Below are 141,802 nucleotides of genomic sequence, written 5' to 3'. Positions count from 1 at the left end.
TGTGCACTTTTGGTGGGAATGTAAAATGGTGCAGCTGCTAAGGAAAACTGTGGCAGTTCCTCAAGCAATTAAACACAGAATTTCCATGTGATCCAGCAATTCTGTTCCCAAAAGAATTGAAAGCAGGACTCAAAAGGCATTTTTTACAGCCATAGCAGCATTATTCACAATAGCAAAAGATGAAGAAGGAACACAAGTGCCCATCCATGGATGGATGGGTAAGCAAACGTGTGGTTTTGTATAGGTGCCATGGAATATTATTCAGCCTTAAAAAGGAAGGAAATTCTGACACATGCTACAACATTGAGGGCATGTTCCGTTTATATGAGCTGCCTAGAGTAGTCAAATACATAGAGACAGACAGCAGAATGGAGGTTGTGGGGAGGGACAATGGGAGTTGTATAATGAGTAGAGTTCCAGTTTTGCAAGATGAAAAGCACTTGTGATGGTTACACAACCAAGTGAATGTACTTAATACCACCAAACTGTGAGCTTACAAATGGTGACGATGGCTAATTTTGGGTGATTTAAACCCAACCCTTTCCACCAGTATGCACAGCCTCTTTTTCCTTTTGCTCATGGCTTTGTAGCTAAAGGGAGACCTGCTAGCCATTTCACTGTTGCTGAGGTAGTAATTCATCAGTCACGGAAGGCCTTAGGGACACAAGTGGCTTTTAGGGCCTGAGATCAAGCTGGGGAGAAGGAGATGGGGGCTCTGGGACCCTTGACTGGGGTATAGCCGAAACCAGAGCCATGTCTGCAGAGAGCTAGTTCTTGCGAGAGCATCTGGTGGGCTTTGGTGGCCGCACAGCTGGGGTAATCGGCAGCCTGGGAGCTCCGGAGAGACATTGGCAGGTCCAACTGCTGTAAATGTTTTCCTGCACCAGCTGGGCCAAATGCCCTCAGATTTGAAAAATCCCTGACATACGGGGATTTCACTTTTGTTTAACTCGCCGGTGGGAGGGGCAGGTGTCATTGTGCTTGGAGGGGATGGTGACTGGGGGCTGTCCCCTTTGCCCTCCCTGCCTTCCACGCTTTGTGCCTGCACTTCCCACCTGCAGCCCCTTGCTGGGAAAAGTGACACTTCAATTCAGAACAAGTGAAAAGGAGGCTGCACTCGGCATAATGAGAAGTGACCAGGGAACATGCTGGATTAACCAGGGGAGATTGTAAAGCGCTGGGTAAATGTCAGCGGCTGGAGCACAGGGGTGGGAGGCGTGTGAGCCGGTCTGGAAGCCGCGGTGTGAGTTAGCTGCTTGGCAACCCACTGAGGTCTGGGGCTTGCTGGGTGCTGAGACGGACTCACTGGTTCCGAAAAGAGCTTCCAGGCCTTTCTGGGCCCGGCAAGCTTCTTACTGCTTACAATTCTGACACCACTTCCAGTGTGTGTGTCCCCCATACCACCAAGCAATTCCCTGACCCCAGCTGGGTGTGCTCCCGTTCAGCTCAATTCTGACTTGATCCTGTGGGTCCAGGGTCAGTCTCCCAAGACTGCCTCCACTTCAGGCGCCAGTCGCAAGGCCAGGTCGTCACCTGGGGTTCTGAATGACTGGCTACCAATCAGAAGTTCAATCGACCCTCCCTGTGAGTTGAATTCATCTGCTAGAGCAGCTCACAGAACTCAGACATCTTACTTACTAGATTACTGGTGTGTTATAATCATGCTGGAAGCCTGGTGCATGAAATTCATGCATTTGAGAGTGGGGGTTCTTCAGCCTGGACTACACTCTCTCAAAGTCCTGGAGCCCTTGGGGGATGTCCAACTGATAGCTTAGACCCGTTCCCCAGCGAGTGAGCCTAAGCCGTCAGTTGGACATCCTTGGTGCTGCTGTGGAGGTGGGAGAGGCTCCTGGCTGAGCGGTGCTCCCCCTGTGGGAGTGCACTGACCACCAGGGGGCAGCTCCTGCGTTGAGCATCTGCTTTCTGATGGTCAGTGTGCATCAGAGTGACCAGTTGTTCCACCATTCAGTCGATTATTAGCACATTAGCCTTTTATTATATAGAAAGGGTGTCACTCAGGAACAGCCAGATGAAGGGATGCGCAGGCCAGGGCATGGGGACTGGGCCCAGAGCTTCCATGCCCCCTCCAGGGGCCCCTCTCTCCCAGCCCCTGCAGGAGCTCACCAACCTGGAAGCTCTCTGAACCCATCCTTTTAGGTTTTTAGGAAGGCTTCATTGCGTGGGTGTGTTAAGTCATTGGTGATTGAATGCAATCCTCCTCCCCACTCCATGGAGGCCGGGCTTGGGTGAGTGGGACTGGAAGTCCCAGCGCTCCAATCCCATGGCAGGTTCCCTGCAGTCACCCCATCCCTAGGCTGCCGAGGGGCTTCCCCACCTCGCCTCGTTGACATAAAGGCACCGTTATCCCGTCACTGAGACAATTCCAAGGGTTTAGGAGCTCTGTGCCAGGAATGGGGACAGAGACAAAATATGTATTTCTTATTACCCCATCACAGTATCAACTGGTTTACAGGGATGGGACCAACCCCTGGGCAAGGAAGAACAGGAGAAAAATTTATTTATGAAAAGCTTACCAGATTCCTCAGAGCTGGTCCAGCTGAGTATTTTCACATGCAGGTGGTGAAGAGCTTTGCCATCCTTCAAGTCCACCTTTAGACCCTGTTTCTGTCCTTTGTCAGCTTGTTGACCATGGGCCTGCCACTTGACCGCTCCAAGCCTCGTGTTCACCATATAGAAACAGGTTGAATAATGCCTATCTGATTGGTGTGTCAGGGAAACTATACCTGCTGCCCAGCCAGCACCCCGTACATGGGGTTTGTTAATGTCATTATTACCGCTACGCTCTCCGAGGATCACCACCCCGCGTTTTTGAGAAATAACCAGATCTGGGAAGAAGCAGGGAGGGTGGGAGATTTTCAGTACTGCTCCTCTCTCCTCCTGCATCAGGGGTCAGGAAACTTGCTCTGTGAGGCGCCGCGTGGTAAATGTCTTCGGCTTTCCAGGCCAGGTGGTGCCTGTAGCAACTATTCAACTGAGGAGCAGCCACAGCACTGTGCAGCACAGTGGGCCTGGCCGGGTGTCAATGAAACTTCTCGCACGCACACATGCAGCAGGCTGGCTGGGCCCAAGTGCCGTGTGCGGGTTCCTGACGTGCAGCCCTCTGCCTCTGCATGACCCGGTCGCTTTTCTCTTGTGTCACATGCAGCTCCTGGTGAATGCTGCCTGAGCTTCTCACCTGAACACAGGCTCCCCAAAGTCAGGGTGCGTTCCGGAACTGCGCTAGTGTAGCCCCAGTTTCCTCGGTGTGGGGAACTCTCTGGCAAAGCATCATGGGATGCAGGCGAGTGAGAGATGGTCAAGAGCACTGGGCTCAACGTCACGAACGCCTGGTGACTTTGGTCAGGTGCTTTCCCTTCTCTGAATCTCACACGGAGGCACCCGGAGTGCCCACCGTTCCGCTGGGTTTTTGGAAGGATGATGCCTGAGGGAAAAGCGCTCTTTCTCTGGGCCTCCGTTGTCTCACCTGACAAGTGGCGACAGGAAGACATGTTGCTGGGCTGCCGTGAAGTGCTGGGGAGACAGTGAGGCTGACAACCCTGTTGCCTCATGCAGGATCTCTCGCAAAGAGCTGCTTTTGCAAACCTCATCTTTATCTCCATCTCCTCCTTATCTCCTTAGTAACCCCCAGGTCTCATCTCTTCCTCCCATGTCCTTTTAAAAAAGGGCTTTTCGATCTTGGCACTATGGACACGTTGGCCAGGTCATGCTCTGTCACAAGGGGCTGTCCTGTGCGCTGTAGGGTGTTCAGTAGCATCCCTGGTGCCTACCCACCAGGTGCCAGTAGCACCCTCCCCTTCCCCCGCCAGCTTTGACCACTAGCAATGTGAGAGGCATTGTCACATGTCCCCTGGGGGCAGATCCCCCCCCCTGGGCAGAAACCACTGCCTCAGAACAACTGGCACATATGGGAGCAAACACTGGGAGGAGTAAGCCTTGGGAGGTGTCCGGGGCGTTGTGTTCTGTGCAGCAGGAGATGCACAGGGAACGAGTCCCCTCCCCACAGAGACTCCTGTGTATGACTGCATGACCTCGGACAAGTGACTCAGCAGGCCTCAGTTTCCTCCTCAGGAAGAGTGAGAGGTCCTGTGCCCCCGGAAGTGTGTGCAAGACTCCACAGAGTGATATAAACAGGTTGCTAAGCGCACAGTAAGTGCTGAATAAATCATAACTGTTCTTTTGATTGTATTTTTTTTTTCGTTGTGGTAATTGGTGATATATTAAAATTCCCTCCTGCCTCTGGAATTTGGAGCTTCTTTTTAGTGCTCAGTTTGCAAACTGCAATGAACGGACTGGTTTTGACATTCAGACATGTTTTGTTTGGCCTGCAACGTGATTTTAAAATGTTCGACCCCATAGCTTACATTTAAACATCAGGAGAATTTTCCTCAAGTTCTAGATTTGGAGCTTTTTTTTCCTTTTTCTTTTTTTCTGGAAAAGTGGCTAATTGACCCAGAGCTGAAGCCGCAGACCCTCCAGGCATACGTAGCTGGGGCTGGCGCCAGCCACCTCCTTTAGACAGAGGGTGTGCCCTTCCGTGCCCACCGAAGCCCCAACACGCTCACTTCACCTTCACTTGGTGGTGTCTCTAGAGGTTTGAGTTTGCAACTTCTTATCTGGAGTTCTTTTCCAAAACCCTCAGAGCTGATGATGGCTTGTATCCAGATGGTTCAGTTCCTTCATTACACCTGAGCCCCCTCTCTGACCATCTAATCTGTGTCCCTTCCACAGTGTCACTCTGGACAGTCAGGTAGGAACACTGCCCAGTCGTCAGCTCTGCAGGTCTGAGGCTCCGGATCCCCCATCCTGTCATCTCTCCCCATTCTCCTGACCCGTGTCCTCCCCTGTCCCGTCTCCCCCAGCACAGCCAGCACTGGCAGCTTCTCAACAACCGTTTATCAGACTCGAGGAAATAACAGCTTTTAACAGTGGTTCTCAAGCTCGAAGACTGTGATCAAATTCCAAACCATTTCCAGAAGTGCCCCTTGGGGCCCCGGGAGACGTGGTTTCCATGATAACAGCTCCGAGCTGTCTCCCATCTCTGGTCCCTGGCAAGGGAAGCGGATCTCACCTCCCAGGGGCACTGGAGGAAATTTAACTACAAATTCCTCCGGGAATGACATATACAGACAACAGCACCACCTCGATGGGCACCTGCAGCCGAATGTGCTGCCAGTGACTCCTGTGTAACAGGGAGCCCTGTGGCGCCCGTGTCTCCAGACACTGCTCCCAGCCCGCGGGCTGTGTGCTAACTGGAGATGGGCACTGTGGCTGGGGAGATGGACAGCTCTTTCCCCACAGTGCCCTAGCATCCCCCTCAGACTCTCTAGGTCTGAAGTGCCTCACGGGATTGATAAAACACGAAGGAGACAAAGGAGAAAGCCAGAACATTAGATTAGGAAAGGCTGGGTGGGAGGGAAGATGCTTCATAGATATAAAATGATAATATATGCAAATTACTTAGTGTTCTCTGGTCTCTAGAAGGCGCTCTATATTAGTGATATTTATTATCACCTGATTGGGTCTGCTTCAGAGGCTGCGGCGATCACCATAGCAAATGTCTAAGAAGCACTTGTTCTGATTTGTAGCCGTGATCTTATTTAATTCTCACAACAATCATCCCTGAGTATGATTATTGCCTTTTAGAGAGAAACCGAAGCCCAGAGTGGTTAAGTAGCTTGCCCCAAGCCACACAGCCCCTTGTGGGTGATCACGGACTCAAGTCCAGTCCTCCCTAATTCCATCCTCCATGGTCACGTCTACCACATGGTCCTGCAGCCCCTCTTTGAGTCTGGGGAGAGAGCAGTGTGGAGTCTATAGGGAGGGGCAGAGGACCTTATGAGAGTCTAAAGGCGATGGATGTGTCCATTTTACCCATCATTTTATCCCCAGTGTCCGGTGCAGCTCCAGAAATGTAGCAGGCTCTCAACAAGATGTGTTGGATCGATTAGAGCAGTAATTAATTCAAATGGTGTGTCTCTATTGGTGGAGATACACTTGTATTATAATCGCCTGTTTCATTTTCCTCTCCATCTCTGAATTGTGAGCACCTGTTTCTGTGATAGTGTCTGTTGGTTTCCTTGAGCTGCTATAATACAGTAGCACAGACTGGGTGGCTTAAACAACAGAAATTTATTTTCTGTTTGGGTGGCTAGATGTCTAAGATCAAGGTCACCAAACTCAGAGGTTTGGTTTCTCCTTGGCTTGCTGACAGCCGTCTTCTCTCTGGGCGTGCACCGTGTCTCTCTCAGTCTGTGTCTTGATTTCCTCTTCTTATACCGACACCAGTCACATGGGATTAGGTCTCTGCTTTGTTCTTCTCTTCAAGTGCTTATCACCATCTTATGAGTGTTTTTGCTTACTTGTTTTTATTTGTTTGTTTGTTTATTGCTTGCCTTCCCCAGCTGATCTATGAGGATCTAGTTTGTTTGCTGTTCTATTATTGGATCCTAGAATGAAGCTAGCACATAGTAGGTGTTCAGTAAATCTCTGGCACATGAATAAATGAATGAATTCATCTCCTTCTATAGCCCTCATCTAGATACCTCAAAATCCAGCAGAAGGCTGTTTCTTCCTCTGAGAAGCCTTCCTGGACCACCCACATTGACAGCAATCTTCATGCTTCCCCAGAGGTGGGACATGTCAGGCAAATCTGCTGTTAAATTACTTGATTAAAGGAGCCATATAAGCCCTGGCGGCATGGCTCAGTGGTTGAGCTTCAACCTATGAACCAGCAAGTCACAGTTCAATTCTTAAGGCATATGCCCTGATTGCAGGCTTGATCCCCAGTGTGGGGCATGCAGGAGGCAGCTGATCAAGGATTCTCTCTCATTCTTGATGTTTCTCTCTCCCTCTCCCTCTCTGAAATCAATAAAAATATATGGGTCGTATAAGTAAAACAGCTTATATATCTACAAAAGCACATTCCCTAGCACCACTCCCAAATAGACTGAGCGTCCAAGTCTCTGGGTATCAGGCCCTGAAATTGGCATCTCAGTATTCCTCGCCCAGCATCATCTGAATTACATGGTCCTCAAATCAACTTTGAGAAACCCTGCGAAACTAACTGCTGAGAACCTGAGGTCATAACTGCCAGAGACTTTAGTCAAGTCTCTGTATGTCTTTTGGCAAATAGCTACTGGTGCCTTTCTGTTTGTCTTAAGAAGGCTTGCCTTTCCCCTGATAGATATGTACAAACTATGCCACACGAGGTCTTTTCTGATGACAAATGCTAACTTGGGGGGAGGGATGTCAGCCCCAAAAGGTTTTAGGGAAGCTCAGACATTTTGGTGTTTCTAGCATAAGGTCCAAATGCTCCCAAGAAGTGGGCAGGGAAATGGGTCCTCAGGGCAGAGGTTGCAGCTCCAAGGGCAAAGGTTCCAAGGGCCCAACTGATTTATTTCCTTGCTTTGTTCATGCATCTCTCTCTCACCCTCAGTAAACTCACCCATTCACCCCTCAACTTCCACCCCATGTCCTGGGCTTACGATGTAGGTGGTTGTGGGATCATGTTGGCAGGAAACTGAGGTGATGGGCTTAGGAAATCTTTCACTGGGGAAAAGATATTTTTTTCTCTCTCTTTTGTTGGTTTTAGATGTGTTTGGAAAGAGTCATATAAGCCTTGGTGGCATGGCTCAGTGGTTGAGTGCAACCTATGAATCAGTAAGTCACAGTTCGATTCTTATTTTCCTCTTGCTCCTCTTCCTTCCCCTCTTTTTCTTCACTCTCTGTCTCTTCTTCTGTCTCATCTCTCTTCCTCTCCTCTTCTTCCCTCTTCTCTTTCTCACTTTCCATAAGCCTGGCTCTTCTATCAAGAGTTTGCTATGTATTGCTCCACTGAATCCTTACAACAAAGATCCAGGTCCCTCTTATTACCTTCCCCGCTTTACTTATGAGGAGACTGAGGCTCTGAGAGGTGAGGCCACTTGCTCAAGGTCACACAACTTGTTCCAAGGCAGAAGTGGGATTCAAACTTAGTTTGTCTGATGCCAGACAAAGTCTATGCTTGGAACTGTGACACAAGGACAAACAAGCCCAAATGCTTGCATGGGGCATTTAGACTGTAAATTGTGGTGGGACTGTGGCCAAGAGAAGAACTCTTGCCCCACATGAAGGAATCTGCTGCTACTCATTTCCACCTGAATGTTCCCAGGTGATTTGATTTTTCAAGAAAAGCTAGAAACCCAACTCTTTATGTGAAATCTTTGTTTTTCAGTGTCAGCAATTTCTTTTAATTGTTTGAGTCAAACATGCCTACATTGTTGAATTTATGTGGCAGACCACCAATCTGTGACCTCTTCTTGAAGCATCTACTAGAGCAGCTGTCACCAACCGCTGTCCGCAGACCACTGGAGGTCCAAAAGGTTGGCAACTGCTGCACTAGAGTGAGGCTCCTCTGGGTGTGGAGCATCGTGGCATCCACCTCTGTGAGTCCAGTGGATCTTTGTCTCCTTCTGTGTTAACCCATGACTCACCAAAAACGATGGTTACTGTAGTGGGGAAATGTCCTGGTAACCCCATAGCAATATCTAGTAGAACTTCACTCATGAATGTAATAGCCACTAGTCATATTAATTAAAATGAAATAAAATTTAAAAAGTTAACTTCTTAGCCATGCTAGCCACATTTCATGTAGTTTATAGCTACTATATGGACAGCACAGATAAAGGAACATTTCCATAATCACAGAACATCCTATTGGACAGAACTATTGAGAATCAGACTCTGGATCTGCCCCTTTCTCCTCTCCCCTCCTCCCCCCAATCCCATAGGGAAACCTCTACTGGTGACAAGCTTACTTGGAGACACCTTTCATATGTGTCTATGGTAGATGGCTTCTTGGGCAATTCCCTTTCTCTCTTGGCAAATATGTCCATCATTAGCGCCCTTCTAGTGACTTTTGCCTACCTCTGATGAGTTCAGAAAAAGCAATTATTGAAAATATTTCAAAACACACAGAGGACAGCAAGCAATTGAAAGAGATGTTTTGAGGACTCACTTGCCAGCAATTGACACCTGGGAACATCCACCTTGATGCTGTGTCTACTGATGCTTCTGCAAGGACATTATTGGAATAAGTGAGTCCAAGTTCGTCCCAGCTAGTAATGGGAAAGAAAATTAAACAGAGGTTCTCAAAAGTATCAAGGAGAAAGGAGAAGTCTTGCTGGGGAATGTAGACTAGCTAATAAAAGAAGGCACGCTTGAAATTAATGATTCGAAAGTGCCAGAGTTACCAAGTTTTGTATTTTAAGTATTTAATGAGAAAGACAAAGTGGAGAAGTTGGAACATACATCAGACATAAAGAAATTTCTAGAATATTTATCATCCAAGAAGTAATTAGAAAAAACTTGGATGAGTCGAGGCATCTGCAGGGTTGGCAGAGGGTAAGGCATGGGTATAAAGCGAATCTGCCAAATTGCTCCATGATTCAGGACCTGGGTGGGTGGGAAGCCAGGATATCAGGGGAGCAGAAAGCCCAGGGAAAAGCTATCTGTGCAGAAAGTTTGCTTAGGATAGCCATCTGGAACAGTGCCAAGAAGACCTAATGACGGATTGGAATAAGCATCATCAAAAAGAGAGGAGTGAACCTTATCAAGGTGGCACAAAACGAATCGCAGGAGACACAAAAGTCTGTCAGATGGAACTCAAAGTGCCAGTTTTATTGCTGATTACAAAATAGAAACCTCTTGTAGAGGACACAGCTTGCTAATACTCTTCTGAATTGAACTTAACCTCCAGTTCCAACTTCAAGCAAACAAAGCCTGCTCAGCGAAGCCTAGAATGCACCTTTTCTGCAGTAGGCAACATCCCAAAGAGAGAATATTGAGCTGAGCATGTTCAGTTTCTTCTTCCAAATTCACCAATCAGGTGGGGCAAGAGCTGGAGTGTCCATTTATTGGAGGGTCCCCTGCGAGGAAGCATGAGGAGTAGGGGATGCATGTTCCTCCTCCCACATCCCCTTCTCCTCTCAACAGTATCAGGCTGTCTGGAGAAAATGGAATGTTTCTTTTAAAGATAAAAGAGAATCAGAATTAGGAAGTCATCAGAATCTGAGGGAAATGTATGGGGCCACCTGCTCACTCCCTCTCTCTTTTTTTGGGTTCCTCATTACTAGATTTTAACATGGATAGGATTTCCAATGAGGCCCTTCAATTTCATGGCAGTCTTTCACCCTCACTGCTGCTTTTTGTGATTTTCACATTGACTCTATGAGTTAGGTGCTCTTATCATCTCTCTGTTTTACTGATGTGAAAACATGCTCAAAGATGCTAAATACCTTGTCCAAGGACACATAGTTAGTAGGTGGAGGAGCCAGGGTTTGAACCTTATCCACTGGCTCAGAGAACCTGATTGGCCCAGCCTCTTTTCTTTGTTTCCATACCAAGCTGTGAGAGGAGTGTGTGGGTCCACAGGCAATTCAAGACTTGTCCTATCCAGCAGAAACCGGAATCCTCTGCCTTTGGAGCTGCCCAGAATCACAGATGGTGGTTGAGAGAGGTGTGATGGGGTCAGACAGATCAATATTCAAACTCCCACTTAACTGGTGACTTGAACAAGTCACTTCCACCTTCTGAGCCTGTTTCCTCACCGTAAATACAGACTGCCCATTTCACAGGAATGTTATAAGAATTCAGTGAAACACCGAGTGCTAAAATGTAACAGAGTGAACACTGAATAAATGCATATTGTTCTTTTTGTGATAGAGGAGTCAGAAGAGTGAGTGCTAAACTTCTCATGTTTTACCCAATTATGGCAAGCCTTTTCATACTGCTATGTCTTTGTCTGCATTGTTCTTTTCCCATGGAATTATCTCCATCCCCTCTACCTAACTCCCTCAATTTGATGATCTCCCACTCACCTCTTAAGACCTAACTCAACATTCACTTTTGGGGAGCCTTCTTAGATTCTCCCGAGCAGAATGAACTGCTGCCTCTATAAATCTCTACTAGGTTCCTCTTCCTTTCTCTATCAGCACTATTAAATGCTATATTACAGTTATCTGATGACTCAACTCTCTTCCCAACTCCCAAGTAGGCTGGAATTTTTAAAAACTGGAGAACACGCTTGAGTCATCAAAATGTTCCCTCAGTCAACAAGGACAACTTGTTAAACATTCACCAAATGTCTGAGTCAATGAATATTTAGTGTATTAGTTACCTATTGGTGCTTAACAATTCCCTCTCTTGAAATAACATCCTTCTTATCTCACTGTTTCTTTGGATCAGGAGTCTGGGCATGGGTTAGCTGGGTCTCCTGCTTCAGGTCTCTCACAAGGCTGCCATCAAGGCATGACCCAAGGCTTTAGCTGTCAGCCATCTCAAATGGGAATGATCCACTTCCAAGTTCGCTCATATAGTTTTGGGCAAGATTCAGTTCCCTGCAGATTGTTGGACTGAGACTATTGAGCTGTTGGCCAGAAGCTTTCTTTGATTCTTTGCCATATGGGCCTCTCCATAGAGCATTTCACAATACAAAACTGCCTGCATGCAAGTGAGCAAGAGAGAGGACAAGAACGACAGCCAGGGAGAGTGCTAACTGGGGACAGTCAATGCCTTTGGTAATCTAATCACAAAAGTGACATGTCTTTGCTGTATAGTCTGGTCATTCGAAGCAAGTCCTTAGATACAGCCCACACCAAAGGATAAGGGGGTTACACAAGGCTGTGAGTATCAGGAGGCAGAGATCCTGGGGAAACATGCCTTGAGTTGCCCAATACACTTAAAAATGCAGAATAAAACAGAGGGGAGAAAAGGAAGTGCCAAAGGGAGATGAGGAAGAAGGCATGGAGAAGAAATAAGAAGAGAGAAGGAAAGGGAAGAGGACAGAAGGGGTTCAGTCATCAAACACTGGTTAGACATCAATTGTGTTCTCAGGAAGGTGGTATACAAGAGACACATGTGCTATGCCGTGTGTTCCTCCCAGGAGTCTCTATCAAGGTCGAGGGATGAAACACCTACATGAGAAATGACTACAGAGTAACTCATGATCCCCTATAGAGTGAGCTATGGGGTTCATCCTACCCCAAGTGTTAGGAGATTGAGAGGAAGGGGAATTTATTGGGTTGGTATGTTGAGACACGGGGGAGCTAACAACATGAGTAGGTTTGCTAAGGAGAAAGGAATAGTGTGGGGGAAAACTCAGAGTGGGAGACTTCTTAAGTAGAAGGGACTGTAAAGTAACTGATGTGGAGGATCCAGAAGAGCATGAGTGAGACACAAAGATGGTGGAAGCAGATGGAGACCAGGAGAAATTTGAGTTCTATTGGGTGGACCACCAGGATGGTTCAAAAGTGCTTGAGTGGAAGCAGTATTAAGTAGGGTGAAGCACAGACATTTAGAATAAAAAACACTGGCTTTCCAGTCCTCAGCTCCACCAGGTATGCAAAGCTCCTTGGACAAAAATCCTCTGAGCCTCAGTTTCTTCATCTGTAACACGATAACATCTCTCTCGTGTGTTTGTTGTGAAGATGAAATGAATAGTGCAGTAAAGTGCTTAACATTATGCCTGTCATATGGCATTACACTGCTATATGGCAAAGTTGCTGCCATTGTTGTTGTTATTACTATTTGAAGGGTGGGGGGCCTGATACCCTGAGAGATTAAGTTAAAGGTGCCAAAGTCTTTCTTTTAGAGGCAAAACATTTATTTAGCCTTTTGCCTGGTCTCTTACTCAGTGTGGACCATGACAGATGAGCAATGGGGACTTTAAAGTGACAGATGTGCCATCTGGGAAAGGACAGAAGGGGGAGGGACAAAGGGAAACAGGACTGAGGAATGACCTAGCAATGCCTGGAGTCATGGTCAATGGAGCTACAGAGGACTGAGGAACTGTCTTTACAGAAACGTAACCCTGAGGCCAAGGCGAGGGCAAGTTCCCAGAATTTGCCTGGGACACTGGCACAGTAACTCTCCTTCAGAGGGAGGAGCCTGGCTAGGATTTCAAAGACAGGAGGGGCCTTGGAGGTCAGAGGTCAGAGGTCAATGGGATGGATGCCCTTCCTTGTACTATCTTGTTATCCTTTGAAGGAGGTTGTTGATATGAGCAGTTGGGGGCGGGACCACTGGGAGGGTCTTAGACTTGGAGTAAATTACAACACTGACCCTCTGGGATGGTAGGGTTATATCCTAGGTAAGTTAGAAAGTAGGGAAATTTGCTTGCTTGTTGCATCTATCATTTTGACCCCTAAACACCTTAAGGATTTTTATTCAGATCAAATGTGCCTCCCTGGCCATGTCCTATGCTGCGGTTCTTTCCTCTCCATTTCTTCCAACCAAACTTACCAGTTGTGGGATACATTCTCTCCAGTTCTGCTTTCTACTCTATTATCTCATAAAGTGGTGGTTCTCATACTTTTGAATTTCAAGTGCTAGTGCATTTTCAATGAATGCACTTGAAACTTGCTTGTTGAGATAGAGATAAGATACAGAGATGTGTCTCAACAAATAGACTGCAAACTCTCCATTTTGTCAAATAATACCTTTTAAAAACTATTCCACAAATGACAAGTGTTATTTCTTCATCCAAACAAAGAAGAAAGGATAGTTTGAAATAAAAGACAATCTCTCAAAGGGAATAAGCTGAGCTTTCTGAGAAACTCCTCCTACACCAACTTAATTTTGTGTGAGTAGACTGCCATTTGGAACCTGCAGTCATAGGTGGTTTATACTAATGTGTTCGTGGTTTGATAACATATTCGTCTCGAACATATCAAACTCCTCCTATGTGTTAATCCCTGTAGTAAAGGCTGGACCCAAGGAGATGAAGGGCACTTGGTATCTACCAGTACATTCAGTCTTGATGGGAAAGCAACTGTGAATCATGCAGTGTAATCCTCCAAATGACATGGGCATGGCGAGCAGTTTAGACAACTTGCTAAGAAAGGAGAAGGAGGTTTCATGGGTGAGAAGGAAGTGGAGGAAGGAAGGGCAGTCGGGCAGAAGGAACTGTCTGCTGAAGGCAAGAGAGATGTGAGAATAAGCACTGCCATTTATCTTGGATCTACAGCATGCTAGAGGCTTTCATGTCAGCTCATTTTAATCCCAACCTCAACTCTGTAAGGTGGTTGTTACCATTTTCATCCCTGCAATACAGAAAGGAAGCTCAGTAGGGAGCACCACTTGCTGGAGATCAAAGAGCAAGAGGTAGGCATGAGGTCTGAATCTGGCCCTGCCTGCCATAAAAACCCATGGATTTAACTACCTCGTTGGCGCCCTCAGGAAGCCTTGAGGGCTCTCCTCTCTTATCCACACTCCTGATACTGCCCGAGGGAAAACGAGGCAGGAAATGAAGACTGAGGTTAAGCTGGTCCATAGGTAGGGTTGCCAACTAAAATGCAAGATGTCAACAGACCAATACACTTCGATTCCAGCCGGAACCTTCAGAACCCAAGAGCGATTTCTGCAAAAAGTTTTTGCTTCCCAGGAAAACTCAGGCTCTCATTGTAGCTAAGCTGAAATTGGATTCCCAGTGAAGCAAGATGGCTTTAGGTTAGCTCCCTCCACCCACCCATCCCCAGAAAGAAAGAAAGAAAGAAAGAAAGAAAGAAAGAAAGAAAGAAAGAAAGAAAGAGCGAGCAGTCTGTCTGGTTTCTCATATGGAGAAGGCCATGGAACAGACTGGGTCCCAATGATCCCAATGTGGCAATGCCCCTAAAAAGACAGGGGCAGGGCACAGGAGCCCTAGACCTTCCTTTCTTGAGTCCACAATCCTGTGGGGACTTCTTCGGGCCTCCCACTTCATCCCCATTTTCTCTCCCACTCTAGGCAGCTAAGCCTCTGCTTTGCCTCCTGTCCTGAGTAGGGAGGGATTGGGGGCCCCCACCAGAGGGATCTGGAAGGGAGCCCACTTTCAGAGCACTTCACAGCGACAAGAGCTTCCCTTTCTTTTCTTCTCCCTGTGATTCCACAAACAAGAGGGCTTTTAATCACAGAAAGCAGACTGGAGTGGAGTTTTTATCCAGAGCCATTCACCAAAGGGATCACGTTTAGTTTGCCTTTGAAGACATGAAAAAGAGTGGCTTCTCTTCCTTCATCTCTCCTGTCTGTCCGCTTTAAAAAACAAAAGACCGTTCGAAGGGAAAATGCCCCCTGCATGGAAAAGATGTAGAATGTTCCTTGTTGGTTAAAGATGCATCATCCAACATTTTGAGCAAATTAAACCTAATGCTGTTCCACAGGGTTTCTTTCTGTTTTTGTTCCGCCATTTTTTCTGCCAACCCTGTGACCCAGAACTACACACTTGTTGCCCCTTGCATTGGAGCTGCCTAGAATTTGGGGTCTGGTCGTGTTAACCTTAAAATCGCTGGGAAGTGTTGGTGGGACATGGGAAGAAAGAAAAATAGATGCAGGCGGGACATGGGAAGAAAGAAAAATAGATACATTGTCTCATGTAATCCCTCCAACAATCCTATCCAATAAGTACCACTCTTCCCACTGTACAGATGAGGAATCTGAGGCTCATTAAGGTTCAGACCAGATGAGGTAAGATGTATGCTTTAGGAAGTTGTGGCATTGGGTGGAAGTTAGGGCCAGGAGGCAGATGCTGCTAATTTAACTCCCACAGAAAGACTTTGTTGACTCCCCTTAGTTGCATTCTTTGCCTTCAGAGTGACTCATCCACACTCTCATGGCAAACCCAGAGCTATGATTGTAAATGTGGGCATTTCTCCCCTCCCCTCCCCTCTCTTCTTCTCTCCATAGTGGATCTTATAGAGCAAATAAAAGTCTTCCCACGTTCCTGACAGCTCAGAAGGAATAAGCCAAATGAGGCAACTTGCTCATTAGAAAATAGATGCTAGGATTTTCAAAATGCAGGTGTGCATGACTTGTCAGTGCTGGTCAATGATGGGGCTCGCTGACCACTTTGGAAAGGTGCCCGGATTCTCAGCCATAGGCTGCATCTGCTCAGTAAGCGATTAAAAACATTGATAGGCTGCGGAAACCTGCTCCATCCGATAGATGTGGTTCTTTTCCACTGTACCGTGGCCTGCAGGGGTCAGCGCTTAAAATACAAAATGAAGGCTTGGATGGGGGTTGAATGGGGGTTCAGCTTAAGGATGAGAAGGGAAAGGATTCAGTCAGTCAGGTAGTTGTGCTTATCATGTGCCAGGACCTGTTCAGAGTGTTGATATTGCGGCCATGAACATGACAGATGATATTTTCCAACCCAGAGTGTTCCCTCTCGTAGATGGGAGGGTGCAGACAGGTTATTTCTTATGTAATCACAATGCATGGTGATTGCTTCACAGGAGCTGGGGATGTGCAAGGGGAGGGAGCGGCCCTCATTGGGGAAGTCAGGGGCTCCCCAGGAGGAAGGTTTTGAGTTGTGAGGGTTATATAACACTGTGATTGCACTTAGCACCACTGAGTTGTAGAGTTAAAATGCTAAATTTTAAGTGGTATATATTTTACCACAAAAAAAATTTCAGAAGAAAAAAAATAAAAAAAATAGAGAGGGATTGGACAGGTGGATATGTAAGGTTAGTGATTCTGTGACCTTAACTCTGACTCTCCAGGCTAAGAAGCCAATGTGCTGCTTATTCTAAATGTGCTTTCACTGAATGCCCAGCAGGCGGGGGCTGTCTGCATCATACTCAGGCAGGTCTTCTGTGTCAACATGAGAAAAGGGAAACAGTATGGACAACGTGGTGAAATCTTAGGCAAGTGAGAGTCAGTCAATTTAGAAGCATATTCTTTCTTCTGAGATCATGTCTTTCTCTCGTCTGCATTTTGGGTATAAAATAGGCTCTTTTTTTTTTTTTGCAATGATCATGATAATTTGTGGTAATTGATTATTTCAAGAACTGTCTACACTTGACAAAGAGAAGTCTCTCAGCCTCTATTTATTTTATTTATTTATATGTTTAAAGTTATACTTGTTTGCAGAAACCCAACATCTCGGGATGCTCATTTCTAACTTAGAAGGGGTCAAATGGCTGGACCGGGGCCTGTGAACCTGCATTTCTCTCAGCTTCCCAGGAGCTGCTGCCGCTGGTGCGCCCTGAGCTCAAGTTCCATCTCACATCTGCATCTTTGTCCTTCAAAGCTCGCTCCCGGGAGTGTCCCCTCCCGCCCTGCCTGCTGCGGCTATCCAGATAGCTCATACTTCAGGTCTCTGTTCTCCCTGATTACCCAGGGACGAGTGCTCCTTCTGTGTGCACCCCAGCCCTCTGTGTGTAGCCCAGGGGTTCCCCATTTTTTTTTTTTTGCCATGCCCCACCTAAGCATCTCTAAATCCTGATGTCCCCACACCATGACGTAGAATTCCTATCATTAAAAAAGTGAGTACCTACCTATATAGTTTAAGTTTTAAAAATTTGGCTCTCAAAAGAAATTTCAATTGTTGTACTGTTGATATTTGGCTCTGTTGACTAATGAGTTTGCCGACCACTGGTCTAAACTAGCTTCCAAAGAACATGGCATCCATGAAAGAGAAAAATAAAAGAACAAAAGGACAGTAGAAGTACTGAGGAAGCAATCACTAAGAAATGGTTAAAAAAAATAATAATAATAATATGAAGTGATATGAAAAAATAGCAAATAAAGTTTCAAAACATAGAGAATTGAAATGCATAAATGTGTCACAATATATATTTATATACTGTATATGAGGCCCCTAGAACTGTAAGAAATAAAAAAAAATCACTGTTAATAATTCATTCTCAAATTACCCCCTTAAAAATCAAAATTGCCCCTCTGTGGAGTGTGTGCCCCACATTGGGAACCACTGGTCTAGCCCATAATATCACAGGTAACAGCACAGTCACTGCCTGTATACTTGTCTGTCCCTTCACCTGACACTCCCTCCCCCAGCGCGCCCCCTCCCCTCCCGGATTGTGGGCCTATCAAAGGCAGGGATATCATCTCCTCATTGAAACCTCAGTGCTTGGTACAACCTCTTGTGCCCAATGCATTCTGTAATTTGTCGTGATAATGAGAGCGGGCCCATGTCTTGAATTACTTTTCTGAGACTCAGCCAAGCTCTCCTGGTTTGGGGGCCATATTAAGTGATACATCGTGTAATACCTCGGGCCTCCTTCAGATCGTGTAGAAACCCACAGAAGTGTTTTTCCAGGTCAACTCCACCTTCCTTCCTCCTAAGTTTCTGAAAGCAGGGAGGCTGGCTCTGGTACTGAGTTTTGCCACCTCTCCATCTCTCAGGAGACCCTGTCCACCCCCTGAGCCACTGGCATGGTGCCCGCTGGTCGTACACAGGCTGTCATACTGCAGGTGCCTCTGGCTCAGTGTCACATGGAGCATGTGGGTGGGTAAGAGCAGGAAGGCCACTACGCGCGAGGCAGGCACAGCCACACTGTTTAATGGGGAAGGTAAAGAGCTGCCTCTCTGGCCCCCGTAAAGGCCCATTGTCTGCACTGCATCCTTCCCTGGAGCCCAGGCTGCCTGTGTCCAGCGCCCACCTGCCCAGTCAGCTCCATGCTCTACGATAGGGGTGTCGAACTCAGAGAAGGGGCCAAAATCTAAAATCCAGCCTAAATTGCGGGCCGAATGGTTTACTGAACAGTCATAAACTGTCATTGTGATGGAAACGCAGCGGAGTGCAGTGATGACAGCGCGGTGCGGGCCACATTGCAAGGCCTGGCGGGACGGATTTGGCCCGCGGGCCTTGTGTTTGACACATGTGCTCTACGAGCTGCTAAGTAGTTTGAATATCACTTCTGGGCTCAGAAAGACCTAGATCTAAATCCCAGACCTTCTCCCACGTACTACCACTGTGTGACCTTGGACAAGGCTCCTTTTCTCTTTTGAGCCCCAGTTTTCTTGTATGCAAAAGGGGTGCATGTCATAATAATAGCTTCCTCCTTGGACTACTCTGAGGAGGGAATAGGATGTGTGTAAAGTGCTCATTCTCTTGCAAGGCAGAAAAAAAGAGCGCAATACATGCTAGTTCCTGCTATTATCAAAGTTGCTGTTCTGAATATTATAAGCGGAGAAAAGCTGCAGAGTGTCACTCCTGGAAGATCCTTAGAGATGCTCAGTCCCAGGAATGGACATAGAGAGGGATGGGAGGGGGCGTGCACAAGCACAAGGAAGGCTGGGGAGAGGCAGTTAGGATGGCGGTGTTTGTGCACAGAGGAGAGCATTGGCCTTCGACTGAAGTCATTCAGCTTCTCCAGTTTTAAAGACTCGGGGGCAAGAAACACAGCACATCTGCAGGCCAGATTCACCCTGTGGGCTGCCAGTGAAGCCCTCTGACAGGCCAGTCCCTTCCTCTCTCAGATGGGAAACTGAGGCCTGAGTCAGGAATGAGAGTTGCCAGCATTCAGCGAGGACTGGAATGCTGGCCCTTCACACTCTCCGTGCACTGCCCAGTCGCAGACCCCCTGCAGGAGATCGGGCCGAGTCAGAGCTTGTTGCCCAGTGTCCTGAATGGCAGGCCTCTGGAATACTCCATGAAGTCTAGCTGAGAGGACATTTAAAAAAATAGCACGTATCACTTTTCTAAAGACAACATTCTATGACATTTATTTTAATCTCAAAGAAAAGTGGCAAGGAAAGGCACCGTGGGCCTGTGCCCGTTCTGGCTGTCTGACCTCAGACAAGGCCCTTCCCTGAGCTGGGAGCCTGTTCAGAGGCTGCGCGGAGTCAGTGGGAGATGCGGTGATGCCGCGCCTTGGGGCTGTCAGGAGCCTGTGTGGAATCCGGCCTGCCTGTAAAACCCAGTTTCCAGGAGGAAAATAATGCATTAACTATCACATTGCAATACTCACTATCGATTCTTTCGGTAATTATTTCAGCAACGTCCAATCCCGGGCGAGGACTGGGGGAAGTTGCTGCTGCAGGGAGCTGCCCCAAAGCCCTGCGGCAGACCACGCCCAGCTCCAGTTCTGCCCCCAGGCCTGCGGGGCCTCAGGCGGGTGCAAGGCCCTGGTTTTCTCCTTTGTGGCCTCTTTTTGGTCCAAGCCTAAGGTCAGTCGCCTCTGTCTCTGCTTCAAAGCATTCCCAGAGAGAATTCGGTATTTTAGCAGAAAAGTAACGGGCAAGACAAAGTATTCCACCTTCCTGTTGTGCATTTAAATATTACATGAGTTCAGTAAGGAGGGGAGATATCCACAGTGTGTCATGCCTAATGTGTGCTGTTTGTAAATAGAGGAGCCGTGCTACACACCTCTGCATAAAAAGGATGTCGAGCCCTGACCAATGTGGCTCAATGGTTAAAGCATCTGCCCTCAGACCAAAAGGTCACAGATTTGATTCCTGGTCAAAGGCAGGTACCTGGGTTCCCAGTTCAATTGTCCACCCAGGACAGCTGGGGCATATGTGGGAGGCAACCACTTGACGCGTCTCTCTCACATCAATGTTTCCCTCCCTCCTTTCCTCCCCCTTTTCCCTCCCTCCCTCTACCACATGTGTCAAACACAAGGCCCACGGGCCAAATCCGTCCCGCCAAACCTTGCAATGTGGCCCGCACCGCGCTGTCATCACTGCACTCCGCTGCGTTTCCATCACAATGACAGTTTATGACTGTTCAGTAAACCATTCGGCCTGCGATTTAGGCTGGATTTTAGATTTTGGCCCCTTCTCTGATTGAGTTCGACACCCCTACAAAGCTGGCAGGCCCCTTTCCAGGCCTGGAAAGGCAGGCTGGCTATTCCCACAGGTAGAAAATGCAGCATGCCCTGCGCACTGGTGGTGTGACTACTACTTGAGAATCTCTGTAGCATCTTTGTCTCAACCTGTGCTCTTTGTTTTCTTTTCATGGAATAATCTTGACTGAGAGATATTTTTTTAAATGATGGATAAACCAAGATAAAATTTAAAACTATATCTGGAGAGGGAAAGAGGATGGGTGGGACAGGGTGTCTAGATTTGTCTGAATTTCCTTTTTTGGAAGTTTTGACCTTAGAGCCATGTCAATATTTTACATAATTAAAAAGAAAGTTATATTTAAAAGCAATCTCCAAGAATCAAAAGGCAAAGTTAAGGTGATTTTATTCCAGTTGACTTTAAAACATAGTAATTTGAATATACACCCAAGTGAGTAGTAAAAAAAAAAAAATCTTCAACTAATTTTAGCAGCAGTCAAGTTCTAGGTAATAGTCTAAGCATGGTCGTTCTGAAAGGGGTGTGTGTGTGTTGTGGGTAGAGGAAATGGGCAATTATGTTGGTGTCACTAAACTTGGATTTTTGGCATGGTGTACAGGAGATAGAAGTATAAGATGCATGATTAATGGGGCAAACCTGCAGCCCTTATTGGAGAGGAAGTTATCAGTAGAAAGTCATAATATATACCTTTTGTCCTCAAATTAAGTTTCCTAGGTCTCTACTCTAAAAGTCCTAGAAACAGTAACAACCTAATAGAGGTGAACAGCCTGGGCACCCACTAAAGGGTCTTTGGAGGAATGGCCGGTTCCAGGTCTGGGCAGGAAATTTGTGAGTTGAGCTTGGAACATCTTGGCAGAGCAGAAAAAGAGAGTGCCGTCAAAGGCTTCTCTGGTGCCAGGGGGCTTGGGAATCAATCGAATGGGCTGTCGGGCTTTGAGCAGACAGTTTCAGCATTGAGAGTACTAACACAATGAACTGCAGCGTGTCAAATACATTTAGATCTGCGTTTATCTGAAGGATAAAGAAACACACGCAGTACTACCTTCTGAGGAAGTCACCACACCATCTCTCTATTTTTTAAACCAGTAAATAAAGAGAAAGGGTCATGTTTCTATTCTGCTTTCTCTGTACTTTTCGGACCCTGAGTTACCCAAATAGTTGATGAGGGGATATTTCTCTATAGAAGTGTTCCAGCTAATCCATGAAAAATGAATGATAGAGTGGAGCTCACCACCATTTTTTGACCTCTAATAAATTCGTAAATTAGGCAGAGATCCTCAGTGTCAGCTAGCATCACAAGAAAAGGAGAAGTTATAAATTATTAATCTCCTGGTGAAATTTCTTTTAAACTTAAATCTGATTAAACTTTCTAGATCTTACAGTCACTTAACAGGAAATCAAGGGCTTACGTGTTATTGATGCCACAGGTATGCAATCAGGAAAAGTCAGGTTATGGGAAACTGTACTAGACAAACAACCAGGTTTCTAAGAAAAAATAAGCCAAAACCGGTTTGGCTCAGTGGATAGAGCTTCAGCCTGTGGATTGAGAGGTCTCAGGTTCAATTCCGGTCAAGGGTATGTGCCTTGGTTGCAGGCACATCCTCAGTGGGTGGTGTGCAGGAGGTGTCTGATCAATGTTTCTCTCTCATCGATGTTTCTAACTCTCTATCCCTCTCCCTCTCTATAAAAAAAATCAATAAAATATATTTTAAAAAAGAAAAAAGAAGACAGAGCCCTGGTTAGTGTTGATTGGGCATCACCTGTGTACTGAAAAGTTGTTGGTTCAATTCCTGGTTCAAGGCATGTGCCCAGATTGCTGGCTCGATTCCCAATAGGGGGCATGCAGGAGGCAGCTAATTGATGTTTCACTCTCACATTAATGTTTCTCTCTCTCTCTCTAAATAGCAATAAAAAATCTTTTAAAAAACACAAGAGAGTAAACATTGACTATTTGATGATATTAAGGAATTATTGTTAATATTATCTAGCATCATAATAACAATGACCCCAAACTTTAAAAAAAAAGTTGTGTTTTTTTTTTTTTTAAATCTTTTAGAGATAATCCTGCAGTATTTACAACTGGACTAATGCAATGTTTGAATTTGCTTCAAAATAATTTGGGAGTGTGGAAAGTGGGTCAGAGGGAGATAAAAAAAGAAAAAAATCAACTGCAGCCCGGACATGGTGACTCAGTTGGTTTAATATCATCCTGGGCACCAAAAGGTTGCCAGTTCGATTCCTAGTTGGGGGCACATAACTGGGTTGTGGGTTGGGTCCCCAGTAGGGGCATGTACGGAGGGCAACCAATCAATGTTTCTCTCTCTCTCTCTTTCTCCCTCTCCCTCTCTTTCCCTCTCTCTCTCTCTCTCCCTCTCTTTCCACTCTCTCTCTCTCTCTCTCTCTCTCTCTCTCTCTCTCCCTCTCTCCTCCCTCCTCCCTCCCTCCCTCTCCCTCTCCCGTCCTCTCTCTAAACATGGCTTCAGGTGGGGATTTTTTAAAAATCAACTATGTATTTTAATGGTTGAAATTGGAAATGGGTACAAAGGGTCTCATTATACTAGTCTCTTTACTTTGTGCTACACATGTGACACACATATAGTACACAAGTGGTGACTAAAACGCAGTGACATAGACTTGATAACTGAAGCTATTTTTATCTGAGATAGCAATGAATGTATTTGTCTTGTAGAATCTTGGAAATTATGCAACTAGGGAAGGAGAATTCCTGGTTTATCTGTGTTAGTCCAGGGGCATTTGATCCCGTGTCTACCTATATTCTAGGAGAGGAATGGATAATAAACAGCAGAGGTGGGATTCAGATTAGTCACTACGTATAGCCTTCAAGAAGTGAGGATTGGTAAACCCTGAGCAAGGAAATCATTCCCCCCCTGACCCCAAATATCTATATGAAGAAATACAGAATCCTGTAGTTTTAATAATTTAGTCTGATCCTTTTTAAGGGCACAGAAAGATGAATTGGTCTCATTATCATATTTCGTATTATCCCGGTAATTATTTGAATTATTTATTGCTCACTGGATTTTTAGAAATGGGTCCAGACTGTCAATATCCAGATGTGCCTTAATGCTGATGGACAATGATTAGCCATATTGTACTGTTTAGGTATCAAATGAGGTAATGTTATGCAAACAGAGACTGTATCAATATTGCAGGAACTTCCCACTGGAACTGGCTGGGATATGTTCATTGATCTTATGGAGGTAGGGGCCCAGGTACCTGTTCCATGCAGGTGACTCAGTTCCCACCCCAAATGTCACGATTAAGGCTGAGTTTAAATATCCCAGGCTGCTTGCAGAACCAGCTTTCAAAGGCTTTGCAATGAAAATGTCAGGACATGGGGCCTGAGAGCCAAGGGCAGTGGGGGTTTTTGAGAGGCAGGCGAGGATGGGAGAGGTGGAGCCCAGTCTCTAGTTTCCTTTACCTCCAAGCTCCCAGCCCTAACTAACCCCACCTCCTGGCAGCAGCAACCCACTCTGAGCCAGCAAATGCATCTCTAGTTGTCCGCCAGAAGGGGTCACTGCAGAGCGAGCAGCGCTCCCAGGCACTCACATAAACCTTCTCAAATATCCAAATACACATACATATAGCCAAAGTCTATGTGCTGCTGGGCCAGTGCCCGGTTACCTCAGGGTTCTTTTTCCTTCTCCTCCTCCAGCTTGTTCTCTCTGCATTCCTCCTCTCCTCATGCCCCACCCCTCCGTTCCCTTTCAAAGAATTCCTGAAGTTCACATTGCTGTTGGGGTTCCCGGGTCCCCATAGCTGTCAGCAGGAGCGTGGCTTTGTTAGGGCTGTGGAGGCCTGGTGCTAGGCGCTTGGGGGCCTTTAAGAATTTGCAAGTTTTCCTTCCAGGAGTCAGCAGTCTGGGGAGTGAGAAGAGCAACTCTGCTGAGAGTGAAGGGCTCCGAGGGAGAGATGAGCGAAGGGGTCCTCCCATTACCGCTTCCTCTTAATGAAAGCCCCGAGGGTGACATTCTTCTGCCAAAACCCTCTGTGGCTGGGGTTTACTTGTGGTTCTGAGCTTCCACTTTCAAGGATTGGGGTTGAACTGGGAAGAAGTAGAAGATTGAGAAAGAGCTAAAAAAGTGACCATTCCCCCGCCCCCCACAATCCTCAGATTTCCCCCACAATCCCCTTCCCCAAGCTTTCTTCTCCAAAACAGACTCCTCTCCCGAGACAAGCTGTGCTAAGAAAAGTGGCTGTAGCCGAGTTCCCAGGGTGGGTGGGGTGGGCTGGATGGGGTGGTGTGGGGTGGGCTGGGCTGGGTGGGGTGGGTGGGGTGGGCGGGGTGCTCTGCCCTGTGGACCGCTGGGCAGCGGGCGGTGGACTGGCTGGCTGTGAGGCACAAAAGCGCTGCAGGCACAGATGTGACGCTGGCCCCTCTGCGGGCGGGCGGGGCGGCTCGGCAGATGGCGAGAAGCCGAATTGGTGACGGATTGTCCATCAGATGGCACTTTCTGGGTGGGTGGCGGGGACCTGGAGGCCGTCAGGCACAAAGAGGAGCACAGGGGACCCCGTCTCTGGCCTCGGCAGCCCCTCCCAGAAGTGTGGGGGTGGGGAGAGGTTAAGTTTTCTCTCTCTCCTTCCTTAGGAGATCCGCTCTGAGACTTGCCAGGGGGCTGGGAAGGGAGGTGGCCGCCTGGATCACACCCAGGCATGGATGGAGGAAGGCCTGCGCTGGTGGGTGGGGGAGGAGAGAGGGCTGGGGAGAGGATCTGCTGCCTGGTTCCGTTCGGGGTGCCCATGGCTTTTCCCGGGGTCAGCTCCGCAAGTCTGTCACCGCGTGGCCCTGGAGACAGGCGCACGCCCCGCCCTTGCTCCTCCCAGGACCTGCGGGCTTTTGTTATGCAGATGGCGGCGCGGAGGGCTGAGCCGGAGGAGGCGGGAGCTGGCGGGGAGGAGGAGACGAGGGGAGGGAGGAGGAAAGTGCAGCTTGAGCGACCAGCCTCCTCTTCCAACGTCACATTGTGAGAGAGACAAAACCCAGCGCGCCGGAGCTCACACGCGCGCACACACAGACGCCCCGGTCGCCTCTCCTGCCCGGCGCGGCCGAGAACGCCAGCCTTCCCTTCCCAGCCGGGCGCGGGGGCTCCTCGGGCTCAGCGCGCAGCCCCAAGCCGACCCAGAAGCAGAAGATCGCCGGGTACAAGCCTTCTTCCTCCCCCGCCTGCCCGGCTGAGGCGCCCCATCCCCCGCCCTGAACCCCGGTCTTTCCCACCCGATCCCTCTAGGTTTCGCGTGGACAGAGCCCAGGGCCGGGTGCGCCCGGGTTTGGAAACGTCGTTTCAGCACTTCGGACAGCGCCCCGGGAGCGGCCCTCGGTTGGCTATGGCGAGCGTTCAGCAAGGCGAGAAGCAGCTCTTTGAGAAGTTCTGGCGAGGAACCTTTAAAGCTGTGGCCACGCCGCGTCCTGAGAGCATCATTGTCGCCAGCATCACAGCCCGCAAGCCTCTGCCAAGGTAACTACCCCCTTACCCTGATGGCCCCCCTTCCTGGCCCGTGCCCTGAAGGGTGGATGCAGACAGCGGGGCCACTGCCTGTCTTTCTTTCCGGCACTACTCGCTCTCTCCCGCTGGAACATGGGAACGGATTGCTTGCATGAGGTGGGAGCTGGTGAGAAGGGACAGGGGGTCTTTAGCAAGGAGCTGCACAACTGTCTGCTGACCTGGCAGCTTCTGGTCCAGGGGTGTTGCTTGCTTGGGTGGGGGTGTGGGTGGGATACGACTTGACTGTGAAACTTTTCTTGGTATCGGGAGGAATGGTGAGTCTGAAGAGGCTGGGGGTGCCAAACAGGGATGAGGACTGAACCCTCTCAGGCGGTGCTCAGCGATAGCGGCACACTTCTATACTCAGCTCTAACACTAGCGAGCTCTGAAGGTTTTGACAAAAGCCCATATTCTGGTCCCTCCAATACACCCCAAAAAGCACCCTGCTCCTTGCCTTTCTGTCTTGTGTTGCTGCTGAATTCTGTCCTCACCAGCATCCAAAACCAGGAACGGAGCTCAAGAGTCAGGGAGCAGCCTCGCCAGATCGCAGGGATGGTCTGGGAAGAGTTTCATCTGGTCTTTCAAAAGGGATCCGAGTGGTTTGCAGGCAGGTGTGAGAAGGGATCCCTAGGTGGTGGTGGACACCGTGTGATGAGGGGAAGACGGGGAGAAGGGAAAGGGATGCAGAAAGAGGGAGAAGAGGATGCGGGGTGAACGGAGAGAAGGCTGAGCAACACGGAAACACTCCAGGGCGGAGAAAACCCAGTTCTTTTCATGAGTCGTTCCATCCAGAGGAGTTTGAGGATGGAGGGGAAAGGCTGTGCCCTCCGTCAGAGAGAACCAAGGCGGTGTGAAAACTCATCACGCGCTGGTGTTGGCTGAGTGGTTTGTGGGAGATAAAGAAAGAAGTGGACCAGGGGAGACTGGAGGATTTATTAATCCTGGCAGCCTGCATTAAGGGAGGAGATTGAAAATATGTCTGGGAAAGTGCTTCCGACAGAATGCCCGTTCTGGTACAGCCGGATCTGAACTTCCCAGCGGCCGAGGGCTGGAGGACCGACAGGGATTCGTACCCAAAATCAAACTCAGCATGGAGAACTTTTCAAGGTCTGGAAGGGGCCCGGCTCATCTCGGTCTTTAGAAAAATGGGTACCAGCCATTGGAAATGGGGGATGCGGTGAGGGGCCAGCAGGGTGTAGGGGCTGCAAGCAGCAGCAGCCGGTGTCTGTGGATGGGAGGGAGGGAGCACCCTCGGACACAGGCTGGAGAAGGGGGAACAGTGACACCCAATGCCATCAAAAGCCCATGTTTCTCTGCTTGGAAGGAGGTTCTTTGTAGAGAGTTTTTGACGTCAGCGGTTTTGTCTCCTTGGGTTCCTGCCATTTGTTCCACCTTTGGAGTGGGTGCACCTACTGTTGGCAAATCAGGTGCTGCGTTGGCCAAAAAATAATGCCCTTGTCGAGAGGACCAGAGGGAATTTCACTGGAAAGCAGCAGTGTGGCATTTGGTCTAGAGTCATCCATGGATTTCAGGGGTCCGAGGAAAGGCGAGCAGATTCCTGGTGGTGTTTTAATTCTGCAAAGCATGCCCAATGCCCTACCAGCTTTGTGCCCTCACCCGTTGTCTGTCAATCTGTTACTGGCAGGCTCTTTTCTTGGTCACATTCTCAATCATAAAAATCGCCTGCGAGTGCTTCCAACTCTCATGTTTGCTGTATCTTTGTATAAATCCCAATCTCAACCATCTAAGAACCTCACAGTAGCCAACTCTCCCCACACAGTGGTTTTTCACCCTGGTCTCTTCTAACATTCTGGGGCTCCATCCCTGAGACGAAGGCCTGAGCCCAAGCCCCTCAGTCATGTCCTGCTAGATGGATGCTCTTTGGTAACAGGTGTGGCCTCCCTTAGAACAGACTCCACACTGTCCCCGCCTCAGTCCCCGTGCCTCCCTGCCCGAGGCGCTGCTGTTATTATTTCTATTTCCCACCTGACAGAATGGCTCAGCAAGGCAGAGCCACTTGTCCAGGACACTCAGCTGCGTGGCAGAACGAACAGAAACCCAGGTTCATCTGAAGCCCAGGTCTGAACTCGTAACCACTGTGTACACTGCCTGTGACCCCTGGTTTGGGGCAGGGTGTGAGGAGAGTGAACAGGGGGCATTTGTTTTCAGGAAAGGCTGAGTTTGAGCAGTCTTTTAACAAGGCTGTCTGCAAAACCTAAAACCTAGGTCACCCCATTCTCACCCCAACCAGCCACACCCCGTGATGGTCCACGTCCACCCCCTTCTTACTGTGCCGTGCTTACTTACGGGTGAAAGTACCGTGGTTCTAAAGCAGAGGTCTTGGGAAGGGAAGGGACAGAGGCACGGGCATAGCATTGGCTGGGCCCCAGCGGCTTCCTCCAGATGCAGCCTGGGGACTTGGTCTCATCAGAAATGTTGTTTAGTTCCCTGAGTCAAGCCCAGTTCACAGTCAGCATCTGCTCCTGTCGCTGTCTGCGGGGAGACGGGGAGGAGGCAGGTGCCCCACCAGCCAGTTGTGTGGGTTACACACTTGTTTGTTTATGGATGAGGGCTACCCCCTGAAAGAACTTCCCCGGGATATGCTAAGTCTCTCTCCGAATATAATTGATTGCCAGGATAGACACTTACATGCAATTCGCTGATTCCATGGCGATGTGCATACATCACACAGGCACCCGGAGCGCAGCAACCCCTGCTCCCCTCCCCCTCAGCCCCCTCTGGGAGGCATACTTGATGAGGCAATAGCCTTATAATGTATCAAATTGCAAGCAGATGTCTGACTCAAATGTCAGAGCAGTATAGCGGAGGGGTGGCAGCACATCACAGTGGTTACGAGTTCAGACCTGAGCTCCAGACCAACCTGGGTTTCTGCTCGTTCTGCCACACAGCTGAGTGTCCTGGACAAGTGGCTCTGCCTTGCTGAGCCGTTCTGTCAGCTGGGAAATAGAAATAATGACTGCAGCGCCTCAGGCAGGGCGGTCTGAGGATGGAGGAGGTGGAGCACACCTCACGGTGCACAGGCAGAGTGGTCGTCTACTAGGCATCGCCTCTGACACGGCAGTCAGAGCTGAGACGGCCAGAGGACATCAGCCATTCCTCCCAGGACTGCGCCCACCCACTGCCCTCCTCACCCCCTTAATGCTGGCAATGCAACGATAGGATTTCAACTCCTGACAGGCAACTACATGGGGATGGAATTAACACACACCCCTGGGGAGAGGTCCCCGATTCCCCTCCCTCAGAGGAAAGGGAACTGCTTGCTGAGCTGACTCAGTGGAAGAATGGTTGGATCCAGCGAGGACTAGTGCAGCATCTTCAAGGAGTGTTCTTCGGGTTTGCATAGAGATGGCCAGGTGCTGCCAGTCTAGAGGAGGCTCAACCTCCTTGAAAAATCACAATTTTAATTCCTAGTTTCATCGAATCTAGAGCTACTACATGGTCTATGGTTTCTGCCAATACTGAAAGGGGGTTGCCATGAGTAGTTCTCCCAGGGAGACTAACAGGAACAGTCCCAGGCAAACCTGGATGAGGGTCACCAAGGTCAAACCTCACCCCATCCCAGCTGGGAGAGAGCAGCGCGCATCAATAAGTCCTTGGATTCTGCCTGCACCGAGGAGGTGGAGGCATTTTCCCTGGCGTGGACGAGTCACCTTGTTGATCGCTTAGTCTGGAAGGTTGTACCCAAGAAGTTTAGGCTCAAAGCAGAAAGCTGTTTCGAGGCCAGCTCAAACTGTAATAATCAAGTGGACCAGTAGTAGTTGAGGACTTAATGAGCATGTAAAAGTCATTTGTAATTAGTATATCGGTTGTTTGTGGGTACACGTGAGCTACTGTGTTTCCCCGAAAATAAGACATCCCCTGAAAATAAGACCTAACGCAACTTTGGGAGAAAAAAATTAATATATAAGACACTGTCTTATTTTCGGGGAAACAGGGTATAAAGCGCTAAAAAGGGGCTCCCCCTTAAAATAGGATAAGCATTCCCTTTAGAGTTCTTTTGGCAAACAATCAATTTTCTTCGAAAAGCCTTCCTTGTCCGAGTAGTCCAGAAGCAGGCTTCAGCCCAGACCCTGTCCAAAGGGTCATAAATTGGAGATTTTATGCATAAAGGGAAAGATGGCCAAAGTCATGGAAAAAGCATTTGAACCATTTAATTCAAGACTCCCCTTTGTGCCAAGAGATCAGTGAGCACGTTTGTATTGACCCTGCCCTAGGGAGCCCAGTGCAGGGCTGTGGGAGGCCTGACAGCCGTGGTTAGGAGCCAGGCACATGGTTAGGAGCCAGGCACATGGTTAGGAGCCAGGCACATGGTTAGGAGCCAGGCACATGGTTAGGAACCAGGCACCGAAGGTCATGGAGGATGCTGGCCCTGGCCATGAGCGAAGGCTTTTCTCTGGGGAGGGTGTGTCATCATTTTGGTCCAACCTCTCTCCTTCTGAAGGTGAAATGTGCTGAGGGTGTCCAGGGGTTGGTAGGGGATCATGTCCGGCCGTCTGTCCATTGGTGGGGTGCTGTTGGAGAGACCTGGGCTGCGTGCGGTACATGTTGGTGACAGTTGGATGTGTTAATGGAGTGAGTATACATGGTCCCAATCTAGTGGCAGATTTACTCTCTCCCAGCGCCCCTCCCAGTCCTGGCAGAGGGGATTCTGAGAAGACTTGCCTCCCGCTAGTATCAGGGCGGAGCTCCCTAGATATAGCTGCCTGGCTGCTGGGAGTAGACATGGTGGCTGGGAGGGGACAGAAGGTTGGATCCAATGCCGCCTGGAACTGCTCCATGAACTCTACCCCCGCTCCAAGCGACCCCGCTCCAAGGGGCCTCAGCAGCCCACCCCCTTCATGAGGAAGGGATCCTGGGCTACGTGCCTCCTGCTCCACAAGCACCCAGGCAGGCTGCAGGGGCACAGTCACCCTGAAGATACTCCTCCTTCCAGAACTTTCCTCGGAGGTGGAAGAACTTGCAGGGCTAACAGAGCCGGCGTTCGTTCATTGCTTGCTAGGAAGGCTAGCTCTGAAGTGTGAGGAGATGTTTCCGATGTAGAGAAAGCAAAAACGGTTTGAGGCTTGAGCTCTGAATTCAGAGTCACCCAGGCGGAAATGCTGCTTCGCTCTTTCCTGGCTTTGGAATCTGCTGGTCACGTCACTGCTCCATGCCTCAGTTTCCCCGTCTGTGAAATGCTCAGCGGATGGGGTTGTAGTGAGGGGTGAATGAGATAACTCCTGGAGGACATGGCCCAGTGCCCGGCACAGACGAAACCCCCATAAATGGCACCTCCTCACTAGGACATGAGCCACCCCATGAGATGCAGGGAGAATGCTGAGTCCCTCACCACCTGGGCAGAGTTAGTTAGTTAGTTACCACCTGGTGTTGAGGCCCGGCTCCCCTGGCCTTGCCACCTGTGTCTCCCCCTCTCCCCCAAACACACACACCGCTCTGCATTTATTTGAGGATATGACTTTGGAGCCACTGGAGATGTAGAGCTGTTGAAAAGAACCTGACAGGCCCTGATGGCAAACTAATTGAAAGAACGTTTCCATTCACTGTTTGCAAACGCTTACTGTCTAAGTGACTTTTGGCAAGCAAGTTGGCCTTCCCCGTCTTGGTTTCTCCATCCACAGAATGGGGCTAACAGCAGCAAGAGGTGTTGTCAGGACTGAAGGACTGGTTCTGGAAAGCGCTGCTTGGCCACAGTGAGGCCTCCATCAGTGTTAGCTCTGGCCGTTAATAATCAGTCATAGTTTTTATTCGTCCTCCATGCCACGACCATCAGGGAGGAAGGGATGGATGAAATGCAGTGTCTCCCTTTAAGGGCCTCGGAAACTTAACTCACAAAAACACGTTAATATGACACGAGGCAGCTGGTCTGGAAAAATAGGTGGGAATAAAGAAAGGGGAGGTGGGAACCTGGAGCAGGGAGAAGCCCTCTGTGAGGCTGGAGTCCCTTGCTTATAGTCACACAGTTATCCTCAGTTATCTGATCTGTAAAGTGGCAATGATTCCTTTATTTCATCAATTTTACCTACAAATGCAAAGGATGATCAGAGTGAATAGGGCCTTTATCCCCAGTAGAGTCTCAAGAAAGATCCTTTCCCAGAAGAGCAGTAGGTTAGACTCTCTTCGGGAAGCGTAGTCAGTGCGGAGGAAGGAGGGCCACGGGAGGGAACCGCCCACCCATTACAAAGCTCCCAGCTTCCCTGGCACCTGCGCAAGGATGCAGGGTCTGGTATGGGCCATTGGGTTTCTTGTCCTTCCCCGTCCAGCTCTGGCTAAAGCGAGATTCCGTCTGCATCAGGGGCTCAGAGTGAGCCCACACTCGTTGCAGACAAAGCACCTGGAGGAAGCTGCATGCGGCTAAAAAATAAATTTGTACCTTCATTCGTTCACCAGTGTTCCTGAGCTCCTCTCAGTGTAGCAGCGAACAATGTGCAGTTCCTGCTCTTGCCCACCCCACCGGGAGAAAGATAATAAGTGAAGAAACAAACACGCAGTATAAGATCAGGTGGTAATGAGGACTCTAGAGAAGAATCAAATTGGGAGAATGAGAGGGAGGGAGGGGCTGCTGTTGGATGGAGAGGTCTGGGACCTGGATGAAGGGAGGGAGCAAGCCAGGAGGATAACTGGGGGAAAGTGTCTGAGACCGAGGGTACAGCAAGTGCAAAGGCCCGGGGGTAGAAGCAGGCTGGGTGTATTGAGAAACAGCAAGAAAGTCAGTGTGGCTGGAGCAGAGTGAGAGGAAGGCTGGGGAGGACTGCACAGATGTAGGCAGCAAACAGCTGAGGCAGTGCCTGGTAAGCCAGCTGTGGACCTCGCTGTCCAGGCAGGGGGTCCCGTGGGGCTCCTGCCTCTCAGTCAGGGTCCAGGGTCTGCTCTGCTTCTCTTGGCTTCTCTCTCCCGATTCTATGCATCCAGCGGTGACTTTGAATAGCAGTGTCAGAAGCTTAGCTGGGCCCTCCATGTGTTATGGACAAGCATGAAATTTACAGTCTCTCTGATTGTGATCAATCAGATTAGGAAATTGAAAAAGACACTGTTTAGACTTCCAAATAGCAGTGGCAAATCTTGTTCCCATGATGGCGAGGGTTTGATGTATCTCTCATATTCAAGCATGCAAATCTAGGCGCTCCCTCTCACCCAGCAGCCCCCTTCGCTGCACACCTGCAACACCCTCAAAGCTAGTCTCTTCTCCTCCTCTCCCTCCCATCCCCCTTCTCTTCCTCCCTCTCTCCCACTTCCTTTCCCCCTTCCCTCCCTCCCTCCTTCTCCCTCTCTTCCTTCCTCCTTTAATTCCTCCCTCCCTCCCTCCCTCCCTCCCTCCCTCTTTCTTTCTGTCCCTCTCCCTCCTCCCCCATCTCTCTCCCTCTTCTCTCCCCCTCCCCCATCTCCATTTGAGATTTTGCTGAGGGAACTCCCATATGCCACAGCCGGTGTGCGGACCGCTGTAAAATAAAACACAGAATTAAGATGTCATAGAGACAAAGCCAAACCAAGTACAGGAACAGTGCCGAACCCTAAAACAGTCATTAAGTAATTCCCGTCTACATGTGTCTGTTCAAAACAAACATGAAGATCCTCTGGATGCAGATGCCTCTCATCAGGAGATTCCCTAGTCGCCGATTCCCAGGGCTTACATCCCGCTGACAGCTTCGCTGAGCAGAAACCCCCATCACTGTTCTCTGGCTTCATTAAAAGTTAAGCTTAGGCAAGTGAGCCGGAATTTTACAAGGCAGGCACACTCCTGCGGGAGGGGAGGTGCCATCTGGGCCTGCATGTGTGCATTCATGTGCGTGTGCGCACTCACGGTGGGAATGTGTGTGCTGAGCTCCTTACGCATCATGTGCCCAGCCCCATGCTAAGCATGTTTCATCTGTTGTCTGATTCCACCCTCACCATCACTTTAGGGACAAGCATTTTTAAGAACTTGTTTTACAGATGAAGAAACTGAGGCATAGAGAGTGGAAGTGACCTGCTCAAGGGCACGTGGCTGGGAGGACTCGGAATTGGGAGAAGAGCCCAGAGCTCTTAATGGATATGTTTATAGTTTAGCACGCTTTGCAGAGAAGGAAAATCTGAGACCAGGGAGGGGAGTGTGGCAGTTTGGAAGTGATGAAAGTGAGATCTGAACTCGGGTCTGCCCAACTGCAACTGGCCACATTCTTCTCTTCCTGTCACTGTGGTTTTTGCTTTGTGTTGCTCCTCTTGTTTTAATCCAATCTAGGCAATCACCATTGCTATAATCACAACATGCTACCCTCTCCTCCTTGAGCCAGAATAATTCAGAGCGACTCAGATATACATCTCCGCCCAGCTACAGACCTCCATCACTATCCCTTGGTTTGTAGACATAGAGCCAAGGCCTAAAGTTTCTTTAGGATCCAGTTTCTGCCCACCCCCCAAGATCATTCCTAAAATACTGCCCTTCCCTCCCTCTCCTCTGCTACACCCTCCTCCTTTTATTGTAGTTACTCAAACTTTCCATGACCTTCCTGCCTCAGGGCCTTTGCACATGCTGCCAGGAAAGCTTCCCCTCTCCCCTGGTGCCTAATCTATACCTATTTTACTTTAAGATTTCAGCTCAAGTGCTGTTTTCTTAGGGAATCCTTCCCTAATGCTCCAGACTGGACATTTCTTAGCACTGTAGTACCCATCTTGGTTCTGGATATGTTTGTAATTTTATATTGATTGTGGGATCATTGATTAAAGTATACTCCTCCCAGTAGACTGGAAGCTTCATGAAGAAGGGACTGTGTGTACATTGGTACATCTCTCTCACATAGCAGAGGACCAAACAAATGGGACGTATGAATTTTAACACTTTCCCTTCATCAAATCACTTTTATGCCTGATAGCATAAAATTGCCAATATATGAAAACAGTGATGTTATTTCCGTTGAGAACTGTTGGAACTTCTGAGGTAGAACCATGTCCATCTCACTCCTTGCTGTATTTCAGCACCTAGGACAGTGACCCATGGACTGGGGTCTTTGAGTATTTGTAAAATGAATAATTGATGAGGGCATGCAGGTATAGAAGCATGTGTTACCGATGAGGAAACTTGGAGCCAGACCTAGACACAACATCGTATAGCATCAGAATTTTAGAGCTAAAGGATGTAGAAATTACCCAGTCTCCTCAGTTTACAAGTGGTGGTGAGGGATATCTATACTAATAAAAGGGTAATATGCTAATTAGACCAGGTCGTCCAGACATCTTTCAGTCATCTTGTCCTCCTTCCAGATAAAGCCATGGTCACGGGGGCCGAGACAGAGGGGTTAGGGGCAATCAGGCAGGCAGAGGCAGTTAGGGGCCATCAGGCAGGCAGAGTGGTTAGGGGTGATCAGGCAGGCAGGCAGACAGGTGAGCAGTTAGGAGCCAGCAGTCCCAGACTGTGAGAGAGATGTCCGACTGCCAGTTTAGGCCTGATCCTGCAAGTTTAGGTTAGACCTAAACTGGCAGTCAGACATCCCCCAAGGGGTCCAAGATTATAAGAGGGTGTAGGCCGGGTAGAGTGACACCCCCCTCCCCCTTGCATGAATTTCATGCACCAAGCCTCTAGTGTTTTATAATATGCATAACGTTTTGGAACAACATAAAATTTATAAGTAAATACATATACAGGATGTCTCAAAAAATGTATACACACCTTAACAGCTAATAGCTCAATTTTGAAAATGAAATGTATTTCAGTAAACACCACCTTTATAATTATTCAAAGTGTGTGTACATTTTTTGCTACATACTATATGTGGTGGTTTTATTCTCAAATCTCTTACAGAGAGGTGTGAGATCAAGAGATCTTTAGGACCCGCTAGTCTAAGTTAGCTCCTCATTTTGTGGGTGGGGAAACTGAGACCCACAAAGGGGGAGAGATTTGCCCAAGGTCCATAGCCTGAGTTGGCCTGGGTGAGCTCTAAGTTTAGGGAGGTGGTATTTGCCCATCGTCAAAGTTCATATTTGAACTTCCCCGCTGTAACCAGACACCACTCTCTCTTGCTCCCCGCCCCCACTGTGAGATATGGCACCTGCCCCATCGAGACCTCCGGGCATATGCTGCCCGGAGCCTGGGCTGGGATCCTGAGATGTCCATCTGTGCCCAGCTTGTGCCCAGCAGAGCAGGTGAGCAGCTCTGGCTGCTTCTGGGATCCTATTTCAGAGCTTCCAGCTGATAAGGAGGCTTTTGTTTGGCCAGCCGGGCCTCCACAGCCAGGTGGCAGGTGATGCTGGGCCCGCCCACTGTCACAGGGGGAGGTGTCCGGGCAGGGGTGCAGGATGGGCTCAGGGCCACCGTTTACCATGGGGCGTTTGTTTCTGGAAGGAAACCACTGTCATAAAGGTGCCTTCCAATGGTTAGGTTCTTACAAACCGGCCTCACCTCACAGAGGGTCCTTTGAGGAGCTCAAACACAGCTTCCTCGTGTTGCAGACGGGGAGATGAGGCCAGGGGAGCACGGGGAGTGCCGTGGCACACGGTGTGAACGTCAGGGCTGGAGCTGAAACAGGGACCCTTGACACCCTTCCTCCGTACACTGCTCAGGGTTCCTTGGGGAAGAAGGCAGAGAAATTAATTCATCCCCATTTTACAAACAGGACTGGTGAGGCTCAAACATGCAAAATGGCTTGCCTACTGTCACATCACTGAAATAACCATATATCGTTACTACTGCTGCTGTTGTAGTTAAACAGTTACTATTGATCTCCTCTGATCCTCACAGCAGAAAGGGCCAGTTTTATGTCAACGTTTTCATAATGGCTGTTAACCGACGATATGCCCATCACTGAGCACAATGCTTTCTCTGCAATATATCGCCAACCCACTCATTCGTCTTGTGAGGTAGTTAGATTCTATGACAGTTTCCACTTTGTAGACGAGGAAGCTGAGGATCAGAGGGGTAAGCCACCTGCCTAAACTCACGCAGCTGGGAAATGTCAGAGCGGATCGGGAGCCTGTTCTGGGCAGGACACCTGCCCTGCCGATGGATCCCCTGGCGCAGGGAGGAGCTCCATTGCCCCATCCTTTACTTCTCAGTTGCGCAGAGGGACTGTGTCTTCCTTCATTTGTGCAGATCTCCCTTCAGCACCGAGCTTCTAAGTACAAAGCATCGCGATGAGTAAAATTTCCTCTGCTCTCAAGTTGCTCACATTTGAATAGGGAAGATGTGTCTATAAATAAGTAGCAGTTAGCAGGCAGGCCAGGGTTAATATTGTCCAAAAGGGGATTTCTTAGTGGCTAGCTCGGGTCTTCTTAACCAGTGTTAGCCCTTTGGGACTGGATTTGACTCTTAGGTCTTGGCTGGGCTATTCCAAAAAAAAAAAGAAAAGGGGGGGGGGGAGGGGAATTAAATTGTGAACAGTTCAGTTGCTCAAGGTCATATAAGTTAGTGGTAATGCCTTGCAATTTTAGACCTGTCCTGTTCGTAAGCTAAGCTCCATGGCAGTGGATAGATATTACGTCATTGTATCTTCATCCCAACCTTTGGCAGTTGGTGGACGTGAGGTTCAGAGGATTTAAGCAACTTGGCCAAGGTTAGCATGTGGTAAGGGTCAGAGTTAGAATTATAGCCCTGATGTGTTTGCAGCCACAGCCTTCCCCTCTACCCAACACCTGCTTCCCCGGAAGCCAGGCAGGGAGCATAGGTGTCACCGGTGAGGCCACGCTGTCCTCCTGCCTGCGAGTGTTTAGTGAGCACTACGTGGAAGCTTACGTTTCCTGGGTCGCTTCTGTGAGGCTGAGCTCAGGCAGCAGGGAAGGGCCTGCTGGCAGTGGGGCTGCCCTCAGGGGCTGGCTGAGGGGTGGTCCTGGGCACTGAGGGTTCCTCGGAGGAAGAATCAGCCAGCAGGAAACGCCTTTCACGCTACAAGTGCTCTCCAGCAAGGAGATTATCGAGCCTCCTGTGAAGAGGAATAGCCCTTCGCAGGAGATGAGAGGTGCTGGCAGTTAATCACGTGTTTTCTTGACCAGAGCTGGACTCACAGAGGGTGACGCAGAGGACGAGCAGGACCGTTGGTGCTGAGGAAGGGCTAGGAGGATCAGTATTTGATAAGCACCGGTGTTTCCCACTCCCTTGCACTCCCCTGTAGGGTGAATCAGAGCAGCCTTACATTGTAAGGAAGAGCACAGGCTCAGGGAGGTCCTTTTACTTGCCCAAGGTTGCCCAGCATGGCAGAGCTCTGGCTATTGGCTATGGGTTTATATATGTCACCATGGTGACACCCATCACAGGACACCTTTCTGGTCTTTTGGAATTTCTTCCTCCCTCCCTCCTTCCTTTTACTCTCTGTCTCTTCCTCTCCTCTCCTCAGTCCAGAGGCAATCTTTCTCTACTCTAGAGGAATTTTTCTTCCTGTGTGCTTCTCTAAGACTCTCTGTCGCCCATAAATCCCCTTCTCCTAAAAACTTTAACTTTTCCAAAATGCAATAGCTAAGAACACATTCCTATTCTTCCTGTTTTCAGTCGGACACATGCCTCCCCTGAGGCAATGAGGATAGAGCCCAGGATCTGCTTAAATAGTTAGAAGAAGAGAGGAAACACAGGGAGGAAAACCGTCACATGAATCAGTATCAAAATACCCCATGGCACGTGCCCTCTCTCCTTCATCCCCTTCAGCTTTTGAGACGGGTGCTATGCCTGTCTCCAGGCAACAGACAGGAAGCTGAGGTTCAGGAAGGTTAGGTGGCTCCTGCGAGGTCACACAGCTGGGAAGTGGATCCGGGATGCAAGCCCAGGTTTGTAAGGCTCCGGCAGTCAAGATTTCAGCCCATGTCTTACACACACGTGAGGGGAAAAGTCAAAACTGACCAGAAAGGACCCGTGACTTGCCCAAGATGGATCCGCAGTTCCGCAGAATGGGAGCCAGCCTTGCTGCACCCACCGGCATCTGGGCCTGTGCCCATGGAGTTCAGTCTCAGCCCAGCCATGAAGCTCAGAAAGAGATGCCTTAGAATGTCCACCAAACCACAGAACTAGGTAACTGAGTGGATAAGGGCAGAAAGGCAAAAAACAAAAACAAAAACAAAAACAAACGTCCCCCAAGGAGCCAACAGCTTCAATTAGTAGTGGTTACTGGCGGCAACACCATGTTGAAGTGGCTCCTGGACTGTATCTGTGATCAGCAGCAAGGAGTGCGTTATCAATTAGTGATGCCCCTCACTGGTGCCGACAAGGACCGTGGCAGAGCAGGGGCGATGTCTTTATATTCCCCAGGAGGAGAATCCTGTGGCTTTTGGGAGGACCAGATCACGTGCCAGCCATTAAACACTTACTGTGCTGCTGGTGCTGGGCTCTTGACAGTCATTGTTTCAATTAATGTTCATCGTGCCCCCTCACTTTTTCCCAGATACAAATAATGGAACCTCAGAAAGGCAAGTCACTTGCCCAAAGCAAAAGAAACTAGTTAGTAGCCAATCAGCACTGGTAACTACAAAACCATAGGGTTGATGGAGAGAAATGTCAATGGAAGAGCAGTCCCGGAACCTTTTCATTAGCGTGTGGATGTCTATATTTGGCCAAAGGGCTTTGTCTTGTTTATCTCCATAGGCCTAGCAGCTAGCACAGGGAGGACACAACCCATGCCCAAAGCCTCTTTACTTAGAACTGTGACAGGCACGGTGCTAGGTCCCCGAGGAGGGGGTGTAGTGAGTGAAGAGATTTGGCTGTGCATATGTCACAGGAAAGCAATCTGGTGCGGTGCTTGGCACAGACTAGGTCCACGGTACTTGTTTGTTGAGTCAACCAGTGCTAGAGGACTTGGCTGCTGGTGGGATTCAGAAGACAAGAGAGAGACCATCTTGGTAAAGGCAGGGCTCGCTGGCTGCCGCTTCCACAGATGACAAGCTCAGTGGACACGTGTGATGATCTCCTCAAGCAAGTCAGGCAGCTGAACGGGGGAGGGAGGAGGAGGAAGCGGGTGTCCTGCACCGAGGGAGCTATTTTTGGCTCTGTGTTCAGCCAGCAGGATGCTGGGAGGCCGCAGGAGGGGACTGCTGTGAGGGCTCTGGAACTCAGAGCCTGGACGGGCCAGCTTCCTCCTGCCTGGAGCACCCGTGGGGGGAGGCAGCCAGGAGGGGCGGCCTCAGGGAGCCCCATCTCCTCTTTCCCAGCTGTGTCTAGCCTTGGTTAAGTTGGGGGGGGGTGTGATTCCTCTTATCTGCAGAGCTGGCATATTGCATTTTTAAAGAATTTCAGATGATGAAATCACTGTGAGATGGATGGACTTATTTTTTTCCTACTTCACAGACGAGAAAAGTAAGACTAATAATAATGACAAGGATAACGATAGTGACCGCCTAAGGTAGGTGCTTACAATTGCATATTAACTTCTCAAAGCCTAGCAGTGCCTTGAGAGAAAGGAACTATGTGCATCTCTACTCTACAGATGGGGAAACTGAGGCTCAGAGAAGTCAGAACGTCATCACACCCAGTCCTATCTGATTCCAGAGCCTACACGCTTAACCTCCAAGCTATCCCGCCTCCTTGTCAGCCAGTTTAATTCGTTAAGTAATAATTTGCATTGGTATAGTGTTTTCCATTTTCCAAATACTTGATGTATAGGACATCCCAAAAAATGTATATACATACTTTGAATAATGATTTAAAAAAAAGGGCTTATTAACATTCATTTGCAAAATTGAGCTAGCTGTGAAAGTGTGTATACTTTTTCTAAAATATATTTTTATGGATAGTATACATATTTTGTGCCTTTGAGCTGCGAGGTAATACTGCAAAGGGGGCAGAACAAGTATTCTTTCTTCTTCACATACGTTGACACGTACAATGCGGTGCCTGGAAGGTCCTTCCTGCTGTGCTCCATGCAGTGCTTTGTACAGTATGAGTGACATGTGATGCTTTGAACAGTCCTGCGAAGCCCCTCCTGTGCCACACGCCCTGTTTCACTTCCCGAGCCTCGGTGTCTTCACCTCCAAAACGGGAGGTGCCTTTCTCCCAAGGTCACTGCGAGCATCAGAGACGATGATTTGGAAAAGAACCTCACACACCTGGCACATTAAAGAAGCATCCAGCCCTGCCGGCGTAGCTCACTGGTTGAGCTTTGACCTATGAACCAGGAAGTCATGGTTCCATTCCCGCTCAGGGCACATGTGCAGGTTCGATCCCCAGTGTAGGGTGTGTAGGAGGCAGCTGATCAATGATTCTCATCATTGATGTTTCTATCTCTCTCTCCCTCTCTGAAGAAGTATCCAGCTACATCCCTTGGGCTTTTCCTTTTATTAGGAGTGAGCAAATACTTCTGTTGGCTCTCTCTTTAAAAAAAAAATAATTTTAGAGAGGGAGGAAGAAAAAGAGGGAGGAGGGAGGGAGGGAGAGAGGGAGAGAGAGAGAGAGAGAGAGAGAGAGAGAGAGAGAGAGAGAGAGAGAGAGAAATTTTGAGTCTGTATCTAATTATAAAGGCAGTGCTCTTAACTGTTAGACCACACTGCCTAGGCGAAGTGCCACATTCAAAGTGTTCTTGGGAAGATTAAACATGGTGATAAACAAAGTGATTAGCCCACCATTAATGCTTATTTAAATAGGTCACAAAAAAATAAAACAAGAAAAAATTCAATTGTCAAAGTTTCTCTTTGTTTTATCCTTTGCAAATTGGTTTCCCATGTGGTCACTTATTCAGCGCTTTATGTGCTGGAGCTGGTGGGGACCCTTAGCACATGACAATGAACTAGATCCTGTCCCTGCAGAGTTGGGTATGGGATGGCTTCCTCCTCCCCAAATTCTTGGAGATTCTGAGAAAGGACAACAGCGCTGTCAGAAACATGGGGTCTGACTGGCTATTGCAATGGGAACCAATTGGTGGGAAGGGTTCGTTTCCCATTCATGGGACACCCTGAGCCAGTAGGCAGGTAGAAGGGACTGTAAGTTTTTTATTTAAGCATTTCAAGAAAGTGTTTCTTTTCCCTTGTAGTGACAGAGCCTTACCTCCATGCCTTTAGGGCCACCATAGACACAATTACATTTCTCAGATGCCCTAGGCACGGCCATTGGTGCAGGGTCCTCAGAGAGCCGATCTCGGCCCTTCTTGGGCATCAGGTGCAAGGGAGGGGCCTCTCGTGGGCAAGGCCCGGCGGGACGGGATAGGAATAGTAACAGTAACAGTAACAGTAACAGTAACAGCAGCATTTACTGAGTGTTTATCCAATGGCAGCCACTGTGCTAAGCCCTGTATGTGAATGATATTGCTTACTCCTCCCGACCACCCAAAGCTGGGTCCCTTTTCATCATCCTCATGTTGCTGTGTGACTTGTGGGGCTCAGTGAAGTGACAGCACTCGTTCAAGGTCATGCTGCTAGCAAACAGGCACTGGACCCCTGGCCCCTAACCACTCGGTCCCACTGCTACCCACCATCTCTCTGTGGCTCTGTATCTGGGTCCCAGGGAGGCAGGGAATGTGGGAAGCCTGTTAGGCCAGGGGCACAGCCTGTGGCCGAGGACCAGGGGAAAGTGGATAGAACCCACCCAACGACCGTGTCACCCAATCAAAGCCTCCGCTGCATGGCTCTGCACCCTCCCAGTCCCCAGCCTGCCCCGAGCCCAGCCCAGGGTTCCGTGGCATCCTTGATTCTCTCAGGGACATGCTGAAAAGGTTGAAGTCAGCAATTGCGTAAGTCACTGATTATCAAAAATGAGGGCTATTTTATATATTTTTTCAGTTCCTATTTCCCTTCTTGCTTTGCTCAAGGGTTTGGGGTTGTTCTGTAGGCGAGCCCGTAGAGGTTGTAAGGGGTGTCACCACGAACAATGAGCCGTCTTCTCCGCATGGATATTGCCTGTGACGCCGACAGCAGAGCCCGAAGGCCGCAGTGGGCAGAAGGCGGATGAGAGGGACGCTGGACGCCTCGTCCTCCCAAGCCCCTCCGGGCTTGCGGTCCCGGCCTGGCCTCAGTGGGACCCAGAGAGAGGACTGACTGTCTTTCTCTTCTCTCTATCGATGACAAAGCTGTTAGCCGAGGAAGCGATCAGAATATGCAGCCAAAAATATATAGGGAATGAAGTGCGATAATAGTGTTTCAGTCTGTTAATTAGGAATGTTTGTGGATTTTCTGAGTTTTAAAAATTTGATTGTTTATCCTCTCGTTGTAAATGAATACTGGGCGGAGGTTTACAATTGTCAGTATGTAGACGTTAATTCTTGTACTATTTTTATTATTATTTCTCATGCGAATCAAACCCACTTTTGCCCCACCCTTCAGCACCAAATTTCATTTCTGAAATTGTATACATTTTTTCTTAAAGAGCCCCCCACCCTAACCCCCCTCAGCAGTGTAAGTAAGCTCCAGCCCCCACACTGGTATGGCCCTGCTCTAAGATGCTGGGATCATAAGATTCTATGTTTTTGTTCCACAAAGCTAAGGTTTGTCATTGCTGAGCCCTTCGGCTCCCTCTCACTTCCCATGGGACACTGGGACACTTGGTTCCCAGACTTCACAATCCCAAAAGCTCCCGCTTTGCACCCAGAACATGTGCAGCCCAGGAATGTGTCTTCCAGAAGGTGGGCCAGGCTGCTGTTTCTGATGGCAGCTGCTCCGAGGGCCGGGCGGCCGGCAGCAGGCAGCTCCCGAGAAGCCCACTTTTCTTGGCTTCTGCGTTCACTGGGGTTTCTCTGTGTCCCATCCGGCAGCTGACAGGTCTGAGGAGAGAACTGGGAAGGTCAGGGTCAGCAGGGCCTCCAATCTTCTTATGTACAGGCAAAGAGACCAGTCAGAGTGGGGCCAGGGCAGGTGCAAGCCCACTCAGCAAGTGGCCACAGCCAGGGCTCCGCCCAATGAAGAGACCGCCTTTCCCTTCACTGCTCCCCCAGGAGGGCACTTGGCCTCCTGCTGAGGAGCAGGTGGGGGTGATCCCAGAGGCTGAGTGGAGCCATGTCAGAGCCTAAAAACGCCAGAGTCCCAGCTCCCACCAAGCCAGCCTCTCCTCCAGGATCTGTGCTCTTTGTTCCCTTAGTGACACCCCAGGCTCCCCCTCCCTGTGATTTCATGTATTTTGGGGCACAGTGTGTTTACCCAGAGCGGAGGAAAACCACTGCTAGCATTGCGGTCCCTGGAGCTGTGGGTACCCCATTGGAAAGAAATCTAATAAAAGAGTCACCCCAGCCTCTCCGGTGCAGGCTCCCCAAACCCTAGCTGGCCCTGGGGGCGAGGACGGGACTGCTTCTGGAACTCCCAGCTCAATGCTCTGGGGCGTTAACACTCTCTGTTAGGGCTGAGGGCTCCACTTTACTGACAGGGAAACTGAGAGACTGTCTCAGAACTCTTCTGAGATGATAAATATGAGTCCCGGGGCAGTGCGGTGTGGTGGGTCCCAGCACACCGCTTAGCAGCTCACCTGGAGAGCCCCCATTCCAGACATTCTGATTTAATTGAAAGAAGGTGATATCCGGGCACCACGACTTTTCAAACACGCTCCTTCGGTGATTCTGATGTGCAGCAGCGATGGATACCCACTCCAGTGGCGTGAAGGGAGGTCTCTGAATCTTAGCTCCACTGCGTACCCTTGAGCAAGTGGCTTCATTTGTGTGAGCCTGTCTCTCGACTGTTAACTCGGTGCTAATAATACCTGCCTCATGTCGGTGGAAAGTGGGAATTAAATGAGATGATATGCATTAAGCACTTAAAGCAGCGCCTAGCATGTCCTAAGTGACCAATAATGTTGGAGTTATTATTGGTATTGCTATTTGATGACTAATATCTATCCCTCATCCCCAGCCCCCAGGTTGGGAGATAGAGAATTGAATTGCAAGTTCATCTTTTTTTCTGGCTCTTCTGACAGCAGGCGTGCTGTGTGACCTTGGGCACACCTCTTAACCTCTCTGAGTTCAGTGGCCTCATCTTGCCAGATGGGTCTCTCCGCCCCTGGCCTGAGTGTCCGGAGGAGCTGAGCGCGTCGGTGAGATAATGGACGTGAAGGAGCTGTGGACACGGGGCTGCACCGGAGGAATTTGAGATGTTTCGATTATGACGGCCATCTCATTCCCCTCGTGCCCTGGCTGGCCCATCTGCTCTGGGAGCTTTGGGTCTCTCTCTGCCTCCTTTGGCTGCAGTCCTGAGCTGCTCAGTGTCACATTTGGGCAGGTTCCAGGGAGGATCCTGTCCCTCCACCATCTGCCCCTCCAGTTAACTCCTCTCTCCCGTCTTGTGGTCTACCAGGACCGATGGGGGACCCCGAGTGTGTGCGGTGGGGTCCCGGAAGAGATGACCTCACCTTGGATTTCCCGTAGTGGAACGGGGGAGGACCCTGCGACGCTCCAGATAGGTCTCAGTCCCTGGGCCCCGCTGAGCACTCTCCTGCCCCACCTCCGTCCCCACCCCACTGCCCACTGCTCTTGGTGATGGGCCTTGGCATATGGGCCTCGCCTGGCCCTCACTTCTCCGGGAGGAGTTGTGCCTGTGGGAGAATATCAGGGCTCCAGGCTGGCTGCTTCCCAGGGGAGCCTGGGCCGCTCGCACGGAGAATCTGTGTCCTTGCCCAGGTCCTCCAGCTCCTCTGAGACTCGGTCTCTCCAGTGGGAAACACCGCCTCACCCATTGGCGCGATGAGACAGACGTGAGGAAGCTGGAAACCTCTGTGGCCTCAGTGGGTGTCAGTGCTGCTGCTGGGGGTGGGGAGGCGATGATGCCGCCAGCCCAGAACCCCTGGCTGAATCCCTGAGGTGTGGGCTGGGAGGACCTGGGAGGAGCAGGGCCTGCTGGGATTGGCAGCTGCCCGCCTGCTGGCAGATGGCCGCCTCAGTGGCCGTCCAGGGTCAGCTTCATGGATTTGCACATTAACCCTTCCCTCCCCGGCAGACCTCAGAGGCTGGTTCTTTAGGACTTTGACCCGCAGAAGTGTGGGTCTCTCGCTGAGCTGTGCATCATGTCATTCCCCTCGTCACCGCAAGTGTATGGGGGGCACTTGCAGAATGCAGAGCTGGGCTCTTTGGACCCTCCCAGTCCTCAGCTCTGGGCAAGATGGATGACAGAGTTCCCTGTAAATATGTGTCACTTGTATTAATACTGATTTTTATAAATACTGGCACACAAAAAAAATCACTGCACCCAGATAACAACCACTGTGAGATTTTGGGCATACATATGTTTTTAATTTCAGACTTTCCCCCCTAATTTAACAATACGACCTGAATATCTTCCAATGTCAGCATCTATCTGCGCACCTTGTCATCTTTAATACCTACATGGTATCTCGTTAGAGGCATTTATCAAAAGGAAGCACCACCCTCCGCGTTGGGTGACACACAAGAGAGAGGAGCAAACAGATGCAAGGAGGCTCAGGGATTTGCACGGGTCACGCAGCCTGTACATTAAGAGCTTGAACTTGAATTTGGGGCTGGGGCTTGAAGTTCAGGTCTCTCTTTTCGGGTAAAAGAAGTGAGGGGTGAAGAGTGCTGCTGCTCTGAACCAACGTAGACCCTCCCGCAGTCCCAGGGGGAGTCCAGACCACCTTGCTGCTGTTTGTTGGCTCAGTCCCGGGCTAGCCTCCAGCCTGTCTCTGTGGGCTCTGTGACTGTAGGCAGCATCACGCCCTCACTCTCTGCTTCTGCAAAAGCAGGGCTCATAGACCCACCTTATCAGCCACGGGGGGATTAAATGAGGTAAGAAATCGTCTGCCTAATGTGGTGCTTGGCAGTGGGGCTAATACTCTTCCATCGCAGTTAGAATTGTTAGTGTTATTACTGGCAAGAATATTAATATTACATAACACCTATTAGCATTATCTAATATTATCTAATGCTGTCTAATTTCTAACGTTAGACCCTTCTCCTTAGGCCTCAGTTTACCCAACTGAAAGCAGGGTACTGCCCTTGACTTATAAGGGTATTTCTTTCCTTCCTCCCAGCTCCCTGGATGGATGCATGCTAACCTTGCTGGCCTTGGTCCCCCTCCCCCATCAGTGCTCACTTCCCCCCCTTCCCCCAGCAAGTGCCAACTGGCGGCCCTTCCCCCATCAGCTCTCAGGGCCTTTGACACTAATTGATACGGAGTTTCCCCCTCTAATCCAGCCTCTGCCTCAGGGCCCTTGTTCCTAGGGCATCTGCTCGGTGAGGGGGGAGGAGGTAAGGCCTATCGCACCGCCTGTCTGCCATCTGGTCCCCTTCCCTCCTCCCCTCTTCTCAGCACCACCAAGAAAGAGCTGTAATGAACCCACGCCCCGCCCAAGGGGGTGGGGGTGAGACTGGGCACATGCTGGGCCACGTACCATGAACACACACACACACACACACACACACGCACACGCACACACACACGCACGCAGTTGCAGACACAATTATTTGTGAAGCTTTTGTGCGGCCATCCCTCAGGCAGGCTCCTGCCGAACAGCTGCTGGGAGGGTTGGGAGCGATGCTAACAGGAGGGGAACTTTAATTATCCCACCGAATGGCCTCCTGGACAGCCCTGGGGACTGGACGGGAAGGGGGAGGGGGAGGCAGGCTGGGAGGAAGGACAATTAAATAAGAGACGGGGGGCGAGAAAGGGATGGGACGCGCTGGCTAACGGGGAGGGATGACAGGGAGGTCACAGGACTCCCAGCCTCTGAGAGCCTGACCGCAAACCCAGGGGCTGAAGTTAGGGTTTTCTTCTCCTGCCCTGAGCCCCCTGCTCTGCAGGGCACCCTCTCTCGGCCGCCAGGGGTGGAGAGCAGGACCAGGGACTCCGTGCCACTGGGTCTAGGAGGCCTGTGCCCCCTGCTAGCTGTGTGGCCTCGAGCCAAGTGCTGCACCTCTCTGAGCCTGAGGTTCTCCTGCACAGACTAGAGTAATACCGCCTCACAGGGTTGAATCAGATGAGATCATTCACGCACAGAGCAAATATTTATTAGCGCCTGCTGTATACCTGACACTGTGACAGATGGGGTGTGGGGGAGGTACAGACAAAATCAAGAAAGCAGACTTTAATATAGAAATAATTGTGACTAGGACCCCATACTTTTGGCGACTTTTTCAGATGTTTTCCCTTCCGCTCAGGTCAGAACAGTCCCCCCCCCCCCCTTTCTTTCTTTCTTTCTTTGTCCGTGTGTGTATGTGTGTGTGTCTCACAGCCATAACTGTGTGCTCTCATGTTTTCTGGCTGTTTGCCAGTGGAGTATATTTTTCTCTGGGTCAGAACAGCTCCAAGCCCAGCACCTGGTGGACAGGCGTTGGTCACTCAGACGTTACCTACAACAGGTGGCTGGATTGAAGAGGACCAGCCCTTCCGGGGAGGCCACGGGGGGCTTCTCCGCTCGGAGCTCTGTGTGCTTCGCTGCGGGACGCAGACTGCGGGTGAGAGAGTCCTCGCTGAGGAAGGGGGCAGGGGCTTGGTGGGTGTTTAGCTGCACCTCTGGGGCTTACGTATTTAACTATCGAATAGAATGTTTTCATGAGTTACAAGTTTCCCCTGAATGAGTTTTGTATGTAAACATGAATTTTTAAAAAAAGTTTAGGTGGAGGACTCAGAAGTAGCAAGTCTTGCCTTCCCCTGGGACTAGGGAGGGCAGCGTTGCAGCGGGAGGAGCACCTGGTTCCAGTCTCTGGCATCTGGTCTGTGAAAGAGGGAGACAGCGCCCCCTTGTCCGTCTTGGGCATCTCGGTGCAATTGGTGATTGGGTGGATCTGGCCAAATCCCAACCTGGGCGTTCTCGGGCAGGCCACTTCCCCTCCTGAGCTCCTCCTCATCTGGGAAAGGGGGTGCTGATCACACACCCCCTCCCCGCCATGGTTAGAGGGTTACGTAAGCAGCAAGGCGCTCAGCGTGTCCACTCACATGGGGAAGAGGGTGGGAGTTTTCCTTTTTCTCTCCCCTGGAAGGCCGGCTGTCGCCCTGAAGGGACTGGGCGCCATTCATGTGTGCGCCCACCACGGCCACTTCCCTGGGATCTGGATAAATCAGAGTCCGCCCGCAGGAGCTCCAGTTCTCCGCTGTCACCTGGCATTGAGCTGGGGACAGCCCGGCGTCTGCTAATGAGGGTTCCCATGACATCACTCCCAGGAGGACAGCCCTGCCTGGCAGCATCCTCAGAGACCAAGCTTTCCGTGGCCATCCCCTCCTCTTCCCGCTGCCATCGGCCTGCCTTCCTCACGGGGCACCGAAGGACAAATTGGCAGCGATCTTACGAGCACAACTTTCTTTTATTACCGTTTTTCAATTGTCTGCCCCCTCTCCCCCCACCCCCCTTAAACACCCAGCGGACTCCCCCAGGAGGTTCTGTGCTGCTCCTGCAGCCTCTGTTCCTCCCCTCAGACCTGCTCACTCCCCCACTTCTTCCTTCAGCCCCATTCTGATAAGCACTGAAGCTGTGGTTCTTGGCGATTTCTCTGCAAAGACCCTGCAAAGCTCCTCCGTTGTGTTTGGCAGTCGCCTCTCAGGTGCCTCGGCAGGTCTGGTTCTCTTGTCGCTATTGCCGATACCTCCCCTGCTCTGCTGACATTTCCCCCGTCTCTGTTTACTCCCACCTATGACAGAGAATGACCCAATCACCGCCTCAAGTCTAGGGGAGGCGAGAGAGAAAGCAGGTACTTCTCCGCCATTCCGGGAGGTAGTGCTGTTGACTGCCAGCACCAGGAGCTCCGGTGGCATTAACGGAGGGCGAGGTGAGCCCTCTAACACCCCAGTCCGCCTTCGTGGTGGGGGAGCAGCATTATTATGACTTGATCTAAGTGACAGGATCTCGCAGAGTTCGATGTTCACACATGAGTCATAAACAAAAGGCATTTTGGAGCCAAGCAGCCCAGCTGCTCGCGTTTCTGGACCCGTTTGCCCCTCCATCAGCACTAACCACACCACCAACAAACCCAGAGCATCTCGGGTTCTGCGGCAGGAACATCAGGCCCAGAGAGGGTGAGGGTGTAACCCAGTGTAACACAGGCATGAACAGAACACGACCTGGGGTGAGGACTCAGATGCTCCGATTTCCAGGTTTTCAGTCCAGCACCGAGTCACCTGCTTTCTGCTGCATATTTTTAAAACAAGTTTTAATCATAAAAGCAACACATGCTGATAGTTTATCGAAAGCACTGCAGCACAAGTGGAAGTGTCTGCATCTTAACTGTACGCATCTCGCATGGAGGAGACCTGCTTTCTTGTCCATTCTCCCAGGAGTGTGTCTCCAGAATACAACACGTTATGCTGGGAAACTTGCCTTTTCTTCTTAAAGTCGTACCTGGGGTTTTAAATATATCACTACACGTAGCGCTGCCCTGTCCTTTTCTTAATGGCCGCATTGTGTTCTGGATGCTGCCTCATCCTCAGCGTAATCAGCGTTCTATTGATTCACAATCAGGTTGTTTCCAGAGTATTTGCTATAACAAGCAATGCGACCAGAAGCCTTTTCATACATCTTTGCCCACTTTGGAGGTCTCTAAACGATGGGCCAACGCCAGGCTTCCAGGTGTTGGTGTGGAAAATAATACAATAACTAACAATACTGTAGATATAGACTCTGTGCTTCCCACACTCACACTGGAAGCCGCTCTGGCCCCGCCCTGCGTGTCTGTGGGACGCTCCCAGAAGATGATGTTGGCCAGTTGCCCTCCCCACGTTTTCGCCCTCCCCTCCTCCAGGGCTATGAGAGGCTCTTCCTGGTCCCTCTCCTCCGTGGCTGTCGTTGTGGGGGTTAGAGCACAGGGCACTGTGCATTCCCCTCCTCGCCTGAGCGCGGGCCCACTCTCCGCGTGCTTCTTGGCCGTCGTGGATCCTTCTGGGCCGCTTCACCTCTTCGTGTCCTTCCTCCGCGGAATGGCATTGGCCCTTGTGCTCCTTTTTTTATTTGTGAGAGCTTTCTGCCTGTTGGGCAACGTGTTCTTCTACCGTGTTTCCCCGAAAATAAGACATCCCCTGAAAAATAAGACCTAGCGCATCTTTGGGAGCAAAAATTAATATAAGACACTGTCTTATTTTCGGGGAAACAGGGTATCTGTCGTATGTGTTGCCCATTAAACGTCTTTGTTGATCACTTCTGATGAGAATAGGCGGTCAGAGTAGGGGCAGGGGATCACTGTCGGTAGCTTTTGGAGAAGGGACAGGAAGTGAAGCTAAGTTCCATCTCCCTCCCCAGTTGTCTCTACCGCGATTCGCAGTAGCAGATGGAGGCTGTGAGTCAGAACAGGTACGAGGCTCCGATCTCTCCCACTGGGCCTGGGTTCAAACGAGGGCACGTGTTTAGAGGAAAGAAAACGGTCTTCCCAGCTCCACGCTGAAGTTGGCAGCCTGGGCCTGTCCCTCAATGCCACTCCACGTTCTTAAAGACCAGACAGGGTGGCATCTGGCCTACAGGAGCCCTGAGTCTTACGCGGAGGACGGCACCTGAAGGAAGGAGGCCGGGCTCTCTGGCTGTTCATCTTCAGAAGGCGGGGAGGAGGGCGTTTCTCCGGTTACCACGGGGCCAGCACACCTGTGGGCCCTACACCCCTGGGAATATATTTTGGCAAAAACATGTAATCCCACTAGTGTGAGAGTCCCTACCACCGTTCTAGCCTGGAGTAACCCAGAATCTGGTGCCCAAATTCTGCCCAAAAAATTTCTTGAAGACATAAGCAATCGGATCGATGTTTATTGCAGCATTGATGTGCAAATTAGAAACCAACCCAAAGATCCAACAGTGGGGAGTAGTAATAAATTGTCCGCTATCCAAAATATGGAATGCAATGAAGCAGTTAAAGACTGAGGCTGAACTCCAAGTAAGGGCAGGCAGAGAGCGCCATGGTGTTTGGGGCGTGAAAAAGGTGAGCTGCAGGCGGATGGATGTGCAGAGTCATCCTGAGGCCCGCAGGACCCTTCTTTGTTTCCCAACAGATAATCGATCCATCAGCAAATCTCTGTTACAGACAGAGCCTGAGTCTCTTCTTGTGATCCCCACTGAGCTGGCAGAGCTGCCACTGCTTCTCACCTGGACTCAGGATAGTCTCCCAGATCCCCGCTCCTCCCCTCCCCTCCCCTGCTCCCCCGCTGCTGTCATCGCTCAAGCTTACTCACCTCAAGCTCACTCACCTCCCATGTGCTGCATGCGGTGCCAGAGAGATCATTGAGGATCAAACTATTCAGGTCTCTCCTCTGCTCGGAGCCTGCACTGCTGCAGGACCAATAAAACCCCAAACCAGGCAGTGGCCCAGCCTCTATTCTACACCCCTCCCCCCACCCCCACCCCACACACATACACTGTTCCCTGCCCTCCCCCGCCCCTGCTGCTTCAGCCACAGGGTCTGCTTGCTAACCCTCCCACACAACATGCTCCTCCCAGACTCACCCCCCGCTGGATTGTTCCTGCTGTCACTCACCCCCAGTGGTGGCTGAACTTGGTGTGTCTCCTTTAGGACGGTTTGATTGCGAGATTCCACAACTTACTCAGTGGAGCTCAAGTAGAAAGGGTTTATCACAGGGAAATCTCCCAGAACCCCCTGCTTTGAATTGGCTGATTCAGCCCCAGCTCCTCCCCATCTGCTCCCCACAACTGAGGAGCCAGTCTCCTGCCCCAAATGCTAAGTCCCTTGAAGAGAGGAACTGATTGGCAAAGGTGACGTGCAAATCAATTTGACATAAATCAAATCTTAATTTAAATGCTCCAGAGGCCAGCTCTATAAATATTTAATGGAGGCTTTTTTAAAAATGTTGAGCACAAAATCCTTTCTGGAATGTCAAAATCAAGCCCTCATCCAAGACATGCTGACCGTCCCTGAGTTGAAACTGGGTTCTGCATGTGGGGCTGCCTGCAAATCCTCTCCTCCAATCAGCTGAGGGAAAGGGGACTCAGTAATCCCCGAAGTTTCCCAGGATCTGAATTCCCCAAACATTTTCCCACCACCTGCCCACCTCAGCTGCTTTGTTTTTTGTTTGTTGGTTAGTTTTTTACTGCCAACCCCAAAAGCCAAACCCCAAACTATAGCAATTTCATGTCTCTGGTAGCAGCCGGCTTTCACCCTATTACCTCCCCAAATAACACTTATTCATTTTTTACCCAACCCCATCTCTGCTCCCTTCTCCACCCAGGAAAATCCTATTTCCAATGCCTGGGGGTCAAACTGCTTCACTAGAAATGCCACTGTGACCCCATCCCCTCTCAGCTCTCTGATTTAAGGAGCAGGGCTCTGTGGGTATTGAGTACTTTTGTGCGAGGGGGTGGGGGACTGGAAGGAGAAAGGAAATACCTAGGAACTCACAGGAAAGCAAGGGGCCAGAGAGACCTCAGACGCCGATGGTTTTAAATCCTTCTTGGGGACGGGGACACTTTGAGCTGAAAATTCACGCTCAAACGACAGCACCAGAGTTGCTGCTGAACCTCAGGGCACCTTGAGTTAGGGAAGGGGACCCATCCCCCGGGTGGACTTAAGGCGCCCCGCATGGTCGCCGCCCTAGGTCACCCCTCTCTGACTCAGTGTGCACCCCTTTTTATTTCAGAGATGGGACCCTGAGGCTCAGGGTGGGGAGGTGACATTCTCAAGGCCACACAGGGAGTCAGTTACCTGGGCTGAGAGTCTTGACTCTCAGTCTCTCCTGTTTTATTTAATCCCTCACACCCCACCTACTCAGACCCTCTCACCTAGCTCCTGATTAACAGCCAATTGATTCCCCTCCGAGGCAAAGTGACAGTGTGTGAGGTAAAACTCTGTTGTCTTAATATCTAAATTAAATCCTTGTAAAGACATCACAGGAAGTGCCGGTAAACCGGGGGGCCCAGGCAGGGCAGAGCTGTCTGGGCTGAATGACCCATCTCCCACTGCGCAGGGAATGGAATCACGGAAAGGCGGAGAGTCCTGGAGAGGGCGTGAGTCCTGGCTGTTGGCCTTGAAAAGGTGCTGCTCGGAGATGGACGCTGTCCTGAAAAGGACTGTCAGGTGTTGCAGACAGGCCACTTGTGAAAGCGCAAATGAACTGCCCAAAATAGATGCGATTCTTCTTGGCAGTAATTGCAGGCGGGGTTGGTGAAAGGTTTTGGTTGCAGAGCGCAGGAAGGGAGGAGCTGGAGACATAACCAGGATTTCATTGTGGACCCATGAGTGAGGAAGAGATTTTTCGTTTCTTGTTCGTTTGTTTTGGCCTTTTCCAAAGAGAAAAATAGTCCTTCAGGTGGACAGCATATGTGCTGAAATCCCCCAAAAGGGGCGCTGTTCTGGCAGCAGAAAAATGAGAGAGAAGTGGAGAGGAGCCATGAGTTCCTTGGATGTCAGGGTGGCCTTGCTCCTCATCCTCTGCCCCCGCCTTGGTTTTCTCATCTGTACAATGGGAATGAGTGAGCCACCCCTCTGAGTGGTTCCCATCAGGACACGAGGAATGAGGGATGGATCTTAAAAACTTAGTGTTGAACCAATGAACCAGAGAAACCAGGGACAAAAGAGCACCTACTGTGTGATTCCATTTGTATTCAGCGCAAAAACAGGCAGAACTCACGGGGAAGCCGGAAATTCAGGAAAGGGAGATGAGAGTGACAGAACGTGAGGGGGGTTGGGGATGAGGTGGGGTGTTTCTGGTGTCTGGAATATTGTCTTTCTTAATTGGTGGAAATTCACTGAGCTCTACCTTGGTGATTTAGAGACTCTTCTATAAGTGTGTCAATTTTTACTTAAAAGTTTACTTTAAAAAAAGAAAGAAAATGTATGCTGTGTGCATAGTTTCTTAGAGAAGATGGAACCAGTAGGCAAATGGCAGAAAATAGAAGAATTATGGAAGAAGGCAGAATGACAGTCATGGGAGATCAGTTGATTCATTGCAAGAGAGAGGTGTGCTTTCAACAGAGTGCGGGCTCAGAGGATAGGACTCCGGGGACACCTTGGATCCCCTACTTTTGGGCAGGAACCTGGGCAGCCTAGAGCTTCCCAAGGACCTGAGTCATGGGATGTGGGGTGTGCACCACTGCCCCCCAGTGGCCAGTGTTGCCAGAATCCATCTCTTATCTGGCTTGAGAATTCAGGCTTTTGCCTTATCCCACCAGGGACTCCTGCCTGAACTGAAGTTGGGAAAGGGATGTGTTTGTGACAGGATCCAAAGAGAAGAATTCTGGTTTTCTTCCTCTTACAAAGAAGCCTCCATTTGACCCCCTGATGAAGACTTCATGCTTATTTGCTCATTAAAAAAACAACAAAAACTTTTCAAGACCCATTCTCTGCTGGGGACTGCTCTAGATACTAGGGATCAAGTACAACCAAGGTTATCACCCCAAGAAGCCAGGATTTTAGGTGGTTGTTTAAGGCAAAGAGATGATCCCTATAGAACTTCCTTCACAGGGAGATGGTCCCTAAAGTAGCAGCAAAATTTAAGCTGGATGCCACTGCATCATCAGCTGAATGTGCACTTGATATGGAAGAGGGAAGCTTTACTAGACACAGATTTCAGAAATCATGGAACTGAGTTGCTAGCCACAGGCAGGGAATGTTGGCAGAGGGATTGTGAAATGTATAAAGCTTTGTTAAGTACATCCCAAGCTGAGGCCAGGAGAACCTGTACCCATGAAAGTGCTCTCAGCTGCAGGTTCCCATAAAATACATTGGAAAGTGACTTAAATAGTAACAGAGTCCTGAGGGAAGGCTTCTTAATCAGCAATGCACCTAGACCTCGGGTTTGGCTCTGCTATTCCCATGGGGGGTAAAGCCGTTTTCCCTCACTACTGCGAGGTGGCTGCAGCCTCTCCAGCCACTGCATGCAAACACAGTGAGACACAGCATCCTTTCTCATATCCTATTGTAAGAATAAAGAAAGCCTTCCGCTGGGCTCCAGGAACTTAACACATGCTTGTACCCAGGCCAATCACTTTCCATGATTGGCTTTGATCAACTGAGACTCACTCTGTGGCACTGCAGGGGGCCCAGGCTCCCCTAATGAGGCGTGCTCTCCCTCCACCCCCCTTACCAACCCAAAGGCCTGGACAGAACCAGGATTCTGATTCACAAGGATGCATCCTCAGATCACAACATGGAGGGCAACTGGATGCCTTCAGGATGCTCCCCTTTGAGAGTCAAATGATAGTTGGAAGAGTCACAGGTCTCGGATGCCATGGCCGAGGGCCACTTGTGTTTTAGGGGAGCGGAGCTAGAAAAGCCCTGGGCATCATCCCAGCAATAGCCCACAGGCACTGAACGATGGGGCACACCAGGCTCGGGTCCCTGGAGCAGCCAGTGTGACCTCAGCATGCACAGCTGACCATGTCACATGCTGCTTAAGACCTCCCAACATCTCTGCATTATTCCCAGAAGCCCTATCTCTGCCACCCAATGTCCTAAATGCTCTGGCCTCTACCTCCACCTTCCACATGCACTCATTCCATTTCCCCCCTCATCTCTTTGCTCCTGCTGCTCTGGACTTCTTTCCCTTTCTTTGTTGCTTCAGACCTAATGATACTAGTCTTGATAAATATTTGTTGTATGGATAAATGCTGTTTTCCAGCCAAAAATCTCACCTCCCCACCCCCCCTCCCGACACACACACATTCTAGTTAATTCCTTTTTATGCTTTCTCCTTAACAATGTCTTCTCTTCTTGCAAATGAATCCCTCCCTATAAGTTTCTTTCATGGGCCTCTAGACTTTTTCTGCTCCTACTTATCCCAGTTGTTTTGATGTATTTATGTGATTATTTGCTCAGTGTCTGTTTTTCTCCATCTCTGAGTGCATTTCAAGGGCACTGTTTGTCTCTCTGTCTCTCCCTGGCTATACTTCCAGGGCCTGGGCTATCTGGGGCTCAAGTGTGAGAAGGAGGTGGTCTGCCTGTCGTCATCCAGCGTGGTGAGGCTGCCGCGGGGCTGAGCCTGCCTCTCAGCCTCCAGCCCCAGTCCTTCCTGGAGCTGGCGCTCGTTGCGCAGAGCAGCTGCAGGCTCATGGCACATACCGTGCAGTTACGGAAGGTGCCCTCCCTGGGTGGTTGGATTCGGGCTGATGCCGCCCGCCAGCAGGCACACAGGCTAGTGGAGGGGCTGTGGTTGGGTGTCAGCCCTGCCACCCCCTCGGCTGGGGCCCGTGTGCACAGAAGCCCTGCCCTCCCCCAGCCCCCGCTTTGTGCATTTTCTGCTCCACATGTTTCCTTGTGTGTCCTGGCTGGCCCCTCCCCCAACAGGCACTTGTCAGCTTTGATCTTTTAATCTGGGATTGGCCAGAGCATGATTGACGTGCATTTAAACTGAGCCTCCCTGGGGCTGAGACCTGCTGCCACTGCAGAGAGCGGGGACAGACAGGCCTGCCAGGCCCCTAAGCTGGACCGTGGGGCCTCCGGGTCTTCTCTGATCCCCTGACATCCAAACCCCAGGGAAGCTCCCTGTCTCCCCAGCCATGTGCTGCGGCCATCGGTTGAGAAGGAGACCCTTTGTTGAAAAACAGTTATTGTGAGTCAGGCTGTCCGGGGGCCTGGACTAATGGGAGGATGGGAGAACGTGTCATGCCCCACTCAGAGCTCACGTGTGTGTGTGTGTGTGTGTGTGTGTGTGTGTGTGTGCGAGCACGCGCCAGCATGTGTGCACAGGGAGCAGAGGATAAAGATTTCCAGAAGAAGTAACACTTGCACTGAGACTTCAGCCAATCAGGGAGTCTGGGGGTGGGGGTGATACCAGGGCGTATGGGGGTGCGACCTGTAGTCCAGTTGGAGTATCCAGGGTGAGGGGTGAGCAGCGAGAGACGAGGCTGGCGTCCGGATCACGGAGGTGCTGGTTCTGGATCATCACCCATTAGCCCAGCCATTGAGTCCTTGGGAGCCCAGCACAGGCCAAGGGCGGACCCAGGATCAAAGAGAAATAGTGCTTGTCTTCATGGTCGGTCAGAGTCCATCTTATTACAACTCGGTCTTTGTTTTGGAGTTGAAGTTGCTTTGGTTGTAATGAAACTAGTCAAATAGGCCGAATCATCTCACTGGGAGCCTTTCTCCTCCTGGTAATGGGAGCCTTGAACTAAACGCAGACACATCACGGTCAGGGGCACAGGAAGCAGGCTACCCCGTGCCCCGGTGGGGAGCGCATTCCCTGGAGGAGCCCTTTCTCAGCGAGGACAACCTCCGGCTAATGGCCCGTCCCGCAGGGCCCCACCTGGCTTCCCAAGGCCTTTCTGAGGTCCGGAAATCCATCAACCTCACGACTAAGCTGGGGAGCGTTCGGCTCTCTTATGGGGGTCACTGGCTGGGCAGCAGTTGAAACGGAGCAGCGACAGGAAGGCAGAGGTAACTGGAACCAGAGGAAATCCACACTGAGTTCCCGCCTCCTTTCAGAACAGCGTCCTCACCTTCCCCTGGAGCCCAGCATCTCGGCCGGGGTTGTAGCGGGCAATTCAGAGCACCTCGGTGTGCCGGGACCCGGCAGCGGCTGTGCCCCGGGAGGACGGCAGCTCCTCCAGGAGAGCTGCTCCCCACGGCACAGGCTCCTTTATCCTTTCCGGTTCCGCAGGCCGGGGAGCCGGCACAACTCGTAGGAAACAAGGGACCCCGTTCTGGGCAGAAAATTGAGTTCTGGCTTAGTCGTTTATTCCATTGTGTTTTGTTTTGTTTTGTTCTGTTTTACATGTTTTTATTAACTTCAGATTCTGAGAGAGGAGGGGGGGGGTGGAGAGAGAGTTGGAAACATCAATGATGAGAGAGCGTCCTCGATCAGCCGCCTCCTGTCCTTCTCTTCCCCGCTGTCCCCCCTCCCCCGCCCCCACCTCCGCCACCGCTGGGGATGGCACCCACAGCCCGGGCCTGTGCCCTGACCGGGATTTAAACTGTGACCTCCCGGTTCACAGGTGGACGCTCAACCACTGAGCCACACCCACCGGGTGCTTTAAAAATAAAAAGCTGCTCACTCTTTTAATATGATGTGGGTTTTATTAACCATTTGTCATGCACATTTTTTTATACTGTTTTTCTCGAATCATCATTCTTCACCCGCACCCCTCAAAACTTCCGTGTTCATATATTCCATGTTGTGGAGAAGTTTGCAGCTACCTGGTTTTTTTGGTTCTGGAGTTTTTAAAATACATTTTTATTGATTTCAGAGAGGAAGGATAAGGAAGAGAGAGAGAAACATCAATGTTGAGAGAATCATTGATGTCTGTGTCCTGCACGCCCCGGACTGGGGGCTGAGCCCACAACCTGGGCATGTGCCCTGACTGTGAATGGAACCAGGATCTCCTGGTTCATAGGTCGACACTCACTCACGGAGCGACGCTGTGGGCAGTTTGGGAATGTTCATCTTTCTTCCCTGCTTTCCTTGTAAATTACTTCATTATCATGGAAACTGAAAAAAATTGCACCAAGATATCTGGGTGTTTGTCTCCTCCTCTTCCCTCCGCCTTCCCCCCAGCTTGTTTGATTGGCAGAGGGAAGCACTCAGCCCACCCAGGCGTGTCCCTCGCCCTCTCTCGATGCTCCGGCTCTCCTCTCCTCGCTCACGGTAGTGTCTTTCCCTTTTCCTCTTTTATTTCCCTGTTTCTGAATTAGGGGAGATTTTCTCCAGCTTCTCTTTGCATCTCTGATTTGATCCTCTCTAATATGCGGCAGTCTGCTTGACACTCCTATTGCAGTTCTGCTTCTCATTCAGCCAACGTGGTTTTCGCTTGCGTGGCTCTTCCAGGTTCATAGGCCCCTCTGCGCGATCGCCTTCTTTCATCTTGTCGAGAAAATTCTGAACTTTCCTCGGCAGCAGCTCTGCCTTACATCGCGACTTCTTTCTTCCCCTTCTTCTCAACGGCGCGTCTTTCTCTTGTGGCCAAACTTTGTTCTCTGTTGGCTCACTCTTCCCGTGTGAGGCCTGCGATTATCATCGTAAAGTGGAAACCTGTACAGGTTCTAAGAGGGATTTGGTAGATCTTTGATTGGATGTTTTAAGCCACATGAAAGGAAAAGGGGAACATTAAATTCATTGTAATGTTCCTTTTCATAGACTCGGCTGCTTGGAGAGATAAGAGGGGAGCCGGAGCCAGCAGGTGCCTTTGGCAGGAGCTGTGCCCGTGGGAGAGCCGGAGGGGGCCCGTCTTCGGCCAGCCCGGCCCCAGCTCGCTCTGCTTCTTTCAGCTCCAAGCAGGAATCAGGTCCTACTTAGGCCACCGGCTCTGCTTCCGTTCCCAAAGGTCCTGCTGGCTGCCTAGCTTGCCCCCGGGGCCCTCCGGCTGCCAGCAGGTGTTTGTAAGTCCCAGCTGGCCAGGCTCTCTCCCGCTTGTTCCCGGCCCATTGTCCCGACACACAGCGGCCTGCTGCGGAGCTGGGCTTCTCCCAGGCTCCCCCTGCCCCCCACACCTTGCTGACCCTCTTCCGTGTTCCTCCGGCTGGGAGATGGCCATCCCCAGCTTGCACAGCATCTTGTTCACAGTCTTGTTTGTCATCTCCATGGCAGTTTGGGGACCACACGGGGAGGCAGTGGATAACTCCCTGAGGAGTTCGCAACTGGCATTGTGATTCTGAGTAGTGCCCAAGGGAATAGTTGTTCAGGGTTAGGGTGAAGGAGAGGGGGACATATGCAGTTAAGAGCAGGAAGGCAAGGGGGGGGGGGTAGAAGAGAGAGAGAGAGAGAGAGAGAGAGAGAGAGAGAGAGAGAGAGAGGAGAAGGAAAAGGAAGGAAGGAAGGAAGGAAGGAAGGAAGGAAGGAAGGAAGGAAGGAAGGAAGGAAGAAAGGAAGAAAGGAGAGAGGGAGAGAGAAAGAAAGAAAACACAGCCCTGACTGTGTGGCTCAGTTGGTTGAGCATCATACTGTGCACCAAGAGGTCGCCTATTTGATTCCTGGTAAGAGCATAGGCTAGAGTAATGGGCTCAATCCCCAGTAGGGGCTGTGCAAGAGGCAGCAGATCAATGTTTCTTATCTCTCATCAATGTTTCTCTCTCTCTCTCTCCTACTCTCCCCCTTTCTCTCCCAAATCAATAAAAATATTTTTGTAAAAGAAGAGAGCACAGAATAGAAAGGAGAATGGCCCGCAGGGTGATCTGCGGTACCTCCCACTGCTGTAACCAATGGGATGAGGCTTCCTAGGGTGGTCCCAGGTCCTCCAGGGGTATTTGAGGGACTCAATGATGCTAGGGTGCTGTTCTGGGTGATCTCCTTGCTAGCCCCCTTCACTCTGCCACCCACACTGCTGGGGGAGAGGACACCCAAAGGGTTTTTCATGTTTTTGTCTTAGAAGTGGGTTGTGATGGGAGCCACAGGAGTTACCAAAAGCAAGGCAGCTGTCCTCGCCCCCTGCTGGCGAAAACAAGGAGACTGTCACCTCTTTGCCCCCAGTTCTTGGTAGGTCACTGGTTTAGCTTCTCTTGCTCAAATGGGGTTGAGAGAATAGTGTCCGAAGTGGGGAGGGAGGGAGGGAGGGAGGGAGACAGAGAGAGGGAGAGGGAGATCTCAGAATGAACATCACCCAGACTGCAAAATCCGTACCATGTGAGGAGGAGAGTACTCTAAGAGTTAAGGACCATTATCAGAAAATAGATTTTCCTGTCCAGAATGCAAAACAGACAGCAGGGCCTTGTGAGTGGGGCTGGAGGGAAGATTAGGAGAGAGAGGCAGGGCGCTCACCCTGCAGAAGGAGGACTGGATTTCTGTGGATTTTTTTACAGATGCCGGTGTGCCTGCCCTCACATTACAGTCCGGGTGAAAATCACCCCAGGCCCACCAAGGAAAACGGGTCTGTGTGAGCCAGGACTGCACTGCCAGGGGCCACGCCAGCACAGGGAGTTTCTCTCTGGGTCCGCGTGGCCGGCTTACGTATGTGCGTGCCGGTGGGTGCCCATCAGCCTGCAGGCTGTGTCACCGCGGGGATAGTGTCGGGTTGCTCGGGCCCCGGCAGCACATTTCCTTACCGAAGGTGAAAGGAGACATGAAAATGGGTCTGTGCTGCTCTGAGCACCCAGGGCCGAGTCTGGGGCTGGCAGGTGAGATTCATGTGTTTTCATTCCATCTGCCCGCATCAGCCTCTGGGTACATAATGGCAGGTGATGCATCACCCGCTGGGTCTGTTCCCTCCACTGTAAAGCGAGGTGGTCATATTCCTGCTGGTCCAGCCGGCCTGGGAGGTGTGACTGAGGCTGGAATGGGACAGAAGAGACTGGCATGGGCAACAGTTAATGGCTCTGCTTTATCCACCTACTTACCCGGGCACTGGCACTTACGGAGCAACAGCTCTGGCCACGCACTCTGGCAGGTGTGGTCACGGCGGGCCCTTCCCTGTCTGCTCTGCTCACACCAAGGGTCTGAACGCACAGCCCGCCGTCCTCCCCGCCCTGCCTGGAGACGTGCTTCTTTATCCTAGAAATTCCCAACATTTGCCAAGACTTCTAGGTGTTTACCTTTTCTCATTACATTTGTTCCCGGAACTTGCTGAGTCTATTCGATTTGCTACCGGGAGTCCTTCTTCCACTGAGCCAAGTTTTCTTCACGATTTCTGCCTGCTCTGCTCTCTCCTCCTCGGCCAGAATCGAGGTGTCCTGGACTCGTGCGCCCCATCTCTGCTTGTACCTGCTTCTTTCTCACTCTCCCTGGAGTGCTGACGGGATTGGTATCCCCAGGAACTTGCTAACAGGTATTCCCGCCGCCTGGTGAGACCTGGTTCACCATGGCTCTCTCTGGAAAGCCGCTGCGCCTCTCCCTCGCCGCCTTCCGGGAGGGTGCAGAGAGGAGCCGAGCTGGCGCCGTGATGCCCAGGTCCTTCCGGATAACTGCGCCACTGACGGAGGGCAGACCTCCCCCAGGGCTCCCATGAGCGTGAGCGTAAGGAAGTCAGATGGGACGGGCACAAACACACAGGCGTCACCTCAGCCTTCCTCTGGGAGCACTGACAACTGAGTCAAATCCGCAGCAATGCCACCCGGTGTCCGGCCACATAACCCCACCCTCACCCCACTCCCACCCCCCTCAGAGCGCAGAAGCAAAGGCCCCAAAGCCCAGCGATGCTGCGGACACCGCACGGCGCCGGAAGGCCAGCTGGGTGCGGCCTGCAGAAAGGGCACACACACGTGTCTCCCGCTGGGCCTGCTGGGAGGGGGGGAGGGGAGGGGAGGCGGTCCTAGCGGGTGGAATTAAGGGTGGCCTATTTTCTTATGGATTTTGCATGCTTCGAATATCCCATAATAGCACGTTTGCCACTTGTGTGACCAGTATTATTATTACCCGTATTTTTCGGACCATAAGACGCACTTTTTTTCCCCCAGAAGGGGGGGGGGGGAAGTCCCTGCGTCTTATGGTCCAAATATAGCCTACACATATACTTTAAAAAAAAGTTTTTTTACTTGCCCGGCTCTGTGTGGTCTCTGTGTGCTTGCCCGGCTCTAAAATGGTTCTAAATGCTGCTGTTTACTTTACAGGGTTGATTACATGTGTTTATGACTGTGATGTTGGGTTTTAATGCACATAAAATATTTTAGGACACTATTTGTTTCAGAATCTTTTTTTCTTCATTTCCCTTCTCTAAAATCTGGTGCGTCTTATGGTCCGGAGCGTCTTATGGTCCGAAAAATACGGTATTTTTTAAAATATATTTTATTGATTTTACACAGAGAGGAATTGAGAGGGACAGAGAGTTAGAAACGTCGATGAAAGAGAAACATCGACCAGCTGCCTCTTGCACACCCCCTACTGGGGATGTGCCCGCAACCAAGGTACATGCCCTTGACCGGAATCGAACCCGGGACCTTTCAGTCCGCAGGCCGATGCTCTATCCACTGAGCTAAACCGGTCCCGGTATTATTATTATTAGTTGGAGGAGTTTAGTGTATCACTCATGGCTGCAAAGTGTAGGGTGGCCAGCTGGCCCCGGTTTGCCCAGGACTTCTGCTGGGTTTTAGCGCCCAAAGGCCTCCCTCTTTCAGGCTCCACCCCCCCCCCCCCCCCCCCAGTCCTGAGCACACCTAGGTGGTGGCCATCGTCCCAGGGTGACAGGGAAACGGCATGGCGGAGTGACGCAGGAAAGGGAGCACCGAGGTGAGCATGGCCCGAGGCTGGTCCGGCAAGGACGTGTGCCTTTGCTCCGGAACCACGTTCCTGGTGGACCGTGTGGGGAGCACGTTCATTGCCTTTGTATGCAGTTCCCCGCCCCTGCACCCCCACCACACACACCAGTGAACATGACCCAGTTATTTCCACACTCTGACCAGCGAGACTGACAGCTTTCACGTGGCCGGGGGGATCCAGCGGAGAGGAGGCCACATGAGAGAGTGGGTGGGAGTTACCCACCCCGTAGGGCGAGGCGTCCGCCTGGGGAAAGGAGGGAAAGTCACGTCCTAAGCCAGCAGCGTAAGAACAGAGCAGCACCGGCCGCCCCCCAAGGCCCGGTGTGGCCCGGCGCAGGTGGGGCTTCCCGCGTGCCTAGGCTGTTTGATCTTCATGAGGCCCTCGTGCTAGGAGAGTGTTCATATCGCCAACGCTCGGTGCGGGAACGGGGCCCAGAGCGGTGAATTCCTTCGCCTAAGACACTCAGCTCCTTAGTGCAGAGCTGGGACTCAAATCCGGCCCTGTCTGCCTGTCGGGGTCCAGTGAGTCCGTGTGGGTTGTGGTCAGAACCCTCAATGTGCACGGCTTTGGTTAAGCCCCGTAACTTGTCTCTGCCTCAGTTTCCTCAGCTGTCATGGAGGGCACTCTCCCCTGTGTAAGGGCACAGGGAGGTCAGGAGGCCCCAGCGGAGTGGGAGATGGGGATGTCCTTCTGCAGTCCCTCACGTGAGTTCCCATGATGCCTCTGTAACACCAAGGGCATTTCCACTCAAGGATGAAAGAACAGCAGGAGTTCGGAAGAAGCCCTGGGCCAGAGCCCACGGACATTTCCAAATGGGGCTGTTAGACGAGAGCTCGGGGAGGTCGGTCCCCAGACCAAGAGCCCTGGGGTTCTGTGGCTTCTGTGGGATGTCTTTGCCTGGGGAAGGGGGGGGGGGGGCAGGCGGACAGGCCTGTAGAGAGGGGAGGAGAAAGGGTCTGGGTCTGGAGGAGAGAGAGGAGGAATGAGAAAAAAATAAGAGAGGTGGGAAGGCGGCAAGAGAAGGCAGCCTGATGGAGAAACAAGATTTGCAATGAGTGTGCGGGATGCTATGGAAATTACTCTTTGAATGCCATTTAATTGGTTTATTAGTGTAATCTAGTTGCAGTGTGATTTGATTCAGACCTCCGATGTGTGTGATCCACACCCACCAAGGGCTCTGCCAGTCTTTACACACAGCAGCAAACGGCTACCAGAGGGGAGGAGGCACTGGTGGGTGATGGGAGATGAGAGGGAGAAAGGAACAGAGAGGAGAGGGGAGAGACACAGAGGGGAGAAGGGGCAGAAGGGAGAGGAACGGCGGGGAGAGGGGGAGAGGAAGAGAGAGAGAGTAAGGAAGAGAGAAAGAAGAGGGAGGGCAGAAAGAAGGCAGGCAAGGAGGGAGAGAAGCTATGGGAAGAGAAGAAGATGTTGGTCTCATTACTGCTGATAAGACTGGGCTCAGCCGTATGGATGTGGGGACTGAGGACTGAAAGGTGAACACACCCACAGTCTTGCAGTTGGTGCAGAGCTGGGATTGGAGCCCGGACCTGCCTGCCAGCACACCACGTCCCTAGATTCCAGAGCCCTGTCCGGAACCTTCCTGCATTGCCAGCACCTCCGGCCTGTCTTCTGAATTGATGTCAGGCACATCTTTGATGCAAATGCCTGGTTTTGAGAGGGATAGAGGACAGAGTGGTATTGTGACCTAGACTTTAGAACTCCTGAGCCTTTGTCACTGCCCCCCCACCCCATCCACCCTTAGGTTACACTCCCAGGCACCCATATGCACACATGCATGCATCCTCCATCTCCATCTGTAACTACAGAACCTACGTCAACATGGCTGAGAGTAACGGGCTGGGAACACAGGCTGGCTTTATCTCTAATGCTGATTCCAGGGACCTGTGATTTCATCGGTGCCACATGACTGTTTATGGAACTGAGCATGCACATACAGCTAATGAGCTGTAATTCTGGAGCACACCTGTCTTGATTGGGACTAATCCTATCTATTAAAAGAGTAATATGCAAGTTGACTCACTCCAACACACAGGATGACTGTCTCTATGTGGTCAAAGATGGCTTCCCCCATCTAGACACAAGATGGCTGCCACAAGATGGCCAGCAGTGGAGGGCAGTTAGGGGTGACCAGGCCAGCAGAGGAGGGAAGTTGGGGGCGACTGGACCTGCAGGGAAGGGCAGTTAGGGACGACTAGGCCAGCAAGAGAGAGCAGTTAGGGGCAATCTGGCTGGCAGGAGAGCAGTTGGAAGCCAGCAGTCCTGAATTGTGAGGGGGATGTCCGACTGTCCATTTGTAGGATTAGGCCTAAATAGGCAGTCGGACATCCCTCAAGGGGTCCCAGGTTGGAGAGGGTGCAGGCTGGGCTGAGGGATACACACCACCCCATGCATGAATTTCATGCACCGGGCCTTGTTATTTTTATAAAGATAATAGTCAATAATCCTGGTGGCCCACCAATGGGGCAGTTAGGCTGGCTTCAGGCACCATGAATCATCCCAGGGCTGGTTTTCGGGATCCTCCAACACTTCTCAGCCAGGACACGGGGAGAGGGACGGAGTTCCTAGCTACCCTCAGCAAAGAGCCTCCAAGCAGCCCCTGGGTGGGGGCAGGGGAAGGAGGAAAGCACAAGTGTGGCCTCTCAGCCGGAACATCTCGTGGCGTCTGTCCACCATGAAACTCACCGGGGAACTTCGGCGCTGGAACCCTGGATGAGCCTGAGTTTCGGTTTGAATTCCTGCCGTGGGCGTAAGCACATGACAGTTTCAAAGGGTCCCTTTCCTGAGCTGCTGGAAGTTACCCTCAGCACGGTGCTGTGAAGCAGGAAGTAGAAACACCATTCACAGCTGGGGGAACTGGAGAGCAGAGTAGCAATGGACGGAGCTTGCCCCGGATCACACACCTGGAGAGTGTGGCCAAGCAGAGCCGGAGTCTGGTCCCCCAACCCAGCCCCAGAGCAGAGCTGGGCCCATGTCCTCAGAGGAAGGAGACGGGTCCTAGTGCCCTTTCCTTCCTTCCTTCGTTCTAAAACCGGGTCATCAAGACACAATCAGCCCATGTGATGGGGGTGAAGGAAGTAGATACAGAGGAAGCGTGAATTGTGAACTGGGGAGGGGGAGGGAGGAGAGAGGATGTTATTCTCACAAACCTCCCCAATGCCTGCTAGGTTCTGAGAGTATGAGAAGTCCAGGCAAAGGGAGCCGGGCCCAGAGCCCACCTCCGGCTCCTGTTTGTTAGCTGCTCTTGGATGTGTGACTCACTTCTTGAGCCTCGTTGCCTTCCTGGTGAAATGAAGATGACAATAACACTTGCAAAAAGAGGTTGTGAGGACCCATTCATTCATTCATTCATTCAAGGAGTACGCATTGAGCACCTACTATGTGCTGGCCATTGCTCTAGATGTTAGAGATGTTACAGTTAACATGAGGAAGTCTCGGCCCTCATGAAGCCTCATGTCAGTGCGAAGAGAGAGGCCACAGGCGGATGTGCACGTGAATGCACAGTATTGTAGATGGTGGAAAGTTCGAGGAGGAAGGTGAGTCAGGGTGCAGAGGTAGGGGGAGCCTGGCCTTGAGTGAGGTCCCTGTTGGCCACGTGCAGTCTGTTCACATCTGGTGTTTGAGGAAAGCCTCGTGGGGAAGTAGCATGGAGCAGAGATTTTGAGGAAATGCAGAGCAGCCAGGTGACAGCTGGGTTAAAGCGTGCAGGTGGGGATGTGCCAGTGCAAAGGCCTGAGGCGGAAGTGTGCTTGGCCAGGATGGGGGAGCCGGTGAGAGGCTGAGGACAATATGACGGGATTGGAGAGCAGCGGGGCCCGTGTGTGCACTGGGTGTGGTGATTTTAGGGCTTTGATTATACTGTGAGTGAGATGGGAGCCCGAGCTGAGGAGTGACACAGTCTGACTTCCCCTGAGAAGGGTCTCTCTGGCTCAGGGGTGAGAATAGACTTAAGGGGACGAAGACAGGACTGAACAAGAAATTGCACGCGGAGCCCTTCGCACGGAGCCTGGAGCGCTTCCCACGGTCAGGCAGGCGTGGTCTGCTGGGCTGGGGCTCACAGTTCCGGAGCCTACAGTCCGAATCAGGGTGTCGCAGGCTTGTTTTCTTCTGAGGACTCTCTCCTTGGCTTGGATGTGGCCGCCACCTCGCCGTGTCCTCACACGGCCATCCCCTGGTCTCCGCGTCGTCTGTGCCCTCCCTTTGTTATGAGGACGCAAGTCTTGTTTCAGCAGGTCTCCCCATACGGCCTCACTTCACCTCACTTACGTCTTTATTTATTTATTTATTTATTTATTTATTTATTTATTTAATTTTTAAACAAGATAAGAATACCTACTATCACTTATTTTTAAAAAATATATATTTTATTGATTTTACACAGAGAGGAATTGAGAGGGACAGAGAGTTAGAAACATCGATGAGAGAGAATCATGGATCAGCTGCCTCTTGCACACCCCCCACTGGGGATGTGCTCGCAACCAAGGTACATGCCCTTGACCGGAATAGAACCCGGGACCTTTCAGTCTGCAGGCCGACGCTCTATCCACTGAGCCAAACTGGTCCCGGCTCACTTACGTCTTTAACAGGTAATTGGGACTTCTGCATATGAATTTGGAAGAGACACACTTCAGCCTCCAAATATTAATATTAATAATAATAATAATAAAAGTAATGATACATTATTGTTCTGTTATCCTCATGGCCCATTTAGGATCTCTCTTGTCTGGGCCAGTCACGTGCTCTTCATATCTGAGCAACACCTTCCCAGGACTGACAGTCTTTGAGGCCCCACCCTCTGTACTCTCCAGTCACAGCATTTATATGTTCTCTGGGTCCAGGATACTGTGCTGAGCAAGGAGGAGTCACTCCGTTGACCTTGACACAACATGGTTTCCAGAACCTTTTCTGTCTCTCACAGTCTATTCTGGATCTGCCCCAGATCTCCTTTCAAGATGCATTTGCTGGTCGCCCATGTGTGCCAGGCACTGTGCCAGGCTTTGGTGGTGGTGATAATGATGGCAAGACAGGGTTCTGTTCTCCAGGAGCCCCTGGGGGTTGTTCAGTGCAGCTAATCACACAAACAAGTCTGCCCTGGCACATCAGTGGCTGTTAATAAATTTTCCTCTTGAGATAGCATATGTGTCTTTTGGAGACCTTGTAATTCAGCAGCATGTGGCAGGGGGAGGAATGGGGGGTGAAGGGGGAGTGCAGGCCGAGGGACAGACCTGTAGTGGGGGGGGCACCTTTGGGCACACGAGCCTGAACGCACAGAGTCTTGTTGCTGGCTTACTTGGTTTGTGAGAAGAGGAATCATGTCTGTCATTTTCACTGAACCATCCTGTCTGTGGATTCGTGGCAGGCACACTGTCATATTCCACAAGTATTGCGCATTGCATAGATGGACCTCAGAGTGCACGGTCCAGCTTGGAAGCCACTCCCAGCTCTGGCTGTGTAGATTTAAATTAAAAAGTAAGTGAAATTAAATCGTATGATTACCCGTACTGTTCATTAATTACCAACATTAAAAACCTGCTTCCTCAGTCATCCTCGCCACATTTCACGTGTTCAGCAGCCACGCGTGTGCGAGCTGCCCCGTTGGAAAGCACAGATGCGAGTTGCAGGCGTCTCCGTCATCACGGAAAGCCTGGTCTCGGCCAGCGGATCCCACCAGGGAGCAGTTTTACCCCCGGGCACCGGAGAGTGTTTGGAAATGTTTCTGTTGCTGTTGTCACAACCGGGGATTGCCGCTGGGATCCGGTGGATAGAGGCCAGGATGCTGCCCAGCTCCTGCAGCGCCCAGGAAGCCACGCCCTGACAAGGTGTGAGGTTGAGCAACGCTGTTCTGAGTTCTCTGTCTTAGGAAGGCGACCCCGAAGGTGACGACCTGAAGCCACTTGTCTTTACATGCGATTGCGATGCTGCTTTGTGGATGAGCTCCGATATCTACAACACTTGGGTCATCCCGAGTAATTCCCCCAATCCTGGGAGCAGTTAGGGCTGGCGTCATTGCCAGTTTATGGGAGGGAAAAGCAAGCCTCAGAGATATTGTGTGTCTCCGAAGAGAGCAGAAATGGAACTCCCATGTGCAAGTTGTAGAGAAGCCGTGTTTTCTCAGCTGAAGATCTTTCTAACCATCGGTTTTCTGGAAGTGAAAGGTGTGAGTTTCCTCTCATTGGAGGTATTCTGACTGAGATTACTCCGCAGAGTCCTCCATGGAGTGCCAGCCCACTGGGCCGCGAACAAGGTTCAGTGGCTCCAAGTGTTTTAGAAAGCCTGCATGACGCATTCCCTTTCTGGGTCTTCACATTGCGTTTAAGGCATTAACGGCTCTGATAAGTCCTGCAGCAGCAAAGCCTGGTTCTCTTTGTGTAACCTAGTATTTCTCAGTCTCACTTGAGTACCTTGTTCCACCCATGCTATGAGAGAGGAGCAAGCAACTATTATTGCATTGTAGACCAAGGTTCAATAGAACACATTTCGGTAGATGTTGCTTTATAGCATAGTCAGGCGTGGAATGGAATACCCAACAATCTCTCTGTTCTCTGCTGGAACTTAATATCCACGTGACCACGGGCAAGTCCTGGGGTTTGGGGAGAGTCATGGTGGGTGTCTTACCCCAGGCCACACAGCTAGAGGCTACCTTTCAGAGCTTGGCAGGCATTTCTGCCATTGACTCATCCTTTCCCTCGTAATGGTTCTTGGGAGTCTATCTGAGTCCAGCCTTTCTCCCCCAGAGCCTGAATCAGATGCAGTGTGGCCCGTTCACCTGCTTGCCACCACATTCCCCAGGAGAATTGCATCACCTGCCTCGTTTAGAATATGTCACCGTGGCAACCATGGCTGCTCTTTAGTGCAGGCACAGACGGCTCCTGTGTGGCAGTGGGTGGGTGCTGACTCATCTGAAAGAGGGGGCAGTGCAGTGGTTTCCACTGTTGAGGACCATGTGTGTCTGCCAGGTGGCAGATGGGTGAGCGTTTATGTTGGCTCACTTGGGGAAAGACCCTTGTGATTTGAAGACTTCTTTTTTTAAAATAATGTATTTTTTTTTATTTTTTACAGAGAGGAAGGTAGAAAGAGCTAGAAACATCCGTCAGCTGCCTCCTGCACACCCCCTACTGGGGATGTGCCCGCAGCCAAGGTACATGCACTTGACTGAAATCGAACCTGGGACCTTTCAGTCCACAGGCTGACGCTCTATCCACTGAGCCAAACCGGTTTTGGCAAGACTTCTTTTTTTTTAAGTGTTGCTTAATTCCAATCAAGTACTAACAAACGTATCGTCTAGCATGCCCAGCTATTGGGAGAGGGCATGGTAGAGTCCAGAAGGGAGAATCCGTAGGGAATGGACGAATTGGAGTTCAGGATGCTGTGTTTTCCAAAGTTTTGTGTCCACATGATTATCTGGCTATTTTAGGTGGCTTAGGGCCGCAGCATGAAATAGCATGGTGAGAAGGCAATTGCCCTTTTCATCCACTTTCCATCCCTCCGATTGTCAGTGTGGTCTCCGTTTGGGACTGCTGTGTTTTTGAGGCCTCTCAGCACCTGCTAATCTTCCTTTCTTAACAACAGAGCGAGCAGGTGTCAGGCCCCGAGCCTGGCAGGTCACAAGGCATCGCTGGAATTTCATTATGTTCCCGCATTTTCGTCATGTCTATTTTTAAGGCTGACTTCTATTTCTGAACAGGACACCTATTTTCCACGTACAGTCGCGATGTGAGGTTTCTGATTTTAACTATGTACGGGAAGTAAAAAAGCAAGTTAATGTCAAGAATAATATTAAGCAAATGCTCTTCCAGGAAGCAGATGCGTAAGTGGACAGAAATCACGATCGGTCGTATGTGAGCAGCTGAGGTTTGGAAAACAGGTCTTGAGGGCGACGTGGCTTTGGAGGAAGCAAGCCTGTGTTCAGTGATGGCTCCGTCACGCCCCAGCTGGGCTGTCTTGAGCATGGCTTTTTGACTCTCCGAGTCTCAGTTTTGTATTCAATGAAGTGGGGATAATAAATTACCTAGCTTACATGGTTCATGTGAAATAGCCCTACAAGGCAGAGAGCGGGGCTCAGAAATTGGAAATCATTGTGTGTATTTTGTGTCTAACATCAGTTTGTGCAGAGGGTGCCTCTAAGGGTCACAGGTCACAATTTCTTTCCCATCAACATCCCAATAGTGACGTTTACTGAGTACAGCTGACCCTTGCACTGCACAGGGTTGAACTGCATGGACCACTTAGACCCGCATTTTCTTTCAAGGGGCCCACAGTTCAAACCTGCGTTGTTCAAGGTCATCTGGGGGTTGGTCACACATACAAGGGGTTGGTCACACCTGTTGTTATAGGTGGATTTTCAACTGCAGGCGGTCAGTGCCCTTAACCCCCACACTGCTCAAGGGTGAGTGCCCTCACTGTGCCAGGTGCTGCTCTCAGCACTCACCATGCATTATCTTATTTAACACTAGAGGCCCAGTGCACGAAATTTGTGCACTTGGTGGGGTGGGTCCTCTCAGCCCAGCCTGTACCCTCTCACAGTCCAAGAGCCCTCAGGGGAAGCCCCAACTGCTGGCTTAGGCCTGCTCCCCATGGGAAGGAGGCTTAACCTGGCAGTCGGACATCCTTAGTGCTGCTGCGGAGGTGGGAGAGGCTCCCGCCACTGCCACTGCCCTCCACCGATGCATGATTGGGGCCAGGGAGGGGTGTGGGAGGTTGGCCAGCAGGGGAGAGACCACAGGAGGGCTCCAGGGCATGTCCAGCCCATCTTACTCAGTCCTGATTGGCCGGACCCCATCAGCAAGCTAACTTACTGGTCGGAGCATCTGCCCTTGTTGGTCAGTGCATGTCATATCAAGCAGTTGAGTGGCCTTAGCATATCATTAGCATATTACACTTTGATTGGTTGAATAGCCAACTGGACAACCGGACACTTAGCATATTAGGCTTTTATTATATAGGATTCCCAGTGATTCAGCAAGATAGTGGATATTACCCTACTTTACAGAAGAGGCATGAGGAGGTAACATACCTTATAAAAGTCATGCAGCTAGAAAGCAGCAGAGGCTGTCCTCACCCCCAGGCAGCTTGCCTGCATGCTCTTAACTACTCTTATTCGTTCCAGAAGCTCCTACATTTTGTAGAACTTTAGTGAAGTTGTTTGTTGTTGATAATGAGACTGATTGCATTTGCTAGTATCCTTTTGGCAACAACCACATGAAGGTAGCTCAAAATAAAGAGAATGTATTGGCTTTCATTACTGAAAAGTTGAGTAGCTTCAGGTCTAGCTGGATCCAGAAGCTAAAACAGTGATGTCCCCCTATCATTTCATAGGCAATATCTCCTCTTCGGCGACAAGGAGGCTGCCATCTTATCCTTTTTAGCGACCTCTAGCAAAGGAGTCCTTCCAGATAGTTTCAACGAATGTCCCAGATTGAGTCTCACTGGCTCCATGGGCCTATTTAGGGACCAATCCCTGTGGCCAGGGGCAGGTGATGCTCTGATTGGCCAGGGCTGGATCATGTGCCCCTCCTTGGAGCTGGGGTGAAGGCACCTTTGCCTGAAACAGATGGACTGAGAGTAGAGAAGGGATTGGACTCCTCAGAGAAGAATCTGCTATTCACATCATAATAACAGATAGCAGACGCTCAAGAGGGACAATCCTGGCCCCTGTGAAACCGCACTTTCACTCTTCCTTGAGAAGGTTCGTGGCTAGGGGCTGCCCCTGGAAGGATCAGACTGGGGTTCTGTCACTCCTGTCCCTCCGGTTTGCTCGGTTACCTAGGACGACCCCATAAACATTACTGTGTCTCAGTGTCTACCGCTGTGACAAGGGACAGTGGTTCTTGCCATCACACGGTACGAGGCATTTTAAAGAGCAGAGCACACGCAGCAGGGTGATTTATCAATGCAATGAACGTTGCAGCTTTTTATTCTCACGGTTCCTATAAGAAACATACTTTAGTCCACGTGTCTTTTTTCCAAATGGCTAATATCCCTCTCAAAATCCCAGTTAAACCAGTCCCTGCTGGATGTGTAAGACCTGCCTCTCTCACCACACATTTCCTAAGTACTTTCAAATGAGCAGTTTCAAAGAGCCCTCGTGCAATCCAGTGCTATCTTACCAACATGTCTACATGCCAAGATGCCACATGGCAGAAGCTGTGCTGATATCTGGCATGTGCCATCCCATGTAGTTTCCTGTTGGCAATCAGAGGCAGAGAGAAGCGTGCAGGACAGGCATTGAGATTGAGAACCAAATGCAAATCTCGATTCTGACTCTGATAGCAGGACCAGGGCGAGTCACTTCGCCTCTGAGCTTCAGTTTCCGCATCTGTAAAATGGGAAGACAGAGGCTCTGTTGTAAAGTTGTTGGAAGGACACATGAGCTAATGCGTGTAGGGAACTTGGCTACGTGCCTAGACCTGGTGGGCACCTCCCCAAGGTCACACAGTGGGCATCAACCCAGCCTGTCTGCCTCGAGGACCCGTGGCACCCACAGTGTCTTACAATAGAAGCACATCTCTTCTGGGGCCATCGAGGGATGCCCTTTGGCTCCCAGCAGCTCAGGGTCGCAGGCCCCTCCCGTCTACCCAGGCTTGCTTTGTGTACTCAGGCAATGAATTGCATGCTGCAATGTCCTGAAATAACTCCGCTCTTCCGGCCAGCCCCCTCTCTGCCTCCCTCCCACCAGGCCCAGAATAGCCACATACATCACGGCTCCAGAGCAGCCTGCAGGGTGCTTCCTCCCCTTTGATGATAGCTCAGCCTTGTCTAAGTGCTGGCATAGCCAGGGCCACTGTGCCTGGCACAGCCTCCATAAGGCGGAGGGGTGCCGTGCTGTGGTGGAGAGATGTCACTGGTTTCACTGGCAAGGAGATGTCACCGCTCGTGGTTATTCCTGGTGGGGGTGGCAGGGCAGGTGGTGTGAGCTCACCTTGCCAATGCGGAAACCAAAAGCCTAGTGACAGGCCCATCGCCGTGGTGTGATGTGACATTTCCATGCGGTTTGGCTTTACTCTTTATTAAGAGAACCAACATCTCTCATCTTGCTTTGTAGTCTCCTTGCCATGGCCTGCAAAGGTCTGCCTTTCTGACCCTGTCCTACTTCTCTCCTTTCCTCTCCCATTTTGCCCATGTCCATCTCATCTATTTTCAGCTCTTAAAACCCACCAGGCATTCTCTCTGCTGCCTCAGGACCTTTGCACATGCTCTTGTTGCTGCCTGGGAAGCTCTAACCCAGCCCCTATCAATGATTGTTTCCTTCTTGCCATTCAGACTTCAAGCAAGTCTCTCCCACATTTTCCTTTCTTTTTTGTGAATATCACAAGGTATAATTACATGTATTTTTTCAGAACACTTATTTTTTAATGTCCATCTCCTGTGCTAAATGATGAGGTCCATTATAGGAGAGAGTTGGCCTGTCTTGTTCCTAGAGGTTTACCCAGAGCCCAGGAGTGTGCCGGATCCTTAGGATGAGTTCAGTAGGTATTTTTGAAGGAGAGGCACGTTGGCGACAATGTTATAGGATAAGCATCATTACCCCTATTCAATGGATGACAAGAGAGAGATGCAAAGTATCAAGAGCTTTGCCGAGGTCACGGTCAAGGTTAGGAACAGAACATAAATAAAAACCTGAGTCGCAGACTCTCAGTCCAGGGTTCTTTCTACCTCTCACATCTGCTACAGAACAGAGACATAGCCACGGTTTTTCCTCAGGTGATAACAGGAAGGGTTTTTTTTTTTCTGGGAAACAGACTCTCTGAGCTGAGTCCTGACCTATGAATAGGCAATCACGGGGGAAGGAGGGAAATGTGCTCCGAGAGGGAACAGCAGACACGCAGGCTTGTGACTCTCACGGTAAGCCCTGAGCCGGTAGCAGGTGCCTTCTTATGCATTCCTTCATCTGTTAACTTATTTCTGCTCTGCTTACTTGCGATATGCTATGTGCCAGACACGTGGGGGCACTAGAAATACCTGGTGAAAATAGCACAAGGCACTGATAACACTAGTAAATCTTTACCGAGCCCAAATTGTGCCACAGACACTGCAGTAAGTGCCTATGTGGACTGTCTCGTTTTTAACCCTCGTAACCATGAGACTGATATACCCTGAGACTGGTACATGGGTTGTCCCATTTCACAGAGGGAGAGGTGGAGGCTTAGCAAGGTTAAATAACTTTTCATGTCACTCAGCCCATAGATGGGAAAGCTGGGATAGGATCCTAGGGAGCTTGTGTCTGAAAGCCAAGGTTATAAACCCTTGGTCATTGCTCCCCTCCCGTAGCTGTTATAGATAAGAGGACCCATCATAATCTGGAAGGTTTCCTGAGATAGCTTAGGCGCATTCCTCAGAAGTACGAGAGCGAGAGAGTGTCATAAATCCCTCCCCTTCCCCACCTCTTCTGATGCTGATGCTCCCTAGAGTTGGACACCAGCCAGCAGCCCTTCTGTACCCACCCCCACTCGTCTGCCTCTCCCTCTCTCTCCCTACCTTCTTCTTCTGGAGACTTTGTCCCCTCAGCACCCTTCATCTTCTCTCTAAGATTGCCCCCACCCGTGGCAGCCATGTCCAGGGCTGTCACCCACCTGCGCCGCCTCTGACACTCAGCGGGCTCTCCAGCGGACACGTCTGTGCTCACTTCTCCCCAGAGCAGAGCCAGACAAGGAAGAAGTGGCCTTCAAATTCTGCAATTACCGCTCCCTAGATTGCAGCTATTTGTCTGGAGACACGGCCGCCCAGCCCTCCTCCGTGCCCGGCGAGCACACAGTGTGAGCACCAGAGCAGCATTTCAGAGCCTCTGGGGCCAACCTCAGCCCTGAAATCACTTGTTTGGCTCTTGACTTAAGAAACATTAGTTCTACCACCTCAGTGTCCCCTTGCTACCCACTCCCCAGGGCTTCTGCTTCACATTCAGTCCCTTGCCAACTCTGTTGAAGAGACTCAGAGTGATGTTTCTTTATTCATTCGTTCTTTCGTTCATTCATTTATTCACTCATTCATTCATTCATCGAGACATGCACTGAGCAAGACTCTGAGGCTAAACACTGAACCAACCAGATAGAGGCACCAGATAAGAACCTACCTGTTTCTCTCTCCCTAAGAGATGGAGCAACAGATGAGGGTGACTTATCAAAATAGACAAAACCTGAGGTATAAGCAGGAGAGGGCCAGGAAAGAGGAGAGAAGGCGAGGAAGGGCCTGGCCCGCCTGGGGAAATGCCTCGCTGGCAAGAGTGTGGGGTGAAGGCTGGGAGTTGAAGGAGAGGGAGCTGAGGGAGATACAGGAAGGGACTGGATCCTCCTGGTCTCATCCTAAAGGCGATGCGGAGCCCCACGGGCTTAAGCAGTTTCATCTTCTGTGAGTCTCGTGTCAGAGCTCACCGGCTCTGGCTTCTCTTTCTCATGAAGTCTTTGTCTTCTACCAGGCCAGATCCTGTTAGCCCTGAGCAGGCTGGATTCTGAGACTAAGCATTGCAGCATCTCTGGGGAAAGGAGAGAAGGCGTGAGGTCCCTTCATGGGGAGGCGAGATGGAGATCAGAGCTGGCTGGCTCAGAAGCCAGTTCTCTGCCTGATGCCTGTCCATTCCCCGTGCTGAGGACTCATGACTGGTGAGGGGCAGTTGCAACTGAATGTGGATTTAACTCACTTTTCTGGACCCAGTTCTCCATTGATAAAATGCTGGGCATGGGGGCCCTTTCTGCTCCGATCTTCCATAGTGGGCATCAAGGGAGAATAAAGTGGAATCCGAGATGATGGGACCTGGACCATCTCACATGTCAGCTCATGAGGCAAAAACTCTTTTCCCTGGGATTATCCACTTCGGCGGACAGGTTCACAAAATAGAAAAACACAAAATGTGAAAAACGGCCCTGGAAAATCATGCACCCAAAGGAGAAATGACTGTTAATATGACATGGCACTCCTACCCTACACCATCAAACACTCCTGGGCATGTTTACATGTATGCATGCCAGCATTCCCACATAGCTCACATCACAGATAACTACATATTGTGTGCACCACATGCTCTCATCCATACACCCAGATTCCCTGAGGGCCTTTCTGTACCTCTAGTTACAGGGGTCAGATCTCTGTGAATGCTCTACAACTGTATCTGGGTTTCACACACACACACACACACACACACACACACACACAGCAGACTTAGCCCTTGTATTTTCTGGAGCCTACCCAAGGAAGAATATGCCAGGCCCTAAGGTGTTCAACCAAGTTTCAGTGGCGACTAAGGATGTGAGGACTGAGTTAGCGGACTGGGAATTGGTGGGCTTGTTCTGTGCATTCTCTGTTAATTTCTTAGACAAGAGTCCCTCCCAGGTATGATCCAGAGGAGCATAAGAACGAGGACAGGGACTTCAGCCCCATAACAGGCAACTCTGCATCCCACCTGAAGCCTTGGAGAATTGCTCCCATGTGCTGGATCCTCCTCCTCTCACCCTCCAGGTCTTCCAGCTTCCTGAAGGACATAATGACCTCCAAAGACCCATGTTTAGGATGAGATCAGCTCCCTCCCACTTTTATCTAACATCTTATCAACCTTAGCTCATAATCTGAGATGGAAGAAGGGACATAGTTCTCACCTGCCAACCAAATCCTGGCCACTGGCCACCGGCTAATTTTCTTTAAGAATGAACTGCATCCCATCATTTCACTCCCCCACCTCCTCCTCAGGACACCCTACTTCTCGGTCTCCTCTGAGCATGCCTATTCCTTCCCTGCACCTCTTAATGTGAAGTGTGTGTGTGTGTGTGTGTGTGTGTGTGTGTATGTGTACGTGCATCAGCATGTGTGGCAGTGCTGTGTACTCAGTGGCAGGAAAGTCCTTGAAGGTTGAAGGAATGAATAATAGAAGGAAAACAATGACCACCTTGTCAAGCCCCAGAACAAAAATTCTTCAAGATGGACTCAAAAATAGAAACGTCTCCCGCATGTTAATTACCTTGTTCCAAAGGTGGGTTCAGAGTGTCCTTGAGATGTGGAGGCTAGAAAAGAAAAAAGGTACAGCCCTGCGTGTGCACTTGGGCGTGTGGGCAGAACTTCCGCTCCTGCGGGGCTCTGCTGATACACGTCCCTGAGAGCCTGACGGTGGTTCAGCACCACGGACAGCAGTTGAACAAGGCTGTGGGGAGTCTGACCTTGAAAAGCTACCTGGCTGCCATGCCTTGGTCCTTACCTATAGAACCGACTAGTTACATCACCTCTCAGGTGACCCTCGCTTTATGGGAAATGTGTACTCCTGAAAAAGTGTATGTAAACCTATATTTTATAACGTGATTAATTCAGAGACGCATTTATTTCCAATAAATCTTCCAGGAGGGAGGGTTGGAAATCTTGAAGCTTTGGTCTCCCTGATTTCTGAAAGGATAGATGTGCACAGTGACAGTGTAATTTATTGGTTAAGAGCATCATAGGACTATTTCCTGGTTCCTTGGCATTTGAGGCATTGGGAGCTGGATAATGCTTTGTTTGGGAAACTGCGCTGTGCATTGCACAATGTTTGCAGCATCGAATCCCCCACTGTCACTGAGAATCTGTGGGAAAGATGTTTCTGAATTTGAATCTTGGCTCTGCTCTTCTTAATGGCTCTGACCAATTGGCTTACATGCTTCATGCCTCTGCTTTCTCATGTGCAAAATAAAAACCACTTTAATATTTATCTTATGGGGTTTCCGTAAGGAATCAGATACTCCTTATCAACTTACTTAACACCATGCTAAGCACGTAATAAGCCTTCAAAGATGTGAGTGTCATCAGTGAGGTAGTTGCCATCACCATCATCATCATTATCATCCTCATTTTGGCCAGTGAACTCCTGAGGCTCTGCCGTTGTATTTCTAAGCCACTCATTCAGAAAACATCGCTGGGCCCACTAAGTAGTTGGCACTATGCTAGGCAGTGGCTGTTTAAAGATGAGCAAGCCATTCGTCTCTTTTCCCACAAGAACCGGAAGTCCTGGATTTGATATCATGGCAATCAGTGCATGTGACTCCCATGGTGCTGTGTGCACGGCACTTTATCCTGTATCTCTCAGCAAGCACAGGCTTCGCAGCAACCAAGCCCCCAAGGTCAGGGGCTTCAAACGACAAAGGCTTCTTTTCGTGCTCACACTGCATGTTTGTCTTGGGTTGGTGGGATGCTCTGCTCCCTGTTGCCCTCTCTCAAGAGGCCAGACTGAATGGACCCCTGCCTTCTGGCACATCTGTAGTTTCTAGGGCAGGGAGAAAGGGAAAATGGAGACTTGTGCACTTGACTTGTAAGGCTTCTACCTAGAAGTGGCACGCACCAATTTTTTCACACTTCAGTGGTCAGAGCAAGTCCTGGCATCTCACCTCTATCCGAGGGGAAGGGAAGTGCCATCGCTCTATGTGCTGGAACAGAAGAATGTCTGTTCTTTGGCGTCAGACCCCAGGATTAAACCCGTGATGACACTGGGGCTTCGTGCTTAAAACATCATCAGAGGGGCTCATGCTTTTCAAAAGAAAGCAAGAGGCAAAGCAACCCCCCTACATCTGGTTGTTCTTATTATCTTCCGAAAATAATGAGCAAGGAGGTCTTAATGGGAGCAGGGAGAGGCCAACTTTATTGATTGGCAGCTCAAATCGGGATAATCCACATCAAGGCCCCACCGGCCATTTCATTTTGGCTTCCAAAGGCTCTGTTATTAATTCATTTTTAAAGTGATCTCTCTTACTCCCAAGGGGTGTATCCCAAATAACAATGTGCTTACAATACTCTATTTGATTAAATTTTAACAAGCTGTGTTATTGGCAAATAAACTATTTCAGTGCTGTTGCCAACGCCAAACAGAATGTTTTGAACAAAGGAGCAGAATTGACACATTTAAGAGACCGTCATTAATAATTCACAACAGCCAAAAAGGCAGGCATATACATTTTCCCCCCAGTGATGGCTGACCAGAGGAGTCAGCCAAAGTTCTGTGGTTTCCTGCTTATTAAAAGGGGGAAATCCAAGAAACTGAACTTAGGTTGTCACGAGGTTTAATAAAAAGAACATTTAAGAAAACTGGCCACACCCCTGCTATTCACTTGCTGCGTGACTTCAGGCAAGCCACTTACACTCTCTGTGATTACTTCCTGTTTCAGAAAATGAGACTAAGAAAACATTGTTTATTTAAAGAGGAAAGATATAAACAGAATTATATTGATAAGTGCTTCTCTTCTTTGCTTCTCAAGCCAGACACTGATTTATCTGGCAGGGATTTGTGGAAAAGGGAGGAAAAAGGCCAGTCTCTCGGTTTGAGGGGTTTATATTCTCAGGGGAAATGCTGGAGGGCGGGGGTGGAGAGGGAGAGCTTGGATTCAGCTGATAATGAAGACATTGATCCAAGCAAATTGCCCCCGTTGACCCTCATGAACCCTGCTCCACTGCTAACGGTACTGGTAGGATTTGTTTAGCATTTGATTAATGCACACCAGAAATCATGCCAGCCTCTTTCTATTTATGCATTATCTCGCAGCCACCCCCTGGAGAAGGGTACTGTTAACATTGCCATTTTCCTAGAGAAGAAAATGGAGGCTCACCAAGTAGGTTACGCAAGACCAATCAAACGGGAACGGGCGGGCCAGCGCGCAGGAGCCTCCTGCCCGCTGTCTCTCCCAGAGCCACAGTTCTCACCACCTCTCGCCTCTGGATTTGCATTGGTTAGGGACACTCTGCTCTTTGTTGCTCCCTGGCCACCTCCGCCATGGTGTAGCCTGCCCTGGGAGAGTCCAGCTCCTGCATGAAACATGGAAATGTGAGTCCGTTGGCTTTCCAGAGGGCACAATGTTGACTGTAGTACGTAGGGTGTTTTCTGCCAAAAATGGGGGATTAGAATAACCTATGGGTAGGTGGGTGGATGGATGGATGGATGGATGGATGGATGGGTGGAAAAATGGACGGTGAATGGATGAGTGGATTTCACACCAAATGAATGGTGAAATAGGCAATCTGATTTAGTAGCCATGAAGAAATAGCCACCAATTCCTGTCTGCTTTTGAAGTCTTGCTTGACAATTGAGAGTAACCCCTCAATGCATGTTACCAAATGTTTTGTCACTATTCATCGATGTTAGCTACTTGTCACTTTAGTGAGCCCAGGCTTTGGGTGATCATCGAAGATACCATTTTTAATGTCAGTCCTAATGTGCTATTGGCTAACTGCTGGTTTAAGCTTTGCCTCTGGGCGAGAACAATAATAGTGACCATTATTTATTAAGCCTCTCATGTGCCGAGTACTATAATAAGCCTTTTATCTGCGATACTACAAATACACAGCTCACTCACCATGTTGATGTTACTGGTCTCGTTTTACTGAGAGCTGGGAGGTGATCCAGTCCTGCCCAGGTAACGGAGGACAGATGCTGGATCCAGCTGCAGAGAGCATGCTTGCAGCTGGGTGCCTTTCACACCCCACTCCTGGTTCTCAAACACGGCCCCACATCGGCAGAAGCAGCTCCCTAGGAGCTTTTTCTAAATGCAAATTCTTGGGCCCCAGCCCAGCCTTACCCACGCAGCCTCTCCGGGAGGGCCAGCAGGCTGTGCTACACTAGCCCCCGGGTTTCTGGCGCACACTTCAGTCTGAGAACCACGGCTCTCGTCTAGAAATGTTGCTTCCTTAGACTTCAAGGATGCATTTATACAAAATCCAGTTTGTTACCTTTTTGTGAGTCTATGGGGTCAGAGCTTGGGCTCTAGAAGCTAACAGGCCTCCGCTCACATCCTGCGTGACCTGGGATGTGTGATTTAATTTCCCTGAACCTCAGTTTCCTTACCTGTAAAATGGGGGCAATTGAGTAGTGGGAGGGGATTAAATGAGACAGTCCACATAAAGCTCTCAGCCCGGTGCCTGGCATCTTGGAGCGAATGATCTGTTTTTATTGAATCTGCCCTCCCCAACTGCATCACAAGTTTTCCAAGCGGCCGGCGTCACGCACCTGTCTAGCAGATGGTCACACGCTACAGGTCCACTGGGGCTGTCCATGGGGGACAGACCTAGGACGTAGCGGCACACACTGGCTTTTAAGACGACAGACTGAGAGTGGGCGGTGCCCGGCTCTTCCACCTCCTGGCTGCATTCGCTCGGGCAAATTTCTGAACCTCCCCTGCCTTGGTTATCTCCTCGGCGATCCACCTTGGGGACCCAGGACCTGTGCCGTGGCTATGGCGGGGTCAAATGCAAGTAGAGCGTGTGGAACGGTGCCAGGCATGAGCCCGTCTGTGGCAAGTGCTGTGTCCCGTGAGCTGTCATCATTGTCATAACCACCACCACCACGATGGTGGCCCCACTGATCGAAAAAGCAGGCTGTGTGCAGACTACGAACCCCACAGCCACTCTCTGTTCTCCCCATTTCTCCTCTCCCGTCCCACACTGGCCCGCCCACCTGCACAGAGAAGCCTGGGAGGCCGCTGTGGGGCAGGCGGTCGCATCAAACTCCACTCTCCTTTCCTTTTGTGTGTGCGCTAATCACCTTGAAGAGCCTGTGTCCACAGCTTGGGGAGCTTTCGGTAGTTATCTCCCATCTGGGGGGCCCTGGGCGCGGCCATCCACGCTGGGCGCGCCCCGCAGCAGCTCTCACTGTGGCTCAGGGCTGACTCCAACGCCACGGAGGGCCTGGTAACAGCTGATGGATTCCCACAGCCCAGAGAGAAAGCTGTGCGGTTCTTGTTAACTGATCCTAAAAGAAGGCAACGGGTAGGCGTCTGGAAGAAATCCCTACACAGAACTTGGGGTGGAGGGCAGTGCCTCTCCCCAAAGATCCTGTTTGGGGGTCTTTTCCCTGCCTGGGTAGCACTGTGGGCCTGGTATCTAATTGACTGAGGGAGAAAATGAGCAAAAGCCGTTGGGCTTAGGAAGGCATCTTTGCGGGAAGTTCCAGGGGAGGGAATCACAAACAGGAGAGCCCTAATGGTGGCGCAGCGCTGGAGGAAATGAAGGCAGAGCAGGCGGATCAAGGTGAGAGGTTCAGCCTGTTGCCTGCCGTCCCCCTGCTGGCTGGGCACAACATCAAATGAGACCCTGGAGCCCACCCGCCTCCACCTCAACTTATGGGTCAGGACCCCCAGGGCCCGGGAATCTGTATTTGCAGAAAGCGCCTTAAGTGATTCTGAGCCAGCCAAGGATTTCCATGGCGAAATACAATCCTACAGCCGGAGACCCCGTCATCAGCCTCCTGGCTCCCCGAAGCCGATCGGGCCCCGCCTGTGCTTTGGAGCCTGGGAGCCGAGTCCTATGAGAGAGGAGCACGTGGTGCTGGTCGTGTCTCAATGGCGAAGAAAGCCAGAGTGTGGCAGTTCCAGGAGCCCTGCTAGCCACTGAGAGACAAGGCCCCTTCTGCTGCCTGCCCAGAAGAGGCGAGGGTGAGCCCGTGTCCTAGGCCAGCCTTACAGGGGCCAGTTCACTCCGTGAAGGCGCTGGACCTGTGTTACCGACTGTCACCAGGTCCTGGCTCTCCTGGCATGGCGTGGCTGCCTCTGGGCATCCCCAGCTTGGAGGAGAGCACAAGAAACTGGTCTCTCAACCAGGACTCACAAAATGCAATGCCTGCCAGGGTCCAGGGTCACATGGGTGACGTGACCAGGCGGGGACTGAGTGAGGGGGGCCACTGCCGCCCACATCCCTCTGAGGGCTGCCTTGGGAGGGCAGTGCAGGTCCCTGGTCTCCAGTCTGATCCTTCTTAAAGCCAAACTGTGTGCGTGAAACGCCTGATGTTGAAACGCCCTCAATGAGTTTTGAGTGTTTACAAAGTAGCATGCAACGCTAGCACAACATGTCTGCGGACTCCGTTCTCCAGGAGTGTCTTGCATGAGAGGGGAAAAACAACCAAAACCCACAAAACCTGCCACCTTCCACCTGTGCATTCGTTGAATGAGCTTTGCAAGCACCTGCCCACTCAGCAGCGACTCCCTGGGCCAGTGCTGTTGGAGGTGGGGAGGGTTTGGTGGGGAAGAGACTGACCACGGCCGTCCGAAGCATCGACTCCGTGTGCCAGAGCCGGGCATCTGACAGGTCACGTGTCTGCGGTCCCAGCTGCGTTCCGGACCGTCTCAGGCTGGCCATGGAATGCCTGGAGGGCCAAGCCACCAGCCCTACTTCAAACGGAACAGCTCCGTTATCTGTTCTGTGTGGGCGATGTTAGGGGGCCCCTGAGTCTATGCACAGGAACACTTAGGGACCAAGTGTGGTGGGCGAGGGCGCATCCCTGGAGGAGTCACACGTGTCTTCCCGCAATGCCAGGTGTATCAGGGTGACTCCCCAGTAAGCCAGCAGAGCCACACGCAGGCTACACGCAGAGGGGGGCAGCTTCCGTGATAGAAGCGAGCAGAGTGAGTATCAGGCAGGAAGTCCCGCCACAGGTGGCGTCCGCACGTGCAGAGCCGGTGGGTCTCGGGCCCGGTGGCTGCAGTGGTGGCCCGTGTCTGGTGGAGAGCTCTGAGCGTGGCCTGTGGTACAGCCCTGGCCAACTCAGTCCCGATCTCCCATTTAAGGAAGGCAGGAAGGGGAGACATTTTCTCCCCGCCCCCTCCACCCCCCGCAGCTGTGAGGACGGGAGGGTGACTGTTCGCTCGGAGTTGATTGATGTTACGCTCGGGGATCTGAATTCTCTGATGTAATTACACTGTGTGCTCCGTGCGATAAGGAGATTAATCAGTCCATTACGCAGGGGCTGCTTCACCCACAGACAGAGGTGATTGAATGGAGACGCCGGACATCACGGGGTGTCAGCCAGCCAGCCAGCCTGCTCTGGTAACACAGCAGGTGCCGGCCTCTTGGCGGCTAGGCCGTCCCTTCCAAAGAGGAACATACTGTTGTTACTACTACTTAGTGCAAGGCAAGATGCATGTGTCATCTCATCTAATCCTCACAGTGCCCTGAGAGTTGGCCGCTGTTCTAGACCCATTGTACAGAAGGAATAACTGAGACTCAGCTGCTTGAAGACCTCGTCCCCACAGTCACAGAGCTGGTCAGAGTTTGGTTTGAATCTAGCAGCTGGATGCGAAGGTGCCCACCCGCAGGGATTACTGCCTCGGAAAGAAAGTCAAAGCGTGAAATGAGGCCAGAGCTCCCAGCCTGCCTGTCTGTTGTCAGGGGTGGGGGGTCGTCTGCGTGGACAGGTGAGGCAAGAGCATTGTGTCATCTCTGCTGGAAGGAGGTGGCACTCCACGGAGAGAAGGGAGTCCAGGAGCCAGGGTGCAAAAGGAATTGCCTGTCCCTGAACGGTAGGGAAAAAAAGGGCAGTGGAGAAAGACTGGAGTTATTGTGGGGTCACTTTGGAACATGTGAAAGTGTCGAATCAGTATGCTCCACACCTGAAACCAATGTGACTTCATGTCAGTTGTGCTTCTTAAGAAATACACCGAACACCAGACTGGACTCTGGCGGGGCCGCCTGGTGGTGTGTGACTTGGAGAAGTGAGGTCAGCTCTTGGAGCCCCCGCGCTGTCATCGGAAGCTGGCATCTAACCCCCACCTTAGGGAAGCCGCGGAAAGTACCTTAAACAGGAGGCCGCACAGCGTCCGGACTCGCTGTTGACACTGCTGCTGGCGGTGGTGCAGGGTGATGGCGGTGGTGCAGGTGCTGGGTGCACGCCCCACCGAGGTCCCAGCCTGCCTGTCCTCTGACTGCTTGCCTTCGACTTAGCAAAGGGAAGAGAAAACAATATCACGTGTTGTGGGCATTCCTCATGCCCCTGGCTCCAGCCAGGCCCCTGTGCTCACCGTGAATAGGCCTAAGAAACACCAGTTCTCACTGTCTGTGTAGAGACAGAGAAACTGGGACTCCGAGGTTAAGTTGCTCAGGCACCGTCTTCACGCACCAGCAGGGCTGTGGTGTTTAGTTCAAAAGATCATGCCGCTCAGTTCAGTAAACATTTATTTCGTGCACATTAAGCTCTGTGTTGGAACCGCGGGTGCAGAGATGAAAAGACCTGCTCCCAATGGCTCCCCATAGGGTGGGCTAGGACAGTGGTCGGTACACCGCGGCTCTTTGGCCCCTTGAACGCTCTAACGCCACTTCTTCAAAATAGACTCGCCCAGGCCGAATACCGACTTCTGCACACGGGCCACGAAGTTTCGATCGCACTGTATGTGCTTGCCCGCATGTGGTATTTTGTGGAAGAGCCACACTCAAGGGGCCCAAGAGCCGCGTGTGGCTCGCGAGCTTGGTTTGCCAACCACTGGGCTAGGAAATCAGGCGTGTGGATTAGTTAAACGGTCTGACGCCGTTAGAATGCATCTCTGGGAGGAAGAAGGTGCTTTTAGGAAACATCAGTGGCCAGGCCCTTGCCCCAGGGGTTCTGTTTCATCGGTCGGAGCTGGTCCCTGACAACAGCATTTCTTTAAAGTTCCCTGGTGATCCTTACGGGAAACACTGGTCTAGAGGCTTCGCAGGTGTTCTAAATGCATTGAATAAGCCAACAGGTTTACCCCCTCAGCCCTGACACACCAGCTGCTAGGAGAGTTGTGGTCCTCGAGTGAGAACATGAGCTCCAGGGTGGGCTGGGAGAGAGGTTTCTCTAAGGCCCCGCAGTGTGGGCACCTCCGAGGACGGTGGGTGAGGAAGACTGTGGGCGAGGGGCGGTGTGTATCAAAGGTCGAGCCATGTGTGTGGCCGGGGATGCAGCCTGGTGTCACTGACGACACGGGCAGGGTGCGTGGGCTCTGGGTCAGCCCACCGCTCACATACTCTGTCACGTTCGGGACAGTTATACACCCTCCTCTCTGTGCCTCAGTTTCCTCTCTGACTCTCTCAGGTCTTCACAGGATGTGACTCAAAGATGTCAAGCACAAAAACAGAATAAGGCAGGAAGGATGGGAAGAAGGGCGAGGGGGCTGGGTGCTGGTGGCAGCTATTTCAGGACGTTGTGGAGGGCTGGCATTCAGCACCCAGAGGAAGTAGCAGGTCCAGCTGGCACTCTGCTGACTCAGGGGGCCGGCTGGCAGGGAGACGGGGAGCGAGGTGCTGAGAGTCTGTGTAATCAGAAAAAAATGCCTCCGTGATTTGCGATTATAATTCTCGACAACAAACTCTGGGACTCCAGCATCAATACTAATAACTGGTTGAAGGAGGTGGATGTTAGGAATGAATTAAAATGTTTGAAAAGCTGCTTTTTGGTAAAAGCACGGGGGAATATTCTGGGCCCCTAAATTGAAAAGGGGTATTTTTAGCACCTTAACCCAACCTACTCGCTGAACACATCTGCGGGAGCATCGGCAGCAGACACCTTGCTTTTCGTTGCACTTACCCCCAGCCCTCCGGGACCTGGGCCAGGGCCTGACTTCCTTCCTTTCATTGTGGTTTTTCCAAATCAAATGGGTGAGAAGGTCGGATGGAGTATTTTCCTTCCTGTCCCTAAAGGGTAGGGACAGCAATCTCACACTTTAGTGGCGTAAGAGTCCTCAGCACACCGTGTAAAATGCCAGCTCCTGGGCCTTGTTCTCCGACTCTGCACATTACACAGCGTCCCTGGTGCTGCTGGAACAGGTGCCCACGGACCACGCTGAGCAATGTTGGGCTTGGAATCGAGTGGAACTGGGATAAGGTTCTGGCACCATCATGGGCCAGCTCCTGGCTCTGGACAAGTTCCTTTACCTTCTCTAAACACCAGTCACCTCGTCTGTAAAATGGGGTGTGAATGGCACCTACCCCGAAATCTTGTTGTGAGGATTAAATTCAACACATTGGCTTAGCACAGAGCCAGGGATGTAACAAGTGGTCACAAACGTCAGTGATCACCATCCTTGTTCATTATGACTACCTGAGCAGGCCCTGCCCTCCTCCTCACTCCAGGTCTCACATTGGCGAAGTGGGAGGAATTGTAACAGTACCTTAAAACCAGCTTTCACTCAAAGGTTGTAGATTACATCAGAAAACGTTTGCCAACCTTGGTTGCGGGCACATCCCCAGGAGGAGGTGTGCAGGAGGCAGCTGATCGGTGTTTCTCTCTCATCGATGTTTCTAGCTCTCTATCCCCCTTTCTTTCTCTCTGTAAAACATCAATAAAATATATTAAAGAAAAGAAAAGAAAATGTTTGCCAAGTACTGACCACACTGCCTGGCACATAGTAGGCATCCCATAATTATTTGTTCAATGAATAAATGAGTGAATGAGCTGATGAGTGAATAAATGAGAGAATGAATGAATGAAGTCAACTCTTGCCTTCCACAAACTACAGACAATAAATGACTTAAAAAGGACTTCCCCTCTCCAACACCATGAGGTGGGCCGCTGGCAGACACCCAGTGTTTGTTGCTTCAGGTAACGCTTGCCATGATGAAAGCGTAGAAGTGTGGCTTCACGCCCAGCCAAGTGGGGAAGGGAGGGAAGGGTGTTCAAGGCAGAGGGAACTGCATATGCAAAGGCATGAAGTCAGGAGCACATGAAAGGTTCTGGGGAACTCCAGCGGGTTGGTATCCTTGGAACAAGGAGTGGGGACATGTGGGCTGGGACCGGATCACGCCAGCCTCCTGAGCCGTGGCTGGGAGTCTGGAGCGCTCTTAATCTCAACAAGAATCCAGTGAAGGGGTTCGGTCCAGGAAGTGACCCCGTGAGGTGTGCTTTAGAAGAGGCCCCTCACTGCATGGAGGAGAAAGACCCGAAGGGAAGGGATGGGAGACCGGAGACCAATTAGGAGGCTGCAACCCGAGACCTGACTGGCCGCCGTTCTTGTCAGAGTAATTTCCTGGAGGCATTTGCTAGCTGATTGCCGGCCATCTTCCCGGGCCCGTGTGTTTGCCACAGCTGGAACTGTGCGGAGAACAGCCATTCAATCACGTTCGCTGCTGCTGCATTGCACACGCGGCCCTGTCCAGCGTCACATCTTTTGTCAGGAGGATTGTGGGTTGCACAGCAAAGAAAAGGGACCCTGTGGCCAGCTACCTCTCAGTAACCCCCCCAGGGCCCCTGTGTTGTCACATCCTTAGAAAGCTCCGGCTATTAGCCTGATCATTTCCACCCGTGATCCTGTCGGGCTCGCCTCGTCAATTACTGGTCAAGTGGGGTAATGGCCGTTTCATTAGGAGCTGCTCCTCAGACACACACAGCGTTTAGGAAATGAAGTGTGCGGGGTTGTGCATTTTTTCCAGCCGGTGATTAGGTGCTATAATTAAGAAGGCATTGTGTCTGATTTCTAATCCTTTTTCTTTATTTAAATTTAATTGATTTTTCTCCTTGATTTAATCAACCCAAATCCTGCCACCCAGCGTCCCCCTCCCCTCAGATGCCCAGGAGAACTCTGGTGCTTAAAGAGGTAGGACCACACCTGGGAAATGTGGATCAACATCTGTAGCTGGTGCGTGGGGTGTCGGGATGGTAGGGCTAGAGAGGGAGGAGGGAGGAAGGGCTGGTTTTAGACCTTTGGAACCTGGCTGTGCTGTGTGAATTATTTAACCACTCTGTGCCCCCGTTGCCTCATCTTAAAAATAGTAGGAATTATAGTGTTCTTATCGTACTCTGATGATGATTAAACATATAAAAGCTTAGAATGAAGACTGGAAAATAAGTGCTAAAAATACGACTTACGTATGATTTTTACCATATCGTTATCTACCCAGTAACTCCTTCAATCCTCACATTTTCATGCAAGTGGGCTATTCCCACTTAAGGTAAAGAGTTGGAAGTCCACAGCGCGTGAGTGGCTAAGCCAACATTCAGTCTCGGTCTCAGTTCCAAGGCTCACACTCACGCGTTTGGCCCCTCCTACCCCGTGGCTTCTGTCTCCCCGTGTAGGATGTGAGGAAACAGGTTTGGCAATTCAATTCTCCAGATGAGCTCCCTCAGCTCCTGGAGTGCTCTCGGTGCAATGCGGACCCATTGTGGGCAGCTGAGTCTCAGAGAGGGCAGGCAGCGTCTTCGGAGCGTCACCGCAGTGAGGAGCGAGGCAGAACTCTGTCTGCGCATTAGTTCTTGTTCTCAACCTTTGCCCCCAAACAGTCCAAACATCTACCAGGTGATGTGACCACGCGCAGTGCCCCTCCCCCACACATAGACCAGGCCGCGTCATGTTAGCATTCTCAGCATGCGGACTACTTCCATCTCTCTTTCCTGCCCAGGGAAGCGTGACAGAGCACAGCTCAGGGCCAGGGACTCTGTGGCAGGAGGGGTCTGGGATCCGTTCACTTGTTCATTTAACAAGTATTAATTGGGCCCTTACTGTGTCCCTTACTGTGTCCTAGTTAGGAGTGCGGAGAAATGCCGTGAACAAAAGAGACAAAAACAATTGCTGCCCTCATGTACTTAGATTCTAGTAGATGGGAGTGTGTGTGTCGGTGGGGGGAGGGGGGAGGGAAGGGGGAGGAGAGAAGGGAGGCGGCAGCAGGGGGAAGAGAAGGTGGGGACTCAAACAATAAACAAGCAAACAAAAAACATGGAGTAAATGGTTATATTATACTGGAGGCCCAGTGCACGAAATTCATGCATGGGGGCCGGGGGAGGGGTGTCCTTCAGCCCAGCCTGCACCCTCTCCAATCTGGGACCCCTCGAGGGATGCCCAACTGCCCTCTCACAATCTAGGACTGCTGGCTCCCAACTGCTCGCCTGCCTGCCTTCCTGGTTGCCCCTAACTGCTTCTGCCTGCCAGCCTGATCACCCCCTAACCACCCCCATGCCAGCCTGATTGATGTCTAACTGCTCCCCTGCCAGCCTGTTTGCCCCCAACTTCTCTCCTCTGCCAGTCTGGTCACCCCTAACTGTCTTTCCCTGCAGGGTTGATTGCCTCCAACTGCCCTCCCTTGCAGGCCTGGTGCCTCCCAACTGCCCTCCCCTGCTGGCCATCCTGTGTCCACATGGGGCAGCCATCTTGTGTGTTGGAGTGATGGTCAATCTGCATATTATTCTTTTATTAGATAGGATAGAGGCCTGGTGCATGGTAGGGACCACTGGTTTGCCCTGAAGGGTGTCCCTGATCAGGGTGGGGGTTCCCTTGGGGCGTGGGGCAGCCTGAGTGAGGGGCCTGTGGTGGTTTGCAGGTGACCCAAGTGGAGGCCCTGCTATCTGGAATTTATTTACCTTCTAATTTTGTAGCCTAGAGTGGAGCCAAGCCTCCTGCTCACTCCGTGGCTGCTGCCATTTCTGTTTGGATTTGTTTACCTTCCATCATTGAAACTTTGTAGCCTTGAGTGGAGGCATAGGCCAGCAAGGGCAGGCGGAAAGCTTGGCTTTTTCCTTTGCCTGGGAAACCCTAAGACTCCCTACTGCTCTCTGTGGCTATAGCCATCTTGGTTGGGTTTATTTGCATACTCGCTCTGATTGGCTGGTGGGCGTGGCTGGTGGGCGTGATTTGTGGGTGTAGCTTAGTAATGGTTAATTTGCATAGTACTCTTTTATTAGGTAGGATTACAAGGTAATAAATACTATAGAGGGAAACAAAGCAGGGAGAAATAACATACAACAGAAAGGGCTCACACAGGGTTGTTGGGGAAGAAATGTCACTGAGAATGTGACATTTGAGCAAAGACTTGAAATAGACGAGGAAGTCATGTGATATTGGGAAGAAAACTGTTTCAGGCAGTGGGAACAGCATGTGCAAAGGTCCTGAGGTAGCATTCTAATGGGCATGTCAGAGAAGCAGCAAGTAGGCCAGGGGTGCAAGAGTGGAGAGAGCAGGAGAAGAGTAGGGACAGGGGCCAGATTGTATGGGAAGCCAGATTGCATGCCACGATTTAGCTTGAGTTTTAACAGGATCCTGCCGCTGCCTTCTGGGGAGTACACTGCAGGAGAGCCAGGCCGGAAGCTGGAAGAACTAGTAGTCACTTGCAATAATTTAGGTGAGATGCTAGGGGCTTGAACCAGGGTGGCAGCCACCTGGGAGGAGAGAAGTGACTGGATTCTAGATCTGTTCTGAAGGCAGCATCTAGATCTGCTGACAGGTCAGATGGGAAATTTGAGAGCGGAAAATCAAGGACAACTCCAAGGTCACCACTTTGAGCTGCCATCAGCTGAGATGATGAAGATGCATGTATTTATACATTTGATTTGATTGGAAACCCAGATGCTCATCTTTAATAATCATTAGTAACAAACCCGTGGCGGAGCTGCCATCGATCGAGACAGGCCCGGGTGGCACACTGTGGCTGGCCTTGGTCTCGGCATCAGCCTGGTTATTCCCCGGGACCCATTAGGAGTGGAGGAACCCCTGGCAGGGTCTCTGAAAGGCTCTGCACTCCTCTGAACATGAGCCAAGACTCTCTGTCAAGGGAATCGGCCCCACGCCTGTCCAGTCTCTGTCCCCACTCCTTTCTCTGTTAGGTGTGAGACAGACAGACGGACAGCGGACCCCCCTCCCTGCATCCACTGCGGATAAATCCACCCCCACCCCCGCCTCATCACCCCCTTCTCCATCTCTTCCATCGTCCTCTGGCTGACACAGTTTGGGGCAATGTGGGCCTGCACGGGCTTTGGCGTAAACATCTGATTGCTCCCAATGGCTGCTCTCTGGCGGAGGGAGAAAATGTGTGCAACGTCTCCCCTTTCTTTAAAAATGGCAACAAAAGGCAAATCCTGTTTTTTTTCTGAGACTGTTCCAACGAATCAGGACGCATTTGAAATGCCGAGCCAAACCGCCCTGGCTGGTGGCTTGGCGTGGTGAAGGCTTCCCTGGCTGCCGCCTCTGAGTGGCAGCCAGCTGACCTGCTCCCTTCCCTGCGCCAGGCCCACCCGACCTCCAGCTGCACGGGTGGGGCAGGGACAGGGCTACCAGAAGGAGCCCCCAACTGGGCTCACTGCCCTGCCACCCCCTGGCTGCGTGGCCTGGAGCAGGCCAGCCTCCTCTCCAGCTCCCTGGGAAGAAGGGTTTGACGGGGGAGTTGGCCGCCCAGTCCTTATGCTCTGAGTCTTAGCAGAGCAGAAGCTCCCAAAATGCCTGGGGAGCGGGAGAGAAAGCGGGGAGATGAGAGATGTCACTTCTTAATTAGTGAGCAGAGCCCCTGGGATGTGCCAGGCACGGTTCCAGAGCATTCCATAGGCTCGCTGTCAGCCCCGGAACACCTGAGAGGTGTGGGCACTGCTGTCTGCATCCAGGCCGGAGGCTAAGTCAGTTCCCAGGCCACAGAGCGCCGGGACCAGGGTTTGAACTGGCAGTTGGGCTCTAGGCTGTGCCCCGAAGGCCACGCAGTGCCCTGGCTGTTGGGGAGAACGCCTGGAGCCAAGATGCCCGGCTTTTGGGCCCTGCGAGAGCGTCAGCTGGTCTGATGGCCCAGAGAGTGACACGCCTGCCAGGTGGGCCAGGGCATGGCCTGGAGGCCAGAGAGCCAGCCAGGAATCTGGCTTTGCTCCTCAGGGCTCCTCAGAAGGAGAGACATGACCACCTCCGCGTTTTGGAAGGTAACCCCCCCACCTGCTGTGTGGAGAAGGGCTGGGCAGGGCCAGCGCGAAGGCCATGGCACTTTCTCGGTGAGGAAGGATGGTGGCATGGACCCAGGAGGGCCAGTGGAGATGGGGAGACGGAGATGAGGCTGAGGTGCTTTGAGGTGAGAACGGTCAGGCTTGGCTGATGGGCTGGGTGAGAGTCAGAGAAAGAGAGGGCCCAGGGTGGAGGCCAGCTGGCCCTTGGATCCGGAGGTCGGTGCTGGGGGCGGTGATGTGCTGAGGTTTGGACGGGTAAGTTTCAGGTGCCTGTGGTGTTTGCTTGAGGAGACACTGGACACCGAGGGTCAAGGTCAGAAACGAGAGACCAGGATGACCAGCGCCCTGGGGCTTTCAATCAGTGTCCCCATGTGGACAGTGAGGTGTATGGTCACCCCGGCTCTGCCAGGGGACACATCTTGATATTGAGAACATCAGGATCCAGGTTATTCCATATCTTACACACACACACACACACACACATCCTAAGCATTTGTGTGGATACTCTTAGCTGCACACAGGTGACAGGTGGCCATCCTGTGCAGTTCCGAGGGAAGCAGTGTCACGATGGTCAAGGGGGGTGGGACTAGTCTGAAGACCAATGCTTCCGTCCCACCGGGCTGTCCGGCCTCAGGACCCACCACCAGGGAGGTTTTCACGGAGAATGAATGAAGGCTGTGTCTGTGCCCCACCAGCCCAGCAGGGGGAAGGGTTTTTAAAAATGGTCCTTCTTTTCCACTCAAATCCCATTCCAAAGCCCCAGGTAAGAAGGAATCCACAAGCCCAGCGGGGCTCACGGAGCTGTGCGGAGCTGGCTGTGGGGCTCCCCTCCCGCAGGGAAGGCTGTGGGAGAGCCAGAGCCCTGGGAGACGATTGGGCCCCGAGGGCAGCCGCCCCTCACACAGGGCTTCGAACCGGGGAAAGCCCTTCTCTCCTCACTCCTCGCCACCAGTTCCTGCCGTGGGCTCCGGCCTCCCACGCCATGGTGGCCCCGGTGACGGTGACAGTTCCCCAGCCAGCTCGCCCACGGCCTCACCCCCGGCTCTGCACACCCAACGCAGGAGGCACTGTCCATGGTGCACATCCCAAGAGGCAGGGTGGGGTAGGGCGTGGATTCTGGAGGCTGACTATCTGGGTTCAAATTCTGTCTCTACTACCTGTCCGCAGGACCACTGGCCTCAGGGTCTCCAGTGGTAAAGCGGGGTTGACGGTTGCAATGGCCTCGAATGCTGGTGAGGACCCTCAGAACCACAGCAGCACTCAGGGGGATGCTGAGCTCAGAGCCGGTGCTCCCCAGCAGACGCTGTGATGGGGAGGAGGAGGAAGAGGAGGAGGAGGAGGAGCAAGAGGAGGAGGGGGAGGAGGAAGAGGAGGAGGAGGAAGAGAAATAGGAGGAGAAGGAGGAGGAGGGGGAAGAGGAGGAGGAAGAGGAGGAGGAAGAGGAGGGGGGAGGAGGAGGGGGAAGAGGAGGAGGAAAAGGAGGAGGGGGAGGGGGAGGAGAAGGAGGAGAGGGAGAAGGAGGACGGACGATGAGGAGGATTCTCATCTGTAATGGCGCCGTCCGTTATCCAGCATGCACACGGATGCAGGTGGCAGAATAAGGATGAGGAACAAAGAGGAAGGGAGCAGTCACAGGCGCTCTGGCGGCCAGGGCCTCGCTCAGAAGCCCCGAGGGGGCCACGTGATGGCATTCCACTGAGGCTCTCCTTTCACAGGAATGAGAAATGCAGGTTCTGTGTCCGAAACCATTGCAAATTCCAAATTAGTGAGGCTTCATGGTCTGCGGAGAGGCGCTGGAGGGGAAATCGGTGGACGGGTGTTTTCTAGCTGTCGGAGCAAGCTGGCTGATTGATTGTGTCGGTCAATAGACTGTGCAGACGGCAACCGGGGAACGGCGCGGGGTGGGGGTGGGGAGCGAGGTGGGGGAGTGAGAAGGCAGAATCCCAGGCAGGGTGGAGGGGGCAGGGACGTGGCCAGCAGTGGAAAAGGACCCAGTTACACCACAAGCTGTGTAGGCACAGCCTGGACTGTGTAGCCGGACTCAGTCCGAGGCCAGGGACACCTGGCCTCAGTTCCTTAAGAATTCTGGGCACCCTCACTTATTCACTGTGTGACCTTAAGCGAACCACTACCTCTCTGAGCCTCTGTTTCCCCATCAGCCCTTACAATGCTCACTTCCGGGGCTTAGAATGGGATTTAGCAGTAAGTGAGAGAATGGGTTTTAAATGACTGATGAGGTGTCTGTAGGTGCTCAGTTAATGGGGGTCCCTTCACTCTAACAGCTAGCTGGGGGAGTTGGCGTGCCCACACTGCACCCTGTGAGCTCGGAAGCTCTGTTTGGAGGTGACAACTCTCATCCTTGAATTTGAGGCTAATGGGCCATGTTTGAGGTTCCAGGCCCTATTGTGCCACCAGGTGTGTTCAGAAAGGGAGAAAGATGGAGATGTCTTAGACCCAGAAAAGAGTGCGACTCACAGAATCTAGGAACTGGGCAGGCTCTGCAGAGGAGGCAGTAAGCTGGATGACCAATCTGATTGGTCATCAGGCCAATCCCCATGTCTTCGGGGTCCCACGCTGTCCCGGGCAGACTGGAAGCCATGCCCTCATCAAAAACGACTGGAAAGGATCACTCATAAAGCGCCTCACCAAGCAGAAACTCTTTGTCACACGAGAGCTACCAAGCCTCTTTCCAAAGTAATTGCAGTTATAATTACAATGACAAGACATCGTGCTGAGTTTAATAAGTACCCATTTTCCACAGCCACCTCGTGCGAGGGGCATCATGCCCATTTTAAAAATGAGCAAACTGAGGCTCAAATAGGCGAGGGGCCTTGCTCAGGGTCAGGCCGCAGTGTCCCGGAGGGGTATACAAGGAGCTGCTGGAGCAGGATGCGGTACAGACTTCGTTCCCGCGGGGAAGGGGCAGTGGAGTCAGAACAGGCAGGTGCGGAGGTGAGCTGAGCCTTGGAGGGTGGGGGAGGCTTCTCTACAGGAAGGGGGGACCCTGAGAACGGAGGGGCCGGCTGAGCAAAGACAGCAAGGCTGGGGGCTTCTGACCTGGAGCCTGTTTGCAGTGAGCAATTGCAGCGACAGTGACAGCTGACATTGATCGAATGCTTGCTCGGCACCACGACTGGCGTCGGGCACGTGACGGCATCATCCCTAAGGCTGGGCATTAGCTCCAGCCCCTTTTGCAGGACCGGATGTGAGAATGCAGGGGCTTTGCAACGCCACCTGCCGAGTCCCCAGCCCCTGATGGCTCCTGGCTGTTCAGTGGCTGCCTGTTGTCAACAGATAAACCGTGGGTCTGAATGAGACCTCTGCTCATGTAGTTGTGAGGGGCTGCCCTGAGACCCCTAGGCTGTTCCTGCACAGCCCCTCCCTCCCCCCAGTCCTCTTGGAGCCACAGGGCACCCATCAGAGTTGGGGGAGATCATCATGAAGCTGAATGCCCAATGAAGACGGAGCTCCCAATCTCCCAGTCCCGCCGTAATGGGTTTGACTTTTAAAAGGCAGATGGAAGTCCCAGCGGAGGGACAGGCCTTTCCCATCAGCTCCTTAATTAGGATGACTGTGGAGGAGCTGTCTCCTACAGGTGGGACAGCTGGATGCCTGGCTGGCACTGACAAACGGCCACTTCCGTGTACAGCCAGACATCTGCTCTCTCCAGAGGCCCCTCTCTCCCACAGGGAGCCATTTGTCAGGAAGAGTGGCGATGGCAAAAGATGGGGCCTCTGGGACAAGCCTCAGGGAGGGTGGGTGGCAAGGGAGTGATTTGAGAACTGGCTGGTGATTGGTGCTGGAGCTGCAGAGGCGGAGTCTTCTGAGAGCTTTCTGCTGATTGGGGGAATTGCGATGGACCAAACTCTGCATTCATTCTGCCTCCTCCATCATCATCATCATCATCATCACCATCATCATCATCAAACAACACATATTGAGCTCTTATTGTGTGTCCGGGAAGCAGGCTGCGCATTTCACAATTACCTTGAGGCAGGTTATGCGAACATCCATGAGGTGTTAACATCTGACAGCCTCAGCTAGGAAAGCTAAGGCCTGGTGACATTAAACTACTTCCTGCGGTCAGCACAGCCCGGAAGTAGCCTCTCCTGCTCAGGCCCTGCAGTGGCTCCTCATTCAGAGAAAAACGGACGTTTCTGCCGTAGCCCACCCGACGGCCCCTGAGCTGGTCCCTCCTTACGGTCTCTGACACCCCCCCCCCCCCTTTACACTGCCCCCTGCTCCCTCAGTTCTCACCTCAGTGCGTGTCGTATGTCCCCACCCAGGGCCTTTGCATTGGCCGTGCCCTGTTCTTATTCCGAGGCATGCACGCAGCTCACTCCCTCATCATCTTCAAGTCTTGCTCAAATGTTACCTTCTCTCTGATCACCGCATTGAAAATTGCAGCTCCCAATGGCATTCCCAGTCCCCCCTCCTGCCCCCTCTCTCTCCTGTATGGCACTCGTCACTTCCCAGTAGTTGACACATTTACCACCTTATTATGTGAATTTTCTCCTCTCCGCCTCCCCCTGCCCATCCCGGTAGGATGTAAGCTCCACCAGGCAGCTTTCCCTCTCTTGTTCTCTGTGTGTCTCGGTGCCTAGGACAGTGCTTGCATGTAGCAGGTGCTCAAGAGGTATCTGTTGAGTAGGTGACTAATGAGGAATGAGTGACTGGTCCCTGGCAGAACTCTGAGACCCGGCTACACTCTCCGCTCTTGAAGGCTCCGCCAACCCTGGGTGGAAGTTTCCCGTCATGCCACGCGCTCTGCCCTGTGCCCCGCAGGCCTGGTTTGCTTGGTGCCTCCTCCAGCAGCGGCTGTAGTGATGCCCCAAAGGGACTCATCACGCCAAGAAAATATAGGCAGCAGCTCGCCCTCCCTGGAGAAATCTAAACCCTGTCTGCGATCCCAACTAGTGCGGAGGTCCTGAGGGTGCCCGGGGCGGGAACGAGGGATGCTATTCTTGCCCGCGGTGACACAGCTTGGCAGCATCAGGGCGTGAACTCAGGTCAGCGAGACTGCAGGGCCTGGGCGCTTTCTCGGCAGCATCGTTTGCAACCCGTTCAAGTGGGAAAGCACAGCATTCTGGGATGCAGCCGTTTCCCGCGTGTCAGGGCAGCCTGCGTTCCAGGCAGTCCCAGGAGGGGAGAGCCTGTCCCTCAGCAGTGCGACCCCTCACCAGGCAGGCGGGCGATCGCCGGCCAGCCTGTGCAGGGAGAAGTAACGGGGCGATTTGGGGGCGATTGGAGGGCAGTGGCTGGATGTGTTCCAGATGAGAGTTCAGAACCCAGGTCGGTTGGGGGCCTGGCCCGCTTGGCTGATCTGGGGTGAGAAATGCTGAGCTTATTTTTCTCCATATGGTTCTTTTGTCCTTTGACCTAAACTTTGGAAGCTGGAAATTTTTTATATGCATGAGTGTTTACCACACACACACACACACACACACGCACACACACACGTTCACACACACACACTCAGTCCTGAGAACTGAACTAAACCACTCTCGTCAATTGCCTGTAGAGACAGCGTGCTAGAGGGGGTGCTTGTATGGCGAGGCCAGCCCTCGGGGTCAAGTCCAAATCCTTTGTAAAAACCTACAAACTGGCTACTTACTCACCAGGTGGTCCAGGGACCGCAACATCATCTGGGGGAATCGGTTAGAAACGCAGAAGTCAGGGCCTAACCCAGACCTGTTGAATCAGCACCTACGTGCTCACAAGATCCCCAGGTGAGTCCCCTGTACCCAAAGGCGTGAGAAGCACCTGCCTACGGCCCTAAAGGATCCAGCCCTGTTTTCCTTCTCCATCTCTACTTCTTTTTGCCTCCCATGTTCATTATAATATTATTTACAATAGCCAAGACATGCAAGCAGCCTAAGGGCCCATCGGCAGGTGATGAGAGTTGTGCTATAAACATCTACGGTGGAATATTATTCAGCCACAGAGAAGGAAGATTTGCCATTTGAGAAATGTGGATGGACCCTGAGGGCCTTATGCTACCCTGTTTCCCCGAAAATAAGACAGTGTCTTATATTAACTTTTTCTCCCAAAGTTGCGCTAGGTCTTATTTTCAGGGGATGTCTTATCTTTCCATGCACTACATCTTATTTTTGGAGGATGTCTTATTTTCGGGGAAACGCGGGTAAGTGAAATAAGCCAGTCTCGGCTCTTGCCTTCCACCCTTCACCCCACCTTCTCTTCCAGCTTCCTGCCCCCTCTGCAGTTACAGGAAGTCACTGCTGTGTCCGGGTGGTGCCGGGCCTTTGCACATGCCACTCTACTCTCCCTACAGCTTCCAGGAAGCTCTCCATGGCACCCGCCCACATTGCCCAGGCTGGACTAGGTGCCCTCCCTGTGGTTCTGTGGTCCTCTGAGCTTCTCCCTGTCAGAGGACTCACTGCATGACTGTCCCTCCCAGCTGAGGGATCAGTCTTCCCCTCCCAGGCTGGAACTCCTTGAGGGCAGAGACAAGTCTTAGCTACTTTGGATCCTTGGAAGCTGATACTAAGTAGGTGTTCAGTAAACAGCTGTTGTCTGGATGAATGCAGTAATGAGGGAGATGTCACTCTCATTCCGTTTCTCCTGAGATGAACATGACTGTCCCACGTTAGAATGGTGTCGTTCTGATGTTGTCTCTGGAATGCCCAGTGTCCCCCAGGCTCCCATGCTTTTCCCACCGTCACAGCAAAGCTCAGAGGCACAGCTCCTGCAGAGTGCCCCCGACCAGCTTAATTCACCTTCCCCTGGGCTTGGTACCAAGACTCCAGCCAGGATATTAACGGGACCAATCTGAAGCTCAGGAGCCCAGCACAAATTAGCCATAAATCCATCTTGTCTGCCGGCTGGGTCGGCCAGGAGAAGCCTCGGGCTTCCTGGTGGACTCATGAGCGAGGGTCTGGGCTGTCATTCTCTCCCGAGACAGGCAGAGTACAGGTGTCTGGCCAGGTGCGGGGACAGGGGTGGGTTCCTCCCGGCCATGGATGCACGTGTGGCCCAAGAACCCATTTATTCCTGTGTGTGGATGTGAGATTCAGGCCAAACCTTGAGTTTTAGCCTCTTCTCCAAACACACGAGGCAAGTCCCTGCCTTACAGGGTAGTTATACCCCACTCATTGTTTCCCCACGTCTTCAAAGTGTTTGGCAGATTGTCCTCCTTTATCCTCAGTTGGTTCTTATGCTGGTGTACCGGTTAATAATGGTGGATTTTGTAATCAAAGAAAATATGATCATTTCAAGAGAAACATCAAAAGGGCTTTATTCAAAATAATGTTCATCACTAGCTACACATTTCCCCCATCTTTCAGGTAATTTGTGGATACCGTCCCAATAGAACTTTTCTTGTTTTGAGGCAAACCATTCAGAGGCCCAATTTTCCACTTCTTCGTACATTTTGAAGTGCTGCTCAGAAAGTGTGTGTGCCATTGATCAGAACAAGTAGTCATCTGAAGGAGCAAGGTCTGATGAATACGGCGAGTGGATTAATATTATACTTCCCAAGCAAGATCTTTTAACGTGTCTTTAACTGGTTTTGAAGTGTGTGATGGTGCGTCATCATGAAACAAAATTACTTTGCCAGGTCTTCTGGCACATTCTGGTCGTTTTGCTGTCAAAGCGTGGTTCAAATTGATTATTTGTTGTCGCTAGCAATCAGTATTAACGGTTTCTCCTGGTTTTAGAAGCTCATAATATTATACACCACACCTTCCTGATCCCACCAAATGCAGAGCATTGTCTTCTTTCTGAAGCAATTTGACATTGTAATTGATGTTGATGGTTGACCTGGTTCAACTCATGATTTTGTGCATTTAGGATTCTCAAAATAAATCCACTTTTCATCACCAGTCACAATTTGATGCAAAAAAAAAGACTTTCATGCCAATAGAAGCAACATTTTACTGATGGCTTTTTGGTTTTCCATTCATCTTTTGTTCAGTTGATGTGGCACCCATTTTCCTTCCTTTAAAATCCCATTGCTTGTAAACGATTGGAAATTGTTGGCTGAGCAACGTTTAATCTTTCTGCAAGTTGTTTTTGAGTTTGACACGCATCTTCATCCAATAATGCTTGTAATTGTTGGTCTTCAAACTTTTTCAGTTGACCTGAACGTTCTTTGTCTTTCACATCAAAATCATAATTTTCAAAGTGTTTAAACCAGAGTTCACAAGTATCTTGAGATGGAGATGTTCACCATAAGCTTCCCAAAGTATTCAGCAGCACTATCTTCAAAGTAAAGTAATGAATTATAACTTCCTGCAAATGTTTTGTTTTGTTTTTTGGCACAAAATTCGAAATTTTTTAAGTGTAAAAATATCTGTGATGTTAACACCTTCAGCAAATTTGACATAAGAAATTTTGAAGCTTGTTGTCAATACAAGAAAATAGCATACATACCAAATCGCATATGTATCAACATAATAATGTATAACTCCATCTATTGAAAAAAATCCGCATCATTAACCGGCACACCTAGTAAACGCACAGGGCAGGCTGTTCTTGCCACTTACTCTTCCGGCTCTCAGTTTTTCCATCTGTGTAGTGGGGATGACCATGCATACTCCTGGGTGTCTTTGAAAACTTCAATGAAATGATGCATAGAAAGTGCTGACCCCAGGGTCCAGCATGGAGTGACATGGAAGGAGCACTGGGCTGGGGGTCAAAAGGTCCAGCTGCTGGTCTGACATGAGTCACCCATGGAGTGGCCTTGGGCATGTCCCTTTGCCTCTTGAGGTCTCAGTTTCCCCTCCCCATGCCAGGTGGGCCAAGGCTGGGGGTCCTTCCTGCTCCCCTGCAACACGGTCCATCTCTGAGTGTTCACCCTGATTAGTGCAGGGCACGGAGACCTGCACCCAGCCCTGGGCCCAACAAGCACTTTGCTGGGAGAGAGACAGGCATCTTGGAGAGTTTTGCAGAAAGTTCAGCCCTGGCTCTTATCAGAGGCTATAAATCTGCTGGTTGTCATGACTACGGGAGAGCAGCCACTAAGCTCCAGGTCGCTGATTAGCAGGAAGGGAGCGGGAGGCCTTGTGGAATCAGCACTCAGGCCTCCCTCTCCCCCTCCCTCCATGAGGTGGAGCAGCCGCTGGCCTTTGACGCCACTGTGCCAGCCTCCCCTGAAGAGCCTGCCTTCTTTTAAGTTTTTTTTTAATGCAGCATCGAAGGGCCGTGGTAAAACGCATCCTTCTCAGCAAAGCTGGACACAGCGTTTTCTTAAAACCCTGCAAAGCCTGGCCCACGTGGCTCAGTGGTTGAGCATCGACCCACGAACCAGAAGGTCACAGTTCGATTCTGGGTCAGGGTACATACAGGCTCAATCCCCAGTGCTGGGCGTGCAGGAGGCAGCCGATCGATGACTCTGTCTCATCACTGATGTTTCTATCCCTCTTGCCCTCTTCTTTCCTCTCTCTGAAATCAACAAAAATATATAAGTATGTATATATTTTTAAAAACCTGCAAGGATGCAGATTTGGAGGCAGGGAAGGGAGATGGGCGGGGCCACGAAGGGAGGGCAATTTTAAGTTGCAGCCAGACCACCATCCCTGCCTCATCAATGCATCACTAGGAGCTCCCCATCCTGGATTCTGAACCCTGAGAAGGCAGTGATGGATGAGGCATCGTCTTCAACCTGAGCCGATGCCCCACCATCTCCCCCTGCCTGCAGATGACCCATGTCCCTGCTCTCGCCCTGTGCAAAGTCACCAGGCCCTTCTGCCAGTGCCCGGGCTACTCACCGTGCATTCATTCACCGCCCACTCCCTCATGCCAGCTCTCGAGTCTGCCTGCGACAGGGCCGCTCTGGTCTGGATTTGTGTCTTATCTTCCTATAGTGCCCCAGAGTCGGAAACGCCGTCCTCCTGTGTGTCCACCTCATGATCTGCTGGGCCATCCAGCTCATGGATCGCTTTTCTAAGAGACAGAGCAGGTGGAGCAGAGCAGGCAGGGATGGGGCCTGTTGAGCAGACTGAGGCACGGGCTAGCTTACTTCCACTAACTATAGCACACGGGGATTCGCTCAAAGTATCTCCAAAGCCCTTGCTAGCTTTTCGAAGCAAATGTTCTCTGCAGCCATGCATGAGCTCTTTAATTTATTCCTCGAACTTACGTTGCTGAGTGTTTGCTAAGCAGCAGGCTTGGGGCAGGAACACATGACCCTACTCTGAGGGAGCTCATAGTTTAGTGTGAGAGAAGACGGTGAAATGGTCCTCGCCCATGGTGAAGAGTTGCAGTGAGGGTACCAAATGGATTAGCACGTCCTGGGGAAGGGGTCAGACCGCCCGGGGTATCTACCCCCCACATCGCCATGTCCACTTCAGCGGCGGTGACTCCGTCTGGCCAGCGGCTCAGGCATTAAACCTTGGCGTCCTCCTCGACCCCTCCCTCCCTACTCTTAGTCTCTTGCACCCCAATTTAGCCAGCAGCAAAGGACGCTAGTTCTACCTTCACAATCTGACCACATCCCATCACTTCCACTGCTGCCCGCTGTGCTGAGCCTGGACTATTGCTGCAGGCTCCTCCTCGCTGTCCTTCCCTCTGTTCCATCTGTGTCTCCAGCCATTGGAGGGATCCTTCTAAAACGCAAACCAGACCGTACCCCTCTTCTGTTTAAGAGGATCCTCACGCCGATCCCGGAAGACTCAGAGTTCTCCCCAGGACCGACAGAGACTGGTATCTGATCTCCTCTCTGACCACTCCGGCCCCTGCTTGCTGGCCCTTGTGTATTCCCAGGCTCTTTGAACTTGCTGTTCCTTCTGCCGGGAGCACATGTCCTGCTTCCTGCAGAGGCCTGTGCAGAAGTCATATGTTACTGGGCAACAAATTACCCCAAATCTTTGTGGCTTAAAACAATAAACAGTGATGTCTCGGTTTCTCTGAGTCAGAAATTTGGCTGGGCAACTGGCAACCCTCCCTCCTGTGATTGTGGTCAGATGCCAACCAGGGCTGCAGTCTTACCTGAAGGCTGGACTGGGACTGGGTCCGCGTCCATGGTGGCCACTCCCGGGGCCGGGTGGTGCTGGCTGTCGGCAGGAGGCCGTGGCTCTCCTTCACCTTGGGCCTCTCCATGCGGCCAGCTTCCCTGGACGTGGTCAGTTCAAGAGTGTGGCCGAAGCTGCCTTTTTACCTAGACTTGGAAGTCACATGTTGTCCCTCCTGCTGACTTATTCTGTTTTCCATAATTTATTGTATTTATTAAAAGTGAGTCACCCGGCCCATCCCATACTCAGGGGAAGGAAATTAGGCTCCATCTTCTGGTGGCTGGAGTGCCAAAGAGTCTGTGAACACAGGGCCAAACCATCACAGCTGCAAGGTTGGTCCCTAGCCCTTCAAGTCTCCACCCCGTTCCTTCCTCAGAAAGGTCTTCCCCAGTTACTCTGCACAAAATAGCAGTCACCCCTCCCACTCCCTAGACCCATTTCTCTGATTTATTTTTCCGTAATTTATTACCACCCAATAAGCCTGATTATTACTCACTTGTGTGTTTATTGCCTGCTCCCCCACCTGGAATGTAGACTCCTTGGTCATGGGGACGTCTGTTGTGTTCACTGCAGCCCTGCACTAAGAGCTGACCTGGGCACATTGCCGACCCTTGGGGCATGGGCCTTCATACGTGCAGTCAGCCCCGGCCAGACAAGTGTTAGGGGAGGCACGCCTTGCTGGGGGCTGGGCAGAAATGGCAAACCTTGAGTTGTCTGAGAAGAGCCAGGACAGATTCCACATGGACAGACTGGCCTGGGCAAAGGCATGGAAGCGGGACCCTCAGAGGAGAGGCTGGGAGGTGCAGGGGTCACAAGCTGAGCAGGATGGAAGGAACTCAAGCAGCCGGCAGTGAGGAGGGCTGGGGAGCCCTAACCTGAATGTTCATTCCTCCGGGGCTGCAGCATCTCCCCGCTCTGCTTCTAAAGATGCACCGTAAGCAGCTGGCAGAGATGGATGCCTTTGCTGTCCTTCCTTCAATATTGACTGCGCTTGGCCTGCTCTCCTGGCAGCCCCGATGAGCAGGGGGCTTATCAGATGCATTCATCCCGAGTCGTAAAACCAATCTTGATGCACTGGCTGCAGCAGAGGGGGGCATGAGAACTGCCGACGCTGCTGATCGATGCAGGCCCTGGAGTCTGCGGGCAGGGCGGGCAGGGCAGGCACTGCTGGTGGGCGCCAGATCCACCTGTGACTCTGGATTGCTGACTCCTCCTGCTTAGGAGCCAGCAGATTTGAGTGATAGACTCTTCAAAGACTGAGTAACTAGGCAACTTCTTTTCCCTCCCCGGGACTCAGAGAAGGAGGGGGAGCTCAGGGAACTGGCTGTGTTGTTTGGAGCTCATCTTAGAGGCAGAAGAGAGAACTTCAGGCCTTCCAATGGGTGGCCTCGGACCTGCTCCGGCACCAGGTGGGAGGGTTGGTTCTCAGGGAAGGAAAGGGAAGGAAGCAGATACTTTTTAGGTCTTCCTGTTCACTTACTTTATCTTCACCACAAGTCAACAACATACGGCTGATATTACTCCCTATTTCATAACTTAGAAATCAGTCGAGGAACTAGCCACTGGTCCTACAGCCACTATATGGGGAAATTTGTATTTAAATTCAGGCATCTCTGTTCCATATGCATATAAGGCAGAGGGGAGAAATGGAATTGAAATGGCTAAGGGGAGTTGGAACTAGTGACATCATGCTTTGGCCTCAAATTGTGTCTTGAGGAAGGAAGTGAAATGCTGGTTTCCAGCCTCTCGCTGTGATTTAGTCAGGATAGGGTTTGCTGTGCTGCAGTAACAAACAACTCAGCCTCAGTGGCTTCACCTAGCCTAGGCTGATTTCTGTCATGCAAAGTCTGACGTGGTGAGGCATCTCCACTCCATCAGAGTGGCTGTGACGGAGGAACACAGTAAGACCTTACTGTGTCAAACTGGACAGGACATGGCATTCCCACCCAGAGGTTATTGGTCAAAGATAACCTCGTGGCCCCAAACTAACTGCCAGGAAAGCTGGGCTATGCTAGGGCATCTGAGAAGGTTTGACAAGCATTGCGAGTCTCTGTCACAGTCTAACATGTTTGCTTCCTAATTTCTGTGCCTGTAGGACAGAACCCCAGAACGGCCCCATGGCTCCGGGTCAGGATGGACCCTCTGGAAAGCTGAGCCAGCATCTGGCCACGGAGGCCTCGGGCACCAGCCGGGAGCGCAGTCCTGCGAGAGCACTCAGGTGAGGTGCTGCCCCCTCCTCCAGGCCAGAGAGAATGTGCAAGTCGAGGAGGCAGAAATGAGTCTGTCTCTCTGGCCACTCCTCCCCTCGGGCTTTGCAAGCTCCTCTCTCCACCCTGACATCGGGATCAGCAAGCCTCAGCTCTCCCCAGAGGCAAGGGCTTTCTGGGTGTTACCCCATCTGCGTCTAGGACAGCGGTCCCCAACCTTGCTCCCCTGGGACTCTCGGGTTCCAGAGAGAAGTGAGAGTGATTGACTGAAACAAAGATCTTTCTGTTTCGCCCCTTAAGTATCCCTCCTTAAATACTTTGGATTCTTTTTTCTCTCAAATTTCCGGCCACTGTTACGTTAGGGAGTGTTTATATGAAAACAGACGATTTAACATGTGGCTACATTATTTCATCCACTCACCCCTCATTTGGCCACTCACCCACTATTCATTAGGCTCTTCCTCTGTCGGCACTCCTTGAAGGGAAGATTTGGAAGTGGCCTACCCCAGTTACCGGCAGCCCGTCTGCTTCCGGAAATGCGTAGTGCCCTCCGAGTTTTCTCACAGGGAAGTGCATTTAAGCAGCTGAGTCGCAATCCCCTTGTTATGTAGGTTTAACCCACGGAAACTGACTCTCTTGCGAATATCCTGGCTCCAGGTCTATGATCTCTGTCCTCGCAATGCGGAGACCTTAGCGTATGTTGTAACCACTTGATCATTTTTTCCCCCCACTCACCAAAATGATCAGGTTCTCGGAGTAGAATTCAATATGGCAGCGTTTTATGCTGGTCTCGAGAGAGCTGGGTACTTTCCAAAAGCATGGCCGCAGAAACGGGACCCAGAGGGGACGGCGGGTTCTGTGGGAGAGCCCTCAGGGCAGGGGCCACGCTTCCGGCCTGCAGCGCAGGCAGTAAGAATCAGCCCCTCTCACCGCGTCGGCGAGCACCCAGGCATGGAAAACGCTCGGCGTGTATGTCATAAGAGAATAAATGGTAGCTACGTTATGGCTAATAAAGACAATAATATTCTTATTACTATGTCATTTTCCCACTGTGGTCCAACTGGCTTGGCGTGTTTCGATTTCCAAGTGGTTTTTCATCCCCAACCACCTCCTTTTGCCACGGGTTAGTATTTTAAAAATATCCCTGGAGCCTGCCCCGATTAGAATAGGCGATAGCTCGACTCCATTTAGCTGCAGCCAGAGCATTTGAATTTAATTGAATGGGAAATAATTATTCCTGAAAAGCGGAGAGTTTTGAGGTTCTGCGGGGCGATATAAGATATGTATCTCATTACATTAGGCCTCAGCAAATATACTTTCTATAATCAGCTGCCAGTTAACACAGACACCTCCTATTGCATTCCAGCAGGCACTATACCCACCAGACGGATTGGGGAGGGAAGGGGCCGGACTGCCGATTAATTATTTAAAAGGCGATTTATTTACCAAGGTGGACCATTTGCAAGTTTGATAGTAAATCAATTAAGGAGCAGTTAGCCTCTATAATTTTGTTTTAAATAGTCGGTTGGTGTTTGGGTAACGTACGGCGTCTGTGTCATTAGGTCGGCATTAACTCCTTATGTGAGGCACAGCCTCGAGGCGGTAATTAGGGGCCCACACCGGGCCTTCACCCTCCAAGGAGCTGGGTCCTTCTTCCCTGGGCAGCCACAGCCCTGAGGGGACGCGGGACCCCTGAGTCCTCTAAGGCCAGACTCTGTGCCCCCTGCAGCGCCTCCCGCGACAAAGACCGGACGCCACCGCCGTCCTCCCGGGGGAAGAAGAAGAAGAAGAAGTCCACCCGGAAGAGGAGAAGGAGGTGAGGCCCAGGGAAGGGGGCGCCTGGAAGACGGGGGGACGGGATAAAACGGGGGCCAAAGGGGCTGCAGAGCCAGTGACCCCTGGGGTTGAGTTCCTCCCTCTACCTCTCAATCAGCTGTGCAACCTTGAAGAAGTCACTTCACCTCTCTGTTTCCACTTCTATAAAATGAGGGTAATTCCCACCTCTTGGGATTTTTGTGTGAATTAGTTGGAAACCCAGATGCGGAAGGCGCTGTCAGTGTCTGACACATAATGACCAGTTAACCGAAGCATCATCGTCATGACCGTGAATATTGATTTGGGTTTTTTTGTTTTTGGGGTTTTTTAGAACTCTCTCTGTGTGGAGGGCTGGCTAAGTACTGTGTCCTCCATAACCTCATCTACCCTTAATCACAGTCTACCCAGCAAGCACACTGTCCCCATTTTAGAGATGAGAAAAGAAAGGCACCAAGAGGGGCGGCAAAACCCTCAGGGACATGGCTCCGGGCTCCTCATTGGGCTCTGCCACGCCCACCAGCAGGGTTAAAGCCCAGGATAACGGATGTTATATTGGTGCCAGCTATGGATTCTGTTGTGTCCTATGATTTTTTTTTCTATGTACAAGTTCTTTTAATTCTTCTGTATTTAAAAAGATTCCCAGACATTCTTCTAAGCTGCCGCTCATTAGACCCACAGTGGTGGGCAGAGACCTTAGAAGGGGGAGTTGAAAAACCCACCAAACCTGGGAGGCAGTATTCGAAGAAGCCTGCAGGGGGCAGCAGAGAGGAGAGTCTGAGTGACAGGTCCCAGGACACTCCTTTAGCCTCCTCCTAAGAGGGCCCAGAGGGGAATGTGGATGAGACCTGACTTCCAGATATTGTGCGGTGAGCAGAGGAACTGGGACAAATGGCTTTTGCCTCTGGATCTCAGCTCGGGGGGCACATAAGAACACTTCAGAGAAGGAAAGCACGGGCATCAGGCTCCCCTGAGTCATTCTCAACCAGCAAAGCCCACGAGGCTCGTGTGTGGGGACAGGCACTGTGACTCCGAGGACAGGACTGCCCTCCCCAGGCAGGCATGTTTGCTGGCCCTGCCAAGCGGCTTTTGTGGGGGGGTGTCTGGTTTGGTTTTGGTTTTGTCTTTTTAATTGGTGGCCAACGTTTAAAAGCCAGGATCTGTCACATGCAAAGATGTTTCCTGGTGACTTCTATGGAAAGGGGCCTTTCGGCAGCCTGGGCTGCAGCCCCACACGGACCCTCTGCTGGCTCAGAAGCCTCCTTCAGCCCGGTGCTCTCTGCTTGGCCACAGTCCCCACCACTCCCTACTGCCTGACCCCGGCTGCTGCCTCTGTTGAGTGTGAAACTCCGAACCTTTTCCAGCCTTGTGCTTTGTCAGGGGGGAATCAGAGAGAGCAGCGACCAGCCCACGGTGACCTCCTGAGTCGGTAGTAAGGTCCGGATTGGAACTCGGGTCACCTGACCCTCAGCCTGACGTTTCAAACAAATACTTCGGTGTGTGTGTCACTGAGAGAGCTGAGGCCAGCGCCGGGGCTGGAAAGGGTCTTTTTAAAATCATCCCCGGCCTTTCAGAGCCCCCCTCTGACGGGGTCTCCCTCTCCCGCAGGTCCCCGTCCTACAGCCCGTCACCTGCCAAGAAGAAGAAGAAGAAGAGTTCCAAGAAGCACAAGCGGCGCAGGTACGGCCCCCCTCCTCCCTATTCCGCCAGCAGGGGCGTCCCTCCTCCTCCCCTCCCTCCTCCCCTCCCTCCTCCACTCCCTCCTCCACCAGCAGGGGCAGCCCTCCTCCTCCCCTCCCTCCTCCCCTCCCTCCACTCCCTCCTCCACCAGCAGGGGTGGCCCTCCTCCTCCCCTCCCTCCTCCACTCCCTCCTCCACCAGCAGGGGCAGCCCTCCTCCTCCCCTCCCTCCTCCCCTCCCTCCTCCGCTCCCTCCTCCACCAGCAGGGGTGGCCCTCCTCCTCCCCTCCCTCCTCCACTCCCTCCTCCACCAGCAGGGGCGGCCCTCCCTCCCCTGCCAGCAGGGAGGTGTGGGGGTGGGGGTGGTGGTGAAGGTGGGGGCGGTGGGGGGACAGGAGGGACGGGGGGACGAGGGGGCGCGGGGAGAGTGGTGGCACCCAAGGGCATTCCTCCGGGAGCATTTCAGTTGCGTGGAGTGTTTCTCTAGGAATTGCTCTTGTTGTTTGTCTTTGTCTCTTGCACAACCTGAGACCCTGGCGCGAGCCTCTGGCCCACTAAAGCCCTCGGGCAGAGGGGACCGGGCGGTCCGGCAGGGGTGTCCCAGGACAGCCAGGCCTCCGCGAGGGTCTAGAACGGGGCGGGGAGGGGGGGGGGGGGGGGCGCAGATGGAACCCAAGCGGGACACGCGGTCCCCGCTCCCCCCGTGGGAGCCACGGCGGCCCCGCTGCTGCCTCTCCCCACCGCGGGCCCAGCCACAGGGAGCCGGACTCTCCGTCAGAATCCCCCGGGCAAGGCCTCGCGGTCGGTCCCGTGTCCCACGGCGGAATCCTGCTAACAGGCTCTGGGATTGTCCCCCTGGGGCAGATCGGGCGCATCTGAACTGGACACACGTCCCACCGGGTCCCAGTCCGCACGCAGGCGCGCACTCACAGGTGTGGGTCCCGGGCGGGCAGGAGAGTGGCCGGGGGCTCACAGAGGACCAGGCTGTCTTTATGGGCCAGGCCGGCGCGGTGTCACGGGGAGATGGGGGCACGCTGGTGCTGACCCCCAGCCTCTTCCCTCTGAGCAGCACCCGCCCGGCTGGCCCAGCTCGCCTCGCCCGCAGCGTGTCTGCGGAACGATGGCTGGCTGACTGGAGACAGGAGCTGGGAGCAGAGGATGCATTGAGATTTTCTCTCTGCGCCATTAAAAAGACTTCAAATTTTTTTAAAAAAAATTCAACTTTCTACATCTGTTATCGAATGCCTTCATGTGGCATGAATGAGGATTCTGGGCCCCCGGGAACAGAGCAGCCACCGAGGCCCAGCCCCTTCCCTCAGGTTGTTCCCGTTTAGCTGGGGAGCTGGGTAATCGTCATGGGAGCGGGTCTGGCCTTGGGACTTGGGGGGCAGCGGGGAGGCACCCTCACAGCCGGGCATCGGAACACGCTGCAAGGAGACGAGGCCGCTGGAGGGCACTCTGGGAATGAGCGGGGTGAAAGCTGTGTGACCTTGGGCAACTGAACTGACGTCTCTGTGCTACAGTGTCTTTGTAAAAACGGTTGTCAGTAGTGTCTCCCAGGGTTTGGGGGAAAGAGGCTGAGAGGGTGAGATGCTGGGCACGGGGCCTGCCCACAGTGAGTCCCACGTGTGGAACCTGGTTGTCCCATGCAGGCGACAGAGATGATGATGGTGATGCCAGTGATGCGTCCACAGATGGGGAGGGACAGATGGCAGTGAGGCTGGGGGTGGGGAGGGGGCAGAGGACTCCCTTAGTCACCCTCTCCAGACTCGCCCACCCTCCTCGCACACGGGCTCACTGACAATTTGGGGGAGGACCGAGCGCTGCTAGGTTTGACCTGGGAATTCAGAATGCAGACAGCGCCTCCGTGGGGTCCTCATAGCCTTCGGAGCCTGAGAGAGGAGGAGGCTTTGCTAGGCAGCCCGACCCCGTGTCACATAATCGCAAGCACACTGACACATGCTCCCCAGAGAAAAGCCCTCAGCCTCACCTCTCTTTATTCTCTTCCTCTCCTCTTCCTCCTCCCCCTCCCCCTTCCCCCTCCCTTTGTCTTCCTTCCTCCTTTCTCTCCTTCCTGCCCCCCTTCCCTTTCCCCTCCACCAGGTCGTTCTCCAAGAAGAGAAGGCACAGGTAAGAACCGTGTCCCCTGGCTGCTCGCTCAGCCTCTGCCTTCTGGGCTCTGTGTCCCCGTGCTCATGGGCTCAGCCTCTTCCTCTTCCTCTTCCTCTTCCTGGTCGTTTCCTCCCAAGTAGTGGCCTGGCCTGCCTCCCTGAAAGTCAGCTTTCAGTTTCCATCAGACAAGCGGGTGCCCCGTACCAGCGCCGGCAGGGCCCCTCTCTGGAGCTTCCCCCACTTGCCAGAGCCTCATCTGAGCACTGACAGGCCTGGGGTGGGGCGTGGAGAGAAACATCAGCCACCCCCCAACACCCCCTCCCCCCGAGTCATCACGGCCTGTGCGGTGTGTCCCCCGCAGACAAAGACACTGAGACTCGGGCGCCCGGACAGGCATGTCCACACACACAGTCAGGTGCAGAGCCACACAGCACGTGCGCCTCAGTAACCAGCCACATGGAGAGCGGCTGGCAGGTGCAGGGCCTCCCGTCCATTCAGGGACAAGTGGCCGTGGTCTCCAGCGTCCATTCACCAGCCCAGCCCCCCGGGCCCGGCTCACTGTCACAGCCGAGGAGGGGTGTCCGAGAGAGGGGCCACTTGCCCGATGTCGCACAGCACCTGCTGTGGGGCCGGAACTTGAACTTGGGTCTTTCAGGGGGGCCCCCGGGCGGCCATGCCCCTCCCCCCGTGTGCCCGTGGCTCCTCTGAGGCTCAGTGTCCACATCTGTAAAATGCGTCCTTATTCAGCTCACCCTCTGCCCCTAGCGTGGGAGGGTAGGTGAGATGGCTGACAGAGTGTTCAGCAGAATGTCCGCTCTGTAATAAACCCTCGGAGATGGCGGTGGTGTCATTGCTTTTATTAGCGGTCCCTACCAAAGCCCCACCCCCACCTCCCGCCTGTGTGGCGGGGTCTCTGGCCGGCCTGCTGGTGAGAGTCCGCGCCCACCGCTCGGGTCTAGGGTCTCAGAGCCGTCCCTGGCTCTCTGGTCCTGGGTGTTCTGCATTTTACCACTTAGCTCATGTTTGCCTTTGCCTGGAATTCTGCATCTTTCCGTTAACTGGCCATTCATTTCTCCTTTAGCTCTTCCAGCCCAAAAAGCAAGAGAAGGGAAGAGAAGAGGCACAAAAAACAGTGAGTAGCGACCTCTGGACGGTCCTCCCCACCTGGGGGCTGCCCAGTGGCCGGGAACAGGGAGGGGCAGGCGAGGGTGAGGCGGGAGCCGGAGGACAGAGCTGAGTGTGGACGCGCCCCGTGGGCTTGGGAGTGTGTCAGGGCACACAGGGGTCTGCAGGTGTGTGTGTGCGTGAAAGTGCAGGGTGTGCTTCCATGTGCCTGGCACACCCCGTGTGTGTGAACTGGTGCTCCTGTGCATGTACTCTGTATTTATGTGTATCCAGTGTGTGTACGTATAGCGCACACACTGTTTGTAAATGTCTATAGATTGTCCCGTCATGCAAACATTTGGGTGAGCTGTGTGTATAAATGTATGCAATGTGGGTATCTCGTATGTGTGTGCGTGTGTGTGTGTGTGTGTGCATGGTATGTATTTGTGTTCATCCTAATGCATTACATGCGTCCATGCTTCTATGAGCATGACTGTGTGCACATAGGTGCGCTGTCTGCCATTGTATGTGAATTGTGCACCCTGAGTGTGCACTGCTCATATCTGTGTGATTAGGCACTGGAGGTGGGTTGCAGGGTCTTTACCTGTGCACATGTGTGCTGTGTGTGCACATGTGTGCTGTGTGCGCACAAGGGGTAAGAGGCATGAGCACATGCATGCACATGCAGGAGGTGCACATGAGCTGGGGGCACCGAGGTATCAGTGAGCCTTTGCCCGTCTTGGGACACAGAGGGTGCATGGTTCGTAGAAATTCAAATCAGTCGCGCTTCCTGCTGAGTTCACTTCCCAGGCAAATTAAAAGCACATTTGGTGACACCCACCTCCTCTGTCCCTGCAAATGCTAGTGCGTGTGTTTTCCAATCAGCTACCATTTCACCTCCCGCCGAGAGGCCTCTAACTGAGGATCAAAGGCGGCCGGATGAAAGGAGGGCGCAGAGGGAGGGGGTTCGGCTCTGCGGCTCCCAAGGTCAGTGCAAAGGAGGGCACTCCAGCCGCCCCTGGGCACAGGAGAAAGCGCCAGAAGGAAGCAGTAGCGCTTGGAGTCAGCTCCGGGGGCTTCCTGGTCACCAGGCTGCCGAAGTCAAGAGGCAGTTACTGGTCGTGGGCACTGCATGTGCTGTCAGGCCACGTACAGACAGCGCCGTTCTCTGCGCCCTCAGCCCCAGTTGCCCACTGGGCTGCAGTGCAGACACCCAGAGCCACGGGCTGAGCCCCGTCCCTAAGGGCAGGGCGGGGTCCTCGCTGAGCCCAGGCCTGCCCGCCTCGGCAGCAAGTGGCCGCCCTCCCCGGGCCAAGAGCCGAGTGAGCCCCAGAAGTCTCCAGAGGAGGGTCACTCCTGCCAAGTCCCACCTCCGGGCTGCTTTTAAACACGTGGCCCCGGGGAGACAGCCCCTCTGTTCACATCCCTTAGTGAGGCCCGGCATCGGGCAGCCCTGCGCTGGCCCCGGGCAGAGCACAGCCAGCTTCCTGTGGCCTCGAGAAGCTCCGGTGCAGGGTGCACAGCGGCCGGGCCGGGGGCGGAAGGATCTGAGGGGCTGGGAAGGGGGCAGGGCAGTGAGGGGCTTCCTGCAGAGGGGGTGTCAGGGTTGGGGTGAGATGCAGGTTAGGCGAGTGCACAGACTTTCTGTGCCTGGTGTCCTCACCTGGGAACTGGGAATAACAGGAAAGCCTCGCTGTAGGTGCTGTGAGGAACAGCCGAGTCCATTCAGGGAATGCCTGGGACACAGCCTGGCCCGCAGTGCGTGTCAGTGTGGGCTGCTGCCCCCTTGTCGCTATCAGGAGGCCGTGGGGAACGGGACACGTGGGAGCCAGGACACAAACGTTTCCGGAGCTGCTGGAGCCGCCAGGCCGGGCGCCATCAGGCGGGGAGGCTGTGGAACTAACGGGGTGGCTCCTGGAGGCGCTGGGGTTCCCGGTCAGAGCTCAGACTGGATGCGAGGGCAGTGGCCTGGTTACCACATTGCAAGGTCCTCAGTCCTGGGCTGAGATTATCAAGCTCCTCTCCCCCCCAGTCCTCTCTGCCCCCCTGTCCTCCCCGCTCGGCCCACACCCCAGCACCCGCAGCGGCAGCGCTGTTCCCGTCCTTGTTGTCGGTGAGAAGGAGCCGGAGCCGCTGTCAGGACACCGCTGCGGGGACAGTGGTCATGGCGGCCGTGCTTCTTGTGGCCGGTGACGTGTGACTCACTCTGAAAGTGGGCTTGTGGCTCCAGGGGAAGATTCTAGACGCCATTTCCAGGGCTGAGGCCACAGAGTGGCAGCCAGAGGCCTCCCGCACTCCGCAGGAGGTGTGTTTGCCCCAGACAGTGTCCTTTTCAACAACGAGCCACCATTTACCAAGAGAATATTTTGCATTAGAAACCTGTAATTCTGTATTCGCTTGAAAAATTAAAAGTCCCAGCACCAAGCCCTTGTTGTGGGCAAAGGCTCCTCCCGTAGCGGGCCCTGGTGCCCGCCTGGCGCACGGGGCGGCTGCTGAGCCTCCGGCATTGGGGCGGGGGGGGGGGGGGGGGGGGAGCAGGAGGGACGACTCCTGTCCGGGTGCGGTGGGTGGGCAGCCTGCTCTCAGCGGGAGGCGGGTCCTCAGGCGGCTCCTCCCGAAGACCCCCTCCTGCTCACTCTGTGCAGTTCGGCTGTGAGAGGCCCCAGGTGCCCCGTGGGGAGCAAGGGTGATGGGGGAGGGGGGGGGGGGAGGCTTACCTTTGGCAGGGACATCGGCACAGGGTTAGTTACACGAGTCGAGTCTGATCAGACTGCATCCCAGTCCGATCAGATCAGTCACTCAATCTCTCTCTCCCTCCCTCTCCCCCCCCCCACCCCTCTCTCTCTCTCCCTCTCTCTCTCTCTGACTCTTTCTTTGTCCCTCACCCCAAGATCGCGAAGCCGGCCCCGAAAGTCTCACCGCCTCCGCCACCACCACCGGCCCTCGCGGTCCCAGAGCTCGGAGTCCCGGTCCTCCAGCTGCGAGAGCAGGTAGCCCCTCGCCCCAAAGGGCCTCTCCCCCGGCCGCTGCCCAGAACTCAGTTTCTGTTACATCAGCTTCGCCTCCCACTCCGCTGTCCTAGGAGAGGGGTTCTCCCCTCCCCCTTCACATCCTCTCCCTTCTCCCTCCCCCCCCCCCCCCCCCCCCCCCCCGCACTGTCATCACCACTAACCAGCACACATGCCTCCTAGGCCCCTGTGGCCGCACTGGGGTGCACAGGCTCTCCCGCTCTCAGCTGCAGGGGCCCCATTCTAGAGATGAGGAAACCGAGGTACAGAGAGGTTAGGCACTCGCTCCTCACTTAGCTGCTGAGTGACAGACGAGGATTGAATGGAACCTCTGGCTCTGGACTTTGCACTCCCGCTAAGGGTTGCTCTAAGCACAGAGATGTTAAGCAACCTCTAAAAGGTCACTCAGCACCAAGTGCCTCGTTCTGAGGCCCTTCCAAGTGGGGTTTCTCCTCCCCTGGGCCCTGCCTTGCTGACACGCTGGCTGGGCGGCCTGAGGGGAGCAGAAGGAGGGGCTTTGTGGGCGGAGGGGCCCATGATGGGAGGTGCAGCGGGAGCAGCAGGCCAGCTTCTGGAAGCGGCGGCCGCTTGGTTTTCCTTAAATGCTTCTCCCACGTGGCTGCGTGTGCACGTCACCGGGCGGTGTTAGATCTCACGTCCTTGTCCGCTGCCCCCGTCTGCTGAGAAGCTCCAGGGCCGGGAGGAGGGGACATGCTCCTTCCAGCCCACGCTGCCTGGCACTGAGCTACCTTCCACGCACGTTTCTCTCTCAGCCATCCCGGAGGCCACGGGCCAGCCAGGCCTTCTGCGCCGTGGCTGCGCTTCGCCATCACCTTGGGAGTTTTTTACAAACATCAGTGCCCGGGCCCGCCCTGCACAGATTTCGTCCGATGAGGGCGGGGCGGGAAGGGAGGATTTCCCATTTCCCTGGGCCAGGGGTCGGCAAACTCATTAGCCCACAGAGCCAAACATTAATAGTACAACGATTGAAATTTCTTTATTTTTTTTAACATTATATTTTTTTAATTTTTTAAAATATATTTTATTGATTTTTCAAGAGAGGAAGAGAGAGGGATAGAGAGAAACATCGATGAGAGAGAATCATCAATCAACTGCCTCTTGCACACCCCCCACTGAGGATGTGCCTGCAACCAAGGTACATGCCCTTGATGGGAATCGAACCTGGGACCTTTCAGTCCGCAGGCCAATGCTCTATCCACTGAGCCAAACCGGTTTCGGCTGAAATGTCTTTAGAGCCAAATTTTTTAAACTTCTTCTAACGCCACTTCTTCAAAATAGACCCGCCCAGGCAGTGGTATTTTGTGGAAGAGCCACACTCAAGGGGCCAAAGAGCCGCATGTGGCTCTCGAGCCACAGTTTGCCGACCATGGCCCTGGGCGATGTGAGCGAGGAGCAAGCGTGAGGAGCCACAGAGTGCCCTTCCTGAGAGTCAGGGGCGCCCTGGCCGGCACGGCGGGCAGGGTGGCAGACCCCGGCCCGGCAGGCTTGCGGGAGGCATCTTTGTCACTTGTCAGCTATATTTTCCCCCAGAGTTTCGGTGACAGTCAGCAAGATCCTGTTTCACAGATGGCGGAGTCACATACACAGAGACGCACAGAAATCCGCGGTTATATTTACAGACAAACACAGGAAAATACATACGGACAGGCCCAGACACACATCACACACAGTCACACAGTCACACAGTCACACACAGGCGCAGACGCACAGACAGCTCTCAGAGGTGCGAAGGGCCCTAACCTGAGTCAGGGAAGGGGCCTTTCTGTCTTCATAGCTGCGTCCCAGCCCCTAGAACGGTGTCAGGTGCGTAAACGGGCAACTGTTAAATGCACAGGTGAGATGGTGAGAGGATGAACGGACGGACGGACGGACGGACGGGCGGGCGGGTGTTTGGATGGATGCGCGTGGAGTTCATACAAACACCCCAGTCCTCAGGTCCCATGGGACCTCAGCCTCCTCTGCCAGCTCCCCTGGGCAGACGCTCAGGCCTCTCTCCCGCCCCCAGGCGCCGCGGCCGGTCCCCCGAGGAAGGCCAGAAGTCCCACCACAGGCACTCCCACCGCTGCTCCAAGACCCTCGGCAAGGCCAGCCCCCAGGCCCCGTCCAGCCTCCCGCCCGGCCAGCCCCTCCCGATGCTCAGCCTGCTGCCCGCCAGGGGTGTAGTAAGTATTCCGCTCGGCTCCTGGGCCAGCCACGGCTACGGCACCGGGGCAGGGGTGGGGGGACGGGGGGGGGGGGGTGGAGGGCAGGCACAAGCGCAGGGCCGTGCACATCACACGTTGATTCAGTTTCGGGCAGACAGCCCCCCAGTTTCGGGCCTCATGGCAGGTCCATCCCAGTGCTCGTTCACCAGCCTCTGGCAGCACCCGGCTGGGGGGACTGAGGGCTGGGTGGGTGGTCAGACAAATGGAAACACCCAGGGGAGGCTGAAACATACGTGTTTGACAGTGTCCAGAGTGACATCTTCAGGAGCGTGTGTGTGAGGCACTGTGGGAGCCACCTGGGGGAGGAAGGGACGGGGGTCTTAGAGGGACCAGGATTGAATGGGACCAGCCCCCCAGTGACTGCCACCGGGACGTGGTCTCACTGGGTAAACACAGCCCTGCCTGCACAGCCCTGCATCCCTCACGGTCCACTGAGGTTGGGGTGGGGGGTGGGGGGGTGGGCATACTGCTCTCCCAGTCCCTCCCACAGATGGGACACACACAAAAAAAAGGCTCCGAGAGGTCGAGGTCTGGGTCCACACCACAGAGCAGAGCAAAAGCAAGCGGACCCAGGCCGCACGCCCCGTCAGCAGTGACGCTGGGCTGTGACTCCAGACCGACCGCCCTGCCCCGGGAAGGGGTTGGGGGGAGGAGGCCGGTCCCAGCATTGCCACTGCCGGCCGTGCCGCTCCGGGAGGTCACAGCCTCATGGAAGCGCGGCTTTCTCGCCGGTAACACGCTCACAGAGGGGTGGTTGGGGACATACAGCCACATAGAGGCTATGACGGCCTGTTGTAGGTGCTAAAGGGACAGACAGCCAGACAGACAGACGGGGACTCAGGCCTGAGGGAGCCTGCCTGAGCGACTGCCCGGTGGAGGGGCCCAGCTGCCTGGCCAGGAGCAGACGGGCGGTTTCAGACGGCTGCTCCCTTAGCAAGGACGTGGCGGGAGACGGGGAAGAGGTGCTTGCCGGGAGGTGGGGGAAGAGAAGGCGATGACAGACCTCGCTGGGTCTCACTGACACACTGGTTGGCTCCGCCGTACGTTCTGGACCCTCCGGTACCTGCCAAGGCGCCCTGGGTCACCCAGGTTCCGCGTTGCTCAATCCCTCCCCCCCCTGCTGGAACCCACGCTCCCAGCTCCTCCCAGGCGAGCCCGGGTGCTGGTGCGGCACCTGCATGCCGCCTCCCGATGCTCGCTGAGCCCTGTGTGCGGAGGTTCGGAGTCCGGTCCCAGGCTTGGCTCGACGGTTCCTCCTGTCCCTCCCAGCCTCAGCTTCCTCACTGCAAAACGGGGACATGCTCTCCCAGAGGGATTGCTGGTGGAAATGAGTTTGAAATCCAAGCAACAGGGACAGAGGAATGCTTCTACGTCAGTGAAACCCCCGTCTCCCTGGTCATGGCATTTGTGGCCAGCCATTCGGTGGCCCCGTGACCCTCATGAACAAAGGTCCCTGGGAGCCACCGGCTGTGTCACCAGCCTGGTGCGGGGGAGAGAAAGGGGGGGTCCTGACAGCGCAAGTCTGCAAGGAAGTCGGGGGACGTGGTCCTCCCACAGCCAGTGGAGGATGAGAAGGCTGCTGGCTCTTGAAACCATAATGTCCCCGTGGGCCCAGCCCTTCTCAGAAGAACTGAGAGCTCGTCCGTATAGAAGGCAGGGAGCTGGCGAGCTGGCCCCGATTCCAAGAACAGAACTCCGCAGCCACGGCCGTCAGAGCTGTGAGCGCGCGGCCATGACTGTGGCTCCACGCCGGGCATCGCTGCCGAAGCCTTTGGAGCCACAGGTCCCCTCAGCTGCTAGAAACATGGCGATAAGGCTCTTCCTCCGAAGCCTCGTTGTCAGGACAAGAGCAGAGCCATGTGGTGACCCTCCGCTCCCGTGCGGGGCACAGGGCAGAGCCCGCATGTGTTAGTTGGTGTCATGACAACAGCCTCCCGGGGCTGGCCCCGCCCCTCCCCACAGGGACCTCAGCAGGTTCCGTGAGCTCGCTGTGCCTGTTTCCTCTAAATCTGCAAAACCCAGATGGCAAGGTGGCCGGCCCCCTCACGGGTATGCTGTGAGGCCCAGGGAGTCCGTGTAAGGGAGCGCCTCCGGCTGCCGCAGGCGCGGGCACATGCTGCTGTGACGGATGCTCATGATGGAGCCCTGGAAGCAGGAATGGCGGCAGCCGTGGTCATTGTGACACGGATTCGTGTGGTTCTGGCCCAGGCTGCGCAGCGGGTGAATCGAGACTTAAAGCCAGGCCCTGCTCCCTCTGCCTTCAGTTTCCTTCCGGCCTAGAGGGCGGCTGCAGCCCACAGGGCTGGGCCCACCCCACTGGTGCTTGCCTGACTTGTGGGCACATCGGGTGCCCCCCAGTTCTGGCCCTCTGAGTGCCCTCCACACAAGACCCACTCTCCTCTGCTCTCCTGCAAAGGCAGAAGGGAGAGGAGGTGCCAGGGGGGACCTGGCCCCACGTGTTCCCTGAGCTCTCTGTTAGAGAACAGCAACGCCACTGTCATTGATCACCATCCAGTCATCCGTTCCGATCGGCCAGTTACCCGCTGAGCATCCATGAAGGGCCCGCTCTGACCCGGGTCCGGGGATCCAGCGGGTGAGGAGCGGTCCGCGCCTTCATAGGCGGCGGCAGTCGGTGAAAACTGTGTAAGTCCCTCCACAGCAGTGAGTGCAGGGGCGCGAGGCGGGCTGGAAGGTAGCAGGTGGGAACAGGACTGGGGGGTCACGTCAGGGCAGAGAAGGCGAACTAACTGGGAAACCAGAGGTGAGCGGGAGTGAGCCGGAGGAAGCAGGAAGTGAAGGTTGGGGTCGAGGATGGAGACAGTTCCAGGACAGGAGGTGGGGGTCTAGAGTAAGGTGACTGACTTTTTGAAATCGGGACTTTTTTAAAACGCCGCGGGACGCGGGACAAATGGTTAAAAATCGGGACTGTTCCACCAAAAGCGGGACGTCTGGTCACCTTAGTCTAGAGAGGACAGGGGCCCGAGCAGGAAGGGTCTTCTGGGCCACGGTTCCTGGTTCCTGCCCCACTCCACTGCTGGCATTTCATATGCACAGCTTTTTGAAAAATCAAGGGCGGTGTATCACATCAAGGGGCATATTTGCATATATGAATATGCAAATCTGGGGTCCTGTCTCCTTGAAATCCTACTTGGTGAGCTAAAGATAACCTGAAGCCCTCTTGCTGGGCCTGAGCTCAAACCCAAAGGAGGGTCCCAAGGAAACGACACAGCCTCACTCATGTTCCTTATCTCCACTCAGCCACCTCATCCAGGCCTCGGAGAGACAGAGACATGAATAAAAGACTCCCCTTGAACCCCAGAGCTCACAGTCTAGTAGTCAACAGAATGCTGCAACACAGTGTGATAAGTAATTAGGGCTGAGACAGAGCCGGTGAGCACCTCCTCAATTGTTAAAATATTCAAATACTTGCATGCCAGTTGATAAATAGACCCTGTCATCACCATCTCCACCCCCCACTGCCACCCCCGCCCTCTCCCCCACCCCATTCAACAAAGCATCTCCTTTCTCCTCTCATACTTTCTGGACCTCTTACAGTCCAGCAACTAAAGAGTTATACTGGACAGCCCTTCAGTGCCAAGGCCAGAGACCTTTGGAAGGAGTATCCATACCAAACCAATTTGTTGAATATTTGTAATATCACCTCTAATGATGATGGAAGCAGATACAATGGGTAGTAGGACCACAGAAGAAGGACCAGACACTATTGTCTTGGTGTCTGAGAGGGCTTTATAAAGGAACATTTGAGCTGGGCTTTGAAGGATGAGTAGGAGTTCACCAAAATGAGATGGATGATGACAGAGGGAGGGGGAAATACCGCTATGTGCCAGGCCCTGTCACATATTTTACACAGCTTTTTTTTCACTTGACCCACGGAATAGTTTTTTGAGATAGATACTATTATTAGCACTATTTTTCAGATGGGAAAGCTGAGGCTGAGAGAGGTGAAATGACTTAGGCAGGTAGCCCAATGGGAGGAAGGGGAGCTGGTTTGAATCATGGCTTGTGCCGCAGAAGCTCACTCTGAGAGCCAGAGCACGGAATGAATGGCAGGTTGGTGGCCACAAGGTTTGGCAACTCCCCGTTGACAAAATAGGAAGCATATCGCCATGTCACCAGGAGGGTCTGGACGGGGCTGATGGAGACAGAAGCCAGACCTCAGAGAAGGGCAGGCTCTGTTTCTCCTCCTCCCGAATCTGGCCTGGGCTAACGGTTGCCACAAACTCATTGCCAATAGAAATCTGCACAGATGCCACAACAAAAAACAAGGAAGAAAAGCAGAACTTGGGGTCCATAAAAATGGGTCTCGTGACGTGTGTCCACAAGAAGAGGCAAAAGAGGGCAGTGATGAAGACTTTGAAGCAGGTCTGGATACTTGGAAGTTCTTGACCTTGTCTTCCTGTGAGACCCAGGGTAACAGCGATAACTAATGCTTACTGAGCACCTACTATGTGCCAGGTGCGAGGCTGAACTCTGCACAGGTATCATCTGGTTCATTTATCTGAGGAGCCCTTCAAGGGCTTCCACGGATACCCCCTCTACAACGAAGGAACCACAGCCTAGAAGGATTTAGGAAGAGGCAGCTCCTCGGTGGACAAGTTTGATCCACACCCAGAACGCCCGACCTCAGAGAGCATCTGTGTGGCTGCTCGGCCCCCTCATGTCATTTCTCTGCACTGGGCCTCAGTGTCCTCGTCTGTACCTCGGCTAATCGGGTGGACTTGCAGATGGAATGAGATAAACGCTTCCTTCATTTGAAGACACACGTGAAGCACCTACTGTGTGCCAGGTACCGGGTGAGCAGGCAAGGTTCCTGCCTCAGGCAGCTGCAGTTCCGTGTGGAAACTGCCCAGCGCTGGGGCCACACCCTCAGTGCAGTGTCGCTCGGGTTATTGTTTGTTGTCAGAGTGGCTTTAGGAGACTAAACCATAGACCCGGCGTGATGTTTTTTGGGGTCTCTCTCACGTTGTAAGGTTTAATCGCAGCCAGGCTCTCTGGTGACCCGCAGAACAACCCTCAGAGAAGGGTGGGATGGCAATTCGCTTCCTATTTTGTAAACAGGGAAACTGAGGCCACGGGGCAGCACGTGGGCAGCCCTGGCCCAGCACCTGCAGATTCTGCAAAAGCCCCGGGCTCTCCCCGGGACGGGAGGGCTCCACGCCCAGCATGCCCTGCGGTTCAGAGGAGAGGGACCGGCATGCAGAAGGACAGCCTGCGGTTGGGGGGCTGTGAGGCCCGGGGGCTGTGTGTGTTTTCAATGGAAAGTTCCATGACATTGTCAGCTTTTACTTTTGTCCAGAGTCAGGAGAGAAAGAAATCAGGATTTTCTATCATGAAAGTGGCATTCCCCCCCCCCCCCGAAAAGGTCAGAGGGCATGGCCTCAGGAGAAAGGATGCGCCTTTAAATGAATACAGCTCCTTCCCCTGCAGAGTCCTCTCGCTTAGGTTGGGGCTGGTGACATCCATCCAACTAGATCCGGGCTGAGAGTTCTGGAACTGGTGGCTGGGGCCAGCTGGAGGGCCTTCAGCGAAATTAGGAGCTGGGGCCGCCCCTGCTCATCTGGAGGGAGAGACAGGAGGAGGCCAGGCCACGCCTGGGCCCCAGGACACATGCGGTGCACAGCCCTCACATGGCTCCAGCCTGTGTCACCTCCCCACGGCCCCCTGCAGGCCTCCCTCTCCTCCTCCTTCCCCTGCTCCTCTCAGATGAACTCCCAACATGCCAACGAATCCATCCTTTTGCTGTCTTCCTAATTAGTTTGCAAAGGAAGACAACAAGAGCCAGCAAAACAAACTTAATGTCTGCGCCACAAAAGGGTTTTTTAAAAAGAAACAACCAGCCCCTCCAGCTAAAGCTCCGCCAGCAGCTCTCGGTTCGGGTTGAGACTCCCCAGCCCCCGTACGGCAGGGAAGGAAGAGAAATTTATAGCCATCTCTCTCCGCGGGGCCCCGCGCAGCTCAGCAAATGGACTTGTTCGGCTTAATTGGAATTCTCTTCTTGATTGTATTTTTGTAACCTATTAGGCTGTGCTGCCTCTTGATCTCAGAATTCAGCTGAAATTAAATTTTAAAGTGTAAGTGAGAGGTTGTCTTTTTTCCCCCCGTTCTTGATTAAATAATGATTTGAGACAAAAACAATAAATAACAGTGCCGGCTTCCCTGGAGGGCTGAGCGAGACTCCCAGTGAACCACCGGGAGCGGGGATCGTGGTGAGGGGACTTAATTACTTATTAGCAAAACTCGAGTGCTAACGCCGCGGAGTGTGTGAGGGAAGGCGAGGCGGCGGGCTGGTGAGCGAGGGAGGACGGGAGCTTCGGCGGGAGGAGCCGAGGAGGCGGCGGGAGCGGCTGCTTGCTTGCTTCCTCCCCAGGGCCAGGAGCTTGTCCCTTAAAAACAAAATCTGAGGTTGGCAATCCCTCCAATCGATAAGGCTTCGTGGCTCTGGTCTCCTAGCTGCTCTCATTGGCAAAGGCCAGGAGGGGTGAAAGGTCGAGATGGGGGAGCAGGGGCAATCCGTTATAGCTCTGGAAGGGCGAGACGGGCCACGCAGGACACACGTGTCTGTTGCTTTAAGAGTGATCGGGGTAAAACACTCAGAACAGAGGGTCACAGACTCTGGGGCCTCGGGGGCCAGGCAGCTGCGACACAAGCCCGGGGTCCTTGCGGGGGGCGTTGTGGGGCTCGGGCCGGAGAGCTCAAGCCGCCGCTGCCGCCGCCGTGACTGTCACACGGACACTGCAGGAATGTGGACCCTGCATTGAAGACTTTATTTCTTCAACACCCACCAAAACGGGGTTGTTAGGTGACACCGATTAGTTCGCGTTGGTGGCTGCACACACCAGGGGGTGTGTCTAAAACAAGGCAGCCGACTGTCCGTCCCTTCACCCTCCTCACCCAGGGCTCACGGTCACCCCCCAGCTGCCAGGCAGTGCCTCTGTCTGTCAGAGGCCCGCTGGCCTGGCCATGAGAGAACTGAGAGCTCAGGTGCAGGCTTCACCTCCAGTGGGAGGGGCGGGAGTGGGGAGTCAGTGCCACGGCCCCGCCCAGGCTGAGCCGGACCCTGGTGTCTGCTCTGTCCTGGCTCCTGCCCTCCAGCACCCACTGTGGCAGCTGGTTTGATGCATCTTCTACCAGGTCCTCCTCTCCACACACACACACACACACACACACACACACACCCCGCCCAACGTCCCTACGGCCACGCCCTCTGGGATAAACTACCAGCCCTCAAATGCCCGGCTTGGTTTCCCGGAGAGCCATGGGAAGACGGTGCCGTCGCACCTGGTGGCCAAGCAGATCTTACGGGCTGAAGGTCCCTGCCGAGACCCAGAGGTGGGCCTTTGTGCAGACAGGAAAGCAAGGGCGAGGCCGAGGCGGGAGAGGGGTCAGAGTGGACCAAAGAGGACAGACTTGGTCTGAGGAGCGCCCCGTCTTAAATGGGGCCCCTGGTTCCTGAAGACACTGTCACTGGGCAGCAGCTCTAGGCGACTCCTAGCAAGGATCTTGAGCACCGTTTGTAACCAAGCCGGGAAGGAAGGGGCAGGGGCAGGGGCAGGCCTGGAGGAGAAGGCGCAGTGGATGGAGAGGCCGGTTATGCAAAGGAGGCGACAGGGCGCGGCCGGGGAGCTGTTCCTGGTGTCAGTGTGGTACGGGCCAGTGTTTGCATCTTCCGTGCTGGAGGGGGTGCCCGCTCAGAAGGAGCCCCGGAGACAGGAGGGCAGAGGCCAGGGACAGAGGCCTCTTTGTCTGCCTGTCACAGAGTCGAGACTTGGTCTCCTGTGCGTCCTCATAGCTGTTACACACACACACACACACACACACACACACACACGTCTCTGGCTCCTTTCAGTTGTGTCTCTTCCTTGTACCAGGTGAATGGCAAGCTCTGGGAAAGGTAGAGTCTGAGGTTTTGAGCCATGAAACTAGCCAGACATCCTAATGAGTTTATTAAAAATGTCCTGTCCCTGGAAACAGACAGAGCCACATAGATTTCAGGGGAAGAAGCAGGGATGAATGCCCTCTCGTCCCCACCCCAGTGAACACTCCAATCCGAACAGGTCAAACAGGGAGAAATGTGTGCCCGGCACCTGCCAGGGATGTTACATCACTGTGTGCCCGGGCTGTGGAGTTAAACCGCCCCCCGCCCACTGACCACGGTGTGCCCGACGCATCATGCAGTCACAGAACTGAGCGGGCCCTTTAAACGGGCGGAGAGGTGGGTGTTTCCAGGCAGCAGGGCCAGCCCCGGGGAAACACTGCACGGCACCTGCATCTCTGTGTGCCGGTGAGGATGGGAGTCCCCTGTGGATGTTGGCCGTGGTCAGGTAGAGGCGCTCCGAAAGTGTCCCCGTGAGCACAGGCTATGGGGTTGGAAGGTGGCGGAGAAAAGGTCCCTTTCTGCCTCCACCAGCCCCGAGGGGCCTCCCACTTGCCCAGTCTTTGCCATTGGGGACCCACAATGCACCAGGGCCAATCATTGAAATCAGTAGGCGAGGCTTTGAGTACAGACAAGGGGAGGGTCCAGCCCTGCCAGGTTCCGGGGAGTGAGCAGGCCAGGGACCACGGGATCGCTGTTCTCGAGCCCCTTCCCATGAGCCTGGTTCCCTCCACGGAGGGCTCGCCTGGCTCACCGTGACATCCTAGCCACCAAACACCCACCGCCCCCGGACCACACCCCGGCTGAGTGCTCGCCCCAGCACTCGGCCCGGGTCCAGCTGCCTGGCACGGCGCTGACTCCTGACTGGCTGTGGAAAGACACCTTCCCTTTCCCACCCCAGAGGCAGGGAAGAGGTGACATCCACATTGCAAACAGGAAGACCAAAAGGAGCAACCTGATTTTGAGGTCCCTTCTCCAGGGCAAAGCTAGCCAGGACCCAAGCAGGGAGAGCAGTAGCCATGCTGGGTAGAACATGGCAACGCTGGGCCATCCCTTGGCTGTGCTCAAAGCCTCCTGGGAGAATCCACGAGGAACCCCGCCTCCCAGGCCCAGAGCCGCCATGCCTAGGAGCCAGAGGTGCCCGTGACCATCCCAGTTGCGGTGTTCCCATGTCTCACCCTCAGGCCAGCTGCTGAGAAGGCGGGAATGTTCCTTCCGAAAGCCCCAGTGCATGAGATCAAGTGAGGGGCTGGCAGGCTGACGGTGAGGATGTGGGGGCCGGGGCCAGCGTCTAAAGGCAGCAGCCCACGTGCTCTCCATGTGGGACCTCGGGGAAAGACGAGCTCCTCCCTCGTCAGCATGTCTTCACGGGTATCTCTCTCCACGCTGGGGCCCGCAGGCCCTTCAGAGAGCTGGGCCGGGCGTGGCAGTGTGGAACCTTCCCAGGGCCTGGCACCCCTCCTCTGCCTCCTACACCCCGCGGCACCTGGATGGGCCCCACACCTGCACCCTGACACCTCAGGCTGAGCCTCCGAGGCCGGCCCGGAGAGCCCCTTGGAGCTGGGAGTGTGTGCGCCTTGAGAACAGGGAGATCCAGGGTGAGCCGCAGAGATCCGGGGCTCGGGCCATTTAAACCCGATTCTGGGGTCTTAGTGCCACGAGAGACGTTCCCGAAGCATCCTCTGGATCCCGTGGGGATGGTTACAGTTGGAGGAGGCCCAGGCGGGGGTTCCTCCTGCCGCAGCTAAACACGCCTGCCCTGCCGGCAGGGACCAGAACCAACCACGGGTCCCCCCAGGTGTGAGACACCCAGACCCTGGAGAGAGAACCATCCGCCGGCTTCTGAACATGCCACCTTCCCACGGGCGGGCTCTCCGGCACCCCTTCGCTCCGTCTGTCCTAGGTGGACCCCAAGCAGGATTCTGGGAACCCCTCCTCGTTCCCAGTCACCCCAAAGCCACATCTCCAAGCCCCGCCCCAAGCCCTTTGCTGCAAGCAGACCCTCCCTGTGTGGCCCGATCCTGGCACCAGACAGATGTCAGCGAGCGTTCCGGGTCCAGCTCAGGCACTCGGGGGCGACACGAGGGAGTGCTGGCAGCTCGAGGTCCTCCCAGAGGACGCGAACAGCCCCGCCGCCTCCCCATCCAGGCCCCGGAGAAACCGAAAGGCGAAGCTCAGGGCCCAGCGTGAGGGTGTGCAGGAAGGTGTGTGTGTTTTCTTGTCATTTGCGACTCTAACGATGGACTCACGTTGCCCGCTCTTCCCTTTCTCTTACACCTTACCTACCTACTAAAGGAGGAGCTCTTGCTTGGTAAGTGGATAAAATCCGCAAAGACATGAGAGCATTTGTTAGAAGCCACTCGAGAGCCTTAGCCACCTGCTCCGGGGGAAGGACGCACTCAGAGGCCGTAGAGCTTTTTGTTTGTTTTCGGTCAGACTGTTTGACTTCCTTTGGCCCCGCCCCCTTTGTGTGCCCCTCCGATTGAACACTGCTAAAATGTCATTTTGTGACCTTGACTCTACATATATATATATTTTTAAAAGCTCATCTTTATTTCATTTCTTTCCCCCCCCCCCCCATGCGATATTTGTTTAAGGATCTATTCAGGCACCTTTTTATTTAAAAAGAAAAAAAAAATAGTCCAAACCATTGAGAATTTGGTTGGCGTTTAAAATTTTGGCTTTGTCTTTTTTATTTTTATTTTTTTCAGTTCCAAGGTAATTTTTTTTTTCAGGCCCGCAGTCCCATTTCTTTCCCCTTCCCCTTCCTTTATTTTATTATTGTTTTAGATTAAGGGTATACCCACCCCCCTTTCTATTAAGTTGCCTCTTTGGTTTGCGTTAATTCATTAGAAATTAAATTTTGTATAATTTCCTTTTTCTTTTGTTTAATCTGGATCGCATGCTTTTTCTCTGCATGATACCTCGATCTTCCAGTTATCCTAGCAGGGGGTGAGAGATAATCTCCTTTCTGTGGTATCCTTTCAGGAATTTGTGCTTTTGTTTTTGGCGTCTCTTCTTTCCTCTCTCTTTCTCTCGTTACAGTGCATCATGACGGTAAACATTTCTAGGTTATCTAGGCGCAGCCTCGGGCTGGTGCTCAGCGCATCCAACGGGTGTTTTTGCTTTCAGATCACTGGGTCGGGGTCTGCTGCTGACCTCTTTACCAAAACAGCCAGCCCACTCGCCGCCCGCCGCGGCCGCTCCCAGGAGTACGACTCAGGCCATGACACCTCCTCGCCGCCCTCCACGCAGATCAGCTCCAGCCGGTCTCGGGGTCCTGAGAAGGAGAGCCCGGGCGGGGAGCGCAGCCAGGGCCGGGACCTCCACAGCGGCAACACCTCCGATTCAGGGAACTCCTTCACCACCTCCTCTCCCCAGAACAAGGGGACGGCTCCCGAGAACCTCTCCCCCGCCAGCAGGGGCAGAGAGCCAAGGTCAGTGCCCTGGGCAGCGGGAGCAGGGGACCCCTTAGCTCTGCATCATAGCCTCGCACCCCTATCCTGCACCTCCCACTGAGCTCCGACCAAGGAGTCTTTTATTTGCAAGAGGAAAAAAACTCGAACTGGCACCGTTTTTAACAAATCCTGCTTTTTTAAAATGTTTTTTGAAATGTCCGGCTTCAGGTACAGCTGGATCCAGGTGCTCAGAAATATATCCTTGGGAATCTGTCCCATCACCACATCTCTCAGCTCTGCTTCTCCTACCAATCAAAGCGTAATATGCTAATGATATGCGGAGCCCTCCTACGGTCCCTCCTCAGCCCGATGGTGCACAGTGGGGTCCCTCAGCCTTGCCTGTGCCCTCTTGCAATCCAGGGCCCCTCAAGGGATGTTGGAGAGCTGGTTTCAGCCTCCATCCTACAGGCCACTCCCCTTGAGAGGGTGTCAGATTCAGGGCTCATGGCTGGTGAGCCTCTCCCTATCAGGACTGATTGCGCGAGAGCCCTCAGCAGGCAAGTGGGGCCGGGGTGAGCGGGAACAGCATCAGAATGCAGGTTTCAGCCCAATCCCTGCAGGCCACCCAGAGGAACCCCACCCGTGCATGAATTCATGCACCTGGCCTCTCGTTATTTATAACAATGTGCCCTTCCATGAGGAATGGTGACAGTGGGGTAGGCTGGACTTGTGGAAAGTTGTAGATATAAAACTTTACATGCCTCTTGCCCATTTCACACACCTGCTGGGTGCAGGTTTCTGTGGAAAACACTTCCGGGCAGCCACATAGGAGATTATTGTAGCTCCCATCACTGACAGCTAGGCCAGACCCTGGTTGTGCTGGAGATACAAAAGCAGGGGCCCTTCCCCCCGGGAGCGAGTGTTCATGGGGGAGATGTGGGGTAAGGAGGGTGCAAGGGCGGGCTTGCACTCCGTCATACAACAGCGGGGTCTTCCTTCTGGGGATGGGGTCAAACGCAGTGGCCGGCTTTCAGAAGACAGGATTTGGGAGGCCGAGGCTGGGGGACCGCGGGAGCCCAGGAGCTCTGGGCTGAAACGCCGATGGATAGGGTGTCAGCACCAATCTGGGAACCTCCTGGGAGTCTGGGGACCTCCCGGGAGTGAGGCCACTAGCATGCCTAAGGAGGGGGAGCCGGCCCCAGTGGGAAAGACAGCACAGCGCAGCGGCAGAGCCGTCTGCAAGGACAGAGCACCCATGTGCCCAGCACCTAGCCACTCCCATCCTGGTCACCGCATGGCATCCACACGGACCTGGCCTCTGGTTTGCTGCCTCAGGATACCCCTGACCCCAGTTCACGCCCAAGCTTGGCTGGAGCCAGGGCTGGGCCAGAGCAAATGTCAGTGTCTCCAGAACAGGAGTGGCATTTCCAGATGAGCGGGGACACGTGTCTCCTGACCCAGGCTGTTACGCAAGGAGCACTGAGGGCAGCGATGGAAACGCCAGCAGCCGGAGCAATAGCAGCAGCTGGTAGTCACGGAGCCGTCATGCATGCCAGGTTCTGGGCCACGTGCTTCCCAGAATCACCTTCCTTAACGCAGAACCCTTCACGGGACCGGTCCCATCACAGCCCCTTTAGAGCGGCTGGGGAAACCGAGGTTCCGAGTAGTTCGTAGACATGGTAATGAGGGTCAACACCGGATCCAAACACAAGTCTGTCCCCGGAGCCCGAGCCACGCCTAGAAGTGTCGAGCAGCGACCTGCTTAACCTGCTCGATGTGGACAGTCACGTGAAATAGTTCAGCCCCAGCCGTGCACTTTGAGATGAAAATGTTCTTTAAATGCACGGCTATTTGTGTCACGTCAGCTCTGAGCAGATGGCTGAGTACTAGAGGCATCATCAGCTCTAAATCCAGGGAACCCTCATCCCTGAAGGTGGGGGGCTGGTGAGGTGCAGGGGCTTGGGCTCGGAGCTGGACAGATCCGGTTGGAGAGTCCGGGAGGCCTGGGGTCCTCTGTGAACTGGGGGAACCGTGGTGCCGCTCACCAGGCTGTTGGTGGGACCGAGTGAGGTGAGGCCTGTGAAGGGCCAGGGCCTGGGCAGCTCCCCAAGTGCTCAGTGTCTGCAGGAGAAGGAACAGTGATGAGGCCAAGAGGTCTTGTTGGGCAGAGGGAGGCATGGGGCGGGGGCACACTGCAGGGCACTCAGCCAGATTCGGGGGCGTTTCAAGGAAGGCTTCTCTGAAAAGGTGAGGTCAGACAAAAGCCTGGGCCCTGAGGAGGAGTTTTCAGGCGAAGAGGGGAGAGGGGGTGCCAAGGCCGGGCTCAGGGAGGGGACAGGGACATTCCAGGAGGAGCAAACAGTCCGCTAGGCCCAGAGGCCAGAGGGGAGAGCTGAGCCTGAAGGCTGAACCAAGAAACCTGCTAATGTTGTTGGATCTTGACCCTTGACCCTTGACCCTTGGCCTAAGCCAAGTAGCAGGTCCTGTCGGCCCAAGTGGCCCAGGCAGGTGGGAGCGCGGGGCGGTCGCTGTCCTTGACGGTTCTGAACGGGCCGTTGACCCTTTGGGTCTCAGTTCTCCCAGGTGCAGAATGGCGACACCGTGGTTTCCCAAACTCAGTCCAGCTTCTTGATTCTCACCCTCCCTTTGTACTCCTCTCAGCGCAATGAACCCCTCCATGTGAGGACACTTAGGAGCCACCTTACATAGAACATTAGTGCCACTGGTCCTAACGGAAGGCACCCACAGAGGTGCCCGGTGAAACGGTGCCTCTGTTCCTAGTCGGTCACATGGCCTGCTCCTCTCCGGGAGCCTGCAGACGGACAGGGGTGACACCCAGCAACACCGACACCCTTCCCACGAGTGGAGTCCACTGGGAGAGACTGGGAAGGGAGCAGATCTCCCAGCACGTGACGTGATGTATTTACACCGTGCCCCTGCCCAGCGGCCCACAATACTGTGACATGTCCCAGGGGATGTGTCCCCTTCTGCCTCTACTCCATCTGTGGCCCGTGGTCACTTCCCGGAGGCAGAGTGGGAGAGGAGGGAAGCCACAGGTGGGAGGTGAGCGCCAGCTCTCGGCGCCCACAGGCCAGCGGCAGGCAGTACTGACGATGCTCTCCCTCCCACAGGGGACGCCAGTCACCGGGGAAGTCCAGTGCAGTCCCGGCCACAGCCCAGAGCTCCCCCAGGAGAGGGTGCTCCCGCAGCTCCTCCCATGCCAGCACCCGGTCCTCCAGCCACTCCTCCCGGTCCCCCAGCCCCAGGGCCTCCCCCAGGTACAGCCGAAGCCGATCCGCCTCCTCTGGGAAAAGGTGAGTGCCCTCTGACCTTGGCTCTGCAGCATTTCCTCCCGAGGGAGCTGAGGAGGCACAGAGACAGAGCTGTCCGTGGACCAGGGGCAGAGGAGGCAGGCAGGCCTGAGTTTGAATGTGTTTACTCAGGACTAGCTGCTCGCCCGGGGCCTCTGCTCATCTCTCCAGCCTCAGTTTCCTCATCTGCAAAATGAAAATAATGATGCCCTGAAGGATTGTTCCGAGAACTACAAGGCACTTAGAGCAGCTTGGAACATAATAAATATTAGTTATTATTGTTGCTATTGGCATGATGAGGAGCTGATGTGTGTCAATTAGCTTCTGCAAAAATAAAATACTCCCCACCCACCCACCTGGCTGGCATGGCTCAGTGGCTGAGTGTTGACCTATGAACTAGGAGGTCATAGTTCAATTCCCAGTCAAGGCACATGCCCAGGTTGTGGGCTCCATCCCCAGTGTGGGACATGGAGAAGGCAGTCAATGAATGATATATTCTCTCTCTCTCTCTCTCTCTCTCTCTCTCTCTCTCTCTCTCTCTCTCTCTCTCTCTCTCCTTCTCCCTTACTCTCTGAAATCATTAAAAATATATATTTTTAAAAATAAAAAAATATACCCCCAAACTTAGCATACTTAAACAAGCTTTATTTAATTTCTGACTCTGGATCAGCATGCTGGGCTGGGCTCAGCTGAGTGGTTCTTCCCATCTCTCTCGGGCTCATGTACGTGCCTTCTGTGAGAGGGGCTGGCTGCTTCACCTCCAGCTCCCTTGTCTTCTCCTCAGCAATGGCAGGTTCAGAGAGCGCGGAAGGGTGCGAGGCCTCTGAGGTCCTGGCTTGGGATGTGCAATATGCCTTCTGCCATTCTGTTAGCCACAGCAAGTCACCACAACCAATCAGAAGCAAGGGGTGCTCCTCTGAGTGGGAGGAACTGCAAGGTCACATTTCAAGGGGTGTGGCTACAGGGAGACCAGAGCATGTCCACTGTTTGCATTCCACCACTGAGCACAATAACAATTGGTAATTGCTTCTCTTTTTTAAAAAAAATAAATCTTTATTGTTCAGATTATTACTAGCTCCCCTCCACCTGGTCCCCACTCCACCCTCTGCCCTTACCTCCCCCCACCCTGCTGTCCTCATCCAAAGGTATATGATTTTTGTCCAGTCTCTCCCCACACAGACACCCATTTCCCCCAGAGAATTATCAATCTCCTCCCATTCTATGCCCCTGATTCTATTATATTCACCAGTTCATTGTTCCTCAGATTTTTAATTCACTTGACTTTTAGATTCACTTGTTGATAGATATGTATTTGTTGTTCATAATTTTTATCTTTACTCTTTTCTTCTTCCTCTTTTTAAAGAACACCTTTTAGCATTTCATATAATACTGGTTTGGTGGTGATGTAATCCTTTAGCTTTTTCTGATCTGTGAAGCTCTTTATCTGCCCTTCAATTCTGAATGATAACTGTGCTGGGTAATCTTGGTTGTATTCTTGCTATTCAGCACTTTGAATATTTCTTGCCACCCCTGTCTGGCCTGAATAGTCTCTGTTGAGAAATCAGCTGATAATCGTATGGGTGCTCCCTTGTAGGTAACTGTTTTTCTCTTGCTGCTTGTAAGATTCTCTGTTTTTTGCTCTGGTATTTTAATTATGATGTGTCTTGGTGTGGTCCTCTTTGGATTCCTTTTGCTTCGGGTTCTGTGCACTTCCTGGACTTGTAAGTCTATTTCTTTCATCAGGTGGGGAAAGTTTTCTGTCATTATTTCTTCAAGTAGGTTTTCAGTGTCTTGCTCTCTCTCTTCTTCTGGGACATCCATAATTCTGATGTTGGTACACTTGAAGTTGTCCCAGAGGCTTTTTACACTATCTTCAATTTTCTCAATTCTCTTCTCTTCTTGCTTCTCCAGAAGAGTGTCCTTTGTCTCTTTATGTTCCAAATCTTTGACTTGATTTTTACATTCTTTTAGTCTGCTGTTGGGTCTCTGTATGATGTTTTATATTTCGGTCAGTGTATGTTTAATTTCTAGTTGGTTTAATTTCTTTTTTATTTCCTCGAGGGTCTCATTAATTTATCAGTCTTTTCTAGGAAATTCTTGAAAAACCTTATAACTGTGGTTTTGAACTCTATATCCAGTCTTTTGTTCTCCGTTTCTTTTGTTTGAGATCTCCTTCCTTTTCTCAGCATTTTCGCTGCTTCCCTGAGTTGGTAGGGTAGCTTTGTGGGCCTGGGTGTCCTATATGGTTCAATGGGTCAGCCTCCCAGTTGCCTGATGTGGACACTCTTGGTGCACCCCTTTGTGGACTGTGTGTACACCCTTGTTGTAGTTAAGTCTTGATTGTTGTTGGTGTCACTGAGAAGAATTGACCTCCAGGCCAATTAGCTGTGAGGACCCACTATGTGTATAACGGAAGAATTGCTGTGCTGGAGACACGTTTATGGGGGAAGATTTGTTCCCGTAGGGCTTTGGTGCTCACTGAGTCTGTCTCTTGAACATGTCCCTTATGAGAGTAGTTGAAATCTAGTGTCATCTCACACCGGCCACTAGATACACTAATTTCAGAACTCCAATGGGGTGCAGTTCAGCTACTGTCTGAGGTCACCCAGCAGGCACTACCGCAAAAACTACAGTTTTCTCCTCTTTGCTTAGGATTTGGCAGTTTTGGAGCTGGAGCTGCAGTTTATTTCATTAAACTGCCACAATACAGGCCATTTATATGCAAAAGCAGCTGTGTGGAGCCTGGGTGGGTCTGTAGAATGTGTGGGGCGGGGCCTCAGGGCGGGGTCTCAGGATGTCACTAGGCTGGGGCGTGGCAAACAGCTATGGCTGCAGTCAGCCAACTCCGCCTGTCAGCGTTTCCAAGTCCCTGCGATCCAGCGCAGTAAACAATGATTGCTGCCCGCACCTCTGCAAAAATGTGACCCTCAGTATCGGATGGCCGACAGACCAGCTTCTCCCCGTAGGCATCTGGGTCCCCCGCGTGACCCCAGAAACTGGATTTCAAAGTGATCGGGAGCTTGTTTTTCGGGTTGAAAAAAAGCTGTGCGCCCAGTTGCCCGCCACCAGCCCGACTCTCGTGCCTCCACACCTATGCTCCTCAGCTTTTCAGCGCTTGTGCTCCTTTCTCTGTCAGCCAGCTTTCCTGTGGTTCTGGGTGATAGACGTTTTGTCTTTTAGTTGATTATATATATATATATATATATATATATATATATATATATATATATATACACACACACACACACACACACACACACACACATATATATATATATATATATATAATTTTTTACAGAGAGGAAGAGAGAGGGATAAAGAATTAGAAACATTGCCGAAACCAGTTTGGCTCAGTGGATAGAGCATCGGCCTGCAGACTGAAAGGTCCCAGGTTTGATTCTGGTCAAGGGCATGTACCTTGGTTGCGTACACATCCCCAATAAGGGATGTGCAAGAGGCAGCTGATCGATGATTCTCTCTCATCGATGTTTCTAACTCTCTATCCCTCTCTCTTCCTCTCTGTAAAAAATCAATAATATATATATACACATATATATAAAGAGTTAGAAACAGCCGAAACTGGTTTGGCTCAATGGATAGAGCGTCGGCTTGGGGACTGAAATGTCCTGGGTTCGATTCTGGTCAAGGGCATGTGCCTTGGTTGCGGGCATATCCCCAGTAGGGGGTGTGCAAGAGGCAGCTGATCGATGACTCTCTTATCAATGTTTCTAACTCTATCTCTCTCCCTTCCTCTCTGTACAAAATCAATAAAATATATTTAAAATAAAGAGTTAGAAACATTGATGAGAGAGAATCATCGATCAGCTGCCTCTTGCCTACTGGGGATATGCCTGCAACCAAGGTACATGCCCTTGATTGGAATTGAACCTGGAACCTTTCAGTCCACAGGCCGACACTCTATCCACTAGCCAAACCAGTTTCAGCTAGTTGTAGCTTTGAAATTGTTGTGCGAGGCGGCAGATTAGTTGCTCACCTATGCCGCCATCTTGGTTTCTGCAATTGCTCCTGTTTTTCACATGGAATAAGGACGCAGCAGAATGCACACACACGAAACCTCAGGGTCTGCAAGAGTCCACCTACATCCTGGGCTTCCCGCAGCCCAGCTCCCCTCTGCAAACAGGAACTCCCCACAGATGTCCAGAGCACATCCTACCCCCTGCCTGTGCCTGTGCCTGCTGCCTCGGGGGCTCCGGAAACAACCCTTCTCAGGGTCTCCTCTCCTTCAGGTCCTACTCGCGCTCTCCCAGCTACTCCTCCAAGTCTGGCAAGAGGAGCCCGCCCAGCAGAAGCTCTGGATCCCGCCGCAGCCCCAGCTACTCCCGCTACAGCCCCAGCAGGTACCGGCCCCGCCCCTATGAGTAGGCCCCGCCTCCCAGGTTCACAGTGGAATGTCCCCAAGCCCCGCCCCTACTCCCCTTAGGTAAACCCGCCAGACTAGGAATAGGATAATGATTAAACTGTAGTTCCCTTTGTAAACTGGGGTGGCAACTGAGGCCCCAAATATATCCTTGTGCCCGAATGTACTCCCACCCCAAAGGCTCCCGCGGCCACACCCCAGAACTCACATCACCATTCACACTCCCTGTACTACCTCTTATCCCCATATTGATCCCCCAATTCTTACTCATCAGGCCTGTGTAACCTTCACATCCTCACCCTGCAGCTCCGGCCCACCCTCAAAGGCTGACACTCTGCCCGCAATGCCCACCCAGCCCACGGTGCCCACCCTGCCCGCGGTGCCCACCCAGCCCACGGTGCCTACCCAGCCCGCGGTACACCCCTGCCCGCGGTGCCCACCCTGCCTGCGGTGCCCACCTGCCCGCGGTGCCCACCCAGCCCACGGTGCCTACCCAGCCCGCGGTACACCCCTGCCCGCGGTGCCCACCCTGCCCGCGGTGCCCACCCTGCCCGCGGTGCCCACCCAGCCCGCGGTGCCCCCCTGCCCGCGGTGCCCCCCTGCCCGCGGTGCCCACCCAGCCTGTGGTGCCCCCCTGCCCGCGGTGCCCACCAGCCCGTGGTGCCCCCCTGCCCGCGGTGCTCACTCATGTAGACTCCACAGCCTGCCATCTTCCCTCCTGCCCTCTGGAGCCTGAGCAGACCCTGCCGCAGCGGGCGGGGGGCGGGGAGGGCATGGGCACAGGAAGTGAGTGCCCCTCTCAGCCCCTGGCACAGTGAGCCAGGCCAGCCCAGCCTCCCAGTAACCCCCTCGCACCCCTTCAGGGAGCGGGACCCCAAGTACAATGAGAAGAGCTCGCAGCAGCGGGAGTGCGAGCGGCCGCGGAGGAGACGGAGGTCCTACTCGCCCCTGCGGAAGCGCCGGAGAGACTCCCCGAGCCACCTGGAGGCGCGGCGGATAACCAGGTGAGGGCCTCCCGGCTCCCCGCCTCCTCCCGGTGAGGGCCTCCCGGCTCCCCGCCTCCTCCCGGTGAGGGCCTCCCGGCTCCCGCCTCCTCCCGGTGAGGGCCTCCCGGCTCCCCGCCTCCTCCCGGTGAGGGCCTCCCGGCTCCCCGCCTCCTCCCGGTGAGGGCCTCCCGGCTCCCCGCCTCCTCCCGGTGAGGGCCTCCCGGCTCCCCGCCTCCTCCCGGTGAGGGCCTCCCGGCTCCCCGCCTCCCCGGCGGGGCTCAGGGGCCACATCGCCCCAAGCTCCCAGCCACGGAAATATCAATAGTTCGCCTTCGGAGCCTCAGGGCCAAGTCAGCGCCCCTCCAGGCTGGGAAGGGGCCGGCGGAGGGTTGTGTGTGGCCCGGGGGTGGCCGGAGTTGGGGCAGGAGGCGGGGCCGGGGAAGGAGGGAGGAGGGGGACAGAGCAATGCCTGGGGTGGCGCTGGGCAGACACAGGCTCGGAACCCAGGCTGATAGGCCCATGGTGTCTGCACCCTACCCAGTGTGCAGAGGGCAGGTGGGGGAGCTCAGGGTGCTGGGAGGGAGGTGAGGAGAGGCCTGGCTTGGAGTGGAACCTGGCCATGCCACTTCCCGGGAACGGGAAACCTCTCACCCGGAAGTCTGGGAGGATTCAGTCGGGAGTATCTGAAATGACAGGACCCGGATGTGGACGTGCTTGTGGGTTAAATGCAGAGCACTGGGCCCGCTGTGTGCCATCTATGGATGGGCAGGCAGGTGCCAGTTTCAGTAACAGGTGAGGTCTCAGAAGAGAAGCCGGTCTGAGTGGACAGGATGTCTCTGGCCCCGGCAGCTGGGAGAATGCCCAGTGCTGCCCTCCCGCTGGCTCCAGGGCTTCTCCTCTGACCCTGAAGGATCAGCCCGGAGACCCGCAGGGCAGGGCTGCCCCCTCACGGCCGGGAGAAGGAGAAAGAACTTGTGCCGAAGGAGGGGACTCCTGCGCCCGCTGCCATGGCTTAGAGTAGGGGTGTCGAACTCAATCAGAGAAGGGGCCAAAATCTAAAATCCAGCCTAAATCGCGGGCCGAATGGTTTACTGAACCGTCATAAACTGTCATTGTGATGGAAACGCAGCGGAGTGCAGTGATGACAGCGCGGTGCGGGCCACGTTGCAAGGCCTGGCGGGACGGATTTGGCCCGCGGGCCTTGTTTTTGACACATGTGCCTTAGAGGAAGGCTGGGGCCATGAGAGTGGCATTCCCAAAGACTCGGGTTTCCTTGGTCAACCCCGAATAGTTCATCCGATGACCTCATCCAGTCCGTGTCTCCCAAACCTCAGCCATCCCCACCCTTGCCCTGTCCGCTCAAGTGTCCTGGTGTTGACTTAATTTTCTCTAAATAGACCTGCCTTTTCTTAGAGGCCATACATTTCTCTAAAAAGGAAACTGAGACACCACAGTAAACAGAAAATTGTCCTTCCTGCCATAAATAGAAGGTTCCAGTCTAAGTAAAAATAGCCAAACTCAGACTGAAGTTAACGTAGACTCTGGGCCTGCTGTGTTAAAAGGTGAAACTACCACTTCTTAGGCCTCGTCAGCACCAGATCTGTCCCCGTGGCCTCGGAACCGCCCGGGGAGAAGGGCCGGCTCTGCCCCCTGGGACAGGCACGGGCTGGGGCGCAGGCGGCGGGGTCTGGCCCTCATGCTCTCCCTCATGCTCTCCCTCTGGTCCTCCCAGCGCCCGGAAACGCCCTGTCCCCTACTACCGGCCCAGCCCCTCCTCGTCCAGCGGCCTCAGCAGCACCTCCTCCTGGTACAGCGGCAGCAGCAGCCGCTCCACCAGCCGCAGCTACTCCCGCAGCCGCAGCCGGACCCGCATGAGCAGCAGCTCCAGCTCCCGCAGCCCCAGCCTGGGCCCCCGCAGCCGGAGCCGGAGCCGGAGCCGGAGCCGGAGCCGGAGCCGCAGCCGCAGCCACAGCCACAGCCACAGCCGCAGCTCCAGCTCCGCAGACAGCGGCTCCAGCACCAGGCGCTAAGCCCAGCCTCCAGAGCCAGCTGCCTGCGGGGGGGACCTCACCTCGGCCAGCCCCTCCCTGCCCCCCTGCCTTCTTGGTGACAGACTTTGGGGGCTCCTGGACCTGTCCTTCCTGAGCTCCTGGAGGAGCCTCCACCAGCGCCACTCTGGGCTCAGCGCAGGCCCGGACCTGCTGGGACCACGTCGCCCTCAGGCGTCGTCAGCACCAGCGGGGCCATGAGGCCGGCCTGGGCCTGGCTGGGGGCACACAGAGATGGCTCCGCTGAGCCTGCTCCAGGGCTCAGGGCAATTTAGACCCCTCCCTCATGCAGGCGCCCGGCTGCAGGGATACGGATCCCTCAAGGGGGGGTGCAGGGGGGGGGGCAAGAGAAGAGACCAAAGGCCCTT

General features: G+C 52.7%; 1 protein-coding gene across 1 annotated transcript; it reads left to right on the top strand.

The window, feature by feature from the left end:
• The first annotated feature begins 25,469 nt into the window (after window positions 1-25,469).
• On the top strand, window positions 25,470-141,438 carry SRRM4 (serine/arginine repetitive matrix 4). The gene is made up of 13 exons (XM_036449412.2): window positions 25,470-26,057; window positions 107,368-107,490; window positions 109,209-109,295; window positions 110,900-110,971; window positions 113,074-113,100; window positions 114,164-114,214; window positions 117,078-117,176; window positions 119,221-119,377; window positions 130,446-130,750; window positions 133,843-134,025; window positions 138,270-138,380; window positions 139,264-139,404; window positions 141,119-141,438. Exons 1-13 carry the CDS (start codon window positions 25,927-25,929, stop codon window positions 141,414-141,416), a joined length of 1,785 nt encoding a protein of 594 aa, XP_036305305.1. The 5' UTR covers window positions 25,470-25,926; the 3' UTR covers window positions 141,417-141,438.
• The last annotated feature ends 364 nt before the right edge of the window (window positions 141,439-141,802 follow it).

This window comes from Pipistrellus kuhlii, unplaced genomic scaffold (assembly GCF_014108245.1).
Source record: "Pipistrellus kuhlii isolate mPipKuh1 unplaced genomic scaffold, mPipKuh1.p scaffold_m20_p_20, whole genome shotgun sequence".
Taxonomy (NCBI): Eukaryota; Metazoa; Chordata; class Mammalia; order Chiroptera; family Vespertilionidae; genus Pipistrellus; species Pipistrellus kuhlii.
The sequence above is the reverse complement of the archived record's forward strand: the minus strand, read 5'-3'. Positions and strand labels throughout refer to the sequence as shown.

Excerpts from the sequence above, each read along its gene's own strand:
- SRRM4 (XM_036449412.2), top strand. The coding sequence starts at position 25,927 with ATGGCGAGCGTTCAGCAAGGCGAGAAGCAGCTCTTTGAGAAGTTCTGG. Across the intron at positions 107,491-109,208 it reads AGTCCTGCGAGAGCACTCAG|CGCCTCCCGCGACAAAGACC; the intron begins GTGAGGTGCTGC and ends TGCCCCCTGCAG. Across the intron at positions 130,751-133,842 it reads AGCAGGGGCAGAGAGCCAAG|GGGACGCCAGTCACCGGGGA; the intron begins GTCAGTGCCCTG and ends TCCCTCCCACAG.